The following is a 101105-nucleotide window of genomic DNA, read 5'->3' as shown; positions in this document are numbered from 1 at the left end:
TGAAACAACTGAAAATATGTTATATTCTAGGTTCTTCACCTTTTGCTTTGATTACTGCTTTGCACACTCTTGGCATTCTCTTGATGAGCTTCAAGAGGTAGTCACCTGAAATGGTCTTCCAACAGTCTTGAAGGAGTTGCCAGAGATGCTTAGCACTTGTTGGCCCTTTTGCCTTCACTCTGCGGTCCAGCTCCCCCCAAACAGTCTCGATTGGGTTCAGGTCCGGTGACTGTGGAGGCCAGGTCATCTGGCGCAGCACCCCATCACTCTCCTTCATGGTCAAATAGCCCTTACACAGCCTGGAGGTGTGTTTGGGGTCATTGTCCTGTTGAAAAATAAATGATGGTCCAACTAAACGCAAACCGGATGGAATAGCATGCCGCTGCAAGATGCTGTGGTAGCCAGGCTGGTTCAGTATGCCTTCAATTTTGAATAAATCCCCAACAGTGTCACCAGCAAAGCACCCCCACACCATCACACCTCCTCCTCCATGCTTCACGGTGGGAACCAGGCATGTAGAGTCCATCCGTTCACCTTTTCTGCGTCGCACAAAGACACGGTGGTTGGAACCAAAGATCTCAAATTTGGACTCATCAGACCAAAGCACAGATTTCCACTGGTCTAATGTCCATTCCTTGTGTTCTTTAGCCCAAACAAGTCTCTTCTGCTTGTTGCCTGTCCTTAGCAGTGGTTTCCTAGCAGATATTCTACCATGAAGGCCTGATTCACACAGTCTCCTCTTAACAGTTGTTCTAGAGATGTGTCTGCTGCTAGAACTCTGTGTGGCATTGACCTGGTCTCTAATCTGAGCTGCTGTTAACCTGCGATTTCTGAGGCTGGTGACTCGGATGAACTTATCCTCCGCAGCAGAGGTGACTCGTGGTCTTCCTTTCCTGGGGCGGTCCGCATGTGAGCCAGTTTCTTTGTAGCACTTTATGGTTTTTGTGACTGCACTTGGGGACACTTTCAACGTTTTCCCAATTTTTCAGACTGACTGACCTTCATTTCTTAAAGTAATGATGGCCACTCGTTTTTCTTTACTTAGCTGCTTTTTTCTTGCCATAATACAAATTCTAACAGTCTATTCAGTAGGACTATCAGCTGTGTATCCACCTGACTTCTCCACAATGCAACAGATGGTCCCAACCCCATTTATAAGGTAAGAAATCCCACTTATTAAACCTGACAGGGCACACCTGTGAAGTGAAGACCATTTCAGGTGACTACCTCTTGAAGCTCATCAAGAGAATGCCAAGAGTGTGCAAAGCAGTAATCAAAGCAAAAGGTGGCTACTTTGAAGAACCTAGAATATGACATATTTTCAGTTGTTTCACACTTTTTGGTTATGTATATAATTCCACATGTGTTAATTCATAGTTTTGATGCCTTCAGTGTGAATCTACCATTTCCATAGTCATGAGAATAAAGAAAACTCTTTGAATGAGAAGGTGTGTCCAAACTTTTGGTCTGTACTGTATGTACACAGTGACTGCACCAGCAGAATAGTGAGTGCAGCTCTGGAGTATAATACAGGATGTAACTCAGGATCAGTACAGGATAAGTAATGTAACAGCAGCTGGAGAGTCACAGGTAATAAAGTGTTACATTTCTACACTTTTTTCTTTTAAATCTCTGGTCTGAAAATATTCCCATCTCACATTTTAGGATTTTTTTTTCTTAATTTTTAATTTAAAAGACATATACAGTAATTACATATAAAGGGTTCGATAAGTGAAATACAATACAGAGAACACAGGGAGTTTGGAATAAGGAAGCAGCAGGAAGTTTCCGGGGTCTTCATACCACCCCCCAGACTTCTTCGAAAGCAGTGCAGATCTTCGCACAGGTCAGGGCTGCGGACAGAGGATACTGACTGATGGACACGCTGCGCTCCGTGAAATCTACATTAACCTGCAAGTAAAAAGAAAAACTGCAATGTATTGCAAGGAAGAAGTGAAATAAGACTGGAGGACAACAACTCCCAGCCAGTCCAGTGTCCACCATCTCCTCTACCGCTCCCCATTCATGGGCAGGCAAACGCTCCAGGAGCACGATTCATTGGGTGAATATAGTCAAATTTATTTAATCGTATTGAGGGACGTCTACACACAGCGCCACCTGGTGGTCTTCAGTTTTGTTGCATGATTGTCCAAATCACATAGACCCCAAGAGAGAAGTAAATAGAGGGGGCAGGAGGAGGGCAGCAAATGTTCTGGAGGATTTGGTGCAATCTATGGCCCTCTATTCCATCAGGGGACCCCTGGAGTGGACTGGGAAGGTCCACTTTTGATTACTTATATCCATTACACTTTCTGATTGGTGAATGCTCATTTTGCTGCCGCGCGCACTCCTTGCTGCAACCCCATCGGTCATGTATCCTAATGACTGACGACTCACCGAGCCATGTGCAAACGCTCCGATTACGATCATCATTGGCTGGTCGGTGGCGACAAGATCTCGAACGCAAGGAACGCTCTCACCCTGAAAGGAGGTGCCGACCTTCAAGCACCCAGCAGGAAGGTGATCCGTTATTGGATTCTTAATAACCTGGAGATAAAAAAATATTAAAAAATGTATGCTCTGAGCTGCAGTACCGGGCACAGCCACAACCAGAAGTGCAGCGCTGTACTCAGCGGTCTCTATCGGGCCCACAGACACTGATTGGAGCGGCGCGGTGCCGGCACGGTCTCCGCCCAATTACTCTCCTGCTCACTACGGCCGCGCAGCGAGGAGGAACAGGGGGTTCGGTTTCCCTATTTTAGTGATCCCAGCAATCAGACATTATCACCAGGGATGAGCGAACCCGAACTTTGTGAGTTCGGGTACCCAGGCCCGGACCTTTTTCCACTGAAATCCGGGTTTGGGGGACGGTGTGCGGGAGATTTTATTATTTTCCGTTATAGCTGAAAATAAAAAACAAACAAACATTCTTAAGACAGAATGCAAAAGAATATGGCCATTTAGGGGTAAAAATAAAATTAAATTTTTTTATTTTTTTTGACTCGCCTCATCCACTTGATCGCGCTGCCGCAGTCTCTTCTATCTTCTTTCTGCAGGACCTGCCAAAGGACTTGCGATGATGTCGCTACATGGTGAGGGCGGTGACATCATCGCAAGTCCTTTGGCAGGTCCTGCAGAAAGAAGATAGAAGAGACTGCGGCAGCGCGATCACGTGGATGAGGCGAGTGGTTTTTGTTTTGTTCTTTACCCCTAAGTGGCCATATTCTTTTGCATTCTGTCTTAAGAATGCTATTATTTTCAGCTCTAACCATGTTATAACGGAAAATAATAAAGTGAAGTTCGGGTCCCCATTGACTTTAATGGGGTTCAGGGACAAGTTCAGGTCCCAAACCCAAACTTTGAACTGAAGGTCGGCCGAACCCGAACTTCCACGGTTTCGCTCGTCCCTAATTATCACCTGTCCACCTTGTAGAACAGTTTCCCAAACATCCGGAATCTCCCCTGTCCAGGATGAGAGAAACAAGCAGCACAATCCAAGAGTCTCCCGAAAAGCACTCCTGTCCATACTAGGGTTGCACCAGGTATCGAATTATCAATACCCAATCAAAACTTTTGTACCAGTATCGATTCGATACCGGGATTTGCCTTTTACCGTTACTAGGCTGTGCAACTGCGCAGCCTAGTATCACAGAACATGGCGCGCACTGCTCTCACCGCGCGCCATGTTCCCTCAGAAGCACAGTGGAGCAGAAAGTATCCCTCCCTCCCCGCTGTGCCGCTGCCACCAATGAGGAGAGAGAGGGGAAGAGGAGGGGCTGTGGCCACTGTGCCACCAATGAGAATCACATAGCCGGCACCCAACCTCGATGACAGGGAGCTGCGATCAGCGGCAGTTAACCCCTCAGTTGCGGCAGTGTCCACAGGGTCCCCCCTCCCCCTTCATTGGTGGTGCAGTGGCAGTTCCGATCAGAGCCCAAGCAGTGTAATCGCGGGGCTCCGATCGGTTACCATGGCAGCCAGGACGCTACTGAAGCCCTGGCTGCCATGGTAATTTCTCTGTCGCTGTGTGCACAAAGCAGAGGGCAGCAGGGAGAGTGTGAGGTCCTATTCACCCTAATAGATCTCTAGACAAGGGATTAAAAGATCCCGGGTTCTAGCCCCTAAGGGAGGAAATTGTTATTAAACACAAAGTAAAAAAAGTAAAAAAAATAAAATAAAATAAAAAATCACCCCCTTTTCCCAATTTTACATCTAAAATATATAAACAATAAATAAACATTACATATCGCGTCCGAAAAGTCCAAACTTAAAATATAAAAAAAAAATAAAAATCTCCTATGAACACCGTAACAGAAAAAAATAAAAACTGCGTGATTCGCCATTTCTTTTATCACCTTGTCCCCCCAAAAAACAGGATAGGACTGTTCTATTATGGGCCTGACGTTCCATAAAATGCACGTGGCTTTTTTGGCGTTTTATTTTTTTCACATGGTATCTGTTACAATAATACAACCGCATGCATCCGTCATGAACGGATCCGTTTGTATTATCTGTAACATAGCCAAGGCGGATCCATCATGAACTCCATTGAAAGTTATTGGGAGACGGATCCGTTTTCTATTGTGCCAGAGAAAACGGATCCGTCCCCATTGACTTACATTGTGTGCCAGGACGGATCCGTTTGGCTTAGTTGTCAGACGGACACCAAAACGATGCAAGCAGCGTTTTGGTTTCCTCCTTCAAAGTGGAATGGAGACGGAACGGAGGCAAACTGAGGCATTCTGAGCGGATCCTTTTCCGTTCAGAATGCATTAGGGCAAAACTGATCCGTTTTGGACCGCTTGTGAGAGCCCTGAAACGGATATGACAAACGGAAACCAAAACGCCAGTGCGAAAGTAGACTTAAATACATTGATAAATTCTCCAGCTTCACATATTAAAAAGGCGATTCCCTGCAACTACCACTAGGGGGAGCTCAGTGCATAGGAAGCTATTATAATGCTTTTGCACTGAGCTCCCCCTAGTGGCTACTTTGTAAAAATGCAATTTTTTTCATCTCTGAACAGACGCAGCAAAGATGATCAATGGCAGACTCCTCTCTCCTCCCCAGGCCCTATAGTGGTCACATGGTCTGCCTTTATTGAAGGCATGCCACTGTGTTAGGGTATGTGGTCATCATGGAGGGGTTCTGCAGCAGCTCAGGACCACCATCTCTGAACCATAAACCGGGGGCTGCTCTGCAAGCACCTCCTGGACAATGACCGTTTTCATGATGGGCCGATGAACTACAAGATTTGATAAACTTTTCAGGATTTTTAAAAATGTTATTTCAATGCAAACACTTTTTTTTGGGGTGGGCTCTCACCTTTAAAAGTTTCTGGGGTCCATCGGCAGCTCTGACGCTCAGCTTATGCAGCAGTTGTACTAAAGAAGAGAGAGAACGGAATGAAGTCTGTACATTGTGCGTTCTGTAAGGAGGCCACAAAAAGCGTGCACAGGATAGTGGAGATACACCGTAGGGCGGGTTGTACAGGAGGGTCCCCCCGCCATCCTGAGAGCCAGGAGTTCTTGAGTCGCCTCTCTGAATGGAACCCCAGGGCACATGTCGACCCGTTCATTCTACGGGGCCACAGAAGAGAATGAAGCGCCGGACCGACATGTGCACCACCCTCTGCCTTCTAGGAGCGGACTCTGAGACCCCTAGCTCCTTACAATGGGCAGACCCCCACATGACCTATCCTGCGACAGCCCCTCTAAGGTTCATGCAGCCCCAGCGTGTAAACGGCTACTTACCCATCAGACCACAGAATCGGGGGAAGGTTCGGGGGATGCGGGTCTGTGGGTTGATCTCAATGAGAACGTTCCTCTGTGTGTGGATATAGACTTGTAACAATCCGGCCCGGTTCAGAGGGCTGTCCAACAACATCAGCAAACTCTGTGGAGGGGACGACACGCTCGGCATTACATACACCAGGCAGAGCCCGCACAGACAGATATAAAGGGGATTTTACTCCTAGGCACCGTCCCCTCGTGCCTTTAGACCAGCAACGTCCGGCACTCCAGCTGCGGTGAAACGACGACTCCCAACATGCACACTTGCTTGGCTTTTGTCAGAACTTCAGAAGTGAATGGAGCATGTTGGGAGTTGGAGTGCCGGACGTTGCTGACCCCTGCTGTAGACAATCCTGGAGGAGCAGCTATCTAGTCTGTATGGCCCAGGTCAGTTGAAGTGACATCTTAAGGCTTCAGAAGACCAAGACCTTTTGTTATTAACCTACAAAAAACCTCTGTCTATAGCTGACAGCACAACGTTCCACCTGGAGAAACACACAATGTCATAACAAAGAAGCCAGTGGAGAGAATATATCCAAATTCATATCACTTTATTATATAAAATATGGAGAGAAAGGGCAGGATGGAAAAAGTTATACAGAGAAGCAAAGGGCATATATACGTCTGGACTATCGTGTATCCCCACAAGGCTGATGGGCACTTATCGGGTACCAGGTTCGTACTGTGACACGCAAACATCCAATATACACCAAAGAGGTGTGCAGCATCCCGTATCCACACCCCGATGGGGAATTACACAACACACTGCAATCACCTCAAAAGAAATCCATGGATGTTAATGTGATCCACAGCCACGTCCATCAGCAACATGTGTATATATAGTGAAAATGGAAAGATAGACCCGGCACTCTGTATATGTAGCCAAAAAGCGAGATATTTATTTGATATACATATAAAATCAATTGTCTAAAAATATCTATTGTGATATAACAGCATAATAAGTAGCAACAATAACCAATGTGATATACAAATGTAGCAGCAATGGGCAATTACAACAAGATATCAAATAGCAGTAATGGTTAAAAAAACGCAATAGTATTGAGATTGTGCGTTTAAACAACCAATGTTCCTCCTACATACGGCAGGGAGTGGGGGAGTATGGCTAACAGCAGCACTAATAGAAATCCATCAAGGGGAAACCGCAAAAGTCCTTGCATATAAAGATCTTCCTATGTTCCGGATCCACTCCTGGCTCACTGTGCTAGCGCATGCTTATGGGTCACCAGTCTTTTCAAATATAACAGGAGAGACCAGCAGGTACAATGCGGTAAGCACTCGCGGTGGCGTCCCACCAACTTATAGTTGCTGATTCAATGTTGCCTTAATCTGGTCGTTTCACCTTTCTGAATGCGGACTCGTGATCTGCGGTAGAGTGAATATCAGCCGACTGTGTGTCCAGTATCATCAGCGGGTTCTGCGCTCAGTGAAGCCAAACATCGCCGGAGCTTTTTGTTTCAGAAACTTAATTCAAATCTTTACCAGCATGCCGGTGCAAGGTGTAGCCCATACGCGGAAGGGGCTACATCCCCGATACTGGACACAGTCAGCTGATATTCGCTCTACCGCAGATCACCGAGTCCGCATTCAGAAAGGTGAAACAACCAGATTAAGGCAACATTGAATCAGCAACTATAAGTTGGTGGGACGCCACCGCGAGTGCTTACCGCATTGTACCTGCTGGTCTCTCCTGTTATATTTGAAAAGACTGGTGACCCATAAGCATGCGCTAGCACAGTGAGCCAGGAGTGGATCCGGAACATAGGAAGATCTTTATATGCAAGGACTTTTGCGGTTTCCCCTTGATGGATTTCTATTAGTGCTGCTGTTAGCCATACTCCCACACTCCCTGCCGTATGTAGGAGGAACACTCAATACTATTGCGGTTTTTTTATGGCTGGATTTTAGCCATTACTGCTATTTGATATCTTGTTGTAATTGCCCATTGCTGCTACATTTGTATATCACATTGGTTATTGTTACAGAGGTGGGACCCACACCTATCATATCCCAGCAAGATGCCCCCATTGTCTGAGAAGGGAAAACCCCTTTAAGGGGAAAGTCTTACTACAGGTCTGGGGGGTCTTCAGTAGGCCCCCAGCTGCCATGACCACCTCTCAGCACACACAGCCATTGCTCCTCCATCGACCTGCTCAGGTGCTAATGGTCACTACTGACCAGGGTATCTGAGGGGTTAACCTGCTGGGATCAGAGTCACTTGTATAAGGCGGCCTGCGGCCCCTGCATATCAAGACCAGATCCTGAGCCGCACATACATTGGAAGTCACCAAAGGGGTTAAACATCGCAGCCACTACAACCTAAAGACGCATAAAAAGTAGCTAAAAACAGCCACCAGGGCCCCCGGGGTCAGCTGCATGTGCCTCCCTGCAGGGGCCGGAGCAGCGGCCTATAACAGGAGACGAGTGGAGATCGCCTTGAAGCCGGTGACAACCTACCTGATGGGTGATGTCCGGCCGCACCTCGCCAGGGTCTCGCCCATTCTTCACCAGGATGTTTTTATGTTGGTCACAGTTTAATAATTCGTATGTTTTCCCAACCTGGAACAGGAAATGGATTTATCAAACCGAGTCCTAAGACCTGTCACTTACCACAGTGGACGACTTATCTTCAAGTGGAGCCAGTACCCCAAACCTGCCGCCCATGACCAGTGAGGCTCAAACCGTGGACTATCAGCTGCAGCAAAACTACAACTACCAGCATGCCCTACATACCCTAGTTCTGCAACAGCTGGAAAGCCATAAGTCGGAGACCACTGCCAGAGACATTGCTCAGCTGTCTATCACCCGCCCCCCCAATGACTACAATGGAACGTGCCACGCAGATACACACATAAATTCTAAAGATAAATGGGTCAAACCATTTTGCTGATTGTGGGGGTTCTACAGATGCGGAGTTCTATAATCACTGTAAAGACCACACATGGTAACTACTCCAGGCTCAGACCCTTCCCACAGCATCCCCCAGCCATGAGCAGCCGGGGCCATGCTGATACTTCTAGTTCTCCACATTGATTACCCGCACGGTCTCCAGGCTGGCCCCCTCCAGTAACACGATCAGCCTCTTGTCTTTCCGTCGCTTTATTTGCGGCTCCTCTTCCTCTGTGTGATTTACACTCGTGGGTCCCCTGCGCGCCGCCATGTTTGCTGGGGCCGTGGATGGCGAGAGAGCAGCTTCCGGTGCGGGCGCCATGTTGTGATTGGCAGGCGAATCACGTGACGCGGAACTAGCGGAACTATAGTGCAGGGTGAGAAGCGGCTGCCCGGAGCTGACAGGTGGGTGCGCGTTTCCGGTGTCCTTCTACTGCCGGGGCTGACATACAGGAGGGGACACGTGAAAGAGAAGAAGAAGGGTAAGGACGTGGGGGCCAGTCTACATGTATGTGAGCATGAGCACCGTAGTGACGGGCGGCCGGATGTCATGTGAATGATCGCATGCACCATTGCGTGCGTTTTTTGTCGTATGCGGTTGTTTGTTAGTTTTTTTTCTTTAGAAAATCGCATGTCCTTCAGTGTTGGTGCCGTTCAGGGTCAGATGTGGGGAGGTCAGGGAGTAAAGGTTAGGATTGGACAAGAGGGGGTTAATGGATGGAGTTGGGGGAAACGTTCGGTCATGAGGATTGAAGTTCAGTGTTGGATGTGGGGGTCAGGGGGTAAAGGTTAGCGATGGATGCGGGGGTCAGGGGGTAAAGGTTAGCGATGGATGCGGGGGTCAGGGGGTAAAGGTTAGCGATGGATGTGGGGGTCAGGGGGTAAAGGTTAGCGATGGATGTGGGGGTCAGGGGGTAAAGGTTAGCGATGGATGTGGGGGTCAGGGGGTAAAGGTTAGCGATGGATGTGGGGGTCAGGGGGTAAAGGTTAGCGATGGATGTGGGGGTCAGGGGGTAAAGGTTAGCGATGGATGTTGGGGGGGTAATGGATGGAGTTGGGGTAAACGTTCTGTGATGAGGATTGAAGTTCAGTGTTGGATTGTGGGCGAGGACAGGGGGTAAAGGTTAGCATTGGATGTGGGGGGTTAGGGTTGGTGATGGGGGTTTGGGGGTTAAGGTTTGGACATTGGAGGTCAGGGGGTAAGGGTTAGTGTCGGACATTGGGTTGGGGTAAGGAAGCAAAAGGAGTCAGATGAGGGTTGGATGTGGGGGGTGAGGATTTGGGTGGTCAGGGGGTAAAGGTTTAGGATGGGCTGAGGTGGGTCTTAGGGGTGAAGGTTGGGTAGGTTCGGGGGGGGGAGCTGTGTGTTTGCCGTTCTCCAGTCTGATGTAATCCTCTGGCCCCGTCATCACACGGATGTTTTACCATAAAGGGGGGGTGTAGACGCTGAGCGGCCCGGCCATTTTTGATGTTAGGAGGGGGTCCCGGCAGGTCACCACCAATCACATATTGTGCCAATCAGGCCGTTGATGCCAGTGTCCCTGTGTAATTAAATAGACTTTCTAATATACTTTGTGTTTCAATCCCCTCATTGCTTACAAGAGCTCTGCTTGCCGTCAGTGAATAGTTACATGCAGAGGCTGAAGCTGAAAACCCCGTCCTTATCGGTGCAGGAATTGCTGCAGTGTATCAGAGCTCTCCCATGTAAAGAGCAACGTTTTTACAATAAACAATTTTTTATTCACTGACAGCCAGCAGAGATCTGTACGTTAGAAAGTTTGTAACTTCTCATAATCGTGCTGGTAATTTTTTATTTTTTTTCTTCTCGGCAGATCATGGCTCAGAACCTGAAGGACTTTGCTGGTCGTCTGCCCGCTGGGCCCCGGGGTCTGGGGACGGGTCTGAAGCTGCTGCTGGGTGCCGGCGCTGTGGCCTATGCCGTGAAGGAGTCTGTCTTTACAGGTAAGTGTCCCCTAGAAGCCTCCTACCCCCGGAACAGTCGCAGTTCTCACCCCCTCTCTCTCCTCAGTGGAGGGCGGTCAGCGAGCCATCTTCTTCAACCGGATCGGCGGAGTGCAGCAGGACAAAATCTTCTCAGAGGGGCTTCACTTCAGGTAGGGTTGACATCTAGCAGTGGTGCTGCCAATTTCTCACCTTTCCACCCAGCTTTCCTAGGGTCCAGATATGCATCGATATCTCGCTGGAAATGCTACCAGGGGCCGTAAAGCATCATGAGATAAACTGAATCCACAGGCGTTCAGTCAATGAAATCCTTATGTTTCCCATAGTTCCCAGCGCACTAAGGGCGTGTAGAGTTTTGCAACAATTTTGCTTCTTTTCAGTGCATCTAAAATAAGAAATAAAACTTTGCAAATCGTCTTTTATTAAAATAATTGCTACCGTTTTGTGTATACGGCTCTTATACAGAAGTATGGGGTCCTTTATCACACTGGTGTAAAGTAGAACTGGCTTAGTTGCCCATAGCAACCAATTAGATTCCACTTTTCATTTTCCAAAGGAGCTGTGGTTGCTATGGGCAACTAAACCAGTTTCATAAATGACCCCCATATGTGTATGAGTGCAGCCCAGGCCGTGTTACTCCCTTCCATCGTGGCCCTGTGATCACTGGTGGAAGGACCTGCCAGGATTGGAGGAAACTCTGATGCCGGCAGTTAAAGGGGTTGTCCAGGGTTTTGTAAGTGATGGCATATCAGTCCGACGCCCGCGGCGGGAACGCTCTACTACAGGGATGGCCAACCTGAGGCTCTCCAGCTGTTGCAAAACTACAATTCCCAGCATGCCCAGACTGCAGGGCATGGTGGGAGTTGTAGTTTTACAACAGCTGGAGAGCCTCAGGTTGGATATCCCTGGTCAACCCCTTTAACTCTCTGTGCTCCGATCAAGCCTGCAGCAGTTAAAGGGATTCTCCAGGGTTTTGTAAGTGATGGCCCCTCATGTAGCTGTGATCACCAGCCTCGGCCGCAAGATTTCTGGGGCAGACATCACTATATAGAGAGAGTCTAGGCCAGTGTTTCCCAACCAGTGTGCCTCCAGCTGTTACAAAACTACAACTCCCAGCATGCCCGCACAGCCAAATGCTGTCCGGGCATGCTGGGAGTTGTAGTTTTGCAACAGCTGGAGGCACACTAGTTGGGAAACACTGGTCTAGGCCACCGCCTCAGTCCCCAAATCGTGCGGATTTGCCACAGATTGCAGAAGGTGAAATCCGCAGCGTAAATTCTGAATCCGAAATCTGTGCTCTTGCTGTGACCAGAAGGAGGAAGATCTGAGACCTGACAGGAGCAGATTCCTCCCCATTAACCCCTGCCTCTCCACGCGCCTGGTGAGGGCATTGCAGCTCGCAATATGGTGGATCTGTCATCGTAATGTTCAGTCCTATGTAAGAGCAGCATAGTATGTGGACAGGTCCTCCTGGTAGCCCTGAGGGGTTGACTGAGGCATGGGGGGAACTGCACCACTTATAAACTATATGTCCGGTGTATTTCTTCAGCGCTCCTAGAAGCTGATCACCAATTTGGCTCCTGGGAATACGGATCTGTCCTCGGTATGCTGCTTTTACATAGGACTGCACATTAAAGGGTTTATCTCATCTCGCTAGCACGTGGCACACATTTCAGATAAATGCGGGTCCCACCTGTCCTGTCTCCAGAAAGGGGCCTCCAAAGCGAAGGAAGAACAGCCGTGCGAGCATGACCCCCTCCGTTCACTACTGTGGGTCTCTGATTCACTCATCTATTTTTGCGAAGAAGAGCACCCCCCCTCCCCCTTCCAGTCTGTTTCTCTGCCGGCGCTCACATTAGATATGTGAACTTAGCCTTAGTCGTATCTGTTAATGATGCCCACCAGGTAGCTGTCAGGCTGAATTGCCCCGGGTAAGTAGCCATGCCGGTTTAGTGGAACTTTTCCTGCAGATGGTGGGGGCGCAGCAGTAATCTGGTGACAGGTCTTCCACGCTGGAGGACCTGTCATGAAATATTATAGCGCTTGTTGATGCTCTCTTCTTGCATAGCAGCAGTAATAAGGCTGGAGTGCCATGGTATTGCTGACTGTTTCCTCCTCGTCCTGTATCTCTTTGTAATGTGTCTTGTATTTGCAGGATTCCCTGGTTCCAGTATCCAATTATCTATGATATCAGAGCAAAACCCCGAAAAATCTCCTCCCCTACTGGGTCCAAAGGTGAGAACCTAGAACAGTGTACCCCTCAGTAATGTCCCCACTTTGCTGGATTATGCCATAATGTGTGTGACTCTCCCAGCGTTCCCTGCTTGTTTGGTGTCTTCACACAACCTGCTGTGGTCATCTGAGAAGTGTAAGCTTCACGACATAGACAGTACCACAAACTGAGAGAGGAAGCAATAACTAGATCTCCCCTCACCCAGTGCCTTATAAGAACTCAACTGGCGACAGGTTTGCTGACTGTTTCCAATACCACCTGGCAAAAATACAGGCTATAACTATCGAACAGTGGAGATCCACTGTACCAACTAACAGGCTTGTTAAGGGCGTTGTCCTGGTGGTCCCCTGGTTTTCACCATTTAACCTCTATACAGGGATCTGACCTTCGCTGCAGGAGAACAGTCGGGCCACTACCTCTTGGAACAGTCCCGGTGTAGAGCGCCTTAGTCGGTGTGAGGAGACTTATAGGCCATATGTGCTCCTCTGGAATTCTGGGAAGAAAAGTGATGCAAATGAGCTCTCAACAAGCTCTGCCTCTGAGGCCCCCAGATGTAAGGCAGCTATCCTAGAAGTCAATGTTCAACCCTTTATAATAGGCCTTGAGACATGTCTTGGATAATAAATAAGCCAGCATCTTATCTGCAGCCAGCTGTTTCAAGGTGATTGTCCCTCATCAGTGCAGAACAGAGAGTACTGGCTTAACTGGGTGAGAGGCTAAGTCAGGATTTGGGAAGGGGGGGGGGTCCTACCTTAGGGCTCTTTCACACCTGCGTTATTGTCTTCCGGCATAGAGTTCCGGCGTCGGGGCTCTATGCCGGAAGAATCCTGATCAGTTTTATCCTAATGCATTCTGAATGGAGAGAAATCCGTTCAGGATGTCTTCAGTTCCGGAACGGAACGTTTTTTGGCCGGAGATAATACCTCAGCATGCTGCGCTTTTTGCTCCGGCCAAAAAAACTGAACACTTGCCGCAAGGCCGGATCCGGAATGAATGCCCATTGAAAGGCATTGATCCGGTTTCGGCCTTAGGCTAAACGTTGTTTCGGCGCATTGCCGGATACGACGTTTAGCTTTTTCTGAATGGTTACCATGGCTGCCGGGACGCTAAAGTCCTGGCAGCCATGGTAAAGTGTAGCGGGGAGCGGGGGAGCAGCATACTTACCATCCGTGCGGCTCCCGGGGCGCTCCAGAGTGACGTCAGGGCGCCCCAGGCGCATGGATGACGTGATTGCATGGCACGTCATCCATGCGCATGGGGCGCTCTGACGTCATTCTGGAGCCCCCCGGGAGCCGCACGGACTGTAAGTATACCGCTCCCCCGCTCCTACTATGGCAACCAGGACTTTAATAGCGTCCTGGCTGCCATAGTAACACTGAAAGCATTTTGAAGACGGATCCGTCTTCAAATGCTTTCAGTACACTTGCGTTTTTCCGGATCCGGCGTGTAATTCCGGCAAATGGAGTACACGCCGGATCCGGACAACGCAAGTGTGAAAGAGGCCTTAGCCTCTCACCCAGTTAAGCCAGTACTCTCTGCTCTGCACTGATGAGGGGCAATTACCTCAAAACAGCTGTCTGCAGATGAGGTGCTGGCTTATTTAATATCAGTCATGTCTCAAGGCTTATTATAAAGGGTTGAACATTGACTTATAGCAGGGTTTCTCAACTTCGGTCCTCGGGACCCACCTACCGGTCATGTTTTCAGGATTTCCTTAGTATTGACCAGAGTTGAGAAACCCTGACTTGTATATGTATGTGAGATAGGATTTCCTCTTTGCACTGTGATCTGGCATTTCATATAGCTCTCAGTGGAATTTTGAATGCAGCTCTGGAAGTGATTGGAGTAACACATGGTGCAAATCATTCTAAATATCACCCATTGTTATGTCTGGCTTCAGCGTGTACCATGTTGTTTAGCTGCATCTAGCATACGTTGTGCAGCAATGTTTGCGCAGTGCTGGTCTGCGTTCTGTGCAGGTTATAATGCTGCAGCTGCTGCGCTCTTCTTTCCCAGATCTGCAGATGGTGAACATCACCCTCCGTGTCCTGTCTCGCCCTCTCGCCGCTGAGCTCCCCCAGTTGTACCAGCGGCTCGGCCTGGATTACGAAGAGAGAGTCCTGCCCTCCATTGTTAATGAGGTGTTGAAGAGTGTGGTGGCCAAATTCAATGCCTCCCAGCTCATCACACAGAGAGCCCAGGTAACGCCCCCCACATCTGAGCGGGAGATGGGGATTCGGGGGGGGGCTGGCATATTGGGACATGTCATACAGGTATCAAGGAGGACACGTGAGGAGGAGGTTGTCGGGTACTTTGTGGCAAAGCTGGGGAGTGGGTAGTAGAGCACAGGGGTGTTACAAAAGCAGTGCTCCGAGGATTCAGCCCTCCCCTTGGTGCTCCAATGTGCTCATCTGCATATAAATAAAATGCAAATATCTCTGCAGCTGTTGAACATACAGATCAAAAGAAAGGTATCATTTTAATCAGCACGATCAACCCTACCAGGCTGGTTTAATATGGTTGATCATGCTGGCATAGACTCTTTAAATGTTCTCCCATTCATTTCAATGGGTGCTCTGTAGTACCATCAGCCAAACCTCCCCACACCCCGCGACTGATTGCCAGGAATTCAAGGAGCCACGGCCATCAGCGAGATGACCCCTTTAAATTGTTGGAGGACCCCTGTAATGTCTGCAGGGAAAGTAGTGCAAATACCCAATGACAGAAGGTGGGGAAGTATTTGAAGGATACACACTTTGCTCTGTGCCTGGTGTGTTACATGAAGCGTTCTCCTCCTTCTCCCGTATGTATCGCTGGTTCCTTACGTGTTTTCTGCCCTCTCAGGTCTCTCTCTTGATCCGTCGGGAGCTGACAGAACGAGCAAGGGATTTCAGTCTGATCTTGGATGACGTTGCGATCACTGAACTGAGCTTCAGCAGAGAATACACGGCGGCCGTCGAGTCCAAGCAAGTTGGTAAGTGAAATCCGCACCTTCTCCTCCATCTCCACCTATCGCCTGTAAATATGTCCAGAATTCTGTGCTGGGTCTCCATTATATCATTTTCATCAGTTTTCTGTTACTGAGCTCCAAATCCCCTGCTCCTCTTTACACGGGTAGGAAAATTCTGACTGCCTGCAGCCACCACTAGAGGGAGCTCACTGCACGTGGATAGACCTCGAAAATCCATCTGCAGTGAGCTCCCCCTGGTGGTGGCCGCAGGAAGGGATTATGTTAATATTTCTAGTCTTTGCAGAGGATTTGGAGCTTTAGATCAGAAAGTCGAAGCTATAAACCTGGTAAAGAATTTTTCCACAATCTGATCATTTCTGTTCTCACAGCTCAGCAGGAGGCACAGCGAGCTCAGTTTTTGGTGGAGAAAGCCAAGCAGGACCAGAAACACAAGATTGTCCAGGCCGAGGGAGAAGCTACAGCTGCCAAGATGATATCCTTCCCAGCCAAACGTGGCATCTCCTCCCATAGACACTGTAACTGATGACGGTGGGGGGGGCTTCTGTTGGGGGCATTACATTTAAGTATCATGGATATGGAGGGGATATTTATCATGGCCGCCGTCCTGTGTGTTCACTTTTCCTTGACCAGCTATTACATTGGTGATGCTCTCAGTAAAAACCCCGGCTACTTGAAACTGAGGCGGATCCGGGCGGCACAGAGCATAGCAAAGACGGTGAGTAGAATATATAGCTGGAGACCACAACCCAAAATAGCCTTGTAGAGGGGCTGATATACATGAGATATGAGGGACAGAGCTCTGTATGGGTCATGTGCGTTGTGGGGTTATGGTCTTTTTTTTGGAGGAGGAAGATAACAATGTGCCTGCTTTCTGTTGGTGGACCATACCACTATGCTCCACCACGTTGAATTGGGGAACCATTTGCTCTGAGGTAAATTTAAATTTTCTTTTTTCAGATCGCTGGATCCCAGAACCGCATATACCTGAACGCTGACAACCTGTTCCTCAACCTCCAGGATGATGCCTTCACCAGGTGCGGTAAAATGTCTTAGGGTACTGTCACACTAGCGTTTAAGTTTTCCGGTATTGAGATCCGTCATAGGGGCTCAATACCGGAAAAAAAGCTTCAGTTTTGTCCCCCAAACTGTAACCTGTTGTATTTTGCTTTCCGTCCTGGGATGCGGAGCAAGACGGATCCGGCATGACCCACAATGCAAGTCAATGGGGATGGATCCGTTTTCTCTGCCACAATAGAAAACTGATCCTTCCCCCATTGACTTTCAATGGAATTCATGACTGATCCGTCTTGGCTATGTTAAAGATAATACAACCGGATCCAGCAAAAACGCAAGTGTGAAAGTAGCCTTAGTATGAAAGGTGCACAGTTTACCAAATGATATTTTTATTTTTTTATTTTATTATTAATTTAATATCTTTATAAAAGTAAAAAAAATACAAATCAAATCTTAATACAAAGTCTAAACTCAATATTATTACATTTTTCTTTCCCCTAAGCAATCACCTTGAACTTTTTTTTTTTACCTTATTGACCAAGTTTATCCAAGTATTCACATCTGGAGTATGTCGTGAGAACCACATTTGAATGACCAAAAGACTGGCCAAGAATAGTATCCGTAATTTCAGTTTATAGATAAGAAAATTATTAATACCGTTCCAATATTCTTTTAAGTTCTGGACAAGACCAAAACATCTGTAAATGATCCGAACCGAGGTATCCGACCGCGGGCACTTGGAGCTATCTCTTCGCCCACATTTACTGAGCCATATAGTCCGTGAAGAATATTAAACTGTACCAAAATGTGATTAAACTTATGAGATAATAAACCTAAATTTAAAAATATACCCCCCCCCATCCCTCTAATTGAATACTTGGACAGTCAACCTCCCAGGCCCTTTGTCCTGGTGATTGTGCCTTAAGAAACACTTTATAAATATTTGCAATCTTCAGTCTCAATTCTAACTTCCCGATCAACTCATTTAAAAAAAGAACAACTATCTATTTCTAACAGTGATTTATCCTTCAAACTAGAAAGTGCCGATCGCAGCTGAAAATATCTAACCCACGATAAGTTACCTACTCTCTGTGCTAAATCGAAGAACGACAATATCTCTCTGTTCTTCACCACCTGTGTAATATATAAGATCCTATACTTTTGCCAAAACTGATCCTCGGCTATACCACCTAGGACCTGTAAGTGGAAATTGTGCCAAAGAGGAGTAAATAAAAGTGACCCTTTTACCCCCAACCATAATCTAATAGTGGCCCAAGTTCTTGACAATAGTTTTGTAGCCTCTTTATAGTCCGGCTCCCGATTTGGTCAATTTTCCAGATTCTAGAAGAGTAAATATATTATTGTACGAAGAACTCCTTACTGAAGTCGATAGGAATGTACGACACAACCATAGCTGGGCGGCACTGAAGTAACCCTTGAAGTAGGGGAGATTCAAACCCCCCTGCTCCAGTGGTTTATACAGATGTTCCAATTTGAGCCTTACTCGCTTCCTTCCCCAGACTAAATCATTAATAATTCTCTCCGAGTTTAAAATATTTATCCTCTATCCATATGGGTGTGTTCCTAAGAACATAAAGGAGCCGGGGTAGAATCCCCATCTTAAAGGGAGTCTTTCACCTAATCTGAGCGTTTTAGACCGCTCAGATCAGGTTATAGACTCTTTAACCCTCATTACGATCATACCCGTCTCTTATGTGTACCTCGCCCAGATAATGAAAATAATACTTTTTAAACTTATGCAAATTACCTTCTGAAGGTGCCCAGGGGCGGCGTTACTGGGCGATGTGCCCAGAAAAACACACCTCCAGCCGGCGGACGTCACGAGCGGCACCAGAGGACGGCGGGCTGGGAACTGGCCCGCACCTGCGCACTGCTCTGCCCATTATGGGCAGAGGAACATCCTTTCATATTGCGCATGCGCCGGCCGGCTGTCTTTAGTTGGCCGGCGCATGCGCAATATGAAAAGCTGTTCATCTGCCCATAATGGGCAGAGCAGTGCGCAGGTGCAGGCAAGTTCCCAGCCCGCCGTCCTCTGGTGCCGCTCGTGACGTCCGCCGGCTGGAGGTGTGTTTTTCTGGGCACATCGCCCAGTAACGCCGCCCCTGGGCACCTTCAGAAGGTAATTTGCATAAGTTTAAAAAGTATTATTTTTATTATCTGGACGAGGGACACATAAGACAAAGGTATGATCGTAATGAGGGTTAAAGAGTCTATAACCTGATCTGAGCGGTCTAAAACGCTCAGATTAGGTGAAAGACTCCCTTTAACCAGGGACACTCTATCAGCTCTAGATAAAGGAAGCCGCAACCAAATCCCAATTTTTTACCTTAATTTCGTCATAAGTGGAATCGGATTAGAGGGATTCTGTCACCTCGTTTTAGCCTATAGAGCTGCGGACATGCACGGCTAGATCGCCGCTAGCATGTCTGCAATATACCTGTCCCATAGGGCTGTGTGCTTTTATTGTGTTTAAAAATAGATTTTAGAAAATCCAGTGGCATAAGAATGTTTTTTGACCAATTTATATCTAGGCCAGAGACCCCACCGAAAAAGTTAACCATTCGGATAAGTCTTGGAAGAGTTGTTTCTGTATAGTCTATGAAGAATGAGACATCATCCGCATATAGGGAGACACAATCTTCCATTCCGTGTAGTCCAAACCCTTTGATTTTATCATTCTGTCTAACGGCCAAAGCCAGAGGCTCGGTATAAATATCAAGTAGGTAATGGAGATAGTGGGCAGCCCGGCCGAGTGCCCCTATTCAAATCGAGGCTAGATGTCAAAATCCCATCGACATTCAGCCTTGCTGTAGGAGATCTATAGAATAGTTTAATCATATCAATAAGTCTGTCTCCAAAACCCATCCAAGCCAAGACCTTCCAGAGGAATCCCCGCTCCACCCTGTCAAAGGCCTTAGAGGCATCCAGTGACCGGATGGAACGAGAGGTCCCTCTAGGAGACTGAATATTAGTGAAGAGCCGATGGAGATTATGATGAGTGCCCGTATTTGGGATAAAGCCATTCTGATCTGGGTGAATAATAGAAGGGATGACCCTGAAAAGCCTTGTAGCCAGAATCCTTGACCGAAGCTTCACATCCGTATTTAATAGATATGATCCCAAATCTGAGGGGTCCTTGCCTTTTTTAAGAATTAATGTTATTACATCTTCTGTCATTGATTCTGACAAGTTCTCATCCTCCAGCGATTCAGCAAAACCCTAGGAAGAATGGCTTCCCTATATTTACAATAAAATTCGTATAGGAGTCCGTCTGCTCCGGGGGAGGATTACCAGAACTTGCTTTAATTGCCCATTCGAGTTCCTGGATGGAAAAATCAACCTCAAGTGCTTCCTTTTGGGCGAGAGTAATTTACTGGAAAGGTGATGGCATCCAAATAGGAATCCATCATTTAATCCGTGATATAACTATCTGCTTTATATAGATCTGAAAAATAATCCAAAAAGGGTTCTGTCCATTAACTCTTTTACCATTAGTTAGTCGGAAATTATCTATAATATATATATATATATATATATATATATATATATATATATATATATATATATATATATATATATATATATATATATATATATATATATATATTTATTTTTATTTTTTTTATCTTTCTTGATTAGAAATCACTATAGATAGCAATTTCCCAGGACGCCCGGACTCTATAAAATAATTTTGACCCTTAAAGAATAGCCTCTGTTGAGCCTTCCCCAACAAAAAGTCGGAGTAGTCTTCTGCATAGTTCTCCTAGTGTCTTCTGTCTTGTTCGTATAAAAGGATTGTGTAGCTGAGGCCGCTAGAGAGAAAAATTCTCATCTACACCATACCCCTTCCTCAGGTTGGCAATATTGCTAACTAAGATTCCCCTCATAAAGGCCTTAAAGGTATCCCACACTACCTGCATTTTGGTTGAATTATAATTGGTATCCCAAAAACGATCAATCTCTTGTTGTATCGTTTCATGGTTCTCCATGATGTTCACCAAATCTTTGTTAAAAGAAACCTGTCACCAGGATTTTGCGCATAGAGCTGGGGACATGGGCTGCTAGATGGCCGCTAGCACATCTGCAGTACCCAGTCCCATAACTCTCTGCGCTTTTATTGAGTTAAAAAACAGTTTTAAGTGATATGCAAATTACCTGATATGAGTCCTGTATCCGGAGATGAGTCAAGCGGAAAGGAGCCCAGCACCGCCCCGCGTCCTCCGAATCTCCTCCTTGCTGGCTGACGTCACAGAGCTGGAGCGCCGAAATCTCGCGATGCGCGAGCTAGCGCATGCGCAGTTCGTTCCCTGTGCTGATGCCAGCACAGGGAATGAACATGATGCCGACACTGCGCATGCCGACACTGCGCATTTGCATATCACTCAAAACTGTTTTTTAACTCCATACAAGCGCAGAGAGCTATGGGACCTGGGTATTGCAGATGTGCTAGTGGCCATCTAGCAGCCCATGTCCCCAGCTCTATGCGCAAAATCATGGTGACAGGTTTCCTATAAATGTATGAGAATATGGTGAAAGCTCTGTAGGTTGGAGCTGCTTAAAGCTTACCTGAGCTTTCAAAATAAAGTTTGCATAATGACTCCGCTTATTTATACAATCATAACTGTAACCCTAAGTTCACACCTGAGCGTTGCGCTGTAAAACGCTCAACACGTGAAAACCAATGCTTCCCTAGGGCCCTGGTTCACACTTGAGCATTTTACAGCGCGTTTGAACGCGCTGTAAAACGCCCGACACAAACACGTTCTTGAGCTTTTTTTTTGGGCGTTTGTCGCGCGTTTTGGCCATAGACTCATTGGACAACACTGCAGTCAATCACACAAACGCGCGTTAAACGCGCGTTTACTATTGCAAAAAACGCGCTACAAATACGCGCGTAAAACACACGTCTCAGAAATGCTCAGGTGTGAACCCAGGGTTAAGGAACAGGGGCTCCCCGTAAGTATTTTTCAGCCACATTCCCTGTATCAGTTGCACAGCTACATGCATTTCACTAAGAAGCAGGGGGCGTCTCCCTTCTGTGAAGTCTGCCAACAACGTACTGCTGTTGACGACATTTCCCTTCCTTCCCACTATGTATGTTTTCAGCTCCAGAGCAGATAAGGAGGGGGGGAAATGGGCAAGTTACGCCATTCTCTATTAAATGAAATAAAATTGTGTGAAAGTACAGGGACTCTTTAAAGAATCACAAAATCAGTGCTCTGAGCTGGAGAGGTCAGCAATCCGAGGAAAACATGCACAAGATGGCCGCCAGGCCAGTGTGTCTGACCACCTTGTGTATATAAAGTCCTCAATCGGTTATATACATTACATGTCGGAACGTATGTGAACCGCTGGACACTCATGTGTTGATCATTTTGGTTTTTATTGCATACACTGATTTATGTTTTGTTTTTTCTTTTTGTTTTTTTTGTTTTTTGCTGTTCTTACCTGGGATGATGTGAACCCTGCAGAGGGAGGTAAGTCCCCGTTTATTGTTGAACTGTGGAATTCAGTTTGTTCCCTGTTATCAGCCAGTTCAGGCTGGGCAGGTGCTGCCAGTAATGAGCCCCAATTGGATGACAGACTGGAAGCACCATGTAGCACGTATGATGTGACATTATGCCGTGTACAGTGCCTTGCAAAAGTATTCAACCTCTTGAAAAACTCCAAAAGATTTGTCGATTAGAAGTGACTCGGATTGACCTTTACTTTCAGGGCACATTAAGAGGGGTTGAATACTTTTGCAAGGCACTGTATAACAGGGCTGTGGAGTCAGTAGAAATGTACTGACTCCAGCTTAAAGGGTTACTAGCTGTTCACAAAACTCTTGATCAGGCTTAAGCGAATCGAGCTTCGGATCATAAATCCCAAGTCGATTAGTTCAAAACCTTTTTTGTTTCTAATGCGGTTTCCATACAGCGTTAAAATGTATTGGCTCTGTGTCAGCAGAATTAATGTTGAGCGAGACTTCGGTGAATTACTTCAGTATTCCTATCTGCGTCTTTAAAAACATTTTAACATAGGAATCCAAAGTGGGCTTTAGTACTGGCAGTTACCTCGTTACCAAAGCCCACCTCGGATGTTAAAATGTTTTTAAAGACACAGATAGGAATACCGAAGTGGGCTTTGGTAACGAGGTACCTGCCAGTACTAAAGCCCACTTTGGATTCCTATGTTAAAAGTAATTCACTGAAGTCTTGCGTGACTTAAGGCAATACTAACTTTGCCTACACAGAGCCAATACATTTTGATGCTGTACAGAAATAGCATTAAAAACGAAGATCCGAACGAATAGACTTCAAAAGTTTTAGATCAGTGGGGGTCTGAGCGCTGAGACCCCCACCGATCCATAGAACGAGGAGAGAAGTGCACACATTGTCTGCTCTCTCTCCTCACAGCATGAGACGGGCTCCATAGAAGTCTATAAGCCCGCCTCGATTCCATCTCCAGCAGCAAAGAGAGCGAGCAGACTATGTGTGCGCTTCTCTCTCCTCGTTCTATGGATCGTGGGGGTATCGGCGCTTAGACCCCCAGCTATATAAACTTTTCATATGTCTCTCTGATATCTCAAAAGGTTTGTGAAGTCAGTGACCCTTTAAGAAAAATTAATTATATTGTGTAATTTTATTCTCATAGGAATTTAGAAAAGTTTAGAAATGTTAACCATTTTTTATGAGACCCTTGTTTATCATAATAAGTGATAAGCTGGGTGTTCTAGTGGTGATAGATAATCAGTTCTGTCCTCTCCTGTGTTCTCTCCTGTCCTTACAGTACATACAGTGATAAGCAGAGTGTTCTAGTGGTGATGGATAATCAGTTCTCACCTCATCTGTGTTCTCTCCTGTCCTTATACTATAAACAGAAGAGGTGAGAACTGATAATCTATCACCACTAGAACACTCTGCTCTCCTATCCTTACAGTACATACAGTGATAAGAACACATGAGAGGTAAGAACTGATTATCTATCACTACTAGAACACCCAGATTATCACAGTTTATAGTATAAGGACAGGAGAGAACACAGAGGCGGTGAGAACTGATTATCTATCACTAATAGAACACCCAGCTTATCACTTTGTTCTCTCCTATCCTTATACTATAAACAGTAATAGCAGGGTGTTCTAGTGATAATCAGTTCTCACCTCTGCTGTGTTCTTTCCTGTCCTTATACTATAAACTGTGATAAGCTGGGTGTTCTAGTGGTGATAGATAATCAGCTGTCCTCTCCTGTCCTTATACTATAATAAGTGATAAACAGGGCGTTCTAGTGATGATTGAAAAATCAGTTCTCCCCTCCCTTGTGTTCTTTCCTGTCCTTATACTATAAACAGTGATAAGCAGGTTGTTCTAGTGGTGATAGATAATCAGTCCTCACCTCTCCTGTCCTTATACTATACAGTGATAAGCTGGGTGTTCTAGTGATGATAGATAATCAGTCCTCACCTCTCCTGTGTTCTCTCCTGTCCTTATACTATACAGTGATAAGCTGGGTGTTCTAGTGATGATAGATAATCAGTTCTCACCTCTCCTTTGTTCTCCCCTGTCCCTAATACTATACACAGTGATAAGCAGCAAGTTCTAGTGATGGTAGAGAATCCGGTCTCCCCTCTCCTGTCCCTTTTATATTGGGTATCTTCATGCTGCTCCAAAGCCCTTAGTTACAATGCCAGAAACTGTGCTGCACATGCTCAGCAATAAAGACCAGAGGAGAAAGTTCACTTCTGGGCATCCCTGTAGTCCTCTCAGAACAGCTGGAAAAACAGGAAGACCACAATAAAGGGGTTGTCTGAGAATAAGTAACTTTTCACAGGTGCCCGCAGCCTGCCTCTGCTATGGAAAGGTTCATACTTGCCTGCTATCTTCGGTCCCGGTCCTGTACACCGGCTATCTTGTGTCAATCTTCCGGTCCACGGCTTGTTTAATTCATCCCCAGCACAGGCGTGATCATCTGCTCTGCTGCAGCCTCTTGTGGACCCGTCTTGCTGAATCCAAATCCTGGGCTGTAGAGGAGCGCATGGTCACGCCCGTGCCAAAGACCAAGTAAACAAGCCGGGGACAGGAAGACACGCGGAGGCCGGTGCGCCGGGCCGTAGCTGCAGGTAAGTATGAATCTTTCCATAGCAGAAACTATGGGCCCCTGTGACGGACAGCCCCTCCATGGCAGCACTGGATAGAGCAGCTCCACTTCTTACATGGTTCTTTCCCATTTAGGCTTCTCTGCATTTCCAGGACATACATTTATAGCGTTCCTAACGTCTTCTGAGGACAAATTCATAGATCTTACAATTATTAAGTGTGTAACAGTGTCTTATATTAACAGTGCATTATATATTTACTTACAGAAATGTCAGAAATTGCTTTGCAATAAATATGGTTTCAGTTCTATCTAAGTTCCTGATTACTTACATGACAGTGAGAACATGTCCGACGTCGCCACTTTACTACAGGAAATATTACTAATATTATTCGCCATCTATGTAGGCGTCTGAGTCAGAACTTTGGTCCCCCGACCCCACAGCCCTGCTGTATAATAGGTTTTTGCTGTAATTCTTTCATTTTCCTGACTCTCGCACTTTTTTTTTTTTCTCTCTTTGCAGCGACAGTCTCATAACCCATAAAGGCAAGAAATGATGAACGGGACCAAAACTGCCCAAAACCTCATGTAATTTCCCCCAACCCCCTCCCTCCATCTATTCATCTTCACCCCCAGAACGATCGGAGTCTGCCCCACACACATTGTTGGGCAGGACACGGGCTGCGCTGACATTACCCCAGGCTGGATAACACTGAGTGGATTGTGTCCCCGGAAAAAGGCGACGCAATTATGTGAACTTTAATAAAAAATAATAATTCTGATACTTCTGAACGTATTTATTTTTTATTTTTATTTTTTATGGTTGCAATACCCTGTGATCTGCATGTTTTTCTGGTTTTTGTGTGTCTTTATTTAAAGGACGAGTAGCAAATTAAAGGAGTTGTCTATGATAAAAAGAAAAAATATCTGCTTTTTCTCCTAAAACAGCGCCACTTCCGTCTATGGGTTGTGTCTGGTACTGCAGTTCCACTCCATTGAAGTGAATGGGACCGAGCTGTAATGCCACCTCCAACCTGTGGACAGATGTGTCACTGTTTCTGGAAGAAAGCATTTATATTTTTCTTCTCCCTTGAGATTTGTGAATGAGATTCATTGATAAGTGTAAGTGTTATAAAATCTGATGGATGGTGCAGCTTAAAGGGGCTCTCTAGTAATAATTAGTCTGACTCCCTAAACAGAAGATTCATAGTTCTACGCTGCTCCGCATGTGAATATTGTCCAGTCACCGCAGTGTTGACATCTGGTGCTGAAGACCACGAGCGGCACATCACTGCTGAAGCCGGTCATGGGCTGCAGCGGAGCATGTGACTATGTCCGTGCAGTGACTAATGTAAACACGGCGGGGACCTGAGGACTGTCACGGTGGGGAGCCGGTAACTATGAATCTTCTGTTTAGGGAGGCATACTGCGAGGAGTAATTATTCCCGGAAACCCCCTTTAAGATGGGGGGATGATATGTGGTTGCTGCCAGTCATCTCTCTGATATCACAGTCTGTGTCTGATTACTCAGGTTGATTTGACATGAAATAGGGCAGAGAAGAGGTCGGCGGGGTTCTGACCCGGTATTTCTCGTACAGTAATGGTTAGTGTACCGCACCATGTATCTGAAGTCCCTTTATACATGGTTCAGGGCATCTAATGAGATTTGGGGTATCTCTTAGCAGATTGAGGGCTCATTCAGACGGCCGTATGTTTTTGTTCCGCACCCATTCATTTCAATGTGACCGCAAAAGATGCGGACAGCATCCGTTGTTCCGTTCTGCGGCGCCGCAAAAAAGATTGAGCATGTCCTATTGTCAGTAAAACTCAGCTCCGTGGCTCCATTCAAGTTAATGGATCTGAAAAAAAAAATGAAGAAATACGGAACCACTGAAACATACATTCAGTTTTTTGCGGACAGACTGAACTGTCCGTAAAAATGCAGATTTTTTTTTTTGCGGTCTGCAAAAAACATACGGCCATCTGAACGAGCCCTCACCTGCAGTTCCTTGTGCGTCTGTCGAACACAATGGGTAGTCTGAATCATCCAGTCTCTGTACATGAGATTGTTATACCTGACAAGTCAAGTACACCGCACACAGCAAGGCTCAGTCAGGCGCCCGATGAGTGATAACGTACGGATTACGGCTGCCTGTCTACACCTGTGAGAGGGGGAGCATGTTTGTCTACCTGTATCAAACCCTGTAGAACAAAGTTCCCCAACCTGTGGCTCCCCAGCTGTTGCACAACTACTACTCCCATCATGCCCTGCCAGTCTGCAGCTATCAGGTTGGGGATCACTGCTGTAATGTAACACATACAGGATCTCTTCACTGTCTCTCTTCTGCCTCTTGGACTATAAGATATTAGAAGAGGAACATGAGCCCCAGGACCGGCCGGTGATAAAACATGGTGCAAAAGACAGAATTGTGCCTCATTCGCACGTCAGTGTTTGGTCAGTGATTTCCATCAGTGACTGAGCCAAAACCAGGTGCAGCTCTTTCCCTCATACTTTATCCCTCTGGAGGCTCCAATCCTGGTCTTGGTTCACAATGACTGATGTGTGAATTACGCATTAGCGTTATGGAATTCCGTTTTATGGAATTTTAGGACTGAATGCAAAATGGAAGCCTTTAAGAGGCATTCAGTTTTGCTCCGTCCTAATACATGTCTATGGCCACAAATAACGCTTCCATTTTGTTCTACGAAAAAAATAGTCCTGTCGGCAGGACTATTTTTTTCCATCGTGTATAACGGAACTTGTTTATGGGCACATATAAAAGTTCTGTTTTTCCGTTATACATGACGGAAAAAATAGTCCTGTCGACAGGACTATTTTTTTCGTAGAACAAAATGGAAGCGTTATTTGTGGCCATAGACATGTATTAGGACGGAGCAAAACTGAATGCCTCTTAAAGGTTTCTGTTTTGCATTCAGACCTAAAATTTCATTATTAGAGGTCCCTATAACGGAATTCCGTAACGCTAATGCGAACCCGCCCGTTAGAGAGTGAGGTAGGTCCAGTGACTCTAGGTTGCACGCACGGGTTTTGGTGGGCATGCCACAGCGTTGTGCACAAACAGCGGTAATGCTCCGATAGACAGTACAGTGATGCCTGGTAGTCACTGCATGCGTAACACTTTATTAAATTATCAGTAATTTCACATTATTTTCTAGCAAAACTGTCCAAGTTGTGTCCGCAGTGGTGACGTCAGGAGGGGGCAGGGCGGTCTTGGATTTGTAAAAATGGTTTGAGATGCTGGAGGAATACTGAGGAGATCCGAACTGTCGGGAAAGAAGAAAACACGAGGGGCTCATTATTCCGCTCTGTAACAGAACAGGACAGAAGCGCTTGTATTCAGAACACTTCAACATTTGGCCACTAGGGGGCAATGATTGACATACATTTATATAGACCACCCCCTATACCCCACCTGTACACAGTGAAGCCTGGGCTAAGCTGCAGTATCTAAGCATTTCATGTGTGATACTGTCTATTGAGCTGCAGTATCTAAGCATTTCATGTGTGATACTGTCTGCTGAATCTGTGTATCTAATCCTGTAGTGTGATACTCTTTGTCAAGCTGGTTCATACATAAGCCCATCATATGTTATACTCTCTACTAAGCTGTGTATCTAAGCCCATCATGTGTGATACAGTTTACTGAGCTGCTCTATCTAAACATAATATGTGATACTGCCTGCTAAGCTGCAGTATCTAAGCATTTCATGTGATATGGTCCACTGAGTTTGTGTATCTAATCCTGTCATGTGTGATACTGTGTCCGGAGTCTGTTCATATAACACTATCCTGTCTCCTGAGTTTGTGTATCTAATCCTGTCATGTGTGATACTGCCTACGGAGTCTGTTCATATAATCCTATGCTGTCTGTGTATCTAAGCCTGATATTGTTCTCAGAGAAACAACAGCGATGTCTATGGCAGTGATCTCAAATCTATGCCTATCCACAACTACAACTCTCAACTTTCCGCAGGTCGGAGATCTTCTCACCTCTGTCACTACTTCTTCTTCAGAGAGGTCCGGGGTTTCTCCCGTTCCGCTGACACTTTTTTGTTAACTTTTTCTTTTTTATCTTTCCTGGCGTTCAGATTTTCATAAACTGTTCCTTCATCTTTAGTCCTGAAACATAGCAGAGCCGAGATGGTTGTGAGAACGTGTGCACTGGCAGGGGGCGAACATTACACGTGCGGAGATGGACATCTTACTTGGAGGAACTCCGGGAAACCTTCATCTTGGCCATAGACAGACCCAGGTTTCCATATTCTGATTCTCCAGCCTTTGTTTTCTGTTGGACACAGATTTTTGTTAAAGCAAATTCCTTCAATCCTCGGTCTGATCGTCCAGAAGACCTGATAGTCTGGTACTAACTGGAGAGTAACCTGGAATCTATCAGAAGGCCGAGCGGAGAGAACCCATCATGATGTTTACTACAGGCCTCTGCTCTTCTGGGATTCCACATTACACTGCCAGACTCTGGATTAACAGATGCCACACTAAAGGAATATCATTACACACAGTCGAGTCCCATTATTCTGACCACTTCCTACTTCAGATGTCGGCAGCTCGGAGCTCATTAAGGAAGTAATGTGTGCTGAGCGGGCTCGGTGGGTATATAAGGTGTGCTGAGCGGGCTCGGTGGGTATATAAGGTGTGCTGAGCTGGCTCGGTGGGTATATAAGGTGTGCTGAGCGGGCTCGGTGGGTATATAAGGTGTGCTGAGCGGGCTCGGTGGGTATATAAGGTGTGCTGAGCGGGCTCGTAGGTATATAAGGTGTGCTGAGCTGGCTCGTGGGTATATAAGGTGTGCTGAGCTGGCTCGTGGGTATATAAGGTGTGCTGAGCGGGCTCGGTGGGTATATAAGGTGTGCTGAGCTGGCTCGTAGGTATATAAGGTGTGCTGAGCTGGCTCGGTGGGTATATAAGGTGTGCTGAGCTGGCTCGTGGGTATATAAGGTGTGCTGAGCGGGCTCGGTGGGTATATAAGGTGTGCTGAGCTTGCTCGGTGGGTATATAAGGTGTGCTGAGCTGGCTCGGTGGGTATATAAGGTGTGCTGAGCGGGCTCGGTGGGTATATTAGGTGTGCTGAGCGGGCTCGGTGGGTATATAAGGTGTGCTGAGCGGGCTCGGTGGGTATATAAGGTGTGCTGAGCGGGCTCGGTGGGTATATTAGGTGTGCTGAGCGGGCTCGGTGGGTATATAAGGTGTGCTGAGCGGGCTCGGTGGGTATATAAGGTGTGCTGAGCTGGCTCGGTGGGTATATAAGGTGTGCTGAGCGGGCTCGGTGGGTATATAAGGTGTGCTGAGCGGGCTCGGTGGGTATATAAGGTGTGCTGAGCGGGCTCGGTGGGTATATAAGGTGTGCTGAGCGGGCTCGGTGGGTATATAAGGTGTGCTGAGCTGGCTCGTGGGTATATAAGGTGTGCTGAGTGGGCTCGGTGGGTATATAAGGTGTGCTGAGCTGGCTCGGTGGGTATATAAGGAGCGTGATAGGCTGTCTGCACACATCGTTGTGTCATGGGTAAAAAGGGAGATTTATCAGACTTGCAGGAAGAGGTGATTATTTCTGAAGCTGCGCAGTGTGAACTGTTCTCATGCTGCTGGGGTGAAGGTGAATGGACAAATGGCACCATTGTGAAACTGAGGAGCACCACGTGCCAATCATGTGAGAGGTGAACGTCAGCTATGAAGATGAGCGAGGGTGGACCAACAAAGTACGGTGCAGCAGCTTTCCCCCCCCCCCCCCAAAAAAAAAAATATGAACCAGGGGGTCACCATACGTGTGGGGCTCCAAAGCAGACGGATGGTCACTGCTCTTCTACTAACGAAGTTGCATCAGCAAAAGAGGCTTCAATTTTCACTTCAATTGGACCTCCGCTGATCGGCAAAGGGTTGTCTTCTCTGATAAGTCATGTTTTGTACTTTGTTGAACGGATGGACGTTGGCCTGTCAGGAGAGAAACATCAGAGAACGAACCCCCTGCAGCCATTGCTGGAAGAACACAAGCGGTGGGGGCAGCGTTATGGTCTTGGGGATGTTTTCCTGGCATTGTCTGGGCCACTCATCCATGCGGGTGTGACTCTCAACCAATTTGGGTATGAACCCATTCTTGCAGATCAGGTACACCCATACATGCCGATTGTCTTCCCTGGAGCAGATGGGATCTTCCAGCAAGACAATGCGACATACATGACACACGGCTAGAAATGTCCGACATTGGTTGGAAGAGCATGACCAAGACTTCCAAGTACTTCCCTGCCCCCTAATTCCCCAGACTATAAACTGAGCATCTGTAGGACCACCTCCATGGTCGTGCTCGCTCTATGCATCCTCCCCAACGCCCTCTCCAGCAGCTGTGAGATGCTCTGCAGTCAGCATGGCTCCAGATACTTGTGACAACCTGCCAGGACCTTATGGAGTCACTGCTAGGCCTTCTAGCTGCTGTCCGTGCTGTACACGGCGGTTACTCTGGAGATTAGCAGGGGGTCAGAATAATGGGACTCGACTGTAATGTTCAGAGCCTCCATACTCTCCGTCCACCACACTTCCTGTACCTCTAGCGCCTGCAGTTTGTGCTTGGCCGAGTCGATGTACTGGGCGATAGAGGCGTAGATGAAGCGGTACTGAGCCTCCGTCTGCACCATCCCTGAGCGCTGAGACCTCACCATCTGGATGGTTTTCTGCACGTCAATGTCGCAGTCCAGTCCTGTAGGAGACACATGAGCCGTCACAGACGGGTTCCTAGTAACCTTTTCTTTGGATAAGCAGCACCAGTGCGTGTTAGACGCTTATCCCCTCCATTTAAAAGTTTTTAAAAAAACACAGTTTTAAGGGAAGTCGGTGGAGACGCTTTGCTATGTTCTGATCCAGGGATCAGCAACCTCCGGCACTCCAGATGGAAGTTGTAGTTTGCAACTGCTGGCGCGGCGGAGGTTGATGACCCACGTTCTAATCACTTATCCCCCATGCTTGAATCCTGGTTTGTCATGGGCCTGCTGCCCATGTCAGGACACATCTTACTGACTTAGAGCATGTCAGGACACGTGACACTACCCGCGGCCCTTGTTCTTACCAATTACGCATCCTACTACGTCCTACATTACAAGAGCCTACAGCCCATCTGCCGCAGGGTGCACAACCCCTTTAAAGTGCATGTCCATAGCTAGCAATGAGCTGTGACTACAGCCTAGTTACATCATCTAATCGAGTCTGAAATCCACCCGCTGTCTCATCAGAGGCTCAAGGCTGCTGCTCTATTCCTCCTCTATGCTTTACACTGCAGCTCTGATCGCTCCACTTGGCTGTTGTGTATAAGCACAATCTCAGCAGGAAGACGGAGTTGTTTTCCTTCTTACCTTTTGTCTGGATGGTGTCAACCAACATGTCAATGGCGATGATGGTCCCGGTACGGCCAATCCCGGCGCTGTGAACGGAGCAGAGGAGACGACAGATGAGGCGCTTTTTGGCTTCCGTCTAGTAAATTAGCAGATCTTCACTTCTTACTGTCTTTTTACAACTTATCTACATCTGTTGTTCAGTAAGTAACTTTCTTTACCTTATATTAGACTTATTAAATCATTTTTAATACTCCAGCCACATCCAGAGCTGCATTGAAACACTCTCCTGCCAAATATTCTGCTAGAACCAGCCCTCCTGGCAGCATCACATCACAGCATGGTCTGTACATAACCTGGAGCAGGAGGAAGGCGACTTCAGTTCAAGGAGTCTTAGGGCTAACTAGAAGCCAACATAATTTGTATGCAGCTTTGGATGTGATTGGAGCGCCAGAATGTTCAGAAACGGGCCTGACATTACCTGCAGTGTACAATGATGGGTCCCGCTCCAGGAATGCTCTCTTGCACGCGATTCACCTCCCCCAGAAAGCTCAGGACACCTCCAGGGTCGGCAGGCACGCCATGGTCCGGCCAGCTCAGGTACTGGTAGTGAAAGATATCCCGGGTCCTGCCACTCTGAAAAAACATAAAAGACCCTGCCATGACGGGGACACAATAGCCAGACGCTGCGGTACGGCCACATGGAAATTCCAATAGTCCGGCACACATCAGAAATCCAGGATACAGACACTTCGTCATAGACGATGAATCTGAGCGACTCTGGACCTGCAGACGCCAGAAGACTGGAAATTCGGTGGAAACCTATTGCGTATTTTTACTTCATACATGTTTTACGTTCTTGCAAGTGAGGTTTATATCGTTTTCTATATATTTTTTTTATTTATTTTAGACCTCCCGAATAATCTGTCAACTAACAAGTCTCTACTGACGTCGGATGTGATGAACAGCATGACTTCTTCAGGATTCTCACTGCTGGATTTTTCCCAGGAAGTTGTTTTTATGCCTCAAAAAACTTCTAAAAGGGTGTGCAGACTATTGCAAGGGTCGTATAGAAGCAGAGCTCCAAATACCTAAGGTTCTGCGAAGTAACACACTGACCTTCCACCACGATTGGCACATATGGCGGATCTCGTCTGGAAAATCTGCAGCGTAATACAGCACCAGCAAAGTGTACGATATTAGACAAACCCCGTGTTGACATGTTTGTTCAGTGGCCTGCCGCGTGGACATTGAGATCTGCAGCGTGCCAATTCTTTGTGTGATTTTTGGCGCAGATTTTACTCGTCAATGGGTGGGTGAGACCTGCACCAAAACCGCATTGAATCTGCAGCAAAAACCGCGAGTTTGTTCTCTCCTCTGTTCCGCACCCCTTGACAATCCCTATGTATGTACTGTACATTGGGAAAAATGTCTCTTGAACGGAGGATCGACCCGTGAAAGGCTGGAATTTACAGGGGATTGATCTGCAGGTAACAAAGACAACCGCCAATCAGCTGTTGCATTCCGCATTTTTGCAGACACATAGACTTCAATGTGGTTTTCACTGACAAGTATAGGACATGTTTCATTTGTTTTGCGGAGCCGCATATTCGCGGACAGCATACAACCATCTGAATGAGCCCTAACCCTGATAGGATTGTTTTTGCAAACTAATATTTATTGATCCAAAGCCTCTAAAAAGAAGCAATACCAATCTCCAATCATTTTATGCTTACAGCTCCTGTACAGACTTATGTGTCTCCATGGTTACAGACTACAAACCAAACCATGTGTAGTCGGGTCCTGCAGCCATGTGTTACTCCGCTCTCTCTTCATAACCTACGGACAGAAGAAGAGAAGGCAAAATGGAAGATAGTGCAGGATCAGACTACACAGTCTGTACTCATTGAGACACATAGGTCTGCATAGGAGCTGTATACTCAAGACGGTAGGAGACTTTTAAATCAAGGCTATTTGCAAAGCCGTTTCATATTTTTATTTGATTCTTCATGAATCTGCCCCTTCTCTAGTGATCAGGTGTATACTTACATCCTCCAGGCTGGACACTCGTAAAGTCCGGACCTTGTACTCCATGGCCTCATGTTCTGTAAGAACTTCAACCCAAAAGTTTCCAAATTCCTTTCCATCAGCCCCGGCATCTGGCCAGTAGGGGACACATTTAGTCTGGTATGGAATGAAATGGTCAGTGACAAGAAAGAAACAGTCAGTGCCAAATGTACCATAAAGGCAACATCCACCATAAAGCTGAACTATAGCATTTTGTCTGTCTACAGCAACAGCTAGAGGGAGCTCAGGAGATTACTATATACAGATATATACAGCCACCACTAGAGGGAGCTCAGGAGATTACTGCATACAGATATATACAGCCACCACTAGAGGGAGCTCAGGAGATTACTACATACAGATATATACAGCTACCACTAGAGGGAGCTCAGGAGATTACTGCATACAGATATATACAGTCGCCACTAGAGGGAGCTCAGGAGATTACTACATACAGATATATACAGTCACCACTAGAGGGAGCTCAGGAGATTACTACATACAAATATATACAGCAACAGCTAGAGGGAGCTCAGGAGATTACTACATACAGATATATACAGCCACCACTAGAGGAAGCTCAGGAGATTACTACATACAGATATATACAGCCACCACTAGAAGGAGCTTGAGAGCTTACTATATACAGATATATACAGCCACCACTAGAGGGAGCTTGAGAGCTTACTATATACAGATATATACAGCCACCACTAGAGGGAGCTTGAGAGCTTACTACATACAGATATATACAGCCACCACTAGAAGGAGCTCAGGAGATTACTGCATACAGATATATACAGCCACCACTAGAGGGAGCTCAGGAGATTACTGCATACAGATATATACAGCCACCACTAGAGGGAGCTCAGGAGATTACTGCATACAGATATATACAGCCACCACTAGAGGGAGCTCAGGAGATTACTACATACAGATCTATACAGCCACCACTAGAGGGAGCTTGAGAGCTTACTATATACAGATATATACAGCCACCACTAGAGGGAGCTCAGGAGATTACTACATACAGATCTATACAGCCACCACTGGAGGGAGCTCAGGAGATTACTACATACAGATCTATACAGTCACCACTAGAGGGAGCTCAGGAGATTACTACATACAGATCTATACAGTCACCACTAGAAGGAGCTTGAGAGCTTACTATATACAGATATATACAGCCACCACTAGAGGGAGCTTGAGAGCTTACTATATACAGATATATACAGCCACCACTAGAGGGAGCTTGAGAGCTTACTACATACAGATATATACAGCCACCACTAGAGGGAGCTCAGGAGATTACTACATACAGATATATACAGCCACCACTAGAGGGAGCTTGAGAGCTTACTATATACAGATATATACAGCCACCACTAGAGGGAGCTCAGGAGATTACTGCATACAGATATATACAATCACCAGTAGAAGGAGCTCGAGAGCTTACTATATACAGCCACCACTAGAGGGGGCTCAGGATCGTACTGTATACAGATATATACAGCCACTATTAGAGACTCAACAGCTTACTGCATACAGATATACAAAGTCACCACTAGGGGGAGCTCAAGAGCTTACTGCATATATAAATATAGCCACCTCTAGAGGGAGCTCAGGAGCTTACTGCAGACATAAATACAGCCACCACTAGAGGGAGCTCAGGAGCTTACTGCATACAGATATATACATCCACTACTAGAGGGAGCTCAGGAGATTACTGCATACAGATACAAACAGCCACCACTAGAGGGAGCTCAGGAGATTACTACATACAGATATATACAGCCACCGCTAGGGGGAGCTCAGGAGATTACTGCATACAGATATATACAGCCACCACTAGGGGGAGCTCAGGAGATTACTGCATACAGATATATACATCCACTACTAGAGGGAGCTCAGGAGATTACTGCATACAGATATATACAGCCACCACTAGAGGGAGCTCAGGAGATTACTGCATACAGATATATACAGCCACCTCTAGAGGGAGCTCAGGAGCTTACTGCATACAGATATATACAGCAACCACTAGAGGGAGCTCAGGAGCTTACTGCAGATAGAAATACAGCCACCACTAGAGGGAGCTCAGGAGCTTACTGCAGACATAAATACTGCCACCACTAGAGTAGCAGAGGAGCTTACTGCATATCGATATTTTGAGTCACCACTAGAAGGAGCTAAGGAGCTTGCTGCATTGAGTTCAATATATAAACCGCATGTCATATGCTCCTCCTAGTGGTGGCTGTGGCCTTGTTCTAAAATAAAAAAAAAATCCACTTTTTTCCCCATCATTCTGCACTGAATACTCCATAATGAAAAAGGGAGAACAGAATGTTAGAAATCTATTAATTTATCAAAAAGGAAAAACTAAAATCTTGCATTGCCATTTTTACTCAGGACATAAGTATTCAGCCCCTTTACTCAGGACTTAGTTGAAGCCCCTTTGGGTGCAGCAGAAATGTTTTGGTCCCCTTGTCTAGATCTGTGTCTTCACACAATCCTGTCTCTGAGCTCTACAGGTTGTATCTCGCCAATCACGTCCAATCCACAGAATTTACAACAGGAGACACCAATCAAGGTGCAGAAACATCTCAAACAGGGCCGTCTTTAATATTGATTGGACCCTGAGCAAGAATTTACTTGGGCCCCCTGGATCCCGCCTTCTCACACCCTAGCATGCAATTACGCCCTCCACCACAACACACACACACACACACGAAAAAATCCACACACCTGGTAGAGTACAGTGAATTACTGTAAATACTTACAGTTCTGAAGACTCCAGCGGATCAGTGCTCTGGGCAGCTGGGCTCAGGGCTGGAAGTGGGCACCGCTCTGCAGTTCAGGAAAGAGACCGGGGCTCGGCTCACCCTAGCGTTGCAGTGCACCCCAGCACCCCACAGTATGCAGTATAGTACCCTATAGTATACAGCACCCCACAATATGCAGTATATAGTATAGAACCCCACTGTCACGAACTATGGATCCGATCGCTCCGGATCCCACAGCTGTGACGTAGTGGTCTGTGACGGAGTCTGCGCACACACAGAGACCTCACGTGACCGGAGTATTACCATTCGGCTAACACTCCCCCACTACACTTCGGTAACTGCCACCACGTGGGTTCCCGGTCCACGAGCCGACTATCCGGGTCATTCACTATCACACAGATCAGTGGATGAACCGGATATCACTTACTGACCAACCGCAGTCAATCACCCCCAGCTACAATTCCTAAATGCAATTTAACTAACTACCTGGTAACGTCTCTTCAAAGGCAAGGTACGTTGTTCAGCAGCTTAGAATATGGAAGACTTGGCTATTTAGATTTTATAATCTTTAATAAGCGGTAAAAAGCAGCGCATACAAGTCTAATGAAAATGACTATAAATCTACCGAATAATAATAACAGTATAAATAATCACGACAGTTCAAATGAAAGGTAAAAAGATGGAAGAATACTTAGTTTCTCTGGAGGGTTTCAGATGGTCGTTCATATGTCCTTTTTGAATCCTTGCAAACCCCTTTTCAGTATGTATCAGGGGAGACCCTCAAAGTTCTTCTGATACAGGGATATGCCGTCAATGTCCAATTAAGTGTCTGGTGATGTTCCATGGGTCTCTCTCCTCTGTCCTTGTGCACGGATTTTTATGAACTCTCCCATGGGCAGGAGACTTACTCCTGTCAGCCATAGCAGCAGAGTGACTGTGAAGCACACAGTTGATTCATAAATGAAATATGAAAGTGGACTGGTTTTATGCCCAGAGCTAATTAAGGGCTATTAGCTCTCCTCAAACCAGACCTGGAAATTAATGACGTCACGCTCCAGCCAGGCTTGACAGCGAGCTGATCTTATCTTATAGGACAGGATGAGCTGGGCCTGGTATAGCTTTTATGACCTTTTATAGCTGGCCTCACAGAGTAGTGGTAATAAAAGTGTCCATCTATATCATAGGTGACTCAGGCTTCAGGAAGATGAGAGTTCACAGTTTTTTTACATATGCCAGAAGCATATAAGATGGCTACCCAGAGGAATTATGTATGTATGCCGGCACACCCACAGTATGCAGTATAGCATCCTATAGCATACAGTATAGCACCTCACAGTATACAGCACCCCACAGTATACAGTACCCTATAGTATACAGCACCCCACAGTATGCAATATATAGTATAGCACCCCATTGTATGCAGAATAGCATACAGTATAGCACCCCACAGTATACAGCACTCCATAGTATACAGCACCCCACAGTATGCAGTATAGCACCCTATTGTATACAGCACCCCACAGTATGCAATATATAGTATAGCACCCCACAGTATGCAGTATAGCATCCTATAGAATACAGTATAGTGCAGTGTCCAGGAACGGGTACGCTGACGCCACTTTAATGCAGTGGCAGGGTCAGGTAAATAATAGTCTGTATTTGTTTGTGACGCCAATTGCAGGGCCCTTCCAAGGTGTTATAACGCACACCCCAGATTAGGAATGCCATAGTAGTGTAATGGCCTATAATGTCTCTATAGTTTTGTGGTAGTTGTGTCACGGTGTCTTCTACCTGGGTACGGCTGGACTCCTGGCTCACTTGCAATAAATTTGAGTGTAGTGATAGTAGGAGTAATAGAGGAACTCTGCAGAATAAATGATGTCCAGACCTTTAGATGAAGTTCAAACGTTGCTTTACTTGAAATAACTTGCATCCAAGCAGTATACAGCTTTGGTCTCTTGGTCCCAGCAGGTTTTGGCAATCATTGGCAGGAATGAGTACTTCTGCTTTAAATGTGGAGCTTGCAGGATAAAACGTCTGCTTGGTAGCTCTGTGACTATGGCAGATGGATTCTCAGGGGATGCTTTCTTCCTGGAACTCTGGAATTTGTCTGTAGTTTTCTGCTTTCCTCATCAAGCAGAGTTGAAGGTGCTGGGAAGACTGGGAATATGGCCAAGTCTCAGCCGAGACTAGGTCCTTGCTGTCTTCCCTATTCAGAGGACCTCCTCACACACACACCCTACCCCTAGCAGGGGGTGGGCTACAGTCACTCTAACTTCCTTCTCCACCCATGCTGCAGGATGTAGGACCAATCCACTTCCCCACACACAGGGGGAGCCAAGCTGGAATAATCCATTCCAGCTCAGATACACTAAATGGTACTTGCCAATGAGTTGCTGCCACCTACTGGTAAGCAGGCAAATTACAGGAACAATTACATTTAACATGGATTTATATGCACCTTCTGTCAGATGACAGTATAAAGGCTCTTAGAAGATAGTAGCGGGGTAGAGGCATGTAGTAACACAACTCTGTGGTGTTACATTCCCCCTTACTTTGAGTCAAGCTGCCCTCGGTTTGTGCTTAGGATAAGAGGAACAAGCTCTGGGTTACCCAATTCAATACAAAGTGCTGCATGAAGTACATATAAAGACATACAAAGACAAACACATAACGGATACCCTAAGGTTCCTGCCCACATGAGTAGGGTGTCTTATTAACATTTTCCCTCTCGGTATACCCAGTGAACCAACGGTCTGCACTAAGCAATCATTACTGACTGACTTTGAAGTATTTTGTCCTAATACCAAAGAAAGCATGGGGGGGTCTTTACTCTGTTATCCCACCATTGTGTAATGAAATGCCCACAAATGGAAGGGTGGCTTTATCCTGTATTTCCTTCCCTGCACCAAAGTCGGAAATTAAGCTTATAGCACGATCACTATGGTGACTATGGGTAGCTAAATGGCACTAAGGTGGAGGCGCCATACCTTAGGCAAAGGCACAGAAGGGGGAGGTATACGCTTCTCCAAACGCTTCTGGCAGTCACAAGAGGAGGGTATAATAATCCCATGAAACTCCTGGAAGACATACCAGGATGGGGGTTTAACAGTCCCATTACCAATCTTGGCACATATAACAAACAGGAAGGAGGGGTATATTATTCCCCTAGCCATTCCCGAAGCAGCGAGGTTACCCTTGTAGTTGCTGGACCTGCCTGGGACTTACCACTTGGTCCTACCTGGGTACCCGGGATACATGACACCAGGAGTAGGCCATTAGTATTAAGAGTCCAAAGAGGCAGTCCGTTTAAAGAGAACAGAGCTGTAAAGCAAAGTGACACAAAAGAAGGGTGCTACAGATCTGGCTAAGTGCAAAAGTTAAGTGCAATTCCACAAAAAGTGCATAGATTTACATTGCGGCACCTGGAAAAGAATACACACAATGGGCATAAGTGCTTTAACGTTGCTCAATCTGTAAACTTGAGTGCAAAAACATAGTGCAAAAATATCACAATAGAGATCACAAAGAGCTCAGGTACACGTTTGAGTCCTTTCTTTGGGTGCTGGCTTGTGATGTTGCATAACCTGTAAACATGTTGGGAAAAACAGTGCAAATATATTATGCATATATCAGTGCAATCAATATTATCATAATATGCTCAAATATGACCTGAGTCCTTTTTCTTGAAGTGCTTTACAATTGGAATCCTCTGGAAACAAACAAAAGTCACTTGTAATCCAATAGGAGGTATATTTGTAATCCAAGGAACAATATAAAATGTTATATAAAACACATAAAATAGCAGCATAAGTGAGAACCATAGTTTCATGAGGCTCTCAAGTAGCCTGAGGAAGGGGATAAAACAATACGCAACCTGGAGTGTAAACAGTTGTTGAAGATGGAGGGAGTCGTGACAAACGTGGCCATCCAGCTGAGGCTGTAACTAACGGCAACAGAGTAAAACAGAACTGGCCAACAGTCTCTCAGTTTTCTGGACCATTAGTTCTTGTTGGCTTCCATTAGTTCTTGTTAAAGTTAAGGAGACATTTAGAGAAGGACTTGCAGGTCCTCCTCACTGTTGGAGCTGCTAAAGCTAATAAGAGGGCGATCCTGCCTTTGGTAACTCAGCTTTGCGGCAGTAATGGTGCGCCACTACCCTCTAGTGGTGTCTTATGGTTGTGGCTGAGTAGTCAGCCTGGTGAATGCTGCTGTGACCTGCTGCAAGCCGGTATCCCTTGCCGATGCAGAGGCATGCAAATCCTCTGGCTGAAGGGACTCTGTTAGGCAATCTAGGGGAGCCTGTGGGACCTTCCAGGGTAGGATGTATCCCTGTACTCTTGGAATGAATCAGACCTCCCTGGGTCTGGTGACCTGTTTCGGGACCACCGGGCGCGGTGTAGGGGCAGCTATGGGCTGGACCAGGGCCTCAGGGAGCAGGATCGCTACTACCTGATGTTGCGGCCGTTTCCGGTGCCTCCTGCTGGTGCGTCGCGGTGGTCGCGGCTGTCTCCGGCACTGCGGTCGACTCCTCAGAGGACGCAGCTCGTTCCTGGGCCGGGACGTCAGTCGCTGGAGGTGACGATGCGGCACTTAATGATGCAGGCGCCTCCAGTGCCTGGACGACTTGACCGTCGGTGGCTTCCGCGGGAGCTGGCTTGGCTGTGGTGGCCATCTTGGGGAACGGCTGGTTTGCTGGTTCAGTAGCCGCGGAGGAACCCACAGCCTCCGGGATCTGGACTGCAGGGCTGACGTCAGCTTCCACGGGAGCAGGCTCAAGAACGGCGGCCATCTTTGAGTCAGGGGTGGTGGCCGTTTCGCCATCCGAAGAGGAATCCGCGGCCTCTGGTATCACAGCAAACACCGACGGTATTTTCTTGCACACAAGTTGGGAGACCCGGATCTCCGGTGGGTATTTTTCGTACACCGGTTCGCCTTTGATTGTCATCTCGTCCCACTTTGGCTTGGAGAGCGTCATCTTCCTTTGCTCCTCAGTCAGGCTGGATGCAGGAAGTGAACGTGAAGCCTGAGAGAAGGAGTCTTCACTCCCTTGGCTCACATTGCAAAGTTCTTGGTGGGCAGGATTTAGGTTTCCCGCTTCTAGAGGGGCATAGTTAGCATTTTCGCTCTGCTGAGAGGGCTTGTGCTTTTCGCGCTGCTGAGAGGGCTTGTGTTTTCCTGCTTCTGAAGGACATGAAGAAGCGGCGTCATTACAGAAATATGGTGAATTAAACTTTGGAGTGCTGTTGCGCACAGTTTAGCGCTTTCTGGCACCACAATAAAAGCAATAAAGTCACTTTTTAGGGTTTTTACACAGTCTTTAGGCCTTGTAGTAGTGTTAGACGCACAATTCGATCCTGTTCGTGACGCCACTTTGCAGTGACCAGGAGCGGGTACGCTGACGCCACTTTAATGCAGTGGCAAGGTCAGGTGGATAATAGTCTGTATTTGTTTGTGACGCCAATTGCAGCATGCGCAGGGTATTATCCCAGGGCCCTTCCAAGGTGTTATAACGCACATCCCAGATTAGGAATGCCAGAGTGGTGTAATGGCCTATAATGTCTCTAAAGTTTTGTGGTAGTTGTGTCACGGTGTATTCTACCTGGGTATGACTGGACTCCTTGCTCACTTGCAAAAAATTTGAGTGTAGTGATAGTAGGAGTAATAGAGGAACTCTGCAGAATAAATGATGTCCAGACATTTAGATGACGTTCAAACGTTGCTTTACTTGAGATAACTTGCACCCAAGCAGTACACAGCTTTGGTCTCTTGGTCCCAGCAGGTTTTGGCAATCATTGGCAGGAATGAGTACTTCTACTTTAAATGTGGAGCTTGCAGGATAAAACGTCTGCTTGGTAGCTCTGTGACTATGGCAGGATTAGCTTCTGCACTTATCTGGTAACTTCTGCTTGGTGGGGACAGACTAGCTGAGGAGGAATAGGCTTCTCCTAGGCACTGGACTTACCTTACAGATGGATTCTCAGGGGATTCTTTCTTCCTGGAACTCTGGAGTTTGTCTGTGGTTTTCTGCTTTCCTCATCCAGCAGACCTGAAGGTGCTCAGACTGGGAATATGGCCAAGTCTCAGCCGAAACTAGGCCCTTGCTGTCTTCCCTATGCAGGGGAATGCCTCACACACACACACACACACACCCTACCCCTAGCAGGGGGTGGGCTACACGGACTCTAACTTCCTTCTCCACCCATGCTGCAGAATGTAGGACCAGTCCACTTCTCCACACACAGGGGGAGCTAAGCTAGGGGGAGTATAGCACTCCGCATTATACAGCACCCCATACTATACAGCACCCCACAGTATACAGTATACAGCACCCCACAGTGTACAATATACAGCACTCCATATATACAGCACCCCACACTATACAATATACAGCACCCCACACTATACAGTAGAGCAGTATAGCAGTCCGCAATATACAGCACCCCACAGTATACAATATACAGCACCCCACACTATACAACATACAGCACCCAACACTATAAAGCACCCCACACTATACAATAGAGCAGTATAGCTCTCCACAATATACAGCACCCCACAGTATACAGCACCCCACACTATACAGTATACAGCACGCCACAGTATACAGTAGATCAGTATAGCTCTCCACAATATACAGCACCACACCGTATACAGTAGAGCAGTATAGCACCCCACAATATACAGCACCCACAGTATACAGCACCTCATAGTATACAGTAGAGCAGTATAGCACCCCACAGTATACAGTAAAGCAGTATAGCAACCCACACTATACAGAACCCCACAGTATACAGTAGAGGAGTATAGCGCTCCACAATATACAGCACCCCACCGTATACAGTAGAGCAGTATAGCACCCCACAATATACAGCACCCTACAGTATACAGTAGAGCGGTATATCACCCTGCAATATACAGCACCCTACAGTATACATAGAGCAGGATAGCGCTCCACAATATACAGCACCCCACCATATACAGTAGAGCAGTATAGCACCCCATAGTATACAGCACCCCATAGTATACAGTAGAGCAGTATAGCACACCACACTATACAGTACCCTACAGTATACAGCACCCCATAGTATACAGCACCCCATAGTTTACAGTACAGCAGTATAGCACCCCACAATATACAGCACCCCATAGTATACAGTAGAGCAGTATAGCACCCCACAATATACAGAACCCCATAGTATACAGAAGAGCAGTATAGCACCCCAAAATATACAGCACCCCATAGTATACAGTAGAGCAGTATAGCGCTCCACAATATACAGCACCCCACAGTATACAGTAGAGCAGTATAGCGCTCCACAATATACAGCACCCCATAGTATACAGTAGAGCAGTATACCACCCCACAGTATACAGCACCCCACAATATACAGCACCCCGTAGTATACAGTAGAGCAGTATAGCACCCCACAGTATGCAGCACCCCACTATACAGTAGCTTGCAGTATATTAGCATAACAGCCCCTGTCACCATTTCCTGATGTAATCTTCACAAAAAAAAGCTCCACATTTAAGGCAAACTTCTCCTGCAGCAACACTCCTGGTAGAAAGAAAGGACCTTTGATTACCTCATAGCCATGTGACCAGTAATATCGCTATGTTACTGGTCACATGGTGATGATGTCATCTAAGGTCCTTTCTCCTAAGAGAATCACAGCTCTCACTCTCTCACAGTTCGCTGCCTGGAGTGCCGACATGCAGGCAGGCATTGCAGTACCCCCCTGTATAGCTGTCAGCCTGACACCTGGGGCGGACCCCCCCCCCTAAGCCACGCCACTCAATGTCATTGAATTTGTGGGCAGTGGCCAGCGGGGCTCAAGAGGTTTCTGCCCCTTTTGCCACATGTTAAAGATGGCCCTGATCTCAAAGATGATCAAGAAAAATGTCCCCCCAGTTAAATGTCAAATGTCATAGCAAAGGGTCTGAATACTTATGTGCAGGCCAAATTTTAGTTTTTCCTTTTTGCAATACCTTTTCAGTATCTGATTTCACTTCCAGATTATAAGGTATTAAGTGCAGAATGATTTTAGTACAAGGCTGTAACAAAACAAAAAAACTTTCGAAATGCATTGTATATTAGAAATATATAAGAAATAAAATTTTCTGATTAAGGGTACTTTCACACTTGCGTTAAACTTTTCCGGTATTGAGTTCCGTCCTAGGGGCTCAATACCGGAAAAAAACTGATCAGTTTTATCCTAATTCATTCTGAATGGAGAGCAATCCGTTCAGTATGCATCAGGATGTCTTCAGTTCAGTCACTGTACGGTTTTTGGACAGAGAAAATTTCTGAAGCCATTTTCTCCGTCCAAAATTCCGGAACACTTGCCGGAATGCCGGATCCGGCATTATTTTCCATTGAAATGCATTAATGCCGGATGCGGACCCAAGTGTTCCGGAAAAACGGATCCGGTTTTGCAGTCTGCGAACTTTAAAAATGTGAATAAGATAAATACCGGATCCGTGTTTCCGGATGACAACCGGAGAGACGCATCCGGTATTGCATGCATTTGTGAGACGGATCCGGATCAGTCTACAAATGCTCTTCGTTTGCATACAGATTGACGGATCCGGCAGGCAGTTCCGGCGACGGAACTGCCAGCTGTAATCCAACAACGCAAGTGTGAAAGTACCCTTAGATAAAAAAATACCGGTATTAAAAAAAACAAAAACAGAAGTGACAATGAGAAGCCTCACCCGTCCCTTCTCGATTTCTTTTGTGGTCATCACTATAAGCCGGCTGTTCTCTTGCCAGACCATCTGCCAGAAATCTCCAGTGGTGGACAATAGACACCCTTGACATGCAATGAAACGTTTGGAAGGTTCATCTTCACCAATCAGCTGGTTCTGATCGTAAAAAAAATAAAAATTGTGAAATTTTTTACATTTCTGAGACTGACCTTAATTTTTTTAACTATTAGGTTCCAAGGGAAAAGACAGAGGAAACCTTCAGTTATCAAAAGGGAAGAAATGGTGAAAAAGCGCCTAGTACAGAAGAAGGTTGTGACCCTCTTTCTGGACAATTACTCAAGATCCTTGTACTGTGTTAGGACAATATAGAAGGAAACCAGAAACCATACAATATAGAAGTTTTTTAAATATTGTTTAAACACTCCCAGTATTTCCTGAAGATATCGTGTTGCCTTTTTCTCCTTCTACCAAAGGCACTCACCGTAACGTAATTGGCATTAATATAATCTGAGCCTGGAATATCTGGATCTCCACTATGTAGCATAACTCTTGTGTGGTCAACTGGAAAGATAAGAGGGAATTTATTTTAGAGAAACAGAATTATGGTAAGTGGTGGGACCCGCCCTTTCAACAACCAAGGTTAACCGACCCCACCCTAGAAATTCGTTTTCTAGCTTAGTTTTCCTGTGCTTATCAGATGATTGCCTCTGCTTGAGTTGCAGAAAATGGATAATAGATCAGCCATGTTTGGACAACTGCTCCATTTCATGCTGACAGAAGGAGCGGTTGTCATTTGAAAGATGCTTCCTTGTTTGTAACTGTCAGGAGATCTGCATCTGAGCTTCTCTTGACCACAATGAGGTGAAGGAGGCGTCATTGCAATTATTGCTAGATGTATATGGGGTATGTCAGTAAAGTGGAAATGAGATGGAAACCAGGCAAACTCACATGGAAGGATATTTTTGTATCGGTTCTTGCTTTTGTTTTCCTGCCTTTGACCCTCTGTTCTTTCGTATAATAAGTTAGATTCCTGTTTCTGAAGAGCCTGTAGAGGAAAGAGACAACACCTATGAAGAAACCTACCAGCCATCATCCCCAAACCCCACTCAAAGACACAACTGAGGAAGGCAAAGGTAAGACGGCAGTGGCCAGATCTTGACTTTTTTGGCCAATGGTTCTAGGGAACTAGATGTATATGGTTGCCCAATGGCCAACACCCAATAGGTACCCCCAAATTTAGGACAGATGCTCTGAGTTTTTGTGTGTGTTTTGTCCAACAATTCCAACATTTTGGTAGGACTCATCCAGTTCATCCAGAAGAAGAAGATCATCTGACTACCTAGGTTAAAGTGATGATGTCATGCCCCAGCTCTGCCCAATATTTAAGCTGGCCATACACTAGATATGGCATATGGCTGAATGTTTGTCTGACAGCTATTCCTCACGATCTCGTTATACACCTAGACACTCAGCGAGACACCTCTGGTAGGTGTCTTCCTAAGAGCGAAAGAATTTGGCATGCTGAATTCCAAAATCGGCTGTTGGGACCACACACGCGCATTACATGGTTGGCAGGTTCTGCACAAATTGGCAGGTTTGGCCAGCATTAGTCTAATATGTATGGCCTACTCTACAGCTAAAATGTGACAACATAAGCAATATGAGGACTCCATGCACAATGAGGTCTTTCAAACTAAGTTTAAACTAGTTGGGAAAAAAGTTGGGTATAAAATAGGGTTAAACCGAGACTGTCATATTAGGAAGCCGATAGGATAGCTTAGAAGAGAAAAAGAATATAATAAAATCTAAAATAAAAGGATGATGAGTAGATTAAGTATGGCTTCAAGATACAAGGAGGGGAGTCCACCATAATAATCCAAAACCTCCACCCTCCAAAAAATCCCAAACTGAACTCTTTCTTCTAAGTTTTTATAGTTTAATAACAGATGAACAACTTACATCAAATTCTTCCCAAAATCCTGCCTTCGAAGACTCCTCCTTTTCTGACTTTTTATCTAGTTCCTTCATGCGGCTCTCAATGTCAGCTGCGTTGACTCTGGTGGAGTAGTAGGGCTGTAGGAGAAATAGACAGGGACATAAAAAAGGAGACTAAGGTCATGGTAAAGAGACATCCCAAAGGAGAACAAAACATAAAGTGAAAAACCAGAGAAGACATTTGTACAGAAAATAAAAATGGTGAATATCAGTGTGATTGACATATACAGTAAGTCAGGTTCAGTTTTCCAAATGCAACCATTCTGTCCAACTAGTCAACCCACTGATAATGGTCCCATCATATCACTGGTAATGTTGGTGAGATGGACATTGGGTGGATAGAACACCAACTACAGTAAATATACTCTGCTCTTACCTTTTTCAAATACACAAAGGCGCCAGATACTTCTTCTATGTGACTCTTCTTGTAAGCTTCAATTAGATCCGTGAGACAATCAAACTTTTTATCCCCCAGTGTATACTTCTCACCCTACAGAGACACACAGCTTATCAGTGAGACAGTGTTCACATTCTTCTAGATACTGTAGTGGGAGTATTATAGTAGTTATATTCTTGTACATAGGAGCAGTATTATAGTAGTTATATTGTTGTACAGAGGAGCAGTATTATAGTAGTTATATTCTTGTACATAGGAGGCAGTATTATAGTAGTTATATTCTTGTACATAGGAGCAGTATTATAGTAGTTATATTGTTGTACATAGGGGGCAGTATTATAGTAGTTATATTCTTGTACATAGGAGGCAGTATTATAGTAGTTATATTCTTGTCCATAGGAGCAGTATTATAGTAGTTATATTCTTGTACATAGGAGGTAGTATTATAGTAGTTATATTCTTGCACATATGAGCAGTATTATAGTAGTTATATTCTTGTACATAAGGGGCAGTATTATAGTAGTTATATTCTTGTACATAGGGGGCAGTATTATAGTAGTTATATTCTTGTACATAGGAGCAGTATTATAGTAGTTATATTCTTGTACATAGGGGCAGTATTATAGTAGTTATATTCTTGTACATAGGAGCAGTATTATAGTAGTTATATTCTTGTACATAGGAGCAGTATTATAGTAGATATATTCTTGTCCATAGGAGCAGTATTATAGTAGTTATATTCTTGTACATAGGAGGCAGTATTATAGTAGTAATATTCTTGTCCATAGGAGCAGTATTATAGTAGTTATATTCTTGTACATAGGAGGCAGTATTATAGTAGTTATATTCTTGCACATATGAGCAGTATTATAGTAGTTATATTCTTGTACATAGGAGCAGTATTATAGTAGTTATATTCTTGTACATAGGGGGCAGTATTATAGTAGTTATATTCTTGTACATAGGAGCAGTATTATAATAGTTATATTCTTGCACATATGAGCAGTATTATAGTAGTTATATTCTTGTACATAGGAGCAGTATTATAGTAGTTATATTCTTGTACATAGGAGGCAGTATTATAGTAGTTATATTCTTGTACATAGGAGGCAGTATTATAGTAGTTATATTCTTGCACATATGAGCAGTATTATAGTAGTTATATTCTTGTACATAGGAGCAGTATTATAGTAGTTATATTCTTGTACATAGGAGGCAGTATTATAGTAGTTATATTCTTGTACATAGGAGCAGTATTATAGTAGGTATATCCTTGTACATAGGAGCAGTATTATAGTAGCTATATTCTTGTACATAGGAGCAGTATTATAGTAGTTATATTCTTGTACATAGGAGGCAGTATTATAGTAGGTATATCCTTGTACATAGGAGCAGTATTATAGTAGTTATATTCTTGTACATAGGAGCAGTATTATAGTAGTTATATTCTTGTACATAGGAGGCAGTATTATAGTAGTTATATTCTTGTACATAGGAGGCAGTATTATAGTAGGTATATCCTTGTACATAGGAGCAGTATTATAGTAGCTATATTCTTGTACATAGGAGCAGTATTATAGTAGTTATATTCTTGTACATAGGAGGCAGTATTATAGTAGGTATATCCTTGTACATAGGAGCAGTATTATAGTAGTTATATTCTTGTACATAGGAGCAGTATTATAGTAGTTATATTCTTGTACATAGGAGGCAGTATTATAATAATATTCTTGTATACAGGTGAAACTCGAAAAATTTGAATATCGTGCAAAGTTCATTTATTTCAGCAATGCAACTTAAAAGGTGAAAATATTACATGAGATAGACTCATTACATGCAAAGCGAGATATTTCAAGCCTTTATTTGTTATAATTTGGATGATTATGGCTTACAGCTTATGAAAACCCCAGTCACAATCTCAGGTCCCCTTAGCTCAGGGGATATGGATTAATTAGCTGACTAGAGTGTGACACATTGAGCCTAGAATATTGAACCTTTTCACAATATTCTAATTTTAAGTTGCATTACTGAAATAAATGAATTTTTGCACAATATTCTAAATTTTCGAGTAGTTTAGTATTATTACCTCACAAATGATCTTGATGTGGGTCACCCGGGGTTTGCCATCTTTAACATCAGCTGTCAGGACAGAGATGACAAAATCTCCTGGTTTACTACGACTCTCTCTGACAAGGAAGGTCCACGCTTCCCCCTTCTGCAGCAGCAACTTCTCTGCATCTGGCCCAGAAAGATAGCCATGGTACCAGCTGTGGAAATATTGAACATATAGATATCTTATTCTGTATCTACACATGTTATTGATGACAGTATATAATTTAGCTTATAATGTCTTCACTAGGTCACCCTGTAAGAGATGCCCAGCTAAATGATCTTCAGAGAAAGATATAAAAAGACTGAGATTCCTCAAAGGTTGATACCTTTTAATGGCTAACTGAAAAGATGACAAAATTGCAAGCTCTCACAGCTACTTGGGCCTCTTCGTCTGGCGTCTCTTAAGACAGTATCTGAAGAGTCACATATTTATACACCACAGTCCAGAGGAATAGTCGGGTGGATGGGACAAGTGATGTAAAGCAGACCAATATGAGGGGAGGAGGAAACAAACAGTTGTAGCAGTAAATTGTCGAAGCAGTTATAGATGAGGATTACAGATAAGAAGCGTGAAGGTTTTATTGTCTTCTAATTGATGTTCAGTCCATAAATGCAATGAACCTAAGAGGTCTGATGTAGGACATAAACCCATGAGACACATTCATTCCTGATCTGAGGATGTCAAATGTTATCATGACCTTGTATTCACAGATTCTCCTGTCCCTGAGATGTGAAATTTCCTTTTACTATCAATACTTTCATGTCTGTGATGGCTGCAAAAGTGTTTAGGTTTCAGGCACATCTTTTCTTCCTTCTTTTATTGTGTGGTGATGAGAGTTCATTCTTGTTCGGAGTTTTTGACCAGTTTCACAGACATAGAGACCCCCAGTAGGACATATGGTACATACAATAAATAGACCACATTTGACGTGGTGCAGGTGAAGGTATCTGGGATCTCGTAGTCCTGATCTGTATTGGGGAGCTGCACCTTGTCAGTGGTCATTATGTATGGACAGGTCTTACATTTGGTCTGTTTGAAGGGGAATGTTCCTCTTGTGTTCCTAATTGCTCCAACAATTTACTGCTACAACTGTTTGTTTCCTCCTCCCCTCATATTGCTCTGCTTTACATCACTTGTCTCATCTACATCACTATTCCTATGTACTTCAGTGTATAAATATTTGAGTCTTTAGATAGTGTCTTAAGAGACACCTGATGAAGAGGCTCAAGTAGCCTCGAAAGTTTGCAATGTTGTCATCATCTTTTCAGTTAGCCATTAAAAAGTATCAACCACTGAGGAATCTCATCTTTTATTCTCTAGCTAACTTGGTAGAAATATATATATACCGTATTTTTCGTTTTATAATATGCACTCCCCCCCCCCCCCCAAAAAAAAAAAGTGAGGGGAAAATTGCTGTGCGTCTTATAAAGCGAATACTAGTGAGCGCTTCCATTATGGAAGGCTCACTAGTATGCATTAGGTCTGGGAGCAGGAAACAAGCGCTGAAAGTGCTTCTGGTACTCATCCTCCCTGCTCTTCTTTGATGGGGCCGGTGCTGCACTGTCCTGACCCCGTACAGCGTCAGGACGTAATGTGCGTCAGGTGACAGTGCATCGCCGGCTGGAGAAGACAGGGGAGCGCGACTGCTTCCGGAGAGGACGAGGAGCCGCAGCGCAGGAGAGGTAAGAGGAGTTTATTTTATTTTATTCTGATCTGAGGTCTGATGGGGTATATCATTAAGGGCTGATCTGAGGTCTGATTGGGGTCATAAATATAAGGCTGATATAAGGTCTAAAGAGGGTATGACATTAAGGGCTGATCTGAGGTCTGATGGGGCTGGGTGTCATAAATAAAGGGCTGATATAAGGTTTGATTGGGGTCATAAATAAAGGGCTGATATAAGGTCTGAAAGGGTATGACATTAAGGGCTGATCTGAGGTCTGATTGGGGTCTTAAATAAAGGGCTGATATAAGGTCTGAAGGGGGTATGACATTATGGGCTGATCTGAGGTCTGATAGAGGGCTGATGGGGTTCTGACATGGAGGACTGATATGGGGGTCTGATATGATGTCCTGATACTTATGGGGTCTGATCTGAGGATCTGATATGAGGTCTGATGAAAAAAAAATTTATTTTATTTTCCTCCTCTAAAATCTGGGGTGTGTCTTATCATCGGGTGCGTCTTTTAAAGTGAAAAATACGGTATATATTTTTTACATTTTCAGAGAAAGGTAACTTGGCCTGAAGACAAACAGCAGATGACTTAACAGATGAAACATCATGGTTCTTATCTGATGGCCTGAGAACAATCACCAGGTTTTTCTTCAGACAATCAGTTCGGGGGTCTGAAAGTTTCCCCATATCTAGCATCCCCAGGGGCGGACTGACCATTCGGGCACTTGGGCATGGACCGAGGGCCCGCGGCCACTAGGGGGCCCCGTCTGGCCCCGCTGGCTACTGCCTTCGCTCCGCCAGCTCAGTGTGTGTCCCGATCCTATCCTTCACTATGCAACAGCATAGCTCGCAAAGTAAAGGACTCACCGTAAATACTAATCAGCGCTTCCATTTTGGAAGCACTGATTAGTACTGGAGGACCAGGAAGTGGTCAAGGATCGGTACTCACCTGTGCAGGGCTGAGCACAGCGTGAGTCGTTCTTTGACGTCATGCTGTGCACGCCAGCCGACAGCAGGAGGAAGAAGATCGCGGCGCCGGTGAGGAGCGGAGGAGTCCAGGGGCAGGAGAGGTAAGTGTTTTATATATTTTTGTTAGGGGCATAATGGCCAGGCTACTGGAGGCTGAGGCATAATGGGAGGCCTGAAAGGCATAATGGGGGCTGGCTGAGAGGCATAATGTGGGCTGGCTGAGAGGCATAATGGGGGCTGGCTGAGAGGCATAATGGGGCCTGAGAGGCATAATGGGGGCTGATGAGAGGCATAAGGGCTGATAATGGAGGCTGAGAGGCATATGGGCTGATAATGGAGGCTGAGAGGCATATGGGCTGATAATGGGGGCTGATGAGAAGCATAAGGGATGATAATGGGGGCTGAGAGGCATATGGGCTGATAATGGAGGCTGATGAGTGGTATAAGGGATGATAATGGGGGCTACAGAGAGGCATAAGGCTCTAATCTGAGGTCTGATTGGAGGTCATTTACATTTGGGTCTGAGCTGAGGTCTGATTGGGGGTCTGATTTTAGGTCTTATTGGGGTCTTATTAACATTGGGGGTCTGATTGGGGCTGTCAGCTGAGGTCTGATTAACATTGGGGGTCTGATTGGTGGTCTGACCTGAGGTGTAATGAAAAATATTCTTTTTTCTTATTGTCACCCTCTAAAAACTGCAGAGCGGTGCCCACTCCCAGCCCTGAGCACTGATCCTGAGCCTGCTGGAGTCTTCAGAACTGTAAGTATTTACAGTAATTCACTATAAGCTATATTATATACAGTGGATATAAAAAGTCTACACACCCCTGTTAAAATGTCAGGTTTCTGTGATGTAAAAAAACTAGACAAAGATAAATCATTTCAGAACTTTTTCCACCTTTAATGTGACCTATAAACTGTACAACTCAATTGGAAAACAAACTGAAATCTTTTAGGTGGAGGGAAGATAACTGGGGATGTAGCTGTGCTCAGAGTTAAGCAATCACATTCACAATCCTGTTACATAGGAGTCAGCGTACACCTGCCATCATGTAAAGTGCCTCTGATTAACCCCAAATAAAGTTCCGCTGCTCTATTTGGTCTTTCCTGAAATGTTCTTAGTCGCATCCGACAGCAAAAGCCATGGTCCACAGAGAGCTTCCAAAGCATCAGAGGGATCTCATTGTTAGAAGGTATCAGTCAGGAGACGGGGACAAAATAATGTCCAAGGCATTAGTTCTACCATGGAACACAGTGAAGACAGTCATCATCAAGTGGAGAGAATATGGCACAACAGTGACATGACCAAGAACTGGACGTCCCTCCAAAACTGATGAAAAGACGAGAAGAAAACTGGTCTGGGAGGCGACCAAGAGGCCTACAGCAACATTAAAGCAGCTGCAGGAATATCTGGCAAGTACTGGCTGTGTGGTACATGTGACAACAATCTCCCGTGTTCTGCATATGTCTGGGCTATGGGGTAGAGTGGCAAGACGAAAGCCTTTTCTTATGAAGAAAACCATCCAAGCCAGGCTACATTTTGCAAAAACACATCTGAAGTCTCCCAAAAGCATGTGGGAAAAGGTGTTATGGTCTGATGAAACCAAGGTTGAACTTTTTGGCCATAATTCCAAAAGATATGTTTGGCGCAAAAAACAACACTGCACATCACCAAAAGAAAACCCACCCCACAGTGAAACATGGTGGTGGCAGCATCATGCCAAGGGGCTGTTCTTCTTCAGCTGGAACTGGGGCCTTAGTTAAGCTAGAGGGAATCATGAACAGTTCCAAATACCAGTCAATATTGGCACAAAACCTTCCGGCTTCTGCTAGAAAGCTGAACATGAAGAGGAACTTCATCTTTCAGCATGACAACGACCCAAAGCATACATCCAAATCAGCAAAGGAATGGCTTCACCAGAAGAAGATTAAAGGTTTGGAATGTCCCAGCCGGAGCCCAGACCTGAATCCGATTGACAATCTGTGGGGTGACCTGAAGAGGGCTGTGCCCAGGAGATGCCCTCGCAATGTGACAGATTTGGAGGGTTTTTGCAAAGAGTAGGCAAATCTTGCCAAGTCAAAATGTGCCATGCTGATAGACTCATACCCAAAAAGACTGAGAGCTGTAATAAAATCAAAAGGTGTGCAAGTATTAGTTTAAGGGTGTGCATACTTATGCAACCATATTATTTTATTGTTGTATGTTTTCTTCCCTCTACCTAAAAGATTTCAGTTTGTTTTTCAATTGAGTTGTACAGTTTATAGGTCACATTAAAGGTGGAAAAAGTTCTGAAATGATTTATCTTTATCTCGTTTTTTTTACAGCACAGAAACCTGACATTTTAACAGGGGTGTGTAGACTTTTTATATCCACTGTATGTTACTTGTTTTATGTGAGTGAGGGTGCTGGGTGGTTGGAGAAGGGGGTGGGGGATGGAGGGGTTAGTAGTACAGTACTATCTGCACATTGTAAAAAAAAAAAAAAAAAAGTAATCTGCAAAATACTATATATTTGTGTCAGAAGTTGTGTTTTTAAAATTTTTTGAATAATGACACAGCCATTTTATTTGATACTTTTGTGCTGATTCTTTTATTTTTCTCTATATTAAGGGACACTATAGTCACCAGAACCACAACAGCTAAACGTAGTAGTTCTGGTGTCTATAGCATCTCTCTGCAAGCTTTTTAATGCAAACACTGCCTTTTCAGAAAAAAGGGCAGTATTTACATTACTGCCAAGGAACACGTCTAGTGGTCACACACTGCACATTCCTGTGACTTATATTGCTGTGGAGCTTGCGATACTCACACACTGCACTCTTCTATGCATTTTATTGCTGAGGTGATCTGTGATGTACTTACACATCGCACATTAGACTCCATTCAGACATCCGTAGTGCATTGCGGATCCGCAATACACCCGGCTGGCACCCCCCATAGAACTGCCTATTCTTCTCCGCAACTGCGGACAAGAATAGGACATGCTTTATTTTCTTGCGGAGCTGCGGACCGGATCCGCATCTCTTCCGGCCCCATAGAGAATGAATGGGTCCGCACCCGTTCCGGATAATTGCGGAACGGATGCGGACCCATTCTACGGACGTCTGAATGGAGCCTTACTGTGAGTTGTATTGCTGAGGAGCTGTGCGATACACTGAGTCTGAGATACGCTTGTGTTGTGGTGGAGGGCGTGATTTTTTTAAAATTAGTAAACATTTATTTTGAACATAGTGAAGAGAAATTCTGTACCAAGTGTAGGTGATGTGGGCGGTGCAATATGTGTGTGGGCTGGGTGTGGCTTGAGGGTGGGGGGGACACATGGGCCCCATCATCTCCTATTGCCCGGGGGCCCCATGAGTTGTCAGTCCGCCCCTGAGCATTCCTCAATACCAATACACTATTACACCAGTTATCCACTAGGTGGCACTCTATAGAAGTGTAAATGAAGACCAGTGGAAAACTAGCACAGATCGTTAACACATTCTGATAAGCAGAATGCAAAGTAGAGTAAAAATATCCGCAGCACATTACAATACAGCTGTTGAGGCTAGGTGAGATTCTCTCATGAGCAAAAGTCAAGTGGTGATACAGTTGTCACGCCGCAATACGAGCCACAGAACACAGTAATAATAACAGTGAAATGGGTCTTGAAAAGTCCTGCCGTTCCACCACTGCGGCTCTCGTCCCCACCAGACTGGAAATGGTCAAGCAACTGCTGCAGCCAACGGCAGGCCTTAGCAGTGATGTGTGCACGAACGCCATGGGACTGATGAGCCTCTGCAGTCTTGTGCCATTTTTGCACACGTGGCCAGTGATTGAGTGCAACAGTCACATGAATGGGATCAAAATGTCATTTGCAGTTTGGTGGGGACAGGAACCGCAGCACCAGCACGGCAAGGCGATTAAAGTTGTTTTTTTACACCAGTTCCTGCCTGTCATTATTCCTTTTTCCATTTAGGTCAGACATCCCCTTTAATAAAAAAAGTTGCTTTATATAATTCTGAATGAAGGTTTGGAAGTAACTAGAGTACAAACATGGAACATTGAGGGAAGGAAGGGCCAGGAACTGCAAGTCGGCTACCCCTGCTGCTTGAGGTATTGCTGCTTCTCAGCTCCTGGCAAGGTTCTCAGGTCAGCAACCCTCACCTCCACTTGCTAGCTAACTACCATGTGAGGTTACGCTGGGTTTCTCTCTCTCCAGACTGTTTTCCAGCCGTCCATTTGCCGTAGTGTTACTGGACATGAGTTCTGCAGGGTACTGCTATTTATCATTTCATATGGCCCCCAGTATGAAGACCCAGGGGTGACCCCTCCACTGACCTCTAACTTGGCCCAGCATTATGCGGCACGTGGTTGTTAACCCCATCCTGCGAGGTACGTTTTTATTAACAGTGCAGTTTCTGCAGCAATCACAGTACATTCCACATAATAAACTACAGCACCATATGTCTACCAGGGCATCAGCCACAATGTGTAGCCCAGCTGTGACATCATCAGTCTCTAGCATACAGTATATACACTTAGCCTTTGCGCTGAGGGCATGCGAATTTATTATGCAATTAAATTTTACCCTTTCCTCACTGGCGTCTCCCAGCGGCTTGAAAGCTTAACTTGTAAATGCTAAAAAGCAGAATGAGATTTTGTGTAATGTAATAGCAGACACCGAGCTCAGGATTATTACTTCCTGCTGCAATGCATTGTGGGTATGGTAGCCTTATACTGCATTGTGATATAAAGCCCTGTTTATACACACAGTGAACCAGCAGGGAACCCTGGAGTCAACAGGACAAACTGGCAAGGTGTTGAATGCCGCTCTGGATGTGACTGGAGTATAAGACATATGCAAAACTGAGGACCAGTACAAGATAAATAAAGTATTTACTAAGTTACTCAGCATCATGTAAACTGTGAAATCAAAATCTGGAGAGGGGGTTGGGTGGGGGGCACGCAGGTAGATGTTGGACATTATATCCACGGCGTCTCTGTATCGGAGACTGTAATAACCTGACGCCGCTCGCACCTGTCCTCATGCCACACAGAGCGGTTTGCATTTTGCACAAGGCAGTAGTGCGGTTGAGTTGTTAGAAGTCACATGATGGAAAATGCAGTGACAAATTATTTCAAAACAGGGCAGAGAATTTTCCAACCGCAAGAAGGAAGCTGAGAGGGACACAGCGGAGCGCGGTATGGGTGGAGAGACGAGAAGGGAAGAAGGGGAAACTGAGAGCAAAGACTGGTCACTGCAGGGGCCCGAGGTGTGAAATGGTCAGGACAGAAGATACTATATGTAATATGTGTGCACTTATATATAGAACATAGAAGAGATCGACAGACAGATAGTAAGTGGACTGAAACGTTGCATGGGTGAATAAAGGACACATTTTCTTCACCATACAGAGGTGCCGTGGAACTTTTATATTTTATCTGGTAATTTAGTCAGATCCATAGCCGCTGGCCCTCCTTAAATTTTTGAGTTTTTCTACGGTGCTGCTCTTATTCTTTTTTTATGTAATAGATAGATAGGTCATGAAACCATAATGATGGATCCGGAAGGGACACCTCTCCATTAATTCCCCTCCTATATGCAATCTTTGCCTCACTGTGACCCCCGTTCTGATGATATCTCACCATGGACCCCCATTCTGGAGATATCTCACTGAGGACCCCCATTCGGGAGAAACCTCAAATTCTGGAAATATCTCACCAGAGACCCCTGATTCTTGACAAACCTCACCATGGACCAGTGTTCAGAAAAAAACTCACCATGGACTCGTGTTCTGAAGAAACCTCACCGTGGACCCGTGTTCTGAAGAAACCTCACCATGGACCCGTGTTCTGAAGAAACCTCACCATGGACCCGTGTTCTGAAGAAACCTCACCATGGACCAGTGTTCTGAAGAAACCTCACCATGGACCAGTGTTCTGAAGAAACCTCACCATGGACCCGTGTTCTGAAGAAACCTCACCATGGACCCGTGTTCTGAAGAAACCTCACCATGGACCCGTGTTCTAAAGAAACCTCACCATGGACCCGTGTTCTGAAGAAACCTCACCATGGACCCGTGTTCTATAGAAACCTCAACATGGACCTGTGTTCTGAATTTACCTCACCATGGACCTGTGTTCTGAATTTACCTCACCATGGACCCGTGTTCTGAATTTACCTCACCATTGACCCGTGTTCTGAAGAAACCTCACCATGGACCTGTGTTCTGAATTTACCTCACCATGGACCTGTGTTCTGAATTTACCTCACCATGGACCTGTGTTCTGAATTTACCTCACCATGGACCAGTGTTCTGAATTTACCTCACCATTGACCCATGTTCTGAAGATACCTCACCAAAGACCTGTGCTGTGGAGATATTGCATTGAATACTCACACTCTTGATATACTTCACCTGGGACCCTTTTTTCAAGAGATATCTCACCCAATGCTCTCATTCTGGAGATATCTCACCACGGAACCCCTTCTGGAAATATGTCAGCAAAGACCCCTTTTCTGGAGATCCCCATTCAAGGGAAACTTCTCACTCTAGAAAAACCTCACTTGGATTGGAGACCCCCTTGTTCTGGAGAAACCTTTATCAGTGACCATCCTCTCTAGAAATACCCAACCAGGATACCCCTGAAATATCAGAAATACCCCTCCTGGATATACCTTACCGGGGACCCAATTCTAATGATAGGTGACCACCCTTCTAGAAATATCCCAGCAAGATACCCCTGAAATACTCCTCCTGGATATACCTCACCGGGAAACCCATTCCGATGAAAGATAAGGGTGCCATACATGGAACCACACCTTTCAAACATTTCCGGCCTGCCCTGTAGATATACCATAAACATCATACCATACCATAACCCTTTAAGCTACTAAACAGAGACATAAAATAGGAAGAGCAGATCTGTCAGCAGCAGCTTGCTGGTGGTTTCCCTATAGCATGAGAATGTTTCTAGTCTGTACAGAGTAAAAGTGAACTGAAAGATAAGTGTGGACACGTTCCACCATCTGAATGAACATGCGTGTGACTAATCTTATGTGCACAGTACAACTTCCTCTATTCTATAGGGCAGACCATTTCATCATCCAGTCGTGTATGACCATACCTCCCAACCACCCCAGATCCAGTGGGACAGTCCCAGATTTTGGCAGCTGTCCCTCGGCCCCAACGGCTGAGGTATGGCCCAATGGAATTATGGATGACAGTCAGGAGGGAAGGTATATCCAGCCCTGACCACCTAGGCACATATGCCATTGGACTTCCAGGAAAGCTGGGTGACTGGTCATACTGGTGGTCACACAGCTTTGCAGGAACAGATATATAGGTGAACACTGACCGGCGGTTTTTGTGCTCTACCTGCCCAGTCCGGTCCTGCCCCGGCCGCAGATACTATAATAAGCCCTATACGTTCTAAACTTAGACGACACCACATCCTTCTTACATGAGACACGAGAGGTGAAGTGAGGCAGACCTCATCCTGTGCCCAAAATAACATCACGTCTCAGACTGCGAGGAGATCATGTACTACTGAGATTACAGAGCGTAAAGGGGTACTCCTGCTTCATGCATTCATGGTATATACCACCTCTGGGGATCCGTCACCCACTGATTGCGAGACTCGGAGACCCAAGTTCTCCACCAGATGCTCTGACTAGCTGGGTCTGGGTCCCTACCCGTCAGATCCTGTATATGTTATAAATATCCAGGGTGGGTGTGCCCCTTCAATTATCAAGAGATAAGAAATAAAAAAAAACATACATCTGGTACATGATAAGGTTGAGAGTATCTAGGCCTATCATGTGTGATACTGTCTGCTGAACCCTTGCATCTAAGCTTATCTGTCTTAGTGTCTGCTGATCCAGGGTATCTAAGCTTATTATGTGGTACTCTCTGCTAAGTGGTGTATCTAAGCTTATTAATTATGTGTGATACGTGATGTATCTAAGCTTATTAATTATGTGTGATACTTTCTACTGATCTGCTCTTCCTAAGTCTTTCCTGTGTGATACTCTGCAAGTGTATCTAAATCTACCATGCATAATACTCTCTGCTAAATTGTTATATCTTAATTCTATCCTGTGTGATACTGTTTGCTTAGCCAGTGTACCTAAGCTGATTATGTACCATGCTGTCTTCTGAGAAAGGTATCTAACCCCATCATGTGTGATACTTCTGAGAGGTGTATTCAGTACTATCATTTATGAAACTGTTTTCTAAGTCATCTACATTTGTTATGTGTTATTATCTGTGAAGCATCTGTATCTAAGCTCATCATCTGATACTGCTTTCATATGTGATACTGTGTCTAGGCCGCCGTATCTAAGCCTATCATGTGTTATACTTTCTGCCCAGCTGCTGTATGTCATATGTCACAGTCTACTGAGAGATGTATCTAAGTCTATCATGTGTGATACTATCATCTGAAAGGTATATCCAAGTCTATCACTGTCTTCTGAGAGGTGTATCTGAGTCTATCATATGTGATACTGTCCCCTGGGCCACTTTATCTAAGAGTCTATCATGTGTGATACTTTCTGCTCAGCTGCTGTATCTAAGTTTTTCATGTGTCTACAGAGATGTGTATCTAATAATTTTATCATGTGTGATACTGTCATCTGAAAGGTGTATCCATGTCCATCACTGTCTTCTGTGAGGGGTATCTAAGTCTATCATGTGTGATACTTTCTTCTGAGTGGAGTATCTAAGTCTATCATGTGTGACACTTTCTTCTGAGTGGAGTATCTAAGTCTATCATGTGTGACACTTTCTTCTGAAGAGATGTATCTAAGTCTATTATGTGTGATACTTTCTTCTGAGAGATGTATCCAAGTCTATCATGTGTGATACTTTCTTCTGAAGAGATGTATCTAAGTCTATTATGTGTGATACTTTCTTCTGAGTAATGTATCCAAGTCTATCATGTGTGATACTTTCTTCTGAGTGGAGTATCTAAGTCTATCATGTGTGACACTTTCTTCTGAGTGGAGTATCTTAGTCTATCATGTGTGATACTTTCTTCTGAGTGGAGTATCTAAGTCTATCATGTGTGATACTTTCTTCTGAGAGATGTATCCAAGTCTATCATGTGTGATACTTTCTTCTGAGAGATGTATCCAAGTCTATCATGTGTGATACTTTCTTCTGAAGAGATGTATCTAAGTCTATTATGTGTGATACTTTCTTCTGAGTAATGTATCCAAGTCTATCATGTGTGATACTTTCTTCTGAGAGATGTATCCAAGTCTATCATGTGTGATAGATACTCCATTCAGAAGAAAGTATTACACATGATAGACTTGGATACATCACTCAGAAGAAAGTATCACACATGATAGACTTAGATACATCTCTCAGAAGAAAGTATCACACATGATAGACTTAGATACATCTCTTCAGAAGAAAGTATCACACATGATATACTTGGATACATCTCTCAGAAGAAAGTGTCACACATGATAGACTTAGATACATCTCTCAGAAGAAAGTATCACACATGATAGACTTAGATACTCCATTCAGAAGAAAGTAAGTCTATCATGTGTGATACTTTCTTCTGAGAGATCTATCATGTGTGATACTTTCTTCTGAGAGATGTATCTAAGTCTATCAAGTGTGACACTTTCTTCTGAGTGGAGTATCCAAGTCTATCATGTATGATATTTCTTCTGAGAGATGTATCTAAGTCTGTCATGTGTGATACTTTCTTCTGAGAGGTGTATCTAAGCCTCTCATGTGCCCAGAATACTGTATAGCATTACATATGGCTATAATGTCCGCACAGTTAGAGTTTTACTGGGAAGTTAATATTTCACTGGATTTAACTTGTCCGTCCAAGGTGCAGCGGGCGGCTCTCGTGGTTACATAGGATTTGCATATCCCGCTAAACCGCTACGCCCTGTGTTTTATAATGTGCCACAGACTGTAAAGTAACATCTGGACACATAGAAGAACATTAAAAAAAATGCCACAAAAAAGGCTGATAAACTCCTGTGACACCTTAGGCTCCATTCATGGCTGCACTAGGTCTAATACCTGAATATCTTGATATAGATTGATGATAGATAGATAGATAGATAGATAGATAGATAGAGATATAATAAGATAGATAGATAGATAGATAGATAGATAGACAGCTATAATGAGATAGATATAAGTAGATTGATGATAGATAGATAGATAGATAGAGATATAATAAGATAGATAGATAGATAGATAGATAGATAGATAGATAGATAGATAGATATGAAATAGATTGATAGATAGATAGATAGATAGATAGATACGAGATGACAGATTCCCTGCACATGATGAATATTTTTATATTTTATTTGTTCAGACATATTCAGATGCAGTCAGTGATACATTTTATGTTTATTTTTATATGTAATATTCGGAAAGGGGGTGATTTGAATATTTAGTATTTTTGCGTTTGAATTTTTTCTTTTCACTGTAATGTTTAGTCCTCTTAAGGGACTTGAATTTGTGATCTTCTGATCGCTTGTACCATAGACTACAATAGAATACTACTGCAGTCTGTGTGATACTGACAGGCTGCTTATTAGGCTCTACTACAAGCACAGTTTAACAGACAATTTCCTATGGCAGGTCTGGGAGTCTTCATAAGGCCCCAGGCTGCCATAGTAACTGATCAGAACACAGCAATTTTGCCTCTTCCCTCTGTCTAACCCGTAAGATACCACGGTCGCTATTGACCGCAGTATCTGAGTAGTTAAATGACTGGGAATGGAATGTGAGCTGTATTAAGTTATAGCACAGTTACATCATTTGGTGTTAAATATAGTGGTATAGCATAGGGGGGGGGGTCAGAGGAGCCTTTGCCCTGGGCACCAAATAGCCAGCACTGTGAAGCCAATACCCAGGCCCAGACTGGCAGATTCCAGGTGGGCTGGTCTGTCTGTGGGCCACCTGACATTACTGAACAATAACTACACTGATTATGTGAACCCTGTATCATGAGTGCAGTTCAGAGAAAGATAAAGGTCCTATCTTCACCGGTCCTGCACTAACAATGGTGTAGTTCTGAGGTTAGAAGGGTGCAGGGGCAAAACCCATGATAACACCAAAGATCCTTCACCCCCTCACAGTGTAGAACCCCAGATAATGGTGTACTACAAACTGTATATTGTTGTGTACCGTGAAGTACCTCCAATAGAGGCAGACCACAGAGATGCTATGGGGCCCATGGGGAAAAGGGGCCAACAAGGAACCATAGGCCCCGCCACCTAATTACACTCATTACTGTTCAGCTCCAGTACAGTAACCCTATCATCACTGGAGAAAGCTAATGTCACGAGTAATGGGGAAGGGGAAAACACCAGATACACACAAAAGAAATAGACAACAGTTTAGGCCTCAAAAGCTAAGGAAGAGGGATGGCGACCTCCTAATAATCCCTAGGCCTTTCCCTAACTCCTGCCAGTATGAGCAGATCCTAATGGTGGAAATGCTCATACGCTGTATACCTAGGCCCTGCTAAAACTGACGAGCCCTAGGATATTTAGCAGGAGACAAGACAGCTGGTTCTTTCCCAGAAGAAGGAACCCGCGTCTCCCTGAGGCCTAGCACAAAACACACCAGAGAACAATAAACAGAAAAGACAACAAGCACTTAGCTTTGGGATGTCTGGCGAATCAGGAGATCCAAAACAAACAAGCTCTAGCAACTCTAACAGGAAATATCAACCGCATTGTCAGCAGTGTGAGGTGGACCTAAATAGAGCCCCATCACTGATAACGAGCAGAACCTGAGGAGAGGTGAGATCCTACCAAACAACAACATGCTAAGAGGAAAACAGAGAGACCTGTCAGATAGCCTCACGTGCAGCAAGTCTATCTGATCTTTTCACCTCTGTCACGGGAGGGACCGTGACAGCTAAAGGACCTGTGATGAAGGAACTGCACAGAGCATCATCACAGGTCCAACTGCAGGGTGAGCTCTCCACTGAGACTCACATCATCAATAAATACAAGAGAACCAGTTCCATTGGCAGCCATACATGCCCACGCCATGACACTACCACCACCATGCTTCACTGATGAGGTGGTATGCTTAGGATCATGAGCAGTTCCTTTCCTTCTCCATAGTCTTCTCTTCCCATCACTCTGGTACAAGTTGATCTTGGTCTCATCTGTCCATAGGATGTTGTTCCAAAACTGTGAAGGCTTTTTTAGATGTCGTTTGGCAAACTCTAATCTGGCCTTCCTGTTTTTGAGGCTCACCAATGGTTTACATTTTGTGATGAACCCTCTGTATTCATTCACTCTGGTGAAGCCTTCTCTTGATTGTTGACTTTGACACACATACACCTACCTCCTGGAGAGTGTTCTTGATCTGGCCAAATGTTCTGAAGGGTGTTTTCTTCACCAAGGAAAGAATTCTTTGGTCATCCACCACAGTTGTTTTCCGTGGTCTTCCGGGTCTTTTGGTGTTGCTGAGCTCACCGCTGCGTTCCTTCTTTTAAGAATGTTCCAAACAGTTGTTTTGACCACGCCTAATATTTTTGCTATCTCTCTGATGGGTTTGTTTTGTTTTTTCAGCCTAATGATGGCTTGCTTCACTGATAGTGACAGCTCTTTGGATCTCATCTTGAGAGTTGACAGCAACAGATTCCAAATGCAAATAGCACACTTGAAATGAACTTTGGACCTTTTATCTGCTCACTGTAATTAGGATAATGAGGGAATAACACACACCTGGCCATGGGACAGCAGGAGAAGACAATTGTCCCATTACTTTTGGCCCCTTAACAAGTGGGAGGCACATATGCAAACTTTTGTAATTCCTACACCGTTCACCTGATTTGGATGTAAATATGCTGAAATTAAAGCTGAAAGTCTGCAGTTAAAGCACATCTTGTTTGTTTCATTTCAAATCCATTGTGGTGGTGTATAGAGCCAAAAATGTTAGAATTGTGTTGATGTCCTAATATTTATGGACCTGACTGTACAGTCCCTGACAAAAGTCTTGTCGCTTGTGTACAAATTGACCTGAAGTGCCGCTAAAATATATTTTTAATCAAGATTTTGTTACAAGAAATGGGTCATTTTAATCCCAACAGCTTTTGTAATAATGTTTCAGTGCAAAACGAAACTGACTAAAAGTATTCTAATATTCACAGCTTGGTAAAGCCCATTGAGTAAATTTTTGCCAAGACATAAGTGTTGACGCCTTGTCATATGAGCTTCACCTGTGACTAATAATGGATCAATTAGGTCTCAGGTGTGTATAAAAAGAACCCCAATACACTAGACCTTCACTACAACTGCAACTAGACCTCTGCAAACATTCACCCGGAGACTAAAGTGTTTATTATCAAGAGGCTGAAGACCAGATCCACTGCTGATGTGGCAGACACCTTTAATGTGTCTCAGCGTCAAGTTCAGAGGATAAAAAAAAGATTTTAAGAGACTGGAGAAGTTTTGAACAAGGCCAGGTCAGGCCGACCCCGCAAGACAACTGCTCGAGAGGACCGTTTGTTGGCTCGAAAATCCAAGGCCAGCCCATTTTCCACTGCAGCAGAGCTCCACAAGACCTGGTCACCTGAAGTCCCTGTGTCAACCAGAACAGTTTGTCGGATTCTGTCTCTAAATGGCCTCCATGGTCGAATCAGTGCCCATAAGCCAGCACTAAACAAAAGACAATTGAAAAAGCGTGTGGCATTTGCCCAGGCCCACAGCTTGCTAAAAGGATGGACGCTGGAAAAGTGGCAGAAGGTGGATTTTTCAGATGAATCTTCTGTTGAATTACACCACAGTCGCCGCAAATATTGCAGGAGACCTACTGGAACCCGCATGGAGCTGAGATTTACCCAGAAAACAGTGAAGTTTGGGGGTGTGCGAGGGATCTGCAGGGTGGAAGGCAACATCAATAGTCTAAAATACCAAGAAATCTTAGCTACCTCTTATATTCCCAACCATAAAAAAGGCCAAATTCTGCAGCAGGATGGTGCTCCATCGCATACTTTCCACATCAAAGTTCCTTAAGGCGAAGAAGATCAAGATGCTCCAGGATTGGCCAGCCCAGTCACCAGACATGAACATCATTGAGCATACAGTGGGATGCGAAAGTTTGGGCAACCTTGTTAATCGTCATGATTTTCCTGTATAAATCGTTGGTTGTTACGATAAAAAATGTCAGTTAAATATATCATAGAAGACACACACAGTGATATTTGAGAAGTGAAATTAAGTTTATTGGATTTACAGAAAGTGTGCTATAATTGTTTAAACAAAATTAGGCAGGTGCATAAATTTGGGCACTGTTGTCATTTTATTGATTCCAAAACCTTTAGAACTAATTATTGGAACTCAAATTGGCTTGGTAAGCTCAGTGACCCCTGATCTACATACACAGGTGAATCCAATTATGAGAAAGAGTATTTAAGGGGGTCAATTGTAAGTTTCCCTCCTTTTTCAATTTTCTCTGAAGAGTAGCAACATGGGGGTCTCAAAACAACTCTCAAATGACCTGAAGACAAAGATTGTTCACCATCATGGTTTAGGGGAAGGACATAGAAAGCTGTCTCAGAGATTTCAGCCGTCTGTTTCCACAGTTAGGAACATATTGAGGAAATGGAAGACCACAGGCTCAGTTCAAGTTAAGGCTCGAAGTGGCAGACCAAGAAAAATCTCAGATAGACAGAAGCGACGAATGGTGAGAACAGTCAGAGTCAACCCACAGACTAGCACCAAAGACCTACAACATCATCTTGCTGCAGATGGAGTCACTGTGCATCGTTCAACCATTCGGCGCACAAGGAGATGCTGTATGCGAGAGCGATGCAGAGGAAGCCTTTTCTCCGCCCACAGCACAAAAAGTGCCACTTGAGGTGGGCTAAAGCACATTTGGACAAGCCAGCTTCATTTTGGAATAGGGTGCTGTGGACTGATGAAACTAAAATTGAGTTATTTGGCCATAACAAGGGGCGTTATGCATGGAGGAAAAAGAACACAGCATTCCAAGGAAAACACCTGCTACCTACAGTAAAATATGGTGGTGGTTCCATCCTGCTGTGGGGCTGTGTGGCCAGTGCAGGGACTGGGAATCTTGTCAAAGTTGAGGGACGCATGGATTCCACTCAGTATCAGCAGATTCTGGAGACCAATGTCCAGGAATCAGTGACAAAGCTGAAGCTGCGCCGGGGCTGGATCTTTCAACAAGACAACGACCCTAAACACTGCTCAAAATCCACTAAGGCATTTATGCAGAGGAACAAGTACAACGTTCTTGAATGGCCATCTCAGTCCCCAGACCTGAATATAATTGAAAATCTGTGGTGTGACTTAAAGAGAGCTGTCCATGCTCGGAAGCCATCAAACCTGAATGAACTAAAGATGTTTTGTAAAGAGGAATGGTCCAAAATACCTTCAACCAGAATCCAGACTCTCATTGGAACCTACAGGAAGCGTTTAGAGGCTGTCATTTCTGCAAAAGGAGGATCTACTAAATATTGATTTCATTTCTTTTTTGTGGTGCCCAAATTTATGCACCTGCCTAATTTTGTTTAAACAATTATAGCACATTTTCTGTAAATCCAATAAACTTCATTTCACTTCTCAGATATCACTGTGTGTGTCTCCTATATGATATATTTAACTGACATTTTTTATCGTAACAACCAACGATTTATAGCGGAAAATCATGACGATTAACAAGGTTGCCCAAACTTTCGCATCTCACTGTATGTGGTGTAGGATGAAAGAGGAAGCATGGAAGACGAACCCAAAGAATATTGATGAACTCTGGGAGGCATGCAAGACTGTTTTCCTTTCTATTCCTGATGACTTCATCAATAAATTGTATGAATCCTTGCCAAACCGCATGGATGCTGTCCTTCAAGCTCAGAACCACTACTTAATTTGCTGACATATTTTGGGATTTGCAGTAAAGTTGTTTAATTTCTGTATAGGCGACAAAACTTTTGTCTTGCCAAAATTTGACCTTTCTGTCTTGATTAAATGATAAATCTTTTTTCAGTGAAACTCATTTATTTCAGTGCATTAAACATCATTTGGGAGGGCTTTAGCTTTTCATATGAGCTATTTCTAACACCAATTGATTAATTAAAAGTCAGGTTAATAGCAGGAGTTTCTACAAAATAGAGAAGCGACAAGACTTTTGTCAGGGACTGTATATAGTATATACAGCAGTGTACTGATATGCGAGGTACAAACTGTAATTTATATGTTATATATGTACATGCTGTATATACTGGCCAGGAACGGGTAGAGGGAGGGGCTATGAATGGGGCATGGAGGCCCAATTTTGATTCTTGCGTTGGGGCCCAGTGATTTTGTGCGCCCCTGGTTGTGCATTATGTATTCTGTTGTTTGCTTTTGGCCCTAGTTCGCAGCAAGGGATGGTTGGCAATGGCTGGCAAGGACAGGGGCTAACCCCTCTGTTCTTCCCCTCTTGGAAGGAGTGGACTGATCCTACTTCCAGCCAAAAGAGGGAGTTCCTGTGCAGAGATGGAAAGGAGAGGAGGCAATCTGCAGATCTCCTGCTCCTGTTACAAATTCTCCAGAGAGAAGTACTCCAATTTTCCTCAAGTTAAGCCTTGAGATTCCCGACAGAAGTACGAACTGCTACATCAGCATTGAAAACACTGCTGCAAGGTGAGGGATTACAGCCAAGACACCCATCACCAAACAACCACTAGGCGAGTATCACCTAAGTGCGTAACTGACACCAACTAACCTGCCTCCATATCCTTGCTGTTGCCAAAAAGCATTTGCACTTAAAGTCTGCTGCGACTGTATGTATTTCTATGTAATAAAAAGACTTTGTTAGGTTTAACTCTGGACTCATTCTTCTGCACCGAACCCCACGGAGCAATGATCTGAGGGAGTACACTGACACAACACTTCATCAGGACCACTACCAGAGTCATCCTCTGTACCGGCTCCTCAAGGGGGTCGCTGCAATACAATGCACTCAAAAAGACTTCACACCCTTTCACTTTTTTTACATTTTGTTATGTTGCTCCTTGTGCTAAAATAAAAAAAAGTTCAACCTTCCCTCCACCAATCAGCACTCAATACCCCATAATGACAAAGTAAAAACAAAATGTTAGACTTTTTTGCAAATTATTCAAAAAGGAAAAAAAATATTTTGCTGAGACGTAAGTATTCAGCCTCTTTGCTATGACACTTGACAGCTGTTACTACACTTTGACTGGAGTCATCTGTGGTAGATTCAGCTGATTTGAGCTGATTTGGAAAGACACAGCCCTGTCTATAAGATCTCACAGATGACAATGCATATGAGAGCAAAAACCAAGCCATGAGGAGGAAAAAACTGCCTGTAGAGCTCAGAGACAGGATTGTGTGGAGGCACAAAGCTGGAGAAGGAGACATCTTCACTTTCTCTACACTGAAAGTTCCCAAGAGTACAGTGGCCTCCATAATTCCTAAATGGAAGAAATTTAGAACAACCAGGACTCTTCCTAGAACTGGCCACCCCACCAAACTACCGGTAAGTAATCAGAGGAGAAAGGCCTTGGTAAGAGTGGTGACCAAGAACCCAGTGGTCACTCTGGCTGAGCTCCATAGATCCTGTGGGCATATGAGAGCAACTTCCAGAAGGACCACCATCACTGCAGCCTCCACCAATTTGGGCTTCATGGCAGAGTGGACAAAAAGGAGCCTCTCAACAGTAAAAGACACACGAAAGCCTCCTGGAATCTGCAAAAAAGCACCTAAAGAACCCTCAGACTGTGAAAACCAAGATTTTCTGGTCTGATGAAACCAAGATTGAACTTTTTGGCCACAATTCTAAGTGGCATGCCTGGAGAAAACCAGGCTCTGCTCATCACCTGCCCAATACCATCCCTATAGTGAAGCATGGTGGTGGTAGCGTCATGCTGAGGGGACAGGGAGACTGGTCAGGGTGGAGGGAAAGGTGAATGGAGCAAAGCACAGAGATATTATTCATAAACACTTGACCCAAAGCGCTCTGCACCTCAAGCCGTGTTGAAGGTTCACGTTTCAACAAGACAATGACCCCAAGCACACAGCCAAGATAACACAGGAGCGGCTTAGGGAGAACTCTGTGAATGTCCTTGAGTGGCCCAACCAGAGCCCTGAACCCAATGGAACGTGTCTGAAGAGACCTGAAAATGGCTGTCCACCGACGGCCCCACCTAACCTGACAGAGCGTGAGAGGATCTGCAGAGAAGAATGGCAGAAAATCCCCAAATCCAGGTGTGCAAACCTTGTGGCATCATCCCCAAGAAGAGGCTGTAATCACTGCCAAAGGTGCTTCAACAATGTCCTGAGTAAATGGGCTGAATACTTATGTCAATGCAAGATTTTAGTTTTTCCTTTTCAATAAATTAACAAAGATTTCCAACTTTCTGTATTCACTTTCTCATTATGGGGGGTTGAGTGCAGAATAATGGGGAAAAACGTTACTTTTTTTTTTTTTTCGAACAAGGAGCAACATAAAATGTGAAAGGGTCTGAAGACTTTCCAAATGCTTTCTATACAGAAGAACTGCAGGAGAAGCTCTCTCCCTCCAACTCCAGAATCACTGCTCCTGTCCTGCAAGTCCGCAAATGAGCTGAGACATATGGGGATTACACTGCTGCCAGTGGGGAAGGGTTGTCAGGGAACAATACTGCTGCAAACGGGGAGTGGTTAGCAGACAATGTTGCTGTCAGTGGGGGAGGGGTTATCAGGTGACAGTTTTGCTGCAAGCAGGGGAGGGGTTGTTAGGGGACAATACTGTTTCCAGGGGGGGGGGGGTAGTCGACAATGCTGCTGATAGTGGTGTGGGGGTTGTCAGGGGACAATACTTCTGCCAGGGGAATGGGTTGTCAGGAGACAATAATGCTGGTTATTTTATACTTTGTGGGGGTATTTATTTGGTGCTGTGGGGGAGATGTTTTATACAGCACTGTGGTATTTGTTACTGCTGGCGTGGCATTTCTGTGCTGCACGTTGGTATTTATTAGGTGCTGTTGGGGAGGTATTTTATGATGAATGCTGGTGATTATTTGGCCCTGCTGGGAGGTGTTATATTCTGAATGGTGGTATCTGATGCTGCTGGGTAGGTATTTTGTCCTTTATCATGGTATGCATTGCTATTGGGGAGGGTAACGCATGTCATTTATGTGTTCCATTTTTATTTCCTTTCTTGTATTAATGGTTTACATAGAGTCATGAGCTGAGGAAGGGTTAATGCAGTGAATGTGGCATAGCCCCTTTCTCCAGTGGACCTGGCGATCACGTGTCATAGGTTAGGTCGGCGCAATACTTGCTTTGGCCTAGGTGCTGGCAACCCATGCTATGCCACTGGTTAAAGGGGTATTACTATTCCCATCTCAGACATTAATGATATTTCACTAGGATATGCTATCAATGTCAGATAGGTGCAGACACCACCCCTGGTACCTGCTGCTATCTCCAGAACGGGGCCCCTGATGTGAAGGAGAGCATCTCTGTGTTCGATTTAGGGGGTCCTGTGCTAGAGATAAGAGCAGTTCCTTATCTGACATTGATGGCATCAATTCTGAGATGAAAATACCCCTTTAAGTGTTTATATAAAATTGCTATGTTTAAAGGGGCTTTCTGGGTTAATGATATTGATAACTTATCCTCAGATAGACCATCAATACCTGATTGGTGGAGGACTGACTCCCCACTAATCAGCTTTTCTGCAGTGGCACAGAACTATTGAACTCAATGGGAGCAGGGCTGCAGTTACCAGCTCCGTCCACTACACAATGGGTGGCGCTGTGTAGTTCAGGCCCTGGAGTTAGACGATAACAGCTGATCGGCAGGAGTGCCGGGTCTGATACCGATGGTCTGTCCTGAGAATAGTTCATCAATACCATTAACCCAGAAAACCCCTTTAAATGTGCTTTAAAGCTGTTGGCATGTTTATCGACAACTCGCACTTGTTACTCAACATCTATTCCTCAGTTTGGCTGAGCATGCATGTGTTCTCAGCGGGTAGAGGGGAGGGAGCCTCGTCCAGACACCGCTGGTGGTGGCATATCTCCCCTGGGAACAAACAGATCAGGCATGTTGAACCCCAACTGCTCAGTCTTTCTCTCTGTCTGACATCAAGGAAAAGTCATGATACCTTCAAACAGTAAATGGTCGACCCTCAATGGTAAGCTCAAGGAGAAGGTGAGGGCAGTGTGGCACTATGACAGACAATTCAATGGCACTCTGTGGTTGGCAATGTAGTGGGGCACAGTGACTGGCATTGTGACTTAAAAATATACAGTAAAATCAGTTTTTTATCATTTCTTTTATGCTTCTAATTATGGCTGTGCCTTATGGTCCAGTGCATCCTATAGTCTGAAAAATACAAGTACCGCCTCACACAGTGTTTATACCGCATCACACAGTGTATATACCGCCTCACACACTATATATACCGCCTCGCACACTATATATACCGCCTCACACACTATATATACCGCCTCACACACTATATATACCGCCTCACACACTATATATACCGCCTCACACAGTTTATATACCGCCTCACACAGTTTATATACCGCCTCACACAGTTTATATACCGCCTCACACAGTGTATATACCGCCTCACACAGTGTATATACCGCCTCACACAGTGTATATACCGCCTCACACACTATATATACCGCCTCACACAGTGTATATACCGCCTCGCACACTATATATACCGCCTCACACAGTTTATATACCGCCTCACACACTATATATACCGCCTCACACGGTATATACACTGTGTGAGGCGGTATATACACTGTGTGAGGCGGTATATACACTACCTCACACAGTATATATACCGCCTCACACAGTATATATACCACCTCACACAGTTTATATACCACCTCACACAGTTTATATACCGCCTCACACAGTGTATATACCGCCTCACACAGTGTATATACCGCCTCACACAGTGTATATACCGCCTCACACAGTATACAGTGAGGAACAGAAGTTTTTGAACACCCTGCGATTTTGCAAGTTCTCCCTGCTGCAGTTTGTGCAAACCTGGTCAAGAACCACAGGAAACGTTTGACCTCTGCAATTGCAAACAAAGGCTTCTGGACCAAATATTAACACTGATTTTCTCAGGTGTTCAAATACTTCTGTTCAGCCGTGCAAGACAAATACATTATTTACAAATCATACAATGTGATTTCCTGAATTCGTTTTTTAAATTCTGTCTCTCAGAGCAGGACTGCACCTACAATGTGAATGTCAGACCCTCCATGATTTCTAAGTGGGAGAACTTGCAAAATCACAGGGTGTTCAAATACTTCTGTTCCTCACTGTATATACCGCCTCACACAGTCTATATACCACCTCACACAGTGTATATACCGCCTCATACAGTGTATATACCGCCTCACACAGTATATATACCACCTCACACAGTGTATATACCACCTCACACAGTGTATATACCGCCTCACACAGTGTATATACCGCCTCACACAGTATATATACCACCTCACACAGTGTATATACCACCTCACACAGTGTATATACCGCCTCACACAGTGTATATACCGCCTCACACAGTGTATATACCACCTCACACAGTGTATATACCACCTCACACAGTGTATATACCGCCTCACACAGTGTATATACCGCCTCACACAGTGTATATACCACCTCACACAGTGTATATACCACCTCACACAGTGTATATACCACCTCATACAGTGTATATACCACCTCACACAGTGTATATACCACCTCACACAGTGTATATACCGCCTCACACAGTGTATATACCACCTAACACAGTATATATACCACCTCACACAGTATATATACCGCCTCACACAGTATATATACCGCCTCACACAGTATATATACTGCCTCACATAGTATATATACCACCTCACAGAGTATATATACCACCTCACACAGTGTATATACCACCTCACACAGTATATATACAACCTCATACTGTATATGTACTGTACCACCTCACACAGTGTATGTACCACCTCACACAGTGTATGTACCACCTCATACAGTATATGTACCACCTCACATAGTATAACACCTCATACACTATATGTACCACCTCACAGTATATGTACCGCCTCATACTGTATATGTACTGTACCACCTCACACAGTGTATATAGCGCCTCACATAGTATTATACCACCTCACATAGTATACCACCTCACACAGTATATGTTCCACCTCAGACACTATATGTACCACCTAACACAGTATATATACCACCTCACACAGTATATATACCACCTCACACAGTATATATATACCACCTCACACAGTATATGTACCACCTCACACAGTATATGTACCACCTCACACAGTATATATACCACCTCACACAGTATATATATACCACCTCACACAGTATATATATACCACCTCACACAGTATATGTACCGCCTCATACTGTATATGTACTGTACCACCTCACACAGTATATGTACCACCTCACACAGTATATATACCGCCTCACACAGTATATGTTCCACCTCAGACACTATATGTATCACCTCACACAGTGTATATACCATCTCACACAGTATATACCCACTTCTTAGATGACATTATCACCCAGCTTTCCCAGAGCCCTGAAAAACTGAACTGTTTTGTACAGTTACCATTCAAGAGTCCAGGAAAGTTGGATGACAACCAGTATGATGGGCGCTGTATCCTAGCCATACTGGTTACCACTCGGACAACATATTGACACTAGTGACATTAGTACACGGCAGGGTCTCACCGCTCGCTGGTGGGGTCGGAGCAGTTCAGGGGGTACTTCAGTGGGATGATGGTTCCATCCGTGTCCTGCAGGCACTCGTGTTGTCCCGTGTAATACTCCACCAGTTCCGTCAACGTTGCAAACTGTTCTCCGCCGTATAGGTCGTAGTAGTCGCCTGTGTTCTGTATCCGGATATGGGTCACTGAGTCCTCCAACCTAAAGGGGGCAAGAAGAGTGAAAAATCTGTTAGATCCCCACCCTAGTGACTTGTAGGAAGTAACGATACCTGCACCATGAACAGTAATACTGTAGATGAGGAGGTTAATGCCTTTCTCATGATGAGCACACTCACCTCCTGAAATGCTCTGTGCTGCTTGGAGACCCTACAATATATCTTTCGGGCCCTTGTCTATGATTTTTGCTTTTCATTACATGCAGCCTTGTATCACTTACATAATCACCGGAGAGGACATGTCGCTCCTCTACTCCCCAGACAATTTCACCACACACCTTCTGAAATACTCTGTGCTTCTGGGAGACCCTGCTACTTTCATTCTATGCCCTCCATGGCCCCTGGTCCTTTTTATATTTAGTCCCGTGCTCCCTGACATAATGAGTACATGACTGCCCTTTTCTAAAATACTCTGTACTGCTGGAGGACTCCGCTCCATCCACTGCATGCCACAGTCTCATTCTTTGACCTCCGACTTGTGACCCTCATCGCATGATGACACTGCTTTTGTCGCTGCCACCTTTCTAGTACAATCAGTTCCTGAAATCCTCTGTGCTGCTGGGAAAGGAGAAGTCTTTCCACCATCTACGATTTGCTTTTATTCCCTTTATTATGACAGCTCCACGGTCACATAAGTAATGCCGAATTGAGAGATCCCCGCCCCCCTCACAAGATTGGCACACTTGTCTCCTGAAATACTCTGTGCTGCTTTGGCACAAAGGACTACAGGAAATTCTATTCTGACTGAGGTCATCACACAAGATCTTCAGACTATCGCATAGCGTTCATGTTACTCAAGCTGGAGGTCTGTCACACATATAGATTGTGTAAAAGTCGCACTTCCTCATTATACGCAGGAAGCGTCGCTGCCGCCTCGGTGGGAAAAAGCAGAGTGACCGAATTGCAAAACTGGAAAAAGTGGAAAGACAAAACAGCAAAAAATCATCAGATATTTGCATTTTATAGGCATTTTATATTTACCGTAAATCGCTGCTCAGTGGCTTATAATAGCACAGTGATGTAATTAGAGGAGCGGCTGTATATGTATAGTCTCCTGGGGCACTGGAGACAGGTGACGTGGAGTAGTTATCAAGGGGGCGTGGACTTCGTGTCGCTACAGAACACTGCAGCTGGCCCCTGCCCGACTGGAAATAGACACCAGAAGCTTCTGGCTGGGTTGGGCCCCTATGTAATACCTGCACTAAGGGCCCACCAAGTGCTGAGGGGCCTGACTGCAACCGCTACACCCCGACTATCACTTCACTTAGTTACCAACACTGCAATTGGCAAATTACGGACAAATAGGCTCCACCTCCCAAAAGTGGACAGGACCACCCATTTATGGGTGGCTCTTATATAAGCACACCACCCGTTTTCAGCCTGGGACAGCCTGAACTTTTCAGGACTGTTTCTGAAAATTAAGGACAGTCCCTGCAATTATACTGTTATGTCCTGGGAGTCATACAGTTCACATGAAAGGTTATCCGTCACTAGGGTGGAGTTCCCTTTAAGATGTATTAGTAGATGCATAAGATGCATTTATTTAAGAAAAAAATATAAAAAATCACTCCTACAGTTCGCATGGGGAGGATAAAAATCTAGGCCATGATGTAAACAAGTGCTGCAAGTTGCCCATAGCAACCAATCAGGATGCTGCTTTCATTTTCCAAAGGGACTCTGAGAAATGAAAGGCGGAATCTGATTGGTTGCTATGTGCAAGTGACCAAGATATGCTGTGCCCTGGCGAAGCCCCCAAAATGCCCAGTTCTGCTCATACTTCACCTCAGGGGCGTAGCTATAGGGGGTGCAGAGGTAGCAGTCGCTACCAGGCCCAGGAGTCTGAGGGGCCCCAAAGACCCTTGTACCACATGAGAAGACACCTGTTTTATAGAAAGTGCATGCTGGTCAAGTTACACTTCTGGCTGGAGGGAAGGTGTTCGGTCAAGAATTTGGCATGGTGGGGGGTGCAGTTTCAATTTCTGCCCAAGGGGGCCCAAGCTGAACTCTTACACCAGGGCCCATGAGCCTTTAGCTACGCCCCTGCTTCACCTCTTTGTCATCCCAGGTCGGGACTGTTGGCATCTAGGGTACAATAGCGTGCATGGGGGCCATTATAGCAAAGCTAAATGAGGCCCCTTTCAGCTGCTACTTGACACTACACAAGGCCCTAGTACAGGAAAGGGCCCCCTCTCCAGGGGCCACGTGGCAGCCACATATGCTACTTCTATTGTATGTATGCTCTTGTTTGATAGTCGGGGAACCTGTGAGAGCTCTCAGCACTAGCCCATGATGTCAGGAGGAAGCAGCAAAAGCAGTTTGTAGATTAGGTAAACACTAGATTTTGGACCCATGACCTGCACTTTTAGGGGATGTTATGTAGATGTAAAGTATCCCCTACTCTATACACAATTGGGCTAAATGGCAGATGGTTTTCCAGTAATATGTCAAGCTTTTGGGACACCTACTGATCCTGAGAACTACAGGGTGCCATTCCGCTCAGATGTGACTCCTCTGACCCGGTATCATCAATATCATAACAACCTGCGCGTTCGTTGTGGACTGACCTGACAGATAACGAAAAGTCTTCAGGCCTCTTCCTGCTGGGACGCACAAGAAAACTGCCATGGACGCCTCTCGCTTTTAGACGGGCCTCAGCCTCCAACCCGGTTATGTCTCTGTGAAACCACCTGGAAATGTTACATGAAACAGGGAGATTATCACCTGATTTATCCATTGTAGGACACAGAAGAAGGTTGAGAACTTAATTAATAAAATGACATAAAAAATTAAAAAGAAAAATAAAGCAGTTAAATGTCAGCACAACATGTCTCTGAGTTGGAGCATCATCCAACAGAATCTTTATTGTACTTGGATAGTCACATAATGGATTATATCAGAGAATTAAATTCTGACCTCCATCAGCCACCACTAGGGGGAGCTTAGCAGCTTCCTTCATACTGTTAATACATTGAACTCAATAATGACATAGAAAACAAATGCACAGATGGGAGGCTCAACACCTGGATGGATGGGTAAAGGTGGGTTCGCTGCTCACTGGGTCACCCACCCAGTAAAATAAAGGTAATGAACAAGCAAATGAGTAGGCACACCACCTTCTGGAGTAGGTAATGGATATCAAAACAATTTATTCAAATACAATACATATATAGACCATAAAACGGGATCATACACCTGATAAAATACAAGTGGGAAAATACACCTGGTAGAATACAAAACTGAATAAACTAAGCAATAAAATCAATCAAATAAATCGTCACATAAATCCACTGATTGAGGAGGTATAGAAAATGGCTGTTGCCTCTAGATAGAGGGTGAGGCAACTTGCCTCTTCCTCAGTGGCTACAAGACTGTGTTCTTCCAGAGATCTTTTATAAGCCTCATAATTAGGGCACAGATAAAACATGGATTGGATTCAGAGGTGTTGCCTATGAATAGGACAGCTCTTAGGAAATTTGAATAGGAATCCAATTAAGATGCACATGTGTTGTATTCATTTGAAAGAACATACTGTATAAAAAGGCATAAAAAATATATAAAAATATATACATATAAAATAGAAATAAAAATGGGCATAATATTAGACATTCAATTATACTTTGCAATTTATTCATAGGACGACTTTTAGTGCCTTCACAATTGGTGCGTTATCCATACGTTATATTCTAATGTTGTTAATGCGTTTTTTTGACCGGGTCATTTGACCTCCCTGACGGGATCATCTGACCTCCTTAACAGGGTGAGGTCACAGTCATACACACCTACCAAGTGTCGGAACCAAGCGCTCCTACCACGTGGAGTTAGCGTCCTAGGCGAATTGTCCACACAGAGTATCTTCATCTTCTGTCTCCTCGAACTAGTGCCCGAAACCTACATGTGAGTTGGCTCTTATGCCCCTACACAGAACGGACACTGTATTACCAACAGAGCGGTAAGAGCCTCAGTGAGGCAACTCTGAATTGCTGTGCACTTATATACAGTCGTGGCCAAAAGTTTTGAGAATTGCATAAATATAGAAAATTGGAAAAGTTGCTGCTTAAGTTTTTATAATATCAATTTGCATATACTCCCGAATGTTATGAAGAGTGATCAGATGAATTGCATAGTCCTTCTTTGCCATTAAAATTAACTTAATCCCAAAAAAAACTTTCCACTGCATTTCATTGCTGTCATTAAAGGACCTGCGGAGATCATTTCAGTAATCGTCTAGTTAACTCAGGTGAGAATGTTGACGAGCACAAGGCTGGAGATCATTGTGTCAGGCTGATTGGGTTAAAATGGCAGACTTGACCTGTTAAAAGGAGGGTGATGCTTGAAATCATTGTTCTTCCATTGTTAACCATGGTGAGCTGCAAAGAAACGCGTGCAGACATCATTGCGTTGCATAAAAATGGCTTCACAGGCAAGGATATTGTGGCTACTAAGATTGCACCTCAATCAACAATTTATAGGATCATCAAGAACTTCAAAGAAAGAGGTTCAATTCTTGTTAAGAAGGCTTCAGGGCGTCCAAGAAAGTCCAGCAAGCGCCAGGATCGTCTCCTAAAGAGGATTCAGCTGCGGGATTGGAGTGCCACCAGTGCAGAGCTTGCTCAGGAATGGCAGCAGGCAGGTGTGAGCGCATCTGCACGCACAGTGAGGCGAAGACTTTTGGAAGATGGCCTGGTGTCAAGAAGGGCAGCAAAGAAGCCACTTCTCTAAAAAAAAAAACATCAGGGACAGATTGATCTTCTGCAGAAAATATGGTGAATGGACTGCTGAGGACTGGGGCAAAGTCATATTCTCTGATGAAGCCTCTTTCCGATTGTTTGGGGCATCAGGAAAAAGGCTTGTCCGGAGAAGAAAAGCTGAGCGCTACCATCAGTCCTGTGTCATGCCAACAGTAAAGCATCCTGAGACCATTCATGTGTGGGGTTGCTTCTCATCCAAGGGAGTGGGCTCACTCACAATTTTGCCCCAAAACACAGCCATGAATAAAGAATGAAGAATGGTACCAAAACACCCTCAAACAGCAACTTCTTCCAACAATCCAACAACAGTTTGGTGAAGAACAATGCATTTTCCAGCACGATGGAGCACCGTGCCATAAGGCAAAAGTGATAACTAAGTGGCTCGGGGACCAAAACGTTGACATTTTGGGTCCATGGCCTGGAAACTCCCCAGATCTTAATCCCAATGAGAACTTGTGGTCAATCCTCAAGAGGTGGGTGGACAAACAAAAACCCACTAATTCTGACAAACTCCAAGAAGTGATTATGAAAGAATGGGTTGCTATCAGTCAGGAATTGGCCCAGAAGTTGATTGAGAGCATGCCCAGTCGAATTGCAGAGGTCCTGAAAAAGAAGGGCCAACACTGCAAATACTGACTCTTTGCATAAATGTCATGCAATTGTCGATAAAAGCCTTTGAAACGTATGAAGTGCGTGTAATTATATTTCACTACATCACAGAAACAACTGAAACAAAGATCTAAAAGCAGTTTAGCAGCAAACTTTGTGAAAACTAATATTTGTGTCATTCTCAAAACTTTTGGCCACGACTGTACACTTAGCTGTGTTCCTACACACACTGCTGTGTCTCCAACATTGAGACTTCTATTAATTTTGGGGTCTCCTGCCTGCTAGTTGTTGGGGTTCTCTTGATGTTAGGTAGATAGCTCGCGGGGTGCGAGGCAGGAGAGCAGGTGCACATGGAAGGCCGACAGATGATGGTGGAGTCAATGACCAGGCCCATAATTCCGTTCTCATTAACTCTTTCTGCAATTCGCAGGCTGTGATGTGTGATGGCCAGTCCATCTCAGAGTACGATGGGTGACAGAGGCAATCACCCGTTTCATATGCAGTAAAGTCTGTTGCAATAAACAAGCTTTTACCTTACTGTCTGTCCAAGCACAGCCTTTAAGTGGTTCTCAACCATCTGAAGATGTCTGTTTCATTGCTGTCCATCAATTTTCAGCCTCAGAGATGAAGATTCTTTAGACTAGGCCTAATTGTCTGCATGTCACACATATATGTCCTTTCTCTATACCTGCTCAGCAAAGATTCTTTCTAACTAGAGGGTGGAGCCAGCCCATCACTCTGCACTCTATGATTGCCAGTGAACTATTTGATGTTTATACCCCACCATTTTGGGATTTACAGTGCACAAGAAAAATAATACTTTAACCATTCTATGAATCACAACATTAACTTTTTAGCCGTTATCCACTACAATAACCCTTTAGCAGTGACTCACTGGGTCACTGCAACAGTAACCCTTTAACTACTGCCTACCAGCTTTTGAAGGCAGACAGCACAAGTCTACAGCAATATATTTTTCCGTCGCTGCTTGAGTGAGCAGGTCGGGTGCCGGGCAAGACATAGCTGCCGGATCACCACAGAAAGATGTTTTCACCTGGTGGCCACTATGGATGCTCTAGTGGAAGTTCTCCTGGTGTAATTTGGAAAAGCTTTCATAAATGCCCCCATTATGTACCAAAAATATGTACAAACATAAGTAAAATATAAATAGATATACAGCATATAGACAGTATATATTCATAGCGGTTGATGCTCTGTTTTTCTGATACAGAGCCCCTAATCCTCTTCTTCTCTTCACACAGCTATAGTTACATGATACATTTCTGGCTGCTACCACCACTAGAGGAAGCACTCTGAAGACAGATGTCTGTAGGTGAGAAATGTAAGCCTGATAAATCTGCATGCAGTGAGCTCCCTCTGGTGGTGGATGTGGGAAGCAAGAACTTTATCATATAACTCTATGGCTGTGAAGGAAAGCAGGGGATGTGGAGCTCTGTATCAGAAAAACACCAAGTCAATGTGCTAAAAACCTCCTATCACGTTCCAGATTGTGCTGTGTAGATTGGGGCAAGGTCATCACAGGAAGATGAAGGCAGATAACACAGGGTCCATCAGAAGTTCAGGTGCCTATTGCGCTTTAGAATCAGTACTCTCATTCACTGCTGTGTGTGCGAGTACGGGGCTGCATTGAGCGGTGTGCAGGCTGGAGCATACATTGCTCCTCCTGCCTGTACCACTGCTGCCTGTCGTAGATGGGCTAGGTCAGGCTTTAGCAGAGCATATCCAGGCAGGGGAGCGATGTGATTTGGAGCTCCTGCCCTGCGCTCGCTCTGCTGCTAGTAACCTGTACTAATGTGGAGTTGAGTGAGCGCAGGGCAGGAGCTCCTTAGCCTTAGCTACTTAGTCCATCTATTCCAGGCTTTAGGAGAGCAGCGCTGGTACAGGCAGGAGGAGCGACGTATGCTCCGGCCTGTATAGCGCTCAGTGCGGCCCCGTACTCCCACACACAGCAGTGTACAAGGGTAAGGATTATAAAGCACTTGACCTCAGTGGTCACACGTGCACAAATGGCACATGATCTTAAAATCTGGTTTTGTTCATATTCTGAAAGTCATAGCACTTTTATTTTTTCTTCGAAGGAACTGTGTGAGGGCTTGTTTTTAGCAGGGCCTTTTTTACTTTATTTACTGCACAGACTTTATAGTATTGGTCATTACATACCGTACACAGAGATAGCAAATTAGTATTTTTTTATAGTAAAGACTAAAGTTTTTTTGCTCGTTTTTTTTTGGGGGGGGGGGTACTTTGTATCAATTTAAAAACCCTTTTTTTTTAAATTGTTCTACTATATTTATTAGTCCCATAAGGGGACTTAAGTGATCCCTTGATCAAATACATAATACACAGCGCTTCTTTTGTAGTACAGTGCATTATGTCTGCTAGTCAAACTAAAAGACCCTGCTAATAGACATATCGTGCTCCCTCTCCTCACTGTAGATGGAGGAATTGAGACTGGCCCATAGACTGAAATGGATCTAATGTCTTATGCAGCAAGGAGAAAGAGCGACATATGCGCCTTACTCCCCTCGTTCTAGAGATCAGCGGGGGTCCCAGCGCTCAGACCCCCACCGATCAAAGCTAGGTATCAGATAGATAGGAGATGGATATGAGATAGACAGATAACACACCACCAAGAAGGACAAGCCGTAAGTGTATGCAAGCCGAGGAAGTAGCAGATGTTGGCAAGATCTGCAAATTATCAAATTTTCCAGCAACTAGCTCCAATCTGTGGCATGTGCGAGAGGCACAAAAGCCAAATTGAAAGTAAAGTTTTTTTAGACACATGAAACCTCAAAAATCATATCAAGTTGGGATGATTGTGTGATGCCTCATGGTCATCAGTGTGCCAGTCATCAACACTTGTCGCACACTTAGAGAGACAGAACCCTTGGCTTGATAGACCTTGGTTTATCACTCCAGCAGATCGCTACGAGCCTAGACCGAGATGACAGCACTGGTCAAGACTGTGTATCCTGGTGGTTGGGAGAACAATGAGTAACTGGAATGGCAGCAAGAGGTGCAGAGAGGAGAACCTCTTCACGGATGGGTCATCTGAATAGAAGAACGATGAGTAGTGATTTGTTCTGTACTGCAAGTGAAATTGGATGTCATATCCCAAGCCTAGGGTGGCAAACAGTGTCTACATAAACCATCAGAAGGTGTTTGCATAACATTGGGATACGAGCTGTGAGACTTCCCCTTCCAGTTCCACTGACTTCACGCCACCTCTCACAATGGCTATCATGGTGCACAGCAAGACGGCAATGGAGACTGGAATGAAGGTCTATTCTCTTGAGTAGGGTTGAGTGAAGCATGCTTCAGATAATAGATCTGAAGTCCCTTCAGTCAAAACTTTGTTTGAATGTGCATTCAGCATGGCAGAACATTCCTCAGACAACGATTCATAACCTCACTGATGCCAAGGTGTGCAAGTGCGTGTATTTCTGCTGGTGGTGCTCATACCCGATACTGAATAAATTGAGATGTTTTGAATAATTTGTTTCCATTTTTTATCATTTGCATAGGAGTGTGGATAGATATGAGATAGGAGAGATAGATAGATAGATAGATATGAGATAGGATAGATAGATAGATAGATAGATAGATAGATAGATAGATAGATAGATAGATAGATAGATAGATAGATAAATATTATTTTTTTTTGCAGGGTGATGATGCCTTTAAACCCATAAGGATGCAACCTCATTTTTTAAATCTGACGTGTTACTTTATGTGGTATTAACTTTGGAATGCTTTTAATTATCCAAGCGATTCTGAGACTATTTTTTGTGACACATTGTACTTTATGTTAGTGGTAAATTATGGCACTTTTTTTTATTTATTAAAACAAAAATGAATGAAATTTTCCAAATTTGAATATCTCTATTTGAATACAGAAAGTCATAACTCACAAAATAGTTAAAGGGTTTCTGTTACCAGATTTAACCCTATTAGGCTAGCTGACATATGTGGTCATAAACTGCTGTTTGGGGACATGGCAGCCCTCAGAAGAGAAGGATCGGCATATGCATTTTGTAACATGGAATTTGCTGAAATGGTAAGCCGCAACTTTGTAAAACTTTTAGTTTTTTATTTAGCTGTGTGAGAGCTTCTTTCTTTGCGGGACGAGCTGTTGTTTTTATTGGTACCATTTTGGGGTTACATTTGGCTTTTTGGTCTCTTTTTTTTTAGTTTTTAGGAGTAGAGTTGGACAAAAATTGCAATTCCATCAGTGTTTTATTTTTATTTTTTATGGGGTTCACGGTATATATCATATGATAATTCTACTCTGCAGGTTGATACCATTATGACAATACCAAGTTTATATTGTTTTTCCATGTTTTTATAATGTTGCATCATTAAATCACCTTCGTATTAAAAATCTGTTGTATTTTGCATCATTATATACTAACATCCATACAATTGTTAGTTTTCTATCAACTTAGCTGTGTGAGGGCATGTTTTTTGGGGGGATGAGTTTTAGGGCTCTTTCACACCTGCGTTCTTCTCTTCCGGCATAGAGTTCCGTCGTCGGGGCTCTATGCCGGAAGAATCCTGATCAGTTTTAGCCTAATGCATTCTGAATGGAGAGAAATCCGTTCAGGATGCATCAGGATGTCTTCAGTTCCGGACCGGAACATTTTTTGGTCGGAGAAAATACTGCAGCATGCTGCGCTTTTTGCTCCAGCCAAAAAACCTGAACACTTGCCGCAAGGCCGGAACCGGAATTAATGCCCATTGAAAGGCATTGATCCGGATCCGGCCTTAAGCTAAACGTCGTTTCGGCGCATTGCAGGATCCGACGTTTAGCTTTTTCTGAATGGTTACCATGGTTGCCGGGACGCTAAAGTCCTGTTTGCCATGGTAAAGTGTAGCGGGGAGCGGGGGAGCAGCATACTTACCGTCCGTGCGGCTCCCGGGGCGCTCCAGAGTGACGTCAGGGCGCCCCACGCGCATGGGGCGCTCTGACGTCATTCGGGAGCGCCCCGGGAGCCGCACGGACTGTAAGTATACCGCTCCCCACTACTACTATGGCAACCAGGACTTTAATAGCGTCCTGGCTGCCATAGTAACACTGAACGCATTTTGAAGACGGATCCGTCTTCAAATGCTTTCAGTTCACTTGTGTTTTTCCGGATCCGGCGTGTAATTCCGTTCCGGCACATGGAGTACACGCCGGATCCGGACAACGCAAGTGTGAAAGAGGCCTTATTTGTTATTTGTACCATTTTTGGGAACATATGACTCTTTGATCACTTTTAATACCATTGTTTGGGAGATGAGGTGACAAAAACAGCAATTCTGAAACTATTTTTTATTTTATGGTTTTCAAGTGTGGGATAAGTAATGTGATCCTTTTATAGATTAGATTGTTGTGGATGCAGTGATACCAAATATGTGTGGTTTATTTATTTTTCCTTTTTTTACTAAATATAACTAACTAGTTAAGGGGAAAAGAACAATTTCTTTTATTTGAAATATTTATCTCTTTTTTTAGGTCCCATCTGGGGACTTGAACATACGATGGTCTGATCTCTGATACAATACACTGCTACAGTTATCTATTGCAGTGTATTGTACCTGTCAGTTTTACACTAACACTTGGCTTATCAGATCCTGCTTCTGGCAAGGCCTGACAGTCTTCCATACATGGCAGCCCTCAAGGCCTTAGCAAGGCCTCCAGCTAGGGTTGCCACCCGGCCGGTATCTCACCGCCAGAGCCGGTATTTTAGTGGCCCTGCCAGTGCTGGTATTTTTTTTCTGCCGGCAATGTTAATTGCTGGTATTTTCCTGTGCTGACTGTTACTAATGAGCGCTTCCACTGTAGAGCGGTCATTAGTACAGTCTTTACCGTCCCCTACCTATCCCCCCTCCCCCTGTTAATTAAAAAAATATATAAATCACTCACCTCCTCCATTTGCTCGCGCTGCTGACTGGAGGACAGGACCTGCGAGACGTCATCACTCTGGAGCGCAGATCCTGTCCTGAGCATTCACAGAGGCGCGAGCAAATGGAGATGAGTGCTTTTTTTTTTTATATGCAGAAGCAGAGAAGGGCGCACTATTATTCTTGGAGCACTAATGGGGGGCATTATTCTAATGGCGGCACTAATGGGGACATAATTCTAACTGGAGGGCACTAACGGAGGCATTATTTTTACTGGGGGGAACTAATGAGACCATTACTCTTACTGGGGGGCACTAATAGGGGGCATTAATTCTGGGGGGCACTAATGGGGGCATTATTAATTCTGGGCAGCACTAATGGGGGCATTAATATTATTGGGAACCACAGTATGATATTGACTTAACACTCCGTGTTAAGCCACCCCCCACAACCACACTCCCTTTGGGGTGTGGCTTAACTTGGCTGGTATTTTTTGTTGGGAAAGGTGGCAACCCTACCCCCAGCTGCCGTAACAACCATCAGGACCCTGCAATTGCGTGATGGGGACTCGATGGTAGAGAGAGAGCCTACTTCCTCTGTAAAGCCCTTAGATGCCATGGTCGCCACAGACAGTGGGATCTCAGGGGTTTCAGCAGACACCCGCTGCTGATGGCAGCTCAGTTCCTGAGCCGACTGCATCGCTATGTCATAAATGTATAGCGTAGTGCAGGAACATGATAATTGCCATGCCCTACATTTACAGCATGGTGTGGGAAGGAAATAAAGGGGTATTTCCACCTTAGACATGTATAGGATAAGGGTCCCACCTCTCAGACCTATTCCTATCTCCAGAATACCTGCTGACCATCTGTTGTAAACAGGGGTGTCCTGATGGCAGATTTCAGGCAAAGAAGGGTCAGGCTGTTGGATTTCAACATGCCCGATCGTTCTGTATGCAAAGAAGATAAGCTGCCGGCAGAGGTGTATGCTACTGAGAACATATGTATACTCAGCTGAACCGAGCCTGCATGTGTATGCAGGGCAGGGAGTCGTATGGAATAGCTAAGACAGTTTTCTAAGGTGCATGGCCAACTTAAGGTTGAAACCCCTCTACATATCACTCAGGTATCTTTGCAGCAGTCTCTACAGGCTAAAATTGAAGCTATGTTTACAAACATCTTTCTAACAAGTCAGTTCCTACAGAAGAAATCATAGATATAAATATTCTTCCCTTTTTCTAATTTACTAAAAAAAATATTTTATTTTTAGGTTGGGAAAATCCAAACATTACTAAGAGCTGAGCCTAAATGCATGTCCACCTTTTATCAAGGTGTCATTTTTAGTTCCAACAGTCTGTTCTGATTAATTTCTTAATTAACCTTCATTGGGATCAAAGCTTTATTTTGCTTATACAGAACTCCAAATCCCCTGCATTGACATGGTCATATAACATTCTACCTGGCTGAAGTCACCACTAGGGGGAGCTCACTGTATACTGAGTCTGATACAGAGACATTGAGTTACATAGAAAATGTGACATGTAGAACAACAGAGGATTCTGAAGTCCTATTTACAGGGGACAACTCTGCCACCTGTCCATGTGCTGACTGCCATGGAGGGAAAACTGCAGGTTTGCATTAGAAGGTGCAGCAGTTTTTGTGAAACCTTTTGCAAGTGGATAGAGCTGAAAGCTGGAAATTAAAGGGATTGTCCAACTGATTTCAAAAGAAGCAGTGCTGAAAACAACGAGGGATGAAGTGGAAAGTATACAATCTCTTATTATTTTAACACTCTTTGTAGTACTTTTTAAACAAATTGTACAATCTCTTTAATTTTCTCACTGGGAAAAAATGACATGGAGGGTGGGGTTTGGGGGAATGGGCCAGTTGTGACTGACAACCTGCAGCTGGGGCCAGGGAATCATCAACTGACTCCCTTTGTCACCCTGGCATTGTGACCACTGAGGCCGATGGTCTAATAGTGACAGCCTTGTGCCCGACAAAAGCCTAACCCTGGTTATGGCTAAAAGGTTAAAAAAAAATATATTATTTTATATATAAATATATATATATATATATATATATATATATATATATGGCAAGGCCTAATAGGCTGCCTGTCAAAGTTAATAATCTGCAATACAGAAATATTTGAAAGTATTACAGAAGTGACTAAAGGATCAAATGTTCAAATCCCCTACTGGGATTAAAAAAAAAAAAAAAAAACTTAAAGTTTTCAAAAGTAAAAAAAAAAAAAAAAAAAGTGACAGTTATCAGTTATGCCTGGCAAATTGTTTTATTTTTTTTATTTTATTTTTTTGCCGGAGCCAGGCAACTATTGGCGTTGCATGTAGAGTTTTTCTTTCTGGTGCTAGGAGATACCCGCCATCAAAACTGATGCGTGGATGCTATGATATGAACCATCCCATAGAAAGTTATCGGATCAGTTTTTCCTTGGTGCGTAAAATGCTGGAGAGAAACTGAGTAAAACATCCAGCGCGTTTTTCTTAGGCTCGGCACATAGATCAGTGTTTTTTTCTGGAGCTTGACACAACTGAGCTGTATGTGTACGTGCATTTATCTTGCCCAATAAACACTTTTCATTTTTTTTTTAAAACAGGCCAAAATTGCTGTTATTTATTCCTCCCAAAAATGGAATAAAAAGTCATGAAAAAACTGTTGGTACCAATGAAAACTGCAAGTTTTTAGGCAAAAAAAAAGTCCTCACACCGCTCCAAAAAGAAAAGCAGCTACACAAAATCAAGTTCTTTTGTGAAAAAAAAATGTTTATTGTGCAAAAGTAGAAAAATGTTAAAAAATAAATCAGTCTCAACTTATTGAGAAGCTTGAACACCCAAACAGAAGGCGAGATGTTCTGGAGGAACAATGGTCGTACAGTCACCAGGAGAGGAAATCAACTTGGCTGTAGATAATAATAATGTCAAGGTAATCAATAAGGAATTTTGCCAACTATATTTTTTTATTTTTAGCTGGTTTCTGCCATGTATAGGTGAGGTTTGCCTTCTTCAGGATCAACTAGAAGTTGGAACTTTAAAGTTTATTTTTTATTCCACCAACTATGTCTTGTGTACATCAAAAGGGTACACAACATATACACAGGCATTATACAAAGAGTGGTGTGACCAGCTTGGTAGGACTTTTTGAATAGAGTATAACCTTAAGATGGCTATCGACAACCAGATACTTCATCAGTCATCTGTTAGATATCTTCCCAGTCTCATCCAATCGGCACAGTAAAGGTAGATAGATATGTTAAATATTGTATATAAGGTAGAAGGATATGGTGCCCTTCAATAATGTACCCTAGTTAAAAAAGAGCAGATTTATGCATATATAATTATCCAAGATGATTTTTACATATTTGTAAAATTGGACCAGGAACATTACTGAGACATTAAAACCATGGCCTAAGGCTATGAAGCCTTTAGACTTAAATCCAGCGACAGTCTTCCCCATCATGGTCTATCTTAGAAATAAAGCTCCAAGATGTTGAAGGAGATGCCAAGCGAGGAACAGGAGAATATGAACCAAAAGTTGATGTCAAGTTTCTGGGACAAACAATAGATAAAGTATCATCTCATAGGCAATGTTCCAATAAAGAGAAATAATGTCCACCTCATGGTTCTCAGAAATACTCTGCTAAGACTGTTAAGTCAGGATGCCAAGATTGTGAAACTTTCCAATAATTTCTTCCGTGTGGCATCTCAACTCTATAGCCAACAAAGTAGGAACTTAAGACTCATTTCCAAGTAAATTGTATTTCAGTAAAACCAGGGTCCAACACAAATGTTTTGGAAATCCTTACCCAGTACTATGAGATGCTAAGGAGGTAAGACCAGTCTATGAGTAGCAGCCTGAAGATAAGTCCAAGAACTCAGAAGAATGGATGGTGGAGAATACTGAAATTACCAACCGGACACTGAATAGAACGCAAACCGACTTTGCATATCTCAAGAACATGGAGACAGGCAGGAGATACAGAAGGTTGTATCACTAATGATAGAATCTACATTTTGCTCACCTGACCATCTTTGAAGTCTTCAGCTGGGTCTTCACGTGCGGTGCAGTGACTTGTCGTCAGGGTTCTTCCTCTTTCTCTTACTTTGTCCCACCAGCCACCTCAGGTTCACCTCTCTTCCACAACCTATGCAGAGACCTCTCTCTTGTCGTGAAGCAGACCTGTCACTGCATCTCTCCTCTTGACTTCATTTCCCCACTCAGTGCGCTCTCACTTTGCAACAAAAAAAAAAAAGACGTTTTCTGCCTCAGTTAATCCTTCTCTCGCTCTCTCAAACAGGAAGCTTGTGTTCTCTAAAGCTTCTACTTCTCATTTTTATCTGTGCACCTCAGACACATTGTGTAAGCTCAGCTGCACAATACTCAGAGCAACATAAGCTTGCAAAACAAAAGGCCAGGAGGCCCCAGGCATATGCAGCCGATAGAGACGGGTACAAGGTGCGAGGAAGACGGCCAAAGTCGAAGGCACAGTGATGTGTGTAGTCAGGCTGTTAATCAGAGTATAGTAGCTGGCTTCTCAGGTGAGAGGCTTGTCTGATACAACCCACAGGTAACCAGGCAAAACCTCCTCCTACACAAACACTTCAGTGCAATGTAGTGCCGGTGGGAGGGAGGACAGGGCCAGGACGGGGAGAGTGCGGCAAAAATAGGAATTGAGATAGAGACCCAGGAAAGAATGGGTGAAGGGCGTAACAAAGACACAAGGAATGCTTTGTAAAAAAGCAGCGTTATCCACTCATTGCATAATGAAAAGTTCTGCATCTTTCTAATACACTGTGTGTTTTCATTTCTCAACGGTTTCAAGATTTCTGCTTACTGTCACTGAATGGAACTGTGCCAGTTTACACCCTGAGGCTAAAAAAAAATATTTTGCAGACCTAATCGAAGTTTGCTACAATTGTATCCAGTCTAAACAAGCCTCTGTGAACTAAAGGCTCTCATTCATTTTACTTGCACTGTTCCATTGTAGCAAACAAGCAGCTCAGGAGAAAAATTTGCTGGTATGTTTAATTCTCATGACAAAAGGCAGAGAGATCCCGTCCGGGACCTGGGACCTCTAGACGACGTCTACTCTCGGTGGGAAACGTCTTCTGTAGCGCCATCACAGGATCAATGAAGCACTGCAATGTTTTATAACAGTATCCATTAGAATCAATGGTCTGGATGCGCTATGCATTGGCATCTTGACTCGTTCAAAGCATGTCTCTGCACCAGCTAACAGACGAGAGTCTTGGACGAGGGACCATCTACATTCATTAAAAAGTTCCTAATCAGATATGTGAAAATATTTAAAAAAAAGCTGAAAACCTTATAAAATTTTTCTTTATAACAAGGAGTGAAGTCGTGTGTGTGTGTGTAAATTTTTAAAAGGTTTTCTGCTTTTTTATATTTTCACATATCTGATTAAGAACTTTTTAATGAATGTAAATGGTCCCTCGTCCAAGACTCTCATCTGTTAGCTGGGAGTAGGCAGTTCTGAGAACAGCCCGATGAAGGCCCCGGCGGCTGTTCTCGAAACTGCCTGCTGCCGGTGACTGCATTTGATTTCAGACCGGCTCCCGTCACAGGTAAGGGCTTACCTGTGCATCGCCAGACGAGTGAGTCTACCTTACTAAAGATGGCAGCCCGCATGTTTTCGCTGGCGAACACTGCAAACTGAACATCACTGTACAAGACTATAACTACAATAATACTGCTCCTAGGTACAAGAATATAACTACTATAATACTGCCCCTATGTACAAGAATATAACTACTATAATACTGCTCCTATGTACAAGAATATAACTACTATAATACTGCTCCTATGTACAAGAATATAACTACTATAATACTGCTCCTATGTACAAGAATATAACTACTATAATACTGCTCCTATGTACAAGAATATAACTACTATAATACTGCTCCTATGTACAAGAATATAACTACTAAAATACTGCCTCCTATGTACAAGAATATAACTACTATAATACTGTCCCTATGTACAAGAATATAACTACTATAATACTGCCTCCTATGTACAAGAATATAACTACTATAATACTGCCTCCTATGTACAAGAATATAACTACTATAATACTGCTCCTATGTACAAGGATATAACTACTATAATACTGCCTCCTATGTACAAGAATATAACTACTATAATACTGCTCCTATGTACAAGAATATAACTACAATAATACTGCCCCTATGTACAAGAATATAACTACTATAATACTGCTCGTATGTACAAGAATATAACTACTATAATACTGCCTCCTATGTACAAGAATATAACTACTATAATACTGCTCCTATGTACAAGAATATAACTACTATAATACTGCCTCCCATGTACAAGAATATAACTACTATAATACTGCTCCTATGTACAAGAATATAACTACTATAATACTGCTCCTATGTACAAGAATATAACTACTATAATACTGCTCCTATGTACAAGAATATAACTACTAAAATACTGCCTCCTATGTACAAGAATATAACTACTATAATACTGTCCCTATGTACAAGAATATAACTACTATAATACTGCTCCTATGTACAAGAATATGACTACTCAATAACAGATACCGAACTACGCAAAGTTCTTGCATCGATCCCCTCGGGCAAAAGTCCAGGCTCCGATGGATACCCCATTGTCTATTACAAGACATTCATAGATATTTTAGTACCGCACTTTAGAGATCTGTGTAACCACCTCTTGACCGGGGGAACCCTCCCTCCTCAGGCGCTGGAAGCACACATCACCATAATACCAAAACCAAACAAATACCCCACGTCATGTGGAAATTACAGACCAATCTCCATCCTGAACACAGACATCAAATGGTGGGCGAAGATACTAGCTACCCGACTCCAATCGGTCCTTCCAGACATCATTAATAGGGAACAAGTAGGGTTCGTCCACGGCAGACAAGGTAACGAGAACACTAAGCGCTTGCTGCATCTGATTGACTGGGCCAGATCAAAACATTGCCCTTTAGCACTTTTAAGTACTGATGCAGAGAAGGCCTTTGACAGGGTAAGCTGGCAATTCATGTCCGCCGCCATGTCAAGGTTTGGCTTCTCCCCCCAGTTGGTTAGTGCAGTATTGTCTCTCTACTCAGCCCCCTCTGCCAGGGTCCGGGTTAATGGCTCTCTTTCCCCCCCCCTTCTCCATCACCAACGGTACCAGACAGGGTTGCCCCCTGTCTCCGGTATTATTTATAATTGTAATGGAGACTCTATTATGCAAAATTCGACAAAATCCCAAGATTTCTGGACTCAACGTGAATAAACACACCCATGTCGCAGCGGCCTTTGCAGACGATCTACTCGTTCTAACATCCAATCCCACAACTTCCTTCCCGGAACTAGTGAGAATTTTTGACGAATTTGGTTCTTTATCCAATTTCAAGATAAATTACAGTAAGTCACAAGCGCTTAACATAACGTGCCCCCGAAATATGGTCCTTGAACTCCAACGCGCCATCCCATTCACATGGGCCCCGCACTCCATACAGTATCTCGGCGTTCATATCTTGGCCAATCCAAATGATCTATTTAGCTTAAACTACGCCCCGCTCCTGAAAGATATACGACAGCACCTACAGACAGTAAAGCTCCCGTTTGTCTCATGGATGGGCAGGAAAAACTACTTAAAGACTTACATTGTCCCCAAGTTCATCTATCTCATACAAACGTTACCTATCTGGCTGCCCAATTCCTACTTTAATGAGATCAAAAGAATCTTCTCCTCCTTTATTTGGAAGAGTAAAAAAGCTAGAGTAGCCTACTCGACCCTAACAAGGGAAAGGAGGTTTGGGGGATTTGGGCTACCAGATATCCACCTTTATTACAAGGCAAACCAAGTGATTAGGGGTTTGGACATAATAGCTGGGGAACCATCGTCAATGTGCGCCCATCTGGAAGCCGCCACCCTTACTTACAGAGAAAAACTCGCCCTATGGGGGGTTCGCCCCTGTCTGCATAATTCCACAAATGTTTCTTATATGTGGAAAGCAGTACTAGCGGAATGGTCTAAGCTGTTTACTGCCAAAGAACTGAGATTCCCGCACACTTGCCTCCCTCTATCTTTGTTACAAGCACATATCCACAGAGATATACTTGACGCTTCAGGCATCTGGTCCCTTCTTCACAACCACTCACTTGACAGTATCAGAAACCAAAACGGGGAACTGGATTGGTCATCTATACTAGATGCACCTCTAGTGAAAAAAGCGTCTTTCCTGCACATACTAGGCTTCCATAAGGACATTAAGAAACTCGAGATACCTCCCCCCCATAACACCCCACCAACGTGGCTTGAAGAACGTGTGGGGTTACCCTTCCCCGCTTCAAAAGCTCTATCCAAAATGTACAAGCTCTTTCTCTCAGCCGCTCCGCCAACCATGTCGCATCTCACTGCATGGGAAATGGAACTTTCGACGAAATTTTCGGCTCCTGAAAAAGCAGCCATTTTAACCAACTCACATGGCTTTTCACGCTGTGTAATAGTGCAAGAGAACTCCTTCAAACTCACGACCAGATGGTATAAAACGCCGGTATTTCTTCACAAATTAAACCCTTCCATAGCAGATGTGTGTTGGAGGTGCGGCACTGAACAGGGTTCACTGTCCCACATTTGGTGGAGCTGTCATAACATACGCCCCTTCTGGCTCCAAGTCGAGAATACTATTAACCAGGTATGTTCTCCACAACATCCATTGGTACTGGACCCTAAACTAGTACTACTCTGGTGCCTAAACCATACCTTTACCCCGTCAAAAGCTAATTTACCAACGATGCTACTCACAGCAGCGAGACTACTTGTTCCGCTCAAATGGAAATCAGATAGACCCCCGTCACAAGTGGAATGGCTGGATAAGGTGGATCAGGTATACCGCCTAGAAGAGTTAGCGGCCTGGGAAACGGGAAACCGCCAGAAATTCCTAAAGGTCTGGCAACCCTGGAAGCTTTTTCGTGGCTTTGCTTGATCATCTGAGCTTTCCATCTTTATCACAGCAAACTTATCCCCCCCCCTTTCCTCCTTTTGTGTTCCCTATATGTCAACCTAAATGTTGTCATCTGTCTACCCGTGTCTACGTGTTATTGTGACCCCTAGGAACACCTTTTTGGCCACATTAGAAGCCTGACAAATGTTTGGTTCCTATCGTCATGTTTGTCCCATGACTTTACATCAGTCCTCATTTCTAACAAATGTTGGTATGTACATGCTTATTGTTTGATGATGTGATTATCCAAACGTTACCTGTACTTGTTAAGAAGTAATCTATATCATCTTGTAACATTTTGATGATGTTTAATAAAAAGAAAATTGGCAAAGAATATGACTACTATTAGTGATGGACGAACATCGGCCGGGACGGTTTGCGGCGGACCCCATTCACTTTAGGCACGCAAACTTTTTAATGAATGTAGATGGGTCTCTCGTCTGTTAGCTGGGAGTAGGCAGTTCTGAGAACAGCCCGATGAAGGCCCCGGCGGCTGTTCTCGGAACTGCCTGCTGCCGGTGACTGCATTTGATTTCAGACCAGCTCCCAGCACAAGTAAGGGCTTACCTGTGCATCGCCGGACGAGTGAGTCTACCTTACTAAAGATGGCAGCCCGCATGTTTTCGCTGGCGAACACTGCAAACTGAACATCACTGTACAAGACTATAACTACAATAATACTGCCCCTATGTACAAGAATATAACTACAATAATACTGCCCCTATGTACAAGAATATAACTACTATAATACTGCCTCCTATGTACAAGAATATAACTACTATAATACTGCCTCCTATGTACAAGAATATAACTACTATAATACTGCCTCCTATGTACAAGAATATAACTACTATAATACTGCTCCTATGTACAAGAATATAACTACTATAATACTGCTCCTATGTACAAGAATATAACTACAATAATACTGCCTCCTATGTACAAGAATATAACTACAATAATACTGCTCCTATGTACAAGAATATAACTACAATAATACTGCTCCTATGTACAAGAATATAACTACTATAATACTGCCTCCTATGTACAAGAATATAGCTACTATAATACTGCCTCCTATGTACAAGAATATAACTACTATAATACTGCTCCTATGTACAAGAATATAACTACTATAATACTGCTCCTATGTACAAGAATATAACTACTATAATACTGCTCCTATGTACAAGAATATAGCTACTATAATACCGCTCCTATATACAAGAATATAACTACTATGATACTGCCTCCTATGTATAAGAATATAACTAGGGCTGCAACGATTAATCGATGTAATCGATTATATTCGATAACTGGATTCGTTGTCGACGAATCCAGTTATCGAATAATCGCCGATTCGTTGCTATGCGGGCGGGCGGTCGCTGCATCTTTATTTTACCTTTTTACAATGACGCTCCTGTAACAGCCAGGCAGAGCGGACGGCGGCGTAACGTCACTCACTCACGTGACACGCCTGCTCCGCCTCCTTCATTCATGAGGTGGGCGGAGCAAGTGCGTCACGTGAGTGAGTGACGTTGCGCCGCCGTCCGCTCTGCCTGGCTGTTACAGGAGCGTCATTGTAAAAAGGTAAAATAAAGATGCAGTGATTAGTCCGACTTATAAGCATCGGGGCCGGGGCTGTTATGGGGAGGGGGGAGGATCTGTCTATGGCACTGCTATGGGGAGGGGGGTCTGTGTATATCACTGCTATGGGGAGGGGGGAGGATCTGTCTATGGCACTGCTATGGGGAGGGGGATCTGTGCACTGTTATGGGGAAAGGGATCTGTGCACTGTTATGAGGAAAGGGATCTGTGCACTGTTATGCCCATAACAGTGCACATATCCCCCTCTCCATAACAGCGCCACCCACAGATCCCCCTCTCCATAACAGCGCCACCCACAGATCCCCCTCTCCATAACTGCGCCACCCACAGATCCCCCTCTCCATAACAGCGCCATCCACAGTTCCCCTCTCCATAACAGCGCCACCCACAGATCCCCCTCTCCATAACAGCGCCACCCACAGATCCCCCTCTCCATAACTGCGCCGCCCACAGATCCCCCTCTCCATAACTGCGCCGCCCACAGATCCCCCTCTCCATAACTGCGCCGCCCACAGATCCCCCTCTCCATAACTGCGCCGCCCACAGATCCCCCTCTCCATAACTGCGCCGCCCACAGATCCCCCTCTCCATAACTGCGCCGCCCACAGATCCCCCTCTCCATAACTGCGCCGTCCACAGATCCCCCATAATAGTGTCGCCCACAGATCCCCCATAAGTGTCGCCCACAGATCCCCCATAATAGTGTCGCCCACAGATCCCCCATAATAGTGTCGCCCACAGATCCCCTATAATAGTGTCGCCCACAGATCCCCCATAATAGTGTCGCCCACAGATCCCCCATAATAGTGTCGCCCACAGATCCCCCATAATAGTGTCGCCCACAGATCCCCCATAATAGTGTCGCCCACAGATCCCCCATAATAGTGTCGCCCACAGATCCCCCATAATAGTGTCGCCCACAGATCCCCCATAATAGTGTCGCCCACAGATCCCCCATAATAGTGTCGTCCACAGATCCCCCATAATAGTGTCGTCCACAGATCCCCCATAATAGTGTCGTCCAATCCCCATAATAGTTCGTCCACATTTAATATGGCCTTTGAACATAATTTTTCAAGTAAGATCATATAAACCTCTGTTTTGTAATTTTGTCGTTTTTCCCGATTAATCGAAGAAATTAATCGGCAACTAATCGATTATTCAAATAATCGTTAGCTGCAGCCCTAAATATAACTACTATAATACTGCTCCTATGTACAAGAATATAACTACTATAATACTGCCTCCTATGTACAAGAATATAAATACTATAATACTGCTCCTATGTACAAGAATATAACTACTATTATACTGCTCCTATGTACAAGAATATAACTACTATAATACTGCTCCTATGTACAAGAATATAACTACTATAATACTGCCTCCTATGTACAAGAATATAACTACTATAATACTGCCTCCTATGTGCAAGAATATAACTACTATAATACTGCTCCTATGTACAAGAATATAACTACTATAATACTGCCTCCTATGTACAAGAATATAAATACTATAATACTGCTCCTATGTACAAGAATATAACTACTATTATACTGCTCCTATGTACAAGAATATAACTACTATAATACTGCTCCTATGTACAAGAATATAGCTACTATCTAGGTAACCCCTCCTTAGTCATGCCAGCGGATTTAGCTCCCTACTCAGTGAGACCTACGTTAGCAAATTCCCCCCCCCCAGTGTGGAGTAACCTTAGTGATTTCACCACCAAGGAGTTTTTGGATGCTGCCTTAGGTAGATTACCAGCTGAGCACCCCCTACATCAGACCATGCAATCCTGCAATTTCCTAGGTTTGGCGGATCTTAGGTCAGTCAGCAAGATTCTATTAGATTAAAAAGACCCACGAAAGGGAGCGGACATGGTTTAAAAAATTCTGTCTTCCAGCTCACCGCATAGTAGATTGATCTCACTATTTTATCTAGGGTTGAATGTACCCCGCGCTAATGATGTCCCATTGTTTCTGAAAACCTGGGAGTCATTATTAGATAAGACCTTCTCTGAGACAGAGGTTCTCCGTCTATATGCACACTCACACAGCTTTTCCAGGTGTGTCAAGATACAGGAGCATTCCTTTAAGGTACTTACCCAGTGGTATATGACACCAAAACAGCTGTTTCTCAGGAGTCTTGGCTCCAGTGACCAGTGCTGGAGATGTAAGGCCGGAGAGGGCACTCTTTCACATATTTTCTGGTCCTGTCCCAAGATACAGCCTTTCTGGGCTGCAGTATCTAAAGCCATTAATTCAATTACACATACGGTCATACCGCTGTCTCCTGAATTGGTCCTGCTATGGTTGCCCACTAAAGCACTGTCCCCCTCTAGAAGTAGCTTGGCCACACAACTGATCCAAGCAGCGAGATTGATAATACCTCAGAGGTGGCTTAGTGCAGAACCCCCTACCTTTCTTCAATGGGTGAATAAGGTAGACCACATACAGCGTCTTGAGGAACTGGCCAGTTGGGAATCTAGAACGCACGAGAAACATGCTAAAATGCGGAACCCTTGGTTAAGTTACCGTTTGTCACCCCTCAGTGGTAGCTCAATAAAGGTCAATTGACCCTGTCAACCTGTACTGCTTCATCTTACCTCCAACATCATGTTATCTCATACTCCCGTATGTTGTGCTTAGAGATCCATTATTGTTAGGACGGTTTTAGTGAGGCCTGTTGCCTCGCGGTTCACCATCAGGTCGTAAAGACCCCGTAAGCTAAGTGACATATGCATGTACACATTACTGTATGGGTAGGGTATGCCCTCACAATGATTCTCAAGTGCCTATACAGGTGTCTGTTGCAGTACATTATCCTCGCTTTACACTGTGACTCTAGCTTCTGTCTTTCTGCAATCACTGTTCATACTGTTTTTACATGTATGTGGGGATGTGCCTATCCTCCTTGATATTGATCTGATTTGTACTTTATGGATATGCAATGTGTATGTAGGGTCACTTTTGTACGAGTTGTCTGCTTCTTTTCAATAAAAAGAAAATTGACAAAGAATATAGCTACTATAATACTGCCTCCTATGTACAAGAATATAACTACTATAATACTGCCTCCTATGTACAAGAATCTAACTACTATAATACTGCCTCCTCTGTACAAGGATATAACTACTATAACACTGCCTCCCATGTACAAGAATATAACTACTATAAT

General features: G+C 44.4%; 3 protein-coding genes across 3 annotated transcripts; 1 reads left to right on the top strand and 2 right to left on the bottom strand.

Moving 5' to 3' along the window:
- Positions 1–1672: 1672 nt before the first annotated feature.
- EMG1 (EMG1 N1-specific pseudouridine methyltransferase) lies at positions 1673–9004 on the bottom strand. The gene is made up of 6 exons (XM_044297404.1): positions 8849–9004; positions 8269–8370; positions 5755–5896; positions 5327–5385; positions 2398–2547; positions 1673–1911 (listed from the first exon to the last, which is right to left on the bottom strand). The coding sequence occupies exons 1-6, from the start codon at positions 8969–8971 to the stop codon at positions 1798–1800; spliced, it is 690 nt and encodes a 229-aa protein (XP_044153339.1). The 5' UTR covers positions 8972–9004; the 3' UTR covers positions 1673–1797.
- Positions 9005–9054: 50 nt separating this feature from the next.
- On the top strand, positions 9055–25761 carry PHB2 (prohibitin 2). Its single transcript, XM_044297403.1, has 11 exons — positions 9055–9182; positions 10533–10662; positions 10730–10814; positions 12818–12897; positions 14912–15096; positions 15740–15869; positions 16235–16338; positions 16504–16581; positions 16824–16900; positions 22373–22378; positions 25501–25761. Exons 2-11 carry the CDS (start codon positions 10536–10538, stop codon positions 25532–25534), a joined length of 906 nt encoding a protein of 301 aa, XP_044153338.1. The 5' UTR covers positions 9055–9182; positions 10533–10535; the 3' UTR covers positions 25535–25761.
- Positions 25762–28098: 2337 nt separating this feature from the next.
- Positions 28099–91806, bottom strand: PTPN6 (protein tyrosine phosphatase non-receptor type 6). Its single transcript, XM_044298235.1, has 16 exons — positions 91311–91806; positions 78570–78692; positions 75795–75989; positions 50371–50551; positions 48264–48377; positions 47852–47965; positions 46841–46937; positions 46374–46453; positions 45899–46048; positions 34380–34514; positions 32812–32966; positions 32352–32419; positions 31551–31702; positions 29205–29284; positions 28990–29118; positions 28099–28262 (listed from the first exon to the last, which is right to left on the bottom strand). The coding sequence occupies exons 1-15, from the start codon at positions 91316–91318 to the stop codon at positions 28998–29000; spliced, it is 1773 nt and encodes a 590-aa protein (XP_044154170.1). The 5' UTR covers positions 91319–91806; the 3' UTR covers positions 28099–28262; positions 28990–28997.
- Positions 91807–101105: the final 9299 nt, after the last annotated feature.

The sequence above is a fragment of the Bufo gargarizans genome, chromosome 6, assembly GCF_014858855.1.
Source record: "Bufo gargarizans isolate SCDJY-AF-19 chromosome 6, ASM1485885v1, whole genome shotgun sequence".
In the NCBI taxonomy this organism is placed as follows: Eukaryota; Metazoa; Chordata; class Amphibia; order Anura; family Bufonidae; genus Bufo; species Bufo gargarizans.
Note: the sequence above shows the minus strand (reverse complement) of the source record. Positions and strands in the feature narration are given on the sequence as shown.

What these genes read in the sequence shown, in the direction of transcription:
- PTPN6 (XM_044298235.1), bottom strand. An exon ending in AAGAAATCGAGAAGGGACGG is followed by an intron (nt 34,515 to 45,898) that starts GTGAGGCTTCTC and finishes ATTCCATACCAG; the next exon opens with ACTAAATGTGTCCCCTACTG. An exon ending in GTTTCCCGGAGTTCCTCCAA is followed by an intron (nt 29,119 to 29,204) that starts GTAAGATGTCCA and finishes GCTATGTTTCAG; the next exon opens with GACTAAAGATGAAGGAACAG.
- PHB2 (XM_044297403.1), top strand. Translation starts at nt 10,536, where the DNA reads ATGGCTCAGAACCTGAAGGACTTTGCTGGTCGTCTGCCCGCTGGGCCC. An exon ending in GAAGGAGTCTGTCTTTACAG is followed by an intron (nt 10,663 to 10,729) that starts GTAAGTGTCCCC and finishes CTCTCTCCTCAG; the next exon opens with TGGAGGGCGGTCAGCGAGCC. An exon ending in TCAGAGGGGCTTCACTTCAG is followed by an intron (nt 10,815 to 12,817) that starts GTAGGGTTGACA and finishes TTGTATTTGCAG; the next exon opens with GATTCCCTGGTTCCAGTATC.
- EMG1 (XM_044297404.1), bottom strand. Translation starts at nt 8,971, where the DNA reads ATGGCGGCGCGCAGGGGACCCACGAGTGTAAATCACACAGAGGAAGAG. An exon ending in GACCCCAGAAACTTTTAAAG is followed by an intron (nt 2,548 to 5,326) that starts GTGAGAGCCCAC and finishes TTTTATCTCCAG; the next exon opens with GTTATTAAGAATCCAATAAC. An exon ending in GAGCGTTTGCACATGGCTCG is followed by an intron (nt 1,912 to 2,397) that starts GTGAGTCGTCAG and finishes TTTTACTTGCAG; the next exon opens with GTTAATGTAGATTTCACGGA.